At 36.7% G+C, this 144,179-nt stretch overlaps 12 protein-coding genes across 13 annotated transcripts; 4 read left to right on the forward strand and 8 right to left on the reverse strand.

The window, feature by feature from the left end:
- The first annotated feature begins 5,064 nt into the window (after window positions 1-5,064).
- On the forward strand, window positions 5,065-13,996 carry zgc:65851 (uncharacterized protein LOC321113 homolog). Its single transcript, XM_056747177.1, has 4 exons — window positions 5,065-6,149; window positions 7,888-8,205; window positions 9,672-9,796; window positions 9,948-13,996. The coding sequence occupies exons 1-4, from the start codon at window positions 5,403-5,405 to the stop codon at window positions 10,420-10,422; spliced, it is 1,665 nt and encodes a 554-aa protein (XP_056603155.1). The 5' UTR covers window positions 5,065-5,402; the 3' UTR covers window positions 10,423-13,996.
- A 2,936-nt stretch (window positions 13,997-16,932) lies between these two features.
- Window positions 16,933-19,330, reverse strand: LOC130419560 (histone H2A.V). Its single transcript, XM_056746398.1, has 5 exons — window positions 19,191-19,330; window positions 18,084-18,161; window positions 17,677-17,790; window positions 17,434-17,563; window positions 16,933-17,337 (listed from the first exon to the last, which is right to left on the reverse strand). The coding sequence occupies exons 1-5, from the start codon at window positions 19,191-19,193 to the stop codon at window positions 17,276-17,278; spliced, it is 387 nt and encodes a 128-aa protein (XP_056602376.1). The 5' UTR covers window positions 19,194-19,330; the 3' UTR covers window positions 16,933-17,275.
- A 163-nt stretch (window positions 19,331-19,493) lies between these two features.
- On the forward strand, window positions 19,494-22,715 carry purba (purine-rich element binding protein Ba). Its single transcript, XM_056746397.1, has one exon. The coding sequence runs from the start codon at window positions 20,126-20,128 to the stop codon at window positions 21,059-21,061; it is 936 nt and encodes a 311-aa protein (XP_056602375.1). The 5' UTR covers window positions 19,494-20,125; the 3' UTR covers window positions 21,062-22,715.
- An 8,612-nt stretch (window positions 22,716-31,327) lies between these two features.
- Window positions 31,328-35,839, reverse strand: LOC130418793 (uncharacterized). Of its 2 annotated transcripts, none has more exons than XM_056744889.1 (8): window positions 35,682-35,839; window positions 35,266-35,425; window positions 34,628-34,746; window positions 34,163-34,334; window positions 33,823-33,954; window positions 33,411-33,563; window positions 32,884-33,031; window positions 31,328-32,588 (listed from the first exon to the last, which is right to left on the reverse strand). In XM_056744889.1, exons 2-8 carry the CDS (start codon window positions 35,396-35,398, stop codon window positions 32,570-32,572), a joined length of 876 nt encoding a protein of 291 aa, XP_056600867.1. In that variant the 5' UTR covers window positions 35,399-35,425; window positions 35,682-35,839; the 3' UTR covers window positions 31,328-32,569. The 2 variants fall into 2 exon arrangements, with proteins under 2 accessions (XP_056600867.1, XP_056600866.1); XM_056744888.1 differs by having other exon boundaries at window positions 32,884-33,034.
- A 1,141-nt stretch (window positions 35,840-36,980) lies between these two features.
- ckap2l (cytoskeleton associated protein 2-like) lies at window positions 36,981-44,975 on the reverse strand. Its single transcript, XM_056747354.1, has 9 exons — window positions 44,837-44,975; window positions 44,072-44,138; window positions 43,837-43,900; window positions 42,663-43,756; window positions 42,331-42,529; window positions 40,148-40,303; window positions 39,708-39,765; window positions 39,213-39,378; window positions 36,981-38,156 (listed from the first exon to the last, which is right to left on the reverse strand). Exons 1-9 carry the CDS (start codon window positions 44,880-44,882, stop codon window positions 37,865-37,867), a joined length of 2,142 nt encoding a protein of 713 aa, XP_056603332.1. The 5' UTR covers window positions 44,883-44,975; the 3' UTR covers window positions 36,981-37,864.
- A 762-nt stretch (window positions 44,976-45,737) lies between these two features.
- Window positions 45,738-78,773, reverse strand: LOC130419092 (metal transporter CNNM4). The gene is made up of 7 exons (XM_056745522.1): window positions 77,375-78,773; window positions 62,934-63,077; window positions 62,408-62,542; window positions 61,678-61,847; window positions 52,143-52,239; window positions 47,871-48,046; window positions 45,738-47,617 (listed from the first exon to the last, which is right to left on the reverse strand). The coding sequence occupies exons 1-7, from the start codon at window positions 78,744-78,746 to the stop codon at window positions 47,378-47,380; spliced, it is 2,334 nt and encodes a 777-aa protein (XP_056601500.1). The 5' UTR covers window positions 78,747-78,773; the 3' UTR covers window positions 45,738-47,377.
- Window positions 78,774-81,608: 2,835 nt separating this feature from the next.
- Window positions 81,609-96,258, reverse strand: sec14l8 (SEC14-like lipid binding 8). The gene is made up of 12 exons (XM_056746663.1): window positions 94,412-96,258; window positions 93,920-93,995; window positions 90,317-90,360; window positions 88,805-88,867; window positions 88,480-88,668; window positions 88,037-88,132; window positions 87,886-87,946; window positions 87,633-87,716; window positions 86,757-86,863; window positions 82,848-82,987; window positions 82,574-82,743; window positions 81,609-82,491 (listed from the first exon to the last, which is right to left on the reverse strand). The coding sequence occupies exons 1-12, from the start codon at window positions 94,463-94,465 to the stop codon at window positions 82,388-82,390; spliced, it is 1,188 nt and encodes a 395-aa protein (XP_056602641.1). The 5' UTR covers window positions 94,466-96,258; the 3' UTR covers window positions 81,609-82,387.
- A 615-nt stretch (window positions 96,259-96,873) lies between these two features.
- tctn2 (tectonic family member 2) lies at window positions 96,874-107,179 on the reverse strand. Its single transcript, XM_056746316.1, has 18 exons — window positions 107,067-107,179; window positions 106,726-106,839; window positions 106,149-106,222; window positions 103,595-103,793; window positions 103,367-103,467; window positions 103,012-103,211; window positions 102,817-102,937; window positions 101,478-101,616; window positions 100,511-100,591; window positions 99,947-100,081; window positions 99,782-99,856; window positions 99,588-99,677; window positions 99,395-99,512; window positions 99,137-99,240; window positions 98,635-98,782; window positions 98,362-98,505; window positions 97,505-97,593; window positions 96,874-97,297 (listed from the first exon to the last, which is right to left on the reverse strand). Exons 1-18 carry the CDS (start codon window positions 107,152-107,154, stop codon window positions 97,176-97,178), a joined length of 2,142 nt encoding a protein of 713 aa, XP_056602294.1. The 5' UTR covers window positions 107,155-107,179; the 3' UTR covers window positions 96,874-97,175.
- Window positions 107,180-107,544: 365 nt separating this feature from the next.
- ccl19a.1 (chemokine (C-C motif) ligand 19a, tandem duplicate 1) lies at window positions 107,545-109,422 on the reverse strand. The gene is made up of 4 exons (XM_056746454.1): window positions 109,250-109,422; window positions 108,602-108,725; window positions 108,306-108,426; window positions 107,545-107,935 (listed from the first exon to the last, which is right to left on the reverse strand). The coding sequence occupies exons 1-4, from the start codon at window positions 109,323-109,325 to the stop codon at window positions 107,897-107,899; spliced, it is 360 nt and encodes a 119-aa protein (XP_056602432.1). The 5' UTR covers window positions 109,326-109,422; the 3' UTR covers window positions 107,545-107,896.
- Window positions 109,423-118,177: 8,755 nt separating this feature from the next.
- ube2l3b (ubiquitin-conjugating enzyme E2L 3b) lies at window positions 118,178-122,220 on the forward strand. The gene is made up of 4 exons (XM_056746780.1): window positions 118,178-118,236; window positions 119,594-119,689; window positions 119,788-119,974; window positions 121,099-122,220. The coding sequence occupies exons 1-4, from the start codon at window positions 118,210-118,212 to the stop codon at window positions 121,251-121,253; spliced, it is 465 nt and encodes a 154-aa protein (XP_056602758.1). The 5' UTR covers window positions 118,178-118,209; the 3' UTR covers window positions 121,254-122,220.
- Window positions 122,221-122,971: 751 nt separating this feature from the next.
- ydjc (YdjC chitooligosaccharide deacetylase homolog) lies at window positions 122,972-127,153 on the reverse strand. Its single transcript, XM_056746779.1, has 7 exons — window positions 127,086-127,153; window positions 126,869-126,936; window positions 125,593-125,772; window positions 125,320-125,478; window positions 124,863-124,962; window positions 124,253-124,430; window positions 122,972-123,693 (listed from the first exon to the last, which is right to left on the reverse strand). Exons 2-7 carry the CDS (start codon window positions 126,911-126,913, stop codon window positions 123,330-123,332), a joined length of 1,026 nt encoding a protein of 341 aa, XP_056602757.1. The 5' UTR covers window positions 126,914-126,936; window positions 127,086-127,153; the 3' UTR covers window positions 122,972-123,329.
- Window positions 127,154-127,871: 718 nt separating this feature from the next.
- sdf2l1 (stromal cell-derived factor 2-like 1) lies at window positions 127,872-130,555 on the forward strand. Its single transcript, XM_056747418.1, has 3 exons — window positions 127,872-128,143; window positions 128,561-128,757; window positions 130,044-130,555. Exons 1-3 carry the CDS (start codon window positions 127,960-127,962, stop codon window positions 130,320-130,322), a joined length of 660 nt encoding a protein of 219 aa, XP_056603396.1. The 5' UTR covers window positions 127,872-127,959; the 3' UTR covers window positions 130,323-130,555.
- The last annotated feature ends 13,624 nt before the right edge of the window (window positions 130,556-144,179 follow it).

Genomic DNA, 144,179 nt, shown 5'->3' on the forward strand with positions numbered 1-144,179 from the left:
TTGGGGTGGTTAATGACAGAATTGGCAGCAATTTGTGAGTCAATATTTTGCAAAAGAAAATGTAGAATGAGTTCCACTGTCTCTGGGTGAGTTTAAGTGTGTGTTTGTTGGCCTTTGCGAGTGTCCAATGTATGTTTGTGTGTGGAGGTCAGAGACTATTTGACCCCTCGCTCGGCTGTCAGACTAGACAAATCCCACAGCTTATCAAGCAGTCGGCCAACAGCGACCTCCCACATACACCAGTCCTGAAAAATACGAGCACCCGTTAGCGGCCAACAATGTGCCACGTCCTGAAACACTCAAAGTGATTTTCAAGAAGGGAATCCACCCCCTTAATCTCTTCGCAGGCCTCTAAATCAGGGTTGTCCAATCGAGCTCCAGAAGAGCCACTGTTCTGGTGGTGTGTCCTCTATAGTGACCCCCAGGAATAAGAATGGACAACCCTGCTTTAAAAACAATGATCATTACAAAACGAATTAGGAAGTAATTTAGCTCTATAGCAATAAAAACAACAATTCTTTAAGCAATGAGCTATTCATTATAAAAATGTAAAGGTTACAAAAAATAAGAAACTGCAATACACCATAGCACAACAAAGCTAGTATAGAAACTATTTTTTTTAATATTTACAAAAAACCTGCTTAAAGAGAGAAAATAGTCCGTCAATTAAAACATGACTGTGATTGCTGAAAATACGCTTGATTTACAGCTACAACATGATTCGAAAATTGCATAAAAATAAAAAGATACATGGGCCCTTTGTCGTATTTTAATTTAAAATCTCACTTATCCGTGCCCTGCGATGGGTTGGCACTCCATCCAGGGTGTATCCTGCCTTGATGCCCGATGACTCCTGAGATAGGCACAGGCTCCCCGCGACCCGAGGTAGTTCGGATAAGCGGTATAATGGAATGGAATGGAATGGAATCTCACTTATCCAAAAACCTTCCAAAAAGGTTCCGTTCATTAATATTTTTTAAAGAAATAGATCATGCAAATAAAATATATACAAATAAATATATATACAAATTTAAAATTAAGGAGCTTCACCATTTTAAGCATCATATAAACAAAAAATGTTTGAATATAAAATTATCTAAATATAATTTACAGATTATATAGATTATATAGATTATGTAGATTATATAGATTTGCTAAAGTATAATGGCTAGTATATTTCAATATGTAAAATAAATTGAGAGATCTTTTATAATTGGGTGATTTTATTTAATGTACTGTGTACTAAAAGTGACAGATTCTTTTACAGATTTAATATTTCTTAATATTAGTTAATGCTAATACAAATGTTTCTCATGTTAGTTCATTGTGTGTAAACTAAAGTAAACAGGTTTTCATTAAAATGTATTACAGAATATATGAAATTAATGTTTTAAATACTTGTAAATGTTTACTCTCAAAAAGTGTTAATAACATTTTGCCCTGGTTTCACAAACAAGACTGAAGACTAGTCCCACACTAAAATGATTTTTGAGCCGTCTCAACTGAAAATAACTTAAAATATGTCAGTGCCATTGTTTTGTCTCAAGATCCACATCAGTAATGTTTTTTATATGGAATTTTAATAAAAACAACTTAAATAGCCTAAATTAACATAGGCATAGTCCTGGTTTATAGGCTAAACCTTGTCTATGAAACCGGCCATAGTGTTTTACATTTTAACACATTATGTATCATTTTGTTTTGAATGTGTGTTAAATAAATAAAAGGAATAACACAAAGCAGAGTTTTGTCTTGTCCTTAACTAAATGTAACACTAGATATGTGTTTTTTTTCTTAAAGTGAAGTATTGTCATTGTTGGTTCTCTTTAACTAAGGTAGTTAACAAACAAAATCTTATCATATAGCAATGTGAAACCTGAGCACATTCAGGTTTTTCATGGCTATGAGGTGAACGTTTATAAACACAGTCGAGCAGACAGTGACAGCAGATGATGGTCAAGTGTTGTGTGGTCAATATAAGTGGCCAGTAAGCCTCCTTCCTCCAGAGTGGAACAGGAAATAGCGTAGTGAAGCTGCCACAGGGCTGTGAGCTAACAGATGGAGAGCATAGAGGCTGAATGTGGGCTGTGATCTCATGGGAGCAGAACTGAGGGGGAGAGAGGCTATTGGCAACAAACAAGAGATCCACCCTGTGCACATGTGAGCACACAGACCCCGATGAGCTGAGCTAACAGCCATCAAATCACATAGACGTGTCAAGAGGACACATCCGAAACATACATTCCTTTTACGTAAGAGACAGAAACACGCTTGCGTTACGCACTTGGTCACAGATTGCAGTCCAGTAATCTATTTGTAAAGGGTGTTTGTATTTACCTCTATTTTAAACCTTAAGAGGATTTACACAAGGAATTCCCTCCCTGGATGCAATGTCTCTATTTTAGTTCTAACATACTAACAAGAGCTTGAGAATGATGGTCATGTGCACAAGAGCGTGAGGGAGTCTGTGTGTGGAAAGAGGAGACAAATAGCTCAGGCATCTTTTCATAATGTTAACTGCTTACCCAACTGAAAACATTGATGTTGAGAACTGAGACACTGACAACCGAGACATGAGTGTGAGCCCTGTTTGTTTCTGTGTTGAGATCAAATGCTATTTGTCACCTGCGTTCTAGTCCAATGATTATTTCTCATGTTCGACTGATTTTCAATTTTGTGCAAAAAAAGCTTTTTGAACATTTAAATAATTATTAGCCAGGCAGAAACATTAGGTTGTTGACTTTTGTGACATTTTGCCTAAAATTGAACATTAAAATATTGTTTTTTCACCTGCAGTTGTGTATGTGGTTGAGTTACAATAAAAAAAAATCTGATTTTGATTTGATTTAAGCCTGCTAAAGATGACAAATATATATTTGGCCAACATAAATACAAACGAAAATTATAGTTCACTTTCATTTTCTCACTCTTATGTCATGGCAAACCTGCATGACATGCTTCTTCAAAACACAAAAGTTATTTTGAAGAATGCTGGTAAACAGACAACACACTGTCTTCCATTGACTTCAACTGTATGAACACAAAACCTGAGACTTCTCAATATATCTCCTTTCTCCTATGTTCTACTGTAGAAAAGGCCATATACAGGTTTTAAATGACAAGAGGGTAAATAAATGATGGCAAAATATTAATTTATATTATCTTGTTTATCTTATTAATGTCTGATTATGTAAAGCATAGTGACAACTTGATCTGACCACAGAGTCCTCAACGTGTAGATAAAAAAATCTACCATTTAAAGCTGGCTGAATATATTTCGTGTTGTTTTATTTAGAATTTACCCTGCAAATACAAACATTACAGTTTTGAACTACAAATAAAACGACAAAGTATTGTAAAACCATAACGCATACGATCATAAATCAAAAAACATATATATAAATGTAAAACTTTAATTGGACTGAAACTTTATAGTTATCCTGATAAAACCCTTTTGACATCTTTCCCATGTGCCAGTGTATCCTGCAAAAATAGTAATTTTACTATACTTAATTAAAAAGTAAATTGTCTATTTATATAGTTATCTAATTAATAATAAAGTTAAATATCAAAGGCAGTGGCAAAATAAAACGTCTATGATTTTTTAACACAGGTCTAACATTTAACACACTCATTTCAGGAGCTATTGCGCCCTCTATTGGCTGACATTTGAAACTTGACAAAATCCAACATCTGTCCACTGTACTGTTTATAGAGACAAGAATTAAGAAATTATTGGCACGGTTATTTACATTTACTAAATTGTTAGTTACCTGAAGTACAAAAATAGGCCGTTTAGGAAATAAAAGTGAATAAAAGAAAAAGAAATTGAAGATAAAATATCTTTAAAGTTAAGCAATTAAAAATGGAAGATTTGTCTGTCTATATTCATGTCTATCTATATTAAAGGGACAATATACAGTAGACCTCATCCCCTATTTACTCCCATAGTATTTATTTTCCCTACCATGGCAGTAAAGGGCGGATGTAATCTGTTTGGATACTGACATTCTTCCAAATATCTTCCTTTGTGTTCAGCAGGACAAATACTTTTTTACAGGTCTAGAACAACCTGAGGGTTAATAAATGATCTGTCCCTTTAATGCCTGTATCTGACACTCTCTTATTAGCATTTGGAGCTATTTATAATCCGATCCAGAGACATATCCTCTCATCTTGTAATCTGTTTTCATTTCACACTGGGCTAATATCTGCTTCTCCGCAGTGGTGTAGATCCCTGCCTGCCTCAAACAGAGAAAATGCTCAGTCCCACGTCTTTATCCTATATCTCTCCCTCTGTAGAGCGAATCATGTGCCTCAGGTCTCAAAGAATGCTGATTGAAGACACTGGGGCCTGCAGCATCTCTAGGGGTTTGATGGTGCGATCATGCTAAAGCCTGTACTGAGGCGTGGCTCCTGCCCCTGGCCCCCACCCAAGTCTGTGCGAAGGGATGCTGCAACAGTCCTGCGCTCAAAATACAAACCCCAGCACACCACTCCCTGACAACCAATACTGATGACTCATCAGAAAAAAAGCGCGATGGGACACAGCTTTCACAGAGCTTGTATGTATTTTGTCACATGTTCTAATATTTACAACTCTGCAGAAGATTTCTATTTATAGCCCTTGCACTGTTCGTGAATAGGTGATATAATTAATTATTTGTAAGATGTGATTTTGATTTGGAACACACACAGAGCTCTGCATCAAGGAGGGTCATCCAAACAGGACCTCAGTCTGCAGACACTGCAGAGGTACAGAGTGCCACCCGCATTACAACACGCACACCCAGAGGTAGACACTCCCTCTCTCTGCAACATGCTTCAATCCCATGCGGACATGCAACACATGCTGTACCTCTGTTAAAGCAATGGGATTGATCTAGTGTTCAATGCAATACACAGACATATATATCTGTCTATCTAAGGATATAAGCATTTTAATGCAGGTTTGTTGTTTTAGTTGTTTATTCACCAATTCTTTCATAAAAAGAACATCATAAAATGACTAAAATTGTATTTTAACGTACAGGTATTCACATCGAATGACCTTTATGCGTCCTTATTTTTACTGTCTGAATGATCCACATATCATCTTATACGTTACATGATCAGAAATAAGGATGAGTGGCCAAAAATCACAGGACAGAGCATTGAAGGGAATGAATGATTCCTCTCCTGGGACTTTGTCTTTTTGCTCAGGGTTGCAGGTTCCCCCTCTCCACCACCGCCCCTGCGTCAGATGATGCTGACGGTCTCAGCGTATAAAAGATGATCCAGTGACAACCAGACTGGCACTCGCATCTCACCTCTGTCTGTTTCTCTCTCTCTCTCTCTCTCTTTCCCACATCCAGACACCTCACTCACACAGTTCGTGTTCTTGAAGGGAGAAACATTTCAACATGAGTTACTCCGGCGACATGTACACGAGCAGCTCATACAGGAAGATTTTTGGAGATGCGCCGCGACGCGTCACCGTGGCCAGCAGCAGCCCCTCCCGGGTGGCGGTGGGGTACCGCTCCGCACCCCAGCATCACCGCACCTACGCCTCTCCACCCTCCATGATCACATCCTCGAGTTACCGCACGAAACTTTCGTCCGGCCGCGGAGCTTTCCAGTCCATGCCGGACTCGGTTGATCTGGCGCAGACCACGGCCGTCACCAACGAGCTGAAGATCATCCGCACCAACGAAAAGGAGCAGCTGCAGGGCCTCAACGACCGCTTCGTGACGTTCATCGAGAAGGTGCACAACCTCGAGCAGCACAACAAAGTTCTGGAGGCTGAGGTCGCCCTGCTGCGTCAGCGCCACAACGAGCCGTCGCGTCTTCACGACCTCTACGAGCAGGAGGTCCGCGAGCTGCGCGGTCGCGTGGAGGAGTTGACGCACGAGAAGAGCCAAATGCATATCGACTGCGTGCAGATGAACGAGGCGCTCGAGCGCTTCAGGGAGAAGCTGGACGAGGAGGCTCGGCTCCGTGAGGAGGCCGAGAACAACCTGAAGGGGTACCGCAAGGACGTGGATGACGCCACTCTGTCCCGTCTGGAGCTGGAGAAAAAAGTCGAGTCCCTCCTGGATGAGATCGCGTTCATGAGGAAAGTGCACGAAGAGGAACTGCAGGAACTGCAGGCGTCACTTCAAGCCACGCAGGTAAAAAGTTGATCTACGAACTCATAACGACCCATTTGCATCTGTGCTTGAAAATATTTTATCATATTCTTATGAAATAAACTGCAATTAAGCTAAACACTTATCCTTGGGATTGTATACAACTGCTCGATAAAAGTTGAAAAAGCAAGTTTAGTCAGGAAACCGAAAACTTGAGTAAAGATAAGTCTATTTAATTAAGAAGAGTTATTTATTATGACTGTATCAACCTGGAGATATTGGATATAAACGTTATTTCGTAGAACAAGTTTGTTAAAGTAATTGCACAGGTCACTTTTTACAAAACAAATGTTGCTATTATAAAAATAAAAAATGACAAAGCCATAATTAATATGTAGTCATATAAATGCTGTGCATTTCATCAATAATGCACGAGACGAAATTCAGGGTAGCGCGCGTCTAACTGAATTTTATAGCACTGCAGCTCAGACGTTCGGCGCGCAACTCGTGCACCCCCGCACTGCGCCAGGACACCTAAAAAGTACACACGTTTCCTTTCTCTATTTTCGCGTGAGTTTAAACGTAAGTAAGGCATACTGTGTATTTAATAGGGCAAAATTATTAGTTGTTTAATTTATCAGTCAAGTAATGTGAGAGATGTTTTGACTTCTTCACCTTTTGGCTACGTGCAAACGTTGATCCGGTAGCGCAGGATTTTGGGTGTGGCGACGGGACTCCGCAGCGCATCGTCCTTGAGATGGACTGCATCATGTTAGAGTCGTGCAGAGTCATGCAGCTTCTGCTCAGACAAAAAAAAACATTTGAAACGTAGGGACGCTTGATAAAAGTGACACATTATTTCAGCTGCAGTCAGACTTTCAGAATACGGCAGTAAATCATTTTGCAATGCTTACAAGTAATAATAATTTGGGTTGTTTCCTACAATATTTGCAGACATCATCCCACCCACACTCTAATCCAACTCAGAGACCCCCAGTCTTAAAACTCTTGGTAACTCCTTTGTAAAATCTTCAAGTGAAACATGATTACGTTATTATTAGTGAGCTTTCATTCTAGTTAAATTGTACAATGTTTATTATTTGTGTTTACACCAAGACTAAAAATATCACTATAACTAATGTGAGCTGATGCTTATCCCGCATGGTTCACTATTCTCTGGGTGCTGATGTTGCGGGTGATAAACTGCTGCAGCATCTCCATACAAATGATCGGGTCCAGGTGAAATAGCAGCGTCATCTTTCCTCTTGCATAAAACCCCTGAGTCTGCGCTCCATCCCACAGCCTTAAAGGCTCATAGACATTAAACCTGTAATGGCCAACTTCAGTACTGCACATGTAAGGTTTGCCATCAAAGTAGGCTACCTATCTGTATATAATTTATACAGTTATACATAATGCAATGTAAATTACCATTCTGGGTGTTAATTATTTATTAGAAATCATTAATTAACCACTAAATTAAGGTTTACCCACCAGATCAATACCACACCATAACTTACTTACACACAGACTAAAGACTGTTGAGGACTATCACACATTTAGCAACATTCTTAATTATTTAAGACTGTACGCCATATATTTTGGGAGATTTAAGGTCTCCAATGCCTTGTAGTTAATTGTGTATCAACAAATAAGTCTCTATTGTCATAAAAAACTTATTCTGTATAATAATTAAACAAGAATTATAAAAAAGTTTCAATGGCATTTTGCTCTTTCACATAACAATGTATGTTTTCAAACCGTATTTAACCCTGTTCAGGTGTCTGTTGAGATGGACGTCAGTAAACCGGACCTCGCTGTTGCTCTGAAGGACATCCGTGTCCAGTACGAGTCTCTCTCCTCTCGGAACCAGCAGCAGGCGGAGGAGTGGTACCGCTCCAAATTCTCTAGTGTGACGGAGGTGGCGGCACGCAACAACGATGCGCTGAAGCAGACCAAGGATGAGCTGTCCGAGTACCGCCGACAGCTCCAGTCGCGCACCCTGGAAATCGAGTCCTTGAGGGCACACAATGAGGCTTTAGATAGGCAGCTGGCAGAGATGGAGGACCGCCACAGCAACGAGATTGGCGAGCTGCAGGTGTGTGCATTTTATTACATGCCTTTCACCATATAAATTTTGGAAAAATTCCAACAACGTTTGCTCAGAGTCTCATTACAAGGTCCAAAACAACTCTTTAGTCTTAATGATTCAAGAGTTTTTATTTGTCACATACACAGTTATAGAAACATTCAACTTGTTGTGAAATAAAGTTGTCGGGCCAACTCACTATAGACTGTGCAAAAAAGTTCTAATTAAATAGATTAAATTAACTAAAATGCAGTAGAAAAAGCCAAGATCATTTGGGCGGACAGACACATTATCATTGGGGAACGCAATCTATGTGGAAAATCTATATTACCAACATGCCAACCCAGTTTTAAGTTCAAAACAAGCAGCAAAATGTCTCTCTTTCCCATTATAGGCCTAATCATAAAAGTAAGGATGGCATCACAAGTATATCTGCTTTTACTAGTAGGTACTTGCTGGTCTCTTGCTCCATCTTCCATTGGTGGTACATTTTGAACGAAAAGTATGGCATAATAATATGTCATCTATTATCTTTTATACAAATCAAAGAATCAAATTAAAAACAGGCATAGGTCAAGAACCAGAACAACTGGTATGCTCATTTTTATTTTATTTCATATCATTTAGCAAAACAGTTTAACCAAGTATGACATAAATCAATAAACCGTTTGGCACCAATGCTTTGCACAATAACTTTTTGGGGGCGAGGTTGAATATCCCATCAATGGTTCCTTTAAATAAAGTAAAATTTTAAAATATATATCGCTCCACAACCACTTCTGCTATGCTGCTTCTCCTTTAAGCACTTTAACACAGTCAAAACATAAAAATCAGATGATCATGAATTTTGTATTCTAATTTCAAAACTGAAAATATAATTTATATAAACGTACCACAAAATATCCTACCTATGATTACAAATACCAAATATTCCATTTACAATCATAAACAATGATATACACACACTGACATGCATAAAAAATGCTAGATGCCTAAATGTAAAATACAAAAATATGGCCTATAAAAATATACTTTATAAGTAAATAATAAAAACTACTTAAAGTGATAGTTCACCCAAAATTGAAAATTCTGTCATCATTCATTCACCATCTTGTCATTTCAAACCTGTATGACTTTCTTTATTCAATTGAACAAAAAAGAAGATATTTTGAAGAAGTTGATAACTGAACAGCACTGGCCACCCATTAATTATATTGTATGGGCACAAAACCAATGAAAGTGAAATGGTGCCGGTTAACAACATTCTTTAAAATTTCTTCTTTTTTGTTCAATTGAATAAGGAAAGTCATACAGGTTTGAAGGTGAGTAAATGACAGAATTTTCATTTTTTGGTGAACTATCGCTTTAAATAATATAATAAACACTTTTTCTTTAGGTTGTTTATGACAAGATAAAAATTTGCTTTTGGAATTATACTATATTTTCAGTAAATACAAAGTCTTTCTGCCCTACAGGATACTATTCAGCAGCTTGAGTCTGCTCTTCGTAGCACTAAAGGAGAGATGTCCCGCCACCTGCGTGAATACCAGGACCTACTGAATGTGAAGATGGCACTGGATATCGAGATTGCAGCTTACAGGTCTGAATCATTTTCCCTTCACAATCATTTGCGGTAGCTTGAGACAACTCCAATATCATGCTACGTCTGTTAAATGAAAATGAATATTATTAATGTTGAAGAAAACTTTTGTTCTGATGCCCGCAATGTTCTTTTTGTTTTTTCCTAACAGGAAGCTTCTTGAAGGTGAGGAATGCCGCCTAAGCTCTGTTGGTGGAGCCATGCTGCAATCCGCCTACTCTTATCCGTCAAGCCGCACTTACACCCTGAGCGGCTACAGGAAAGGCGGAGCAAAACCTGAGGAGGAAGAGGAGGAGGAGAAAGAGGAAGAGGAAGAAGAGGAGGAAGAGGGTGAGGAAGAAGCAGGAGAGGAAGCAGAGGAGGGAGATGAAGCGGATGAAGAGGAAGGCGGCGAGGAGGAGGAGGAAGAGAAGGAGAAAGAAAAGGAGGAGGAGAAGAAGGAAAAGGATGAGAAGAAGAAAGATCAGAAGGATCAAAAGGAAAACGAGAAGGAGAAAGAAAAAGAGAAAGAGAAGAAGAGCGATAGCAAGAGTGAAGACAAGAGTGACAGCAAAAAGGCAGATAGCAAGAGTGAGAAGGGGGACAGTAACAAAGGCGAGAAACCCGCTGCTGTCAAGAGCAAGTAAAAATGCGTACCGTCACCACTCCGGCCACTTCACGCACTTAATTCACGCATTCGTCTGGACCCTTCTGTTTCATCTCGACCTCTCTGTCCCTTTGCCACATACACACAAATGCACACATATGAACACATCATCACAAAACAAACATTATTCCTTCATCCTCATTTTCATCGTCAGGACAGGACAGTCTACTCAGTAGGAAACAAACGGGCCGGTAATGAAAGTACAAAAAACGATAAAGAAAGTCTGTCTTAGTAGAAAAGTTAACTCAAAATGAAAGAGTGTCATTTATTCAATATTGCAGCGTTCAAACCATTTATATTTTTGGTGAAACACAAACAGAGACACTACTGAATCAATGACTGAGAAAATTCAATTTGGCTGAACTATAACATTTACAAGACAGCAAAAGGCGTAAAGATCAGAAAGACCCCAGTAACACCCACTGATCTATATAAATGAATGGATTACTCATGACGTCAATACACTGAAGCTACCGCGCCACCATGTTGGTATGCCTAAACATTCTATTGAAGTAATTGGGAGTTATCACATATTAATGATCCAACAGTGATTTACCAATCTCTGTTTTTATATCTAAAGTCTCACAGTACATTCTTACAATGCAAATGTCTTAAGCACGTAAATGGTTAATTATTTAAAGTCTTATTAGATATAGAGTGAGTAACGTTCATTTTCATTACAGTAGCGTACATATCAGCAGACTAACGAGACACAAGTGTGCTTATTCTGAAATCTAAGTACAGGATATACATGTTCTTTAAGTCATGAAGCTTTATTTCTAAACATTTACACATGTTCCATTACAACAGTGTGCAATACACACTCAACTTCTATACTTTGACTTATATACGTCGCTATTCTGCCCAAAATAAACATTGGAAAAAACATCAGAAGTAACAATTAATTTAAACACACATGTGAACTAAAAACTTATTTTGCGCCTACTAAGCTGTAAAACAGGTTAACTGTAAGTCAATGGAGCCCTCTGTCAGTTGGGCATGCCAAGATAGTGGCGCGATCGCTTCCTGTGGCTTCACCCCCTGCCATGGGTTTAGCGTTCTAGGCGCAATCCATTCATTTACTGTATATAGATCAGTAGTCACACCTTGTGTTCATGTGCCATAATTACCTTTAGTGCAAGAGAACACAAAGAAGATGATGCCTTGCACTGGCATCCAGTACAAAACGGACCACGTCTGCTGGTTCCAACCTCTTGGTGCTATTTGCTTGAAACAAAAGTGAGTTTGGATGTTGGAAGAGGAAAATGTCACAAAGAAACAGCATTTCTAATTTATACCGCAGAGCTTCACTTAAACCCTGAATGTACGTCACTAGCCAAGCACAGGGACAGCCACGTCTCCTATTTTTCCAGCATGTTAGCACATCCATCCAAATAGACAAAATGATGATAGGCTTGTTGTTCCTGCTCAAAGAGGGTCACGGTTTTGCAGAATTTAGATCCAATCCTAAACAAAATAGACCATAATCAGCTAAATAAGGTCTCAATAAATGACATCAAGGCGTGTTTGATTCAGACTGGAGCTAAATGCAGAGTTTACAGAGGCCCTCCAAAAGCAGAATTAAACACCCGTGATGTTTTCATGTTTAGCATGATGTCATTTTCCATCCATCTATCCTCTATCCATCCAATCATTTTACTGGTCATCTATTGGTTGTTCATGTTTTCCTGAAGTGCACTGATCGCGGCACAGCAAACTTGGCGACACGATGAAGGATAATAAAATGGTGGATTTATGTGGGAGGGTTTTAGAGTTTAGCTTTGGGAGAGAGGAGCGCATTGTGCAACACTTGTGTGGAATAATCTTTTGGCAATTAAAAATTAAGAGAATCTTGACGCTTTAGAGACTTTTGCTGCTAATATTCCCTCTTTCCTTTCCAATGTTAAAAATAATTCCTCCTCTTGATTCATTCATTCAAATCTTTCTCCTTCTTTATTGTTTCCAACTGCTTATCTCTTTGTGTATTGTCTTGTCCTTATTTTCTATAAGTGGCATCGTGTCCTTGGAGAAAGCCATTCTGTACATCATTATCGGAACTTTTTTGTTCGTGCAGATGAATCATGGAAGAAAGCATGTTCATGAATCTGTGTGCATCTGTGTTTTGTATTTGTGTACATGAGTGTGTTTGTCCGCAAACGCTAATTTTGTCTGCAGCAGAGCAGCGGGTAGTGACAGGCTAGGCACTCTTCTTTTCCTGCATGTGACAAGTAGGCCACAGAGAGGACAGGAGGGTCACAGACAGTCACACCTACAGCTATAGCGAAGGGCTATTAAGTAACAAAATTTCCTTCTGGAAAACACAAGAAGCCGCGCAAACAGCTAAACAATGATCCTATACACAATGCTGGCCTGCTCGACTAAATGATTACAGGTGGCAAATAAGTAAAAGCGGCAAGGTTTGAGTTTCATTTGACATATTTATTGAAAGCTGTAAGAACACATCTAGATTTACAGGGAAAGTGCTGCTGAAATGTGATCTGACGTCATAATAAACAATCTTATTAAACAAACAACAATCAGTACTTTTCTAGTTTTTTATTTGACGCATGATTCAAATTTTCAACACAGAGATGAAAAATTAGCGAACAACAAGTCAGAAAGTACTGAGGAACACTCTTATAATTTTTTTGGTTCATATGTTTTGTGATGTCTTGAGTCAGATCATCTGACTTGACCATTCCGAAATTGAACCATTCTTGTTCGATGTCTTTCATGATTCATCAATGTTTTCTTTTTTAAACTCATTGGAAAGTTTTTTATTTGGCCATATTACACAAAAGCATATTGATGCAAAATTCCTGGATGGCAGAGCAAGAAAACAGACTGGAACACCAGTCTCGAAACCGTCTCACTACAATACACTACTTTATTTTAACAGGCTTGCTTGATTTATCAAATCACTTGATCAATAAATTTATGGCAATATATATATCTCACAGGTGTTTTTTGTTAAATAAGATGATAGGTAATCAGATCACAGGAAAATGTCAGCCCAATGATTTATCCATATTATCCATACACAAAAGTACCTTTGTTAGAGCATTTTACATATCAAAAGTGACTGTGATTGTAGCAGGAATCACTTTACCAAATGTAACCATTTAGCAGCTGACTGTTCGCTTCAGTATTTTGCAAACTGTTGGCCTCAGACGTTTTTGAATCTAATCCAAAACAGCTGGATGGGAGTGAGATTTCAAATAAATCTGACAAAATAGCTATAACAATACGGAAAACGTTCCATTCTTTGTTCTGTTTGTTCTGTGATTTCAAAACTCAATGATTGAATCAAGAGGAGTTACAATTTGCATGGCCTTGAAGCTTGACAGTATGAGGGGCGGGATAGATTTGCTTGTTATCTGTGTAAAAATGTACGTATTGCCTTAATCATGACTGCTTAATAGTTCTCACGCTTTCTTCATCTCGACACTGTTTAAGAGATGGTTCAGGAGTGCTAACACTTTATTTGTGTGGCTGCTAACTGATACATGGATCGTCCCCTAATGCCAAATAAAGCCATTTATCAACCAAGCGTATCATACGGAAACCTCTTTGTCTTTTTGCACATACCCATTCACATGCTAAATGCAGAAGCTTATACTTTAAATCAAATAAATCTACAAGTGAATCGCTCCTCTTTATCTCTATCGGCTTTGAAACAATATTTCAAGCCATGGTTGGGGCAGATTTGGAGTAAATTTGACAGGAGATTTAAACCAAGGTTTGTCTGTGTTTGGTTAAACCATGTGTTGAAACAACCCAGAACGTTTTAGAGTTTGCAATATTTAAAAATGCAAAAGGCTCCAAAAATATAATGAATCCTGTAAAAAGGAAAAAATTGAACAAAACCCTTTCTCTGTGCTGTCCAAATGGTCACTTTTAGGATAGAACAATGTTTGTGTGCTCAAAATATGTTTTCTATAAATTAGAAGAAATAAGAGAAATAAGAGAGACATTTCTCAATAGGTCACATTTAATAAATGATAAATGCAAATCTATAACTGACAAATAAACCGTAAATGTGTCCTATGGTGTGACAGCAAAAATTTAAGATAAGATAAATCTCTTATGCTACTTTTTATACAAATAATAATAATATAAAATAATATAGTACTGTTTGTTTGCTACATTTTTGATATGTCACACTACAGGATCACCCAAACGCCAAATGTTTCAAAATACGGGCTGCTATTGCTTTGGACTCACTGAAATTTAGTGTTTTGGTAATGCGTTTTTTGAAGGGTTAAACAAGAAGAGGAGCCTATTATTTATTTATCTCCCAAGCATCAACATCGGTAGCAGGTAATTTTTCTCTTGGCTACAGGACTTCAAAATAAAGCCATCACCACTCTGGAAATCAATCACATTGACTTCCCTAAATCTTTAACAGTGATGTTCATCTCTAACAAAACAGTTTTCAAATATATTAGCTTTTTTTAACTATACTCATTGTAAACCTGCAGATGTGGCTACTGACTTAGTATATCCTTACCTTAGCCTGATGAAAAATATTTTGAAATATTTACCGTAGCAGTGACATGCCTCTGATTTAAGAAACATGAACAGTCAATATTTTTTTATTAAAAAGAAAGATCTTGTGCTAAAGAAACATAACAAGCTCTAAACACAGCTTTGTTGTAGTACATGATTAGAAACTGACTCTCTTCCCAGCTTGAAGACTTGACTATGAGTCTTATTAAACTTTTATATAATGATTTATTCATAATAAGGCACTTTAGGTGCAGCTTGTTTACTTTTTGAAGGCCACTTTGTTCAGGTATTTCTATCCATTTCTATCCATTTCTCTCCATTTCTCTCTCTCCTCTCTCTCTCTCTCTGCTATAAATAGGCTTCTGCATTGCAGATGTCCCATTACCCAAAGCCTGCAGAGATGTAATAATTCACAGCTAGGAGCTCTGTGATCTTGCACACTCTCCTGTACACAGATGCAAACATGCATTGGATGCATAACCACAATGACATAGCAGAACAGCGAACTATAAAACACAAACATGCTGCATGTCAAGAACAAACCGACAAACAACAATGAGAGCCATGTGCACCTAAATGCAGTTCTCTATGGGCTCTTGAGACTAATAAATGTCCAGTGACTATTTACAGATCTAATATATTAAATTATTTTTGGGTTTATGATAGTACAAGAGCATAAATCAGTAAAAAGATTAAAATCGACAAAATCAAATTAGGACTTAATGAGAGCTTGGGTTTCCACTAGGTATATATCACAATAGCTACATCCTGAATAAATGTACAATCGATGTTACGTGTCTAGTTGACAAATAAACCGTAAATGTGTCCCATGCAGGTGTCATAGCAAAGAAATCGAAAAAATAACAGTGAAGATAAATCTCTCTTATGCTATTTTATATTATCAATATTAATATTAATCTTATAAAATTATATAATCAACAGTCAGTCTGTTTTCTCTGTACACACATACTGTGTGTAGTGTAATTAGGTGATTAAACAAATGGGAACAAATAGTGCACTTTAGCATGACAAACTACTAACCAACTTAACTAATGCATGTGCATATTATTTATATTTATTTATAACACAAAAACCTCTAAAATCAGAGGGAAATGAGACCAAGTTGTATTGGTTGATGGACTCATAAGTGTCCTATTTGGTGAAAGGGGGCGCTAGTATTACTCCTCAAAAGTAGCCTATAATGCACTATTGTACATACTTGAACGTCTGTCAAAAAGAAACGATAATTTTATACCGTTAGAATATGTGGCGTTAGGTGGTCTGTTCTGACATCTAGTGTACAATGTTTGAAATCACCTATGCGGTAAAGCCCACTTTTTGTATTCACGGAAAGATGAAGTGCGTTTTGCTACGGTACCTATTTCGCAGTGAATGTCTACTCACATTTTAGCTATCAAATCTTACATTAAACTTGTAAATAGATGTCACCTTTCAAGCTGTTATGGGTGCCATAAAAATACTATGATAAAACTGATCATTAAAGTTTATTGTGACTAGATGAACGCCGTTTGAAGCCGTGCAATGATGTGCACGCACCTGTGACCGCAAATTAATGCGCCAAGCCGCTGCTCGGACTGCCCTTCAGTTGAAGTGGTACTATATTATTCTGCGTAAGAACCGTATATTATTGTATTAAAATGTATTTAGATTTATAAATACATTAAATCCATTTATTAATATTGATGTGTGTGACTACAAGACTAGCTGCTCCCTAACAAGCTTATATATGATGGTAAACACCGTTTTACTTGATATTATCACAACTTAAAAGTTGACTGAAAATATTAAGTGGTGCAAATAACATTTAGCTGCCAAAAATGAGATCCAAATTTACAAAGACCTAAATAAGGAAACACCATATAAAATTTATTTCAGAAGGCAGAAATGTAGCACACCCACGTTTGAACACGCTTTTGTTTTTAGTTGAAGAATGAATACATAAACAGAAAGAAAAAAAAAATTGTTTTGTATAAAATGTTTTATTACCATTTCAGTATAAAACAGAATCCATAACTCTGGCCAATTTAACAAACAATTCCACAGTGACAGCAGGAAATATCAGACACTTCCTGTTTGTCTCTTTCTAAAATACCTGACATTTGGGATGGGGAGGATTTATTTGCCAATTTAGTTTTGGCGATATAACATTAACACAAAACTAACAAATCACTTTTGGTTAGCTAGGATAACATTGATATTAACTTAAAAAAATAATGGATTAATGGATGAACGCAAGCCGATCTGGTCACACATTCCAAATTCAAGTCCTTGAGTCCATGTCACCATAGTAACTCCAATGGGAACTACACAGTCTTCTGCTGGCCCTTTTTACCAATCAGAGACTTGTGGATGTGAGGAATCACACCTGCAAGAAGACAACAAACTTATGCTTAGCACCTTTAACCATACACATATTCAAGTACACAGGCAAAAGCAACAACAACAAAAAACTCCAACATACCACCACCAGCAATGGTTGCCTTGATGAGAGAGTCCAACTCCTCATCTCCACGAATGGCCAGCTGTAAATGGCGCGGAGTGATACGCTTCACCTTCAAATCTTTTGAGGCATTTCCTGCCAACTCCAAAACCTAAAGGAAAACAAATAACTTAGAATAACTTTAAAGATTCTGACCGTTCAACACTAACTTGTTCACATTAAATTCACTTCAATGCCACAGGTGAACAGAATGTAAAAGCATACTTCAGCTGTGAGATATTCAAGGATGGCCGCGCTGTACACAGCTGCCGTCGCACCCACACGACCATGACTTGTAGTGCGTGTCTTCAAGTGCCTATGGATACGCCCCACTGGGAACTAAAAGACAAAGTAGATATTTTTGACATTACGTATTATGTATGCATTACACCGAAGTCAAATTGAGTTAGACAACGTGTTTAGGTTTACTACATATACAATTCAAAAGACGTTCCAGAAGCACATCCAGAAAACCAGATGCAGAAGTCTGATGCCAAAACACAGACTGTAATAAATGTGACCCAACAAACTATTTTCCACCAAGGAAGTAAATGTAACAAACGCGCATTTGAACATGGGTCATTTCAAAACAAACACCTGCAGAAGAATGACATAAAACATAAAAAGCATACCTGAAGTCCAGCCCTTTGGGAGCGAGACACAGCTTTTGCCTTAGCCTTGCCACTGTCCTTACCTGCCTTACCTCCGGCCTGTAAAAGAAACCACACAGATTTAGGATTATACACATGTAACCACCAGACAGCATTTCAGTGTGTTTCTTTAAAGAAAGAGGTAACTATTTAGCACAATCAAAAGCAGAAAAAGTTTACAGTATTAATTCATATTAAACCCACCAGAATAATGTGATACAAATATTAGGCTGAAAAATAAATATTAAAAACTTAAAATTATAATATACATTTCTTGTTAGCAAAAATGTACTTGTCAATTTCAAGCAAAAGCACATCAATGCATTGTTCATATGCAACCTAACTACTACTAGTATAACGTTACCTAAGGTCTATAACAGTAACAAAAAGTAAATGGGGTTAAAACCCCACTTTGTGTGTAACTTACGCCGTTTCCCGCCGAGACGGCATGATGCGAACATTAGAAATTGGGTATAGCCCTGCCTTTTCATGAATTAACTTTTTACTACTAACTTGAAGCAAAGCCACCTGACATAAAATAAAAGCAAATGGTCTGGAAGTAGAGCCCTCCAAAAACCCCGATCACATGACCATTGGCTCAATATTGCGAGTAATATCTCAACATTATAATTTCAATAAATGCAATGGCACATAGTCAACAGTGGATCATAAAAAAAAATCGCAGTTGGAAGCAGAGCGAACAACTAGAAAATGAATGAAGTTTATGTAAACTGGTTAGCGTGGGGTCTTTACTGCCGCTGAAAGGTAACGTTACGGTTTGACTAGCTTAGCTAACCTGCTCACGAATATTTTTCAAACAATGGTAGCGAAAATCAACGAAGGTGTTTGGACACATCGGGTAGTCAGAACCACATCCCATATTATCGATTTAAAGAAAACCTCGAGCACCGCGACCCGTTAAATAGCAACTAAATAAACACGCGCGATTTAGTAGCGCTAAATCCAGCCAACGTTAGCAGCGAGCTACCAATGAAATAAAAGACTGAAAATATGCCACGAACCAAACGGAGCGGTATGTTTAAGATTACAGAATACTTTTAAACATATCGTTTTAAGGAGCTAACTTACCATTTTAGCAACTTGTTGTATTTGATGATCTGGAGAGGTCCGGCTAAAATCTATTTCGCCTCTTGACTCGGAGGAACAATAAACCCCCTTTAGCGGTGAACGATGGAGGCACACAGAGCGACGGCATCAGCCAATCAGAATGGCCGTTATTGGTTCGAAATTTACACTGGCCAATAATATATACGTTTGTAATTTCTTCTACCATCCCCCATCTATGAATGTTTGTACGTATAACACGTAGGCGGGACTTTACATTTTAAGAAATGTAAATAAATTACTTTACATTATAACTGGCAAGATATTACAAAATAATTATATAATAAAAAATTTAAGTTCAAATGGTGAGGTTTGGGTCTGGTTTTTACTAATAAATGAAAGTTAAGCCAAAATAATAATAATTGTGTCACTTAATGCAAAAGCAGGCAGAAATGCATGCAAACAGAACCATAGCCTGGAAAATAAATAAAGATGGTAGAGTTAAAAAGTGCACAATAAGCCTGTTTTAACGTTACCTGTTTAAAAAGAGTTCGTATTTTAATATCGTAAAGAACATAACGTAGTGAAACACCACATAGACTGACGTATGATTCTGTATGTATGTAGTGTCAGTGTCAAGTATCCGCAATAAAGTACACCAATCGCCAGGCCCAATGATTGCACTGTCAAAACAGAAAGGCGGGGCTCATTTATGACAGACAGTACAAGTGAGCCAACGAGAATAGGGATAATGTGTTAACTGGCGCAACAGACAACTGGTGGTCCAATTGGAGAACGCGACAGTGTAACGACTTCGGGCTCGACTAATAAAAAATCGTCGTCAAGGCAATGACGTTAATACAACATTGGCCAATCACAGTGTAAAAAGCCGCTTGCGATTAGGAAGGGGGCGGGACCTGCCGAAATACGGGTGGGAAAAAATAACGCAGCTCTGGGTGATGGTGAAGATGGCGGATGGGGATAGTGGGAGTGAGCGCGGTGGAAGCAGCGGTGGTGGTGGAGGAGGAGGGGTTGGAGGTAGCGGTTTCCAGCCTTTCCAGAGGGATCAAGAAACCCAGGAGCTTGCGTCCAAGCGTCTGGACATCCAAAATAAACGTTTCTACTTGGACGTGAAGCAAAACTCGAAGGGCAGGTTCATCAAGATCGCCGAGGTTGGCGCTGGGGGCTCCAAAAGTCGCTTGACACTTTCCATGTCAGTGGCCGCGGAGTTTCGGGACTACCTGGGGGATTTCATTGAGCATTACGCCCAGCTCGGGCCCAGCACACCGGAGCAGATCGCGCAGTCCTCGAGCGGAGAGGACGGCGGGCCTAGACGGGCCCTGAAGAGCGAGTTCTTAGTGCGCGAAAACCGCAAATACTACCTCGACCTGAAGGAAAACCAGCGGGGGAGGTTCCTTAGAATTCGCCAGACCGTCAATCGCGGGCCCGGTGGGTTTGGCGTCGCGGGAGGCGTGCCCGGGGGGGGCATGCAATCCGGGCAAACCATTGCCCTTCCTGCTCAGGGTCTCATCGAGTTCCGCGACGCCTTGGCCAAGCTGATCGATGACTACGGCGGAGATGACGAGGAGCTGGTCGGGAGCGGCTTCGCCGGGGGTTACAGTGAGCTACCCGAGGGCACGTCGATCACGGTGGACTCCAAGCGGTTCTTCTTCGACGTCGGCTCTAACAAGTACGGGGTGTTTCTGCGGGTGAGCGAGGTGAAGCCCAGTTACAGAAACTCGATCACGATACCCTTCAAAGCGTGGGGCAAGTTCGGGGGAGCTTTCTCCCGCTACGCCGAGGAGATGAAGGAGATCCAGGATCGTCACCTAGATAAAGTGTACGAGAGGAGAGGGGAAGAGGAATCGGAGGCGGATGACATCGACGACGACTGACCCGGGCGACCCCGCAGAACGAGAGAGAGAGAGAGAGAGAGAGGAAAGATTTTACGTGCATGAAACGAAACTTTAATGCTCAAACTAAGGCGAATAAAGATGTTTGACGGAGAAACAATGTCATATATATGTAAGAGAATATCCTTTTAAAGCAGTATAGATGATGTTTGGTTAGATACATGGATATTGGATGCTCTAGATGCTCTTGTCATTTTTAAAGTTCCCCTCTTGCAAAAAAGAAACCCCTTCTCACCCATTTAACTCAGAGGCTGTTCACAAATAAGTCAACATTGAGGACATTTAGTGTTAGTGTATCACAATATGATGATCTAGATGTTTTTGGTGTTTATGATGGAGAGCCTACCAGCATCATCTGAATGATGTAGTGAATCTCATAGTTAGTTCATTCAGGAAGTGTTCTCTGAAAAAAATGTTTGTGTATGTATATAAATATATAACTCGGTTATAAATGCGTAGAAGTTGGAGGTTTTAGTCGTTAAACTTGTGGACACAGAATACAGTTCAAACAACAATGTAAACACAGTCAAAATGGTGCTATAAAATAGCGCTCCACCACCTAAGTATTGAGGTTCATGTGGGGTGTGAATTTAATTTTCCTCCTGTTTTTTGTCAGGATAGAGCAAGTCAAATCTCTGATCGGACATAGGGTTAATGTATGTCATAAATTGCTATGGAATGAGCACATCGAAATTGACAAGTAGATGGGTTGAGCACAAATGAGGCTGAAGCCACTTATACGCTCATATATTGTTAAATTTGTTATTAATACTGGGTTCAATTTAAAGGGAATGATGCGTCCACATTCGACTGGTAGCTTTATATCAGAGCATCTGGTAAATTGAGCATGTGGAGTGCTTTGACACCCTAACTGGAAAGAAACACAAATGTAGAACATCACCCACCTGGGTTTAAATAGATTTATTTTTAAAAACAATGAACAGAAAAAATATATATATACAGAAATATATTTATATAGATATAGAAGCAATTATAAATCCTTCCTGAACAGGCTATTTAAACAAATAAAACTCGGATGCAATTATATAGGGTAATATTTCTTACTGATTTTCCATACATTTCCTATGGTCCTATGGTTAGAAGAGAATAGGAAAAATGACAAAATAACAAAGTATATCAAATGAACTTGACAATGACAACAGTTTTTGTACCTTTTTTCAACAGCCCAAATGACATGATAAGAAGTTTTTATTAACAGTCTATTCCTCCTTATGTTATTAAATTATTTTTTTGGTTTGACATTTCTGACCAACAAGGGTCTTACTACAATCTGCCTATACACTCCTAGATTTTTCAATATGTGTGTTCCTGTTTGCAACTCCCTATGTTTTTTTCTTATTGCTGTGATAGGGTATTATAAATGTTTTGACAAAGATTGATATCAGTTTCCTGATGTTTATTTCGATTAATTCTTTGATCTTAAAGAATTAGCCACACACAACACCTTGGAGCCATAGTGATTTTTACTCATTTTAATATCCATATGAGTTTCGACCTCATTCTTGTCTGTACTGTGTTATGTGAATAAGGCAGCTGTTCAGTCAAGTGTGTTCTGCTGTAATTCGCCACAAACTTCCTTTGAACAATAAAAATAATTTCTTTGCTGAGAAATAAAGCTCTTTGTCCTCCTTCTTTAAGAAATGTGTTTCACAAGCGATGCAAACTATGTCTGCTAAAATAATTATATTTATTCTTTGCCTTTACAAAATGTGAATCTTTCACAACATTTCATGATCCTCAACTTATAGCATCTTGACACTACATTAGATAGGCATCTCCAGTTCTTGTTCTGCCTTACTTTTGCATCACGATTTCCAGTGACGAATTCATTGACGAGAATATGCCCTAGATAGCCAGAATGAGATGATTGATGACTGGGTTTAAAATTGCAGCTACAACACTGAACCTTGCAGCTGTGCACACCAGAACCTTGCAAGTTCGGGTTGTTCCACTTCACATACTCCATGATTTTCGCTGAGGATGGTTCAGATCAAACAAACACTAAAATGGCTTCTTATAAGATATGCTTGCTGTAGGGCAGACACTACTGCTACTATTGCTCCTGGATTTCAACAAAAGTTACCCACACTGCTTGGATGCTACCGACTCAAATTGTATCGATTGTTTAAGAAATTGACTTTTCTAACCAATTTAAGAAAAAAGATAACATAAATTTAAGGATTAGATGTAAAACCTCAGAACACCTTAGCAACCCCATTATGCCTTGGCAATGACCTGCATGAGGCTTTGCATGGGCAACCAGTAAAATACATTTCAACCTCACAATAATAAGGACATACTTGTATCATGCATGCCCTCAAAAGAAGAAAACATGAACAATAGAGATGCCAAGAAGAAAAGAAGAAGGCTGAATAAAGAAACACTGTGTTCACCAAACTGTAGAAAAGTTAATAGTGCAGATGGATTTTGGTGCCTGTGGGACCAAAAAGGTTGTGAAAAAGATCCTTTACTTTGTAAATCACACAGTGTGTTTAATAGTGGTTTGCAGTTTCTTGGATTAAAAAATAATAACCCCTTTGACTTTCCATGACTCAACGGCAAGTGGAGATATTTAACAAATACTGCACATTCGGTCAGTCACCTATAATGATTGATGAATATACAGCATATTGAAAATGTTGCAGCCCTGATCATTGCTCTCTGAAAATGTTTTTGTGTGAATATTGACTATATCGAGAAACGTATATTTTATAGCTTCTCAAAGACATAGCTAAATGAAATATATATATATATATATATATATATATATATATAAATGGTTTCCAGCCACCTGACTTTAAATGAACTGTGTTGCCTCATGAGAATCACTGAATGTTTATATCGATTGTATTATTTCCAGGAGTCTCTTCATCAGGGGCGATTTTAGGGGGGCCAGTGGGGTGGCCAAGTGTGCAAACACGGGGACACTGGACCCCTAAATCTGGAATCGTTTCTGGAATTTTTTACCACAATGTTGGGTGCAATGATGAGTTTGTCCGAGGGGCAGTACAGATGTCTTTGTTTGCCAAAATGAAAATTACGCAAGAGAGACGCAAACAATGTTGAGTCTGTGCGCCTTCAGGAAGATTACGCTGGTAATGGTAATGAAAATATTTTAAAAAATTGACTTCAACTTGTTTTTTGACTTCAACTAGTTTTTGGCCAACAAATGAATAAATCCTTAATCCTATAATACCCTAAATCAGTGGCCAGTCTGACATGATTTCACATTCGTTCCGTGAATGAGTCCACACACACACAACCTCATATGTAGTAAGCCTCACCTATTCACTCACTGTAAGAGAAAAGGCAGTTCAAGGTTATGTTATACTAGACGGCTGCCAAAGCTTCTCTTAGGGATTATTACAAATTCTCTGACATCCTGCTGAGATAAAATACAAGCAGCTGCCAGCTAGATTATCATTCTTTCAAAAATTCAAGTTCACGCTGAACAGTAGCTTAAAACCTCATGCTCTCTTTCTCAAATTGTCTTACAGATCAGATTCTGAAATCTGTATTAACTTTTTAAAACTGTAATCATGGAGTTGGCATAAAATTGGTAAAACAACATTTGTACAAAACTATTCCTTTTTTAAATCATATAAAGCCCTCACACAGCTATTTTATTACGAAGAGCCTATTTGAGAGTGAAAGAGCAGTTTAACAATATACAACAGATACACACGGGTGATGACGATGAGCTGGTGTAACACTGGAGGGCATCAGAGGGCTGTGACTGATAAACAGATTTGTTCTTACTGCAGGGTTTCCAGTGCTATATTTAGATTTTGTGTTGCCATGTACAGTATGTTCTGCTATGTACAGAATGAAGTTAAAAATGCACATCTGAGATGTTGTGCACAGTAACAGCTTATACATTTGCACTAACTTGGATATACAAACAAAATAAATGAAAAATGTAGTCAGCGATAAATGTTTATTTGGACCTTTTTATTAAGGTGCAGTCATTAATAGGAATGTTTATTTTTCAATTTCTGTAAAACAATTTTACTATTACAGCCTGAACAACTAAAAGCTCTTACTACACACTGTCCATCACATTCCGCACTTGCATACCTGGAAACTGTACATTGTAAGAAACAATACCATAAACCTGTAAATAACACATCTACACATTCATTTAAACAATTATATGTCGTTTTTGGTCTATATTTTTCAACTTTTTGTATAAAGTGCATTATTGTTTTTATTGAATATCTCACATGTATATTTCATCTCTTTCATCTATGTTTGCACTATGTTTGCACCATGTGTACACTTTCTTCTGCACTAAGCTCCTGTCACCAAGTCAAATTCCTTCTGCGTAAACATACTTGGTAGGGATGCACCGATACCAGTATCAGTATTGGGCTCGATACTAAGCTCATGTACTTGTACTCGTAAAAATGCAACAATATCAAAGACCGATACCTCATGTGACATAACTGACAGACCTGACAGAATTTTGTTGTAAAAGAAGATTTGAAAGTTTGTGAAAAGCAGAATTGTTTACTTCTCATGATGTGTTTTAGGTGGAGTTGTTTGTAAGAAGTTATTCTATTTTTATTGGTCTCACTGTGTTGTGAAAAGGTACAGGCATCGGTACAGGCATTGGTATCAGCGGGTACCAGAAAGAAACAGCACTCGTAGTCGGTCTTTAAAAAAAAGTATTGGTGCATCCCTAATAGTTGGTAATAAAGCTCGTTCTGATTCTGATTTAACCTGAAAAATGAATTCAACCAAAAACAACTGATCTGATGGTAGTTGTAGAAATGGGCAATTCCAGCATTATGGATGTGTCATAAAAATGCTTAGAGAATCTATTTGTTATATACTTCACCATTTGTTTATATATTTTTAAACCCTATAGCTTCTTGTTTAAAAACGGGGAAAATATCAGTCTTACCACAAGTTATCTATTTTAAAATATGGAAATAAAATGCGTTATGGATACGACAAACTTTGTAGAATTTCTGTGAATTAAAATGCTCAAACCTAACGCAATTATACCTAACAAATGGAGCAGAGGTGCCTCTTCATAGAACATTAAATAGTAAAACCTATCTAAATACTACATGCAAATAAAAAAATACAAACCCTCTCTCTCTTTCTCTCAACAGCTATTGTTCTTGCTTTTTTGGAAACTAGTAACTTTGTAATAGCCGGGATGGATTTTAGGCCTTCTCTATCAATACAGTATGCCCAAAAAAAATTCCTTGTCTTCTTGATACTGAAATAGCAACAAAAAGTCTACCTTCGCCTTGGAAAATTGATCCCTGAGGACCTTTCAGAGGACATTTTGTTGATCGTCCCCATGCATCCGCAAAAATTCAGGCTCTGTCACCTCTCAACGGAATAAGTCTCTGTGACTTTGTACTCAGTACCATGCTAAATGTAGGTTTCTGCAACACCTGGTAAAGTAAAGACACTAATTTGTATTCATGTATGTATATGTTAATGCATGTAGGCACATGTTCAGCATGCAAGAAACTGCTTCATATATGACCACAATAGACTGACTTCACTCCACTTCCGTGTTGAAATCGTAAAGGAAGGCAGAGGTGGGAAGAAAACCGGAAGGATACATATACATTTTATGGCATACTGTATTAATAAACAAGGCCTAAAGGTCATTGCCATTCAAATCAATCAGTAATTTAAGTATATGAATAGAATAGATGAATGAGTGAATATGTGAATAAGGGAGGCAGGGATGGAGGGAGGTAGTGAGTAAATGAATGACTTAAGTAGTGAAGGAGCAAATGTTTAAAATTAATAAATTGAATGAAGTGTGTTTCTTAAATACAGACATTTGTTAAAGTACGCAAAAATATGTACAACATAACTTAAAAATAAAATACACACTTTACTAAATGGTGTCTAACAAATGTAAACTATTAAGTTAGATTTTTTTTATTTCATTATTTTATTATTATTCAATTGTGACATATTTTGCCAAAAAATGGAGAATCACTAATAAAAAGTATTGTATATTCATTTTTCTACATATAATAAAATATTTTTTATAAAAAAAATATTTCTCAATCATGACACATATAATTTTTTATATTGTATTTTCATTGGTATTACAAAAAAAGGAACACAATTAATTTAAAAAATAAAATGTATCGCTCTTAAGAGGGTAGTGTAGCCTATCCCTCTTCAGTACATTTCTCCAAACTATTACAAATTGTAATTTGTTTAATGTCTTTTGATGTTAAGTGCAATTTTAAATAAAGAGTTTATAAAAAAGATATTTCCGGTATGGAACGAGTTGTTTCAAACTACTTTTTTTTAAACTGCCGTAAATTATTTCGGCCAGAGGTAAGAGGCACTTTCGCGCATGCGCGGAACAAGTCGTGTTTCCGGAACGGATCGGGTAGCGACACACCTGAATTGATTTTGTGAGGCGTTGTCTTCTTCGGCAATTTTTGTTTGTTTGTTTGTTTTTAGAACAGTTGTGTGCGAGTTCATCAGTTGTCCTCAATGTGTTTATTTCATTTATTCTTTTTATTTAAGCAGGTAAAAACTCCTTGAGATTAAAATCTCTTTTACAAGAGGGACCTGGCCAAAACAGCAGCTACATTTAACAAAAATACAGCAAAGCACTTTACAACAATCATAATTCACCTCAAATGTTATTGGAACATTTAAGACCATTTAAGATACAGATCATGATAGAATGCTTGTTCAACAAAATTTCACAATGTGCGTTGTTCCAAAGCAGCTTTACAGGGGCAAACAGGAAAAACAAAAAGGTAAAACACCGCACAGTACATGGTGTTTATAGAACAAGCAAGATCATTCTAATAAACAATATCTAATTAATAAATAAATGAATGCTGTCTCCCGGTGAGCAAGCCAACACTGCCCTGCTGTGGCAAGGAACCCAAACTCCAATGATTGATTAATGGAGAAAAAGTTTCTGATGTTACTTTAGCATTAAATACCAAGTGTAACTTCAGCATTAATGTGACAAGTAGTCCTTCTTCGCTCTTGGTTGGGGATGTAGTGGACTGAGCTGGGATGGTCCGATTGTCGTTTTTCTCTTGGATGGAGGTTGAATTGCCTTAGATGGAGCTGGAATGTCAGTCAGTCTGCAGTTGTTGCTGGCGTAATCTCTAGGTGGGGATGGGCATATGTCGATCATCTGGAACTGGTGGAATTTCTTCCTACCTCGTGATGGGCATCCCGAGGCGAAGGCAGAAGGAGAATAATTAGCGTAGCTGCTGTTCATTAACTATGCATTAAGTGAAAGCTTGGCTGAAAAGATATGTCTTTAATCTAGATATAAATTGGGAGAGCGTGTCTGACCCGCGAATAGTATTAGGAAGGCTATTCCAGAGTTTAGGTGCTACGTATGAGAAAGCTCGACCCCCTTTAGTGGATTTAGTTATCCTAGGTGTCATCAAAATGTGCGTGAGGGGTTGTAATGGGTTGTTGTCTGGACTAACTCTGTAGTTTGTTTATTGATGATAAAGGACAACCACTAAGTAGAGCATTACAATAGTCGAGTCTTGAGGCCACAAATGCATGAATAAGCTTTTCTGCATCAGCAACACATAAAATATTTTGTAATTTGGCAACATTTCTAAGGTGGAAGAAGGCTGTTTTTGTGATATTTGAGATGTGATTTTTAAGTGACAGGTTGCCGTCTAATATAACGCCTAGGTTTTTAACTGTATTTGTTGGAGTAACAGTGCAGCCTTCAATTTGCAGGCTGTAATCGGAGATATTCTGTTTCATGTATTTGGTGATATAAGAAATATTTCCGTTTTGCTAGAGTTTAAAAGAAATTACTAGTCTTCCAAAGGAAGCTAATTCCATGTTTTCTAATAATGTTGCCAAAGGACAGCATGTATATGGAGAAAGCAAAGGTCCTAAAACCGATCCCTGAGGTAATCCATAATTTACTTGCGTGAGATTTGACTATTTCCCATTTAAATGGACATATTGATATCTGTCTGTTAAGTAAGATCTGAACCATTGTAGTGCCTGTCCCTGAATACCGGTATAATTGTGTAAACGATCTAATAGTATTTTATGGTCTACAGTATCGAAAGCAGCACTAAGGTCAAGCAGGACCAAGACTGAGATGTTACCTTTATCTGATGCAATAATAATTTGTAATTCTAACAGGCGCAGTTTCAGTCCTTTTCGTGCATGTCATTATTTTGTAGGAAAGTACACAACTGAGTAGACACTACTTTTTCTAGTATTTTAGACAAGTAGGGGAGATTTGAAATCGGTCTATAGCTTCTAAATTTGTTTTTTTATAAGAGGCTTAATTACAGCCAGCTTAAAGGGTCCTGGGACATGGCCTAGATTAATTGACAAGTTAATAATGTTCTTCATAGGTGCGACCGCTTCTAATGTATTAGAGAAAATAGTGCCCATGTTGCTGGTCATATCGTTGAGCGATTCTATATCTGTTGGGAAGGTTATTAAAGGAGTCAGATCTGGCATGTTCTTTATGAAACTATCTTTAGTAGTTGATGTGATTGTTCTACCCTGTCGATAACAAAATATACAACTGATTTCTGCAGTGCGCAGTGTACATGTTATAAGATGGTGATCTGAAACATCGTCGCTTTGAGGTATAATATCGATATTGGTTAGATCGGCTCCGTGAGATATAATCAAATCTAGTGTATGATTAAGTCGATGAGTAGGTCTATTGATGTATTGCGTAACACCAAAAGAGTGTAGTAGCTCTTTTTTTCTCTTTCTTTTAAGAAGTACTTGAGGTCTGACTTTTTGGAATTTTGGTATTCAGGTGCTATAACACAGTGATCACTAACATGGTTCACAAACATGCATTTATCTGTATATTAACAAGGTGTATTAGTCATTATAAGATCTAATAAGCTCGAGTTTTAAGAATTGGGTCCCATAGGACTATCAATCAATTGTGTTAAATGAAAAGTGTTTCAGAGAGAGATAAGATCACTTGAAGCTGAAGATAACCAGTCCCTATCAAAATCACTAAGTTATAAGATTTCATCATATTTAAGAGTGGACAGTTGCTGTTCCAATAGAAAAAGGGAATCTGAATTTGCTGAGGGGGGTCTATAACAGCCAACCAAGTTCAAAGAAGCATCCTTGGAAAAATCTATCTTTAAGGCTAAAAATTCAAAACATTTAATAAACTATAGTGGAACTATCACTCTAGTGGGGAATTTATTCCTTACTTAAATTGCGATTCCACCTCCCTTTTTCACTTGTTGACATCTTAACAAAGAAAACCCACTTATATTTATTTCATTATCAGAGACAGATTAAGTTAACCACGTCTCAGAAAGTATAATAAAATCAGCATCAGGGCCTAAATTGTAACGGAATACATTTTTGGATACAAGCTACGAATATTTAGATGTATAAAACCAATACCTGACCTAGATTTAAAATTGTCCAGCGTACTCAAATAGCCAGGGACAGGATTGGAATGGACATTACCAGATAACAGTAAAAGTAAATAAACAAAAACATGACACTTTGTTGCGTCTATATGGGAGTGCAGCTAAAAAATATTTTTTGCTCTGTCTCAACGAACTCAGTCTCCCTTGCCACGACCAGGAACTCCCGGATGAAGACCCCTGGTGCAGGCTAAACAGCATATGGGCCTGGGGAGATTGAAGCAAGATCTTGCACTGTCCAAGCTGCCTGCTGGGTTTATAAATGGCTGATTCGTTCTGTCAGGAAACGGAGAAGCCAGCACACAAACACAGGCAGAGGTGCAAAAACACAACTTAAAAACTTTATTGGCCCCAACCATACCTGAGGACCATATCTGGACATGTTCCACCCTGTTACTATTACTAGAATGTACGAAGAGGTTATGATAACCCTGTGTTGAGCGATGTGCTGTGTGAGGATTTAAATAAAAATTCACAAACATTTCTTAATATTCATACCTAAAAAGTATTCAGAAATATTCATAGGAACAGAATGTTAGTTGACATATGTGTATCAGTGGAAACATCTTAGAACACATTTAACTGACAATGATTGCATACAAATTATTTTGTGATGATGATTTGATGTTATAATCGGTACATCTGTTCAATCTATTCTATTCACATAAATGCACTTTATTTCATTTTAAGCATGTTTAGAGCACATTTGAGCACTTGTAACAATGTAAAATACAGTAATTACGAGGCATAAAAGCCTGAGATCTGAAAGATCTAGAGTCCATGACATGTTGTGCTCTCTCGGAAGCTTAGGTACTTTTCCACTGTTTATTGGACATGATCCAACAGTTCTGAAAGACTTCATCTCACTTTGTTTGACTTGAACAAATAAAGTTAACTCTTTGACACCTGGACCTTCTGTGTTTGAAAGATTTGCGGAACTGCAAAATCAACTTTTGCCAGATTAGGGTCTACCCTTATATGTTTTTATAATTAAATATTTTACTGCACCTGGAGCCTCTCCTTGTTTTCCTTGCTGAACCGTGACAGAAAGCTAGGTGTAAAAAAATATTTGTATATTGTAGCGTGACATTTTCACAGAATTGCCCATGTGGTGAAAGTCTATAAGACTAAAGATGGTACAGTTATGTATTTACTATAAAGCCGTTTTGTAGTGAGACAAATTTATGTAAAATGCTAAAAAATCAATTAAATATATGCAATACACAAGGTTGTAGGTTTTTTTTCTATTTTTAAGCAGCCTATTTTAAAATACATGTATATGCACCATTTTGTTCTAAAAGAACGATCAGATATGCTATATACATTATATATTTGCAAAACATTATTGACAATAGTCTACAGACTATTCCTACAACTAAAACATTTCCAAACCAAGAAAAATTGGTAAAAGCATCATGCAAAATAAATTCTCAGCCCACCATGCCTCCCTCTCCTTAGCAACAGAGATGACATCCAAGTTCAGAAATGCTCCTCATATAAATACATTCATTGACACAAATGCAAAAAGACTTTCTCAGCCAACAAGAGAGAAACATTCACATTACCGTACCTACATATAATGTTATATTGTAGTTTGATAAAGTGTATTGTTTACAAATCATGGTTTGTTTTATGTAGTTATTCAAGCAACTCCCTTATCAAACAATCTGTGGGCAGCTACATAAAAAGTGAATCAGAAGCACAGCAGCAAACTCATACGGTTTTATGTCCCGTGAATTCCTGTCGTGAGTCAACAGGATGGTTCAATAACACAATGATAATTTAAATACTTTGATGATAATGACAATAAATATTAAACTCTCAAAACTTTAAAGTTAATCTTTTGTTAATATACTGACATCTGTTCAGGGCATGAACACTTTTTTTGAGGGCGGTTAAATAGTTACTTTTATTGCTTACAATAGGTAGATGGTTAATGTATCTTGTAATTCACTTGAATAAGATAACCTCAAACGTGGAAAAATGATGGCCTTTTGTTGAACCATTCAAACTGTGAATGTCATTCTGTTGTCTCCTTACTGCAATGTACTCGTCAAATCCTCTTGTTCCCCCTGAAATACAGATAGAATGCTATTAATTCAGTCTTTGCATTTGTTAATTGTAATTTCTGCACGATTTTTAGCAGAGCAGAGGACAAATAAATTAAATTATTTATATTATAAAATTATTATGAGATCATCGTATTTTAATTAGATTATCATTATGAAATTGAAATGTCATTATTAAATAATATTTTAAAATGATATAGTTAGATTATATATATATATATATATATATATATATATATATATATATATAATCATTTACATTTTAGGTAGATTTTACATAAACAGCACAGATTTCTACCTTCTGGGGTTTCTGTCGTCGCTGATCTTAATCTTCTCCACAACCATCTGACTAGTTGACCCGTCTTTGCTTCTGTCCCACATGTACTGTCTGAGTCTGGTTTCTAGATACATTGGTCTGCTGTCCTGTATCATTTCTGGGCGACTTTCTTCTAGATAGAATGTCCGAAAAGGTAAACATTCAGATTCATAGAAATCAGTCCAAAAAGACGGATTCATCAAACTTAATTAATTGCTAAAACAGACTTGTTTTATTTGTTTTTAAGTGTTCATTGTAGATTGCATCAATCAAATTCTATTAAATCCTCAAATGATGTGAACAGTAATGGCAACTTTTTGTTGTTAGCCATGTGACAAATTTAAAGAACTGATACAAAAGTGTTTCAATGTTGCACTTGAACAATTACCATGAATTATTAGATTATACTATATTTATAGTATCTATTGAATATCAGCATCTATAAAATGAGTATAATCATCTGAGTGGGGTATCAAATGAAACATTTTGCAAACAGCACAGAATTATACCTTCCCTGGGGTTTCCATTGTGGCTGATCTTCAAATTTTGCACAACCATCTGGCAAGTTGATTGGTCATTGCTTTGAATGGACATGTCATTTCTGTATCTGGTATGCGGATACACTGGTCTCTCGTCCTGTATCATTTTTATTTCATTTCTCTCTACACAAAATACACATACAGTGCTGAAACAGACTGTATTTTTTTCGTTCGTTTGTTTTCACATGTTCATTGTATATGAGGTGTTTATTTATTACATTTATCAAATCAATGAGTACATTGCAGTGCCAACTTCTGTATGTTGTTAGACATACAAAACGATTATCTATATTTACAGTGAATATTTGTATCTATAATGATTATGATAATCTGGAGAGAATAGAATCATATGAAGCGTTTGAAAAGCAGTACAGATTTATACCTTCACTGCGGTGTCCATAGTGGGTGATGTTAAAATTCTCCACAACCATCCGTTGAGTTGAGTCGTCATTGTACCTGCGACTTATAGACATTGATATGCTTTTCGGTGTCGTTACTGGACTTCTAGGCTCGACTTTTAGATACAAAATCCAAAAAGATAGATTTAAACAGATCAGTTTTAAAACCAAGTGAACTGCTAACAGACTGTTTTATATTTACGTGTTCATCTATACTTTTGGTTGTTAAACATATCCAATAATGTGACTTAAATACATCTCATTTATTTATTGTATATGTTTATTGGTTTAATATTCTATTTGCAAAACACACTGTAAAATTACCTTCGAAGAAAATTCTAAAATGTTGCAGCGGCTGTGAACAGATGATTACATTGCTTTGTTTGGATTCAAAATTGAGGTACATGTCGGGTTTAGCTACTGATTGCACAGTCCTCCATTTTCCTGTTTTCTCACCATATTGAAACCAGAACTTCTTGTCAGATGTTAACGTTTCCTTAAAAACATGTTATCATGACAGATCAAATTGATTGCACACAGTAAAAAAGCTGTTGAATTAACGCAGACCATAAAATGATTTTTTTGGACCAACTACATCAGATTGGCCAGCCAACCTAACACATTAGGACTGTGTGCTTAGTTTGAGCAAGATTAACAGATATTAAAAAGCATACAGAACTTCAAAAATCAATATTTATACAGTCCATTCAGATATTATTGTTGCATAATTTGAATGGAATGACATGATTTGCCTTAATCACACATTTTAATGATACATGAACAAATTACCTCAAATCCCAATTTATCGCCATTAACAACAGGGAAATATTTCTTCTTGTTCAGCTCAAAGCAGAAAGCCATCCATTTGACATTATCGACCCCCGTACGCTCATTCACAGTTACAGTGACTAAAAGAAAAATAATTGGTGTTATTGTTGATATTAAGCATTTCATTGGGGAAAACTAATAACATTCAATAATAAAATTACACACTCAAAAAAGTGAATTACTTCTATATTTTCTCAGAAGAATGTGTTCTCAAAGAGCCCCTTTTTGCAGAAATTGTTTAGTTTTTATTATAGTAAAATGTAGAACTCTATTGTTTATCATAGTAATTACTACAAATTGTTAACATATAATTTTACTGTTAATAGTATTCTGCAGTAAAAACTATAGCAATTTGATCAATGCTGCAGTACATTTACTATGTTAACGTTTAAGACAATATAGCATCTAGGATTTAACCTACATTGTACTATAGTAAATAAGTTCACTTGGCTACAGTAATTTTTATCATGTGGGTGGAAAATGAAACAATTTAAACAGCAAAAATGTATTTAAATTCTATAAAAGTATATAGGCATAGACGTTCATGTTATCTACAAATCTGGATGAACATATAAAGCTTGAAAAGTATTGCTTTATACCTTTACGGGAGTTTGTACTGTTGAGCTGAAAACTCTTCGCGACAATCTGAGGAGTCGACCGTGACCCCCTGCTCTCAACGCACACGTACTTTTGACACTTGGTCCTCAAATATGCGGGTCTGCACGCATTCATTTCTAGAGTTCTTCCTACTAGATACTCCTAGATAACAGACAAGATAGAGTCAGAGATGTCGGTCCTTGAACTCCGTGAAAGTAAAGTTCAGGCACAGTACTCTTGACGAGTCAGGTCAGCAGAACCAAGTAGCGCAAGGCAACATTGCATGCACCGAACAAGAACTTTTGAGTTCTTTTAACAAAAACGTTTTAACATGGCCTCAGTTCCGCAATGCACTGTACGAGAGAAATCGAATTGTTATTGCAAAGAGTCATTAAGCAGAGTGTAAGCATGCACGTACCTCAGCTGGGGTTCAGTTCGTCTTCAGCACGCTGATTGAAGGTCCAGTGCTGCAGCGCTGCTTTTAAAACCCAGCACAAGACATGCTGACGCTCGTTGTGGAATCATAGCCCACCTCTTCTGAAAAACTCAACTGGAGTGATTGTCTACAGGAATCCATCACATTCCGTCAGGTTGAGCAATAAGCTTCTCAGTGCAACACATCAAATACAGTGTTTGATCTTTAACATCGGGTTCATTTAACAAATATGTGTTTTTCATCCTGTGTGATTTTCTTCTACTTGTGAAAGATGTCAGGGGTGTCTGCTACACACATGTTTAGGGGCAAAGATGATCTGTAACGGCATCCTTGACAGGAGAATGCGAGTGTAGCTCTGATTTAATATAAACAAGAATAATATAGGAAGAGTTTGTTTTCTAAATCTGTAATGTCGCACCGTAGGACCACCATGCATAGGGCAGATATTTGTCAATTAATCTTATTATTTTAATTGTAAAGACATGCGACGGACCTGCGATGTATGAAGATAGACATAGCTCACTCTAAGGTAAGAAAATCATAACGCTTCATTATGCAAGGTTTTATAAACCTCTGAACACAAGCCGCTGAATTACTTCTGTCAATAGAGCCTCCATAAAAATGACACACTGGCCCTTTAAATGACTGAAATGTGCATATTTCATACATGTTCTGAGGTGGTGAAATCGAATATCTTTCAACAAGCTCTGACATCCCGCCACAATAAATGTGCTGTCAAGATATGTGACACCTGAGAACCGGAATGCTGTAAGTAGGGAAGTATGTGTGAGTTTGTTCAGACAAGGTTTGTCAGCTTGGTTCATGAATCAATTTACCCAGTTAACATTGCTCCTAAACAAAAAGCTCATTTACCCAATGAACTATAACATCCAGTAATATAACCTCTGAAAGTGACATTCTGCTGACAAATGGACTTTCTGTGCAACATGGATATCTATGTTGTTCTCCTCCTAAATTTTTTTATCAAACTTGACATCCCTGCTGATTGCTTTCGCAAATTTTGTAGGAAGGTGTCAGATTCCTTAAGGCTTGAGCAAACGCTCTGCTCTATCTGATAAATTGTTTGGTTTGGTTTTGCTTGTGTTTTGTTAAATAAATAACTACCTTGATTATATGAGCAATAGTGATTTAACTTTCTTTTTGGTGCTTAAATTAAAACTTTGGCAGTATGATACCTTAATAAGTGATTTTTATATATATATATATATAGCAAGATAAAATCAACACATAAAATACAGGATTTAAATCATTTCTGTTTTATCCATATCAATGAAGATGAGCCAGATAAAAAGCATGTTCTAAATAGTAAACAGAGAAACATGAACAGCCACAGATAAAGCTCTGGGTAAATTTACCAAAAGATACTTAGAGAGTTCACCCAAAACTGAAAATTCTGTCATCATTTACTCATCCCTAGGTTGTTCTGTAGAAGGTATTTTTGGCTAAAATATAGAACAATAATGCATACAATTGTTTACTATTATAAAATCATTTTAAGAGTTTCTTATCTGGGGGCCGAATGATAGTTTACACAAAGGACCCTAGGTAAGCTGGCGGAGGAGAATACATCTGTCATTATATTGGGGGGCTCAGAGGACGTGCGTGTATGTGTGTGTGTTGTCAAGCACACAATATAAAGGTTTCTCCAAAAACGGAGAAGAGGGTGACATTGCAATCCTACTCCATTAAGAAAGTGTTTTTTGTATCAAAACTCAAGAATAATTCTTCATAACACAATTCACAACATTCCAAACCTGTATAAATGTCTTTGTTCTGCTAAACACGAAAGTAAATATTTGGAAATTTGTCAGTAACCAAACACATCTCATCCATATTGACTCCTATGGTATTTTTCCCCTACTATGGCAGCCAATGGGGGTGAGATCTGTTTGGCTACCGACATTCTTCCCAATATCTTTCTCTGCATTCATCAGAGCAAAGACATTTATACAGGTTTGTAATAATCTGATGTTGAGCTAAGTATGACAGAATTTTCATTTTTTGGAATAACTGTCCCTTTAAATATAGCTAGAAACTTAGCTAAAAGGCATGAAATATTTTACACAAGAAATACTTTTTACAACAAACAGTAAAAGCTCATTTGGAGTTTATACAATTTATTGACTCCAATAAAATAAACATAATTATGTTTCAATCTCCTCTGGATAAATGAGTTGAACTTCCACATGGTTTCTCAATGCCTCATTCTCTCTGTACACATACACGGGGGAGTACTGAGGTTGTGAGTCAGCTATGAACACTCCCTTACTCTCAAGGTCAGAGAGAAAGGTCACACAAGGGTCATGTTCCAGCAGGGCTGTGGGGTAGCGCGGAGCGGACTTCTCAATTCGCACGGAACGACGCACGGGGGTAAAGAAACGAATTTCGTGACCGTCTACTTGTCCCGGTTCAGCCACTTGTCCACTCCTCTTGCCCCTTAACAAATGTGAATAAAAAAATATGATTATATCTGAGCTGACCACACACAAAGCATTCTTAAAGGAACTCCGATAGAATGTTTTTTTTGAAATCCTTTTTTCTGGTGCCAATGCGTTAATGTCCTTCCAAGTCTCTCTAAAAACGTTATCAGACCTGGAAACGATTCAAAAGCAAATTCCTTCATATCATTTTTCTTATCACTTTTGACTGCATCAACCTGTTGGTTCTCGCTCTGCCGTATGAATGCAGGTGATTTTCTAGAAAACTAATTGAAACTGAATTGAAACTGAAAATTTCATCGATATTTCAAAGATTTTTTCTCTGGGCCAGCATTTTACTGGCCTTTCCAAAAATGTCACATGTTTGTTTTTTTACGTGTAACAAATGACTATGATACAAACAACTATTAGCAGTACTCAAATTTCAAATATTGTCAAAGACAACTAATCGCTAAGTAACAAAATACAATAAAATACATCATAATATAACAATAATACAATTGGGCTCAAAATCATTTAACCCCTAGGTAAATATGATCAAGGAAGGCTGTAAAAATTAAACTGCATCGCTAATTCTTTGGGCCTTATATTAAAAATTTGAGTATAAGAATTTTAAATGGGGGGGATGTCATAATGTTTTTTTTTTTCCTTCTCCAACACATTGCTCATAGTGAGTGATTTAATTTCACAGCCTTCCCAGATCATACAATGATTGTATGTTATATATATCAATATTTGAAAGTGATGTGTGGAATTTGTGCTCTGTTCACCTCACCCCCCACAGCCGTGGTTTTGAAGGTGGAGGAGAGTGCTGATTATTCACTCCCCCCACCTACAATCCCTGCTGGTACTGAGGCTGGAACCGGCAACATTTGGGTTACAAGTCTGAGTCTCTAACCTTTAGGCCACGACTGTCCATGTTAAAAGGGGCAGTTATATACCATTATGAATCATGGAAAGTGTCAATACCCCCAATCAATTCAAAAGAGCAACAAGGTACATGCGATCGAGATCACAAAAGTCTAGTTTTTGTATGTGTTGTGTTGTGCTGTACCCTGGGGTGGCAGTAATTTTATATTTGACGACAGACGAGTCTCCCCTCATTCCGCATATAAGGGCACCAACAGGTTTTGGGGTGCACAAGACGTCATCGGGGACTTCATGTCCATCATCCGTTTCGGCCTCTACTGCTTCAGACTGTTTTGAAATAGGAGACGAACCTAAATAAACAAAATGTAAAAAATATATGATTATAATTTCTTGCTTTGGTCCCCATAAATCCAGAATTAACCTAAGATCTATTGTAAAAAGGCTTTTTAGATCTTTTAATTATAGCAACAAAAATACTGTTTACTCTATAACAGTATAAAAAGCAATAGAAATACACAGCATCCACTTACTAAAACTAAAACTGAGCCTTGAGTTTATTTAGAAAATAGTAACATAAATGCTTGTATAGAACAGCAATTTTAACCTTGTTAACCTTGTGACACTGTTATGATGCTTTAACCACAAACGTATATGTTTATAACAGAAATTAATACTTTACCTTGAGCTTGGTTCCTTTTAAGGATCTCAAAGACCACAGACCGCAGCTCATCCACTGGCTGTTGAGAGAAACTATACATTCAAACATCTGTTTTGACTGTTTTTACGTATGCATCAGCCTGTGCAATATGCGGTTACAGTAAATGTTTGCTTTGAAGGTACCTGGACTAAATATTAGATAATGCCTTATTACCGTTTGAATGATCTCTAAAAAAAAAATGAAATATCAAAAATGCTTTGCGAAAGCGATGAAGGCTCGGTCAATTAACTCCTTAATTGTCCGTGTTAGTGTTCTTAAACCAAAAATCACCTTTCGAATTGGTAACCTTTGGCAAAATGTAAATATATATATATATATATATATATAAATAAAGATTGATGTTTTGTGATTTTGTTAATAAAACAAATCACATAAGTCAAAAATGCATGTTAGAGACTGACCTCTCTCACTTCACGAACAGCCTCCTGAAACATGGGCAGGACCTCCAGGTTTCCTTCTCTTTCCATGAGTCTGGCTTGGCAGATCCAGAATTTAGCAAACTTATGGGCCATCGGCACCCGTGACAGCACATCTCTGATCTGCTCCGCTGGGAAACCCTGTGCCCCACACAAACGGCATATCTGTAATTCCAAAATTGCTTCTGAAGACCCAAAATTTCGTTATTAAAAATGTTTTGAATTACCATCTTGCATTCAGGGTTTGAAATTAACACCAACCAGAGGCAGACTCAAAGTACCCATCATGCAGCGTCATTAGACATCATAGGCACCACGGGAGAGTCAACTGCTCTGTTTGCTTTGCATTGCTCTTGTAGCACTTTATGTCATATGCCAGGTGGTTCTGCACACTGCCGCATTAAGTCAAACAAGCCTATTTTCATTGAAGCATCACGCATTACCATCTTCATGAGCTTAAACTATAAGCAATTCATCAGGCCTGTATTTATCAAGTTTCTGAGAATTACTCACAAGAACACTAGTAAGAATTGACTTAAGAGAAAAAAAAAAATGGCGGAATGCTGCGCTTAAAAGTTAGCTATGATGCAGCTTAGTCGTAATTTAAGTGAAGTGTTGGACTAAATCTTAAGTGTCAGGTTAAGAGATGATTTAGGATACTATGCTGTGCCGCAAACAGGATCTGGATGACGACATTGGCTTGGACCAATCACTGAATAGATTTTCTTTTATAAAATATTCTCTGATACACTCACGTAGAAAGGTGAAAATCCTAAAAGGAGTTTATAATCAACACACATATGACAATTAAGACTTTTCTAGAGAATACATTATAATATAGACATTGGAAATGAAAGATAACACTATTCCACCATTTCTTAATTACACATTTTAAACCGGTACTGAACTTTGCATTGGTCGAGTAAATATGTTTAAATACAATGTTATTTACAGTATAAATGTTTCTTGCTTGTGAAATCACACAAACATACTGAGAACAGAATACAATATAACAAGAACGCGCAAATTCATTGCAATAGAGCATAACAAGATGATTCATAACTAGTGAATCTTTGTTAGACTACACCATTTCTGAAACCTGACACGTGGTCTCTTTTTAGGAGCGGTTTCATGTCAGAAAGATTGTAAGGAATGCATCAGGTCAGGTGCAAGTTGGGGAAAGTTGGGCAACTCACAGGTATGGCACACCAGAGTTCAAAGTCCACTCATGATTGAAGTTTAACTTATTTTTATAATGTCTTAATATTGTTGTGGCTGGCCAGGAAAGCATTTCTGCAATCATGTGGTGTAAATTGTTTGCAACTTGTTCATTGTTTTATACCGTTATATGAGGTCTACTTATGATGTTATTACATTCAAAAACATCAAAATCAATAAGTAATAGGCCATTTTCTAGACCGGTTTCGACGCCAGCTCTGCAAATGCTCGGTTTTAATGGGCATGATGCATTAAATACACTTATAAGTGAACACCCACTGCTTTGATTGGATAGCAGTTTGCGTAGTTGGAGCCTTATGTGAATTTGGTTTGAGACGTAACGTTAGGTAACACATTAGCACCATTGACAGTTTTGCACTGCATTAGTATTATCTGGAGACCTGCTGTGATATATAAATTACATCAGTTTTCATGTGACGCATTCGCATGGGATGATTTTATTCCCGGATGTGATGGCAAGGCTTTGCATATAGCTGTATAGCCTATACTTGTATTGCGTTTAATGATATATGACCGTATCTGTCAGCATTTGAGACCAGACAAAGATCACCGCGATCGCGGGTCTCAAATTTTACGAGAGTCTCGATGATAAATAAACAAAATTGAGACTCCCGGTAACTTATGAATATCACCCACCACCCGAAATAAAACCATACATCTTAAAAAATAAACTTTAACCCAGCATTCCTAATATCGGAATCCGAGGCAAGGTAATGCCGAGACTGTATTCTTCAACAACCAGGGATGACACAATATTTAGCTATCTTTAAATGGCATGTTTGTTTATTGCTTGCTTGCTCGCTCTGTCTGGTTCTGCATCACTTGTGGCTCTTCAGTTCTGTCATGCGTGAACCAGTGGGCAGTCTAACCCAGTCTGAAACCACGATTTTATTTCCTGGTGTGCTTCAACAAAGAAATTGAAATATTACCTGCTGTAATAATTTAATACAGTCATCCAGCGAACGGTCCACAGCAAAGACAATATCATGGGCCTCGTCTTCCTGCTCTATAGCAGTCCAGTAGGGCTGAGGCAGAGCAGAGATGGTCTTCCTCCTAACCAGACGGACAGGCATCGGGGGGCGTTTGTACGTAACGCCTCTCGACTCCCGCCAGTCCTGCAGTTTACGCCTGTAACAAACATCAATGTCAGTTTGTGGCAAAAATGATGTAATTTGTTAATTGCATTTCACGATTAGTAAAGAAAAGGACATGTTAGGTCTGGAAACAGACCAAATTTGTTCGATTCACAATCTCAACTCACAGTCTCTCCTCCTGAGCAGTGGTCATCATCTTCCTTCCTTCTACTGGGGCGGTTCGAACACCTTGAGTACTTGGACAAAAACTGACTTTGGGAGTCTGCAACTGCACTGCAGGCTTCGTCTGGCTTGATTTTTTGATGGACAGCTGAGACTCTTGTGAGGACATGGTTGTTCGGGGCAGAACTGAACTCTTGGTGTTTCGTCCAGACGGTTGTTTAGACTCAGTGACGGTACCCAGTTTAACAGCACGATGCAGTTTATTTTGAATGAGAGTATTAGCATCCGTATTTGAAGGCTTAGATACAGTTGAAGAAACTCTTGTTGTTTTATTAACAAAAGCGTTCTGTGATTTCCTTGTTGTGGGATCTACTTTCGTGGTAACAGATGAAAGATCCTTTTTTAGATTTTTGTGCGGATTTGACTGTGATATCCTGCTTATCACATTGCTGTTGTGGGTCCCAAGCTTTGGTCCAACACTCTGAGCTCTGGATTGTTGCGTTGAGTTTGTAAGTCCTGTCTGAGCTTTGTAAACATTGATGTTTTGAACTTTTGTCCTGTCTGAAGTGTTGTTGGTTGGTCTTCGACTCTTCAGCTGTTTATCGGTAGCTGAGGTTGTTTTGCAGAGAACAGAAACTGTGTTGACTGAAGGTATTATTTTATCCAAAGGTCTCTTTGAAATAAGCTCTTTCTTGGGCTGTGATGGGCCAAGAATTGATTTCGTAGAGTTTTGGGTGTTGTTTGCAGCATGGGGAAATGGTTGCCGTACTTTGCTTTGAACATTTCGAAGGTTTTGTTGAGGCTGTGACAATGCAGTTTTCTCAGTCTTGTATGCTCCCCTTAGATTTTGAGTAGAATCCGGTCTATTGCTGTGTCCCTTCACAACCTGAAGACTTGCCTGGTAAACTTTGGTTTTAAGTGAAATATTACGGGAAATAGTGGAACAATTTTGTCTTTCTCTGGCTAGTGAATCAGTGGCAGGTTTTATTTTTGAGGACGAATTGGCAGCCTTGTTGCGTATTTCTGCCAAAGATTTAACTCTGTTAACTTCTTTTACAATTGTCCCATTAATTTCACAATTCTCTTTATCATCACCTGCCTGAAAAACAAACAGACATTAATACAAAAGTTGGCCTCCTTCTCAACAAAAAGGTTCCAAACCTTGCAAATCAAACTTACAGTTTTAGCTTTTGGATAAGTCTCTGTATATTTCGTAGCCAGAAGTTTGTCCTTGAGATAAGGTCTGTTTGGTAAAGTTTGAAACAAACACAAAATAATGAGAGACTTGACGCAATACAGAGGTTACAAATGCTGAAGAGGCATTACTTCTTTTTAAATAGCAAAATATTTGATATACAAACATATCAAAGCATTTCAAGAGTTACGAACACAATTAATGTTTAAGGACACAAACTTTGGATTAGGAGCTTTCAGTCGGCCTTTGGCTGCTAGGTATTCTGCCAATTTGTGTTTACGTTGCTCTGTAAGTAGAAGAGAAAATTAATCCAATACAATGGCATTCGGTGTGCAATTATTTATCATATCTACTGCAAAACAGACATTTGACCATTTTTTCAGGGTTCTATTTCACATTTTGGTTCATCTCATAATAAAATCATGTAAACATCATTGTTCATGTTCAGTTTATTTATATATTAGTCATAATGACCCACTGTCTGTGTATTAGGGACAATAAACTGTATAACTTATAATAAATAAAATATGACACCTCCCATTTTAGACAGTTATGCTTTTTCAGGTTCATGAAATAATTGAGAATACAATGGTAGCATTTCTGGACGTTTGGGGACATCCCGCCTAGTTATTTTAATCAAGCTAACTATGCAAGTAAAAAAAAAAACTTTTAGCTTCTCAGTATATAGGCATTTATATTTCTCTTTATGAAGGTGGCGCACGCGCACCTAACTTGTATACAATGCAGTAGTCGCATCTACAGTTCGTTGGCGTCCAAATATTTAACGTTGAATTATTTCCTGATGAAATGTAATAAAAAGCACTTTATTTGCCTCCCGCATGTATTATCAGCAATGCTATGAAATAAATACCCTATAAAGAGTAAATATTTCTCAGTGTATAATATATACCATAGATATGCAACTTATCAGTAGTCCACAACATGACATGACTAGCTTGCTGTATAATAATAAAAGTGTTTTACCTGTTTTGGATAGTTTCAATAAGCGTTCATCCGTCACGGTTTCCATCGCGTAACATTGATTAACAAAGTTTATTTTTATATCCGAACAAATAAAATATATATCTTATAACAACCGCTTGCTATCGCGTCTCTCAACTGCCGCTTGAATTTAGTGGGGATACGCCCTTGTGGGTGCTCATTGGTTCATGTTCAAAATTTAGGCAGCACCGATTGGCTCGTGAGGTCATGCTGCCCCGCGCACACAGCTCGGGGAATGCCATCAAACTACCGCGAGAACGTCCCCGAAGCCGTGCTCTCGCGATACCAACCGGTTTCATACCGACTTCCGGTTTGAGTTTTGTTTTGGTAATAACAGAAGAATAAATTAGTGTTTTTGCCAAACGTTTTGTCAGTATCTGCTAGTGTGAGCTGATGTATCAACACTTTGCTTCCATTGCTTATGTAAGTCGCTTTGGATAAAAGCGTCTGCCACATGACTAAATGTAAATGTAACAAACCTTTCAAAGTTATACTAAAAATAAAGCAAAAAGGGTCAACAAAATCATAACGTGAGATTTACACCATACAAAGCTGTAACATGATTTAAAATGGAAACATATGCCTTTAATGGCACTTATAATTACAGAACAAAACAATTTCCTTTTTTACTGAATAAACTGAGTATGTGTTCATGTTTACACCCCTTCAGCATTTTTACCTTATTAATAAAACTTGTTTAGACTTATCTAAGGTTAACCTTATACTAATCAAATACTCAGGCGTGGCAGTGTCATGTTTTACGGTCAGTTAAAATTATTCTTCAATCTGATTATTCATTCCCTTCAGTTCTTTTGTACACCCACATGATTTAAGCGGTATTGTAATACACCACCAGGGCATTGATGATAAACACAAGAATCTATACATTTTACACTGATTTAATAAATAATTTAATAGCCAAACTCGGATAATCTAAAAGAAGACCTCTTCCAAACCACAAAATAACTTGGAAAAATACAGTAGATAAAAAGAATCAAGAGGTTGTCACACATACAAATTGCTTCAGTTTTCAAAAAGAAAAGTAAATCACAATGTTATGACTGATTAAATAACAGGAACCGATTAAAGCTTGACAGAACAGGGAGTGTCTTCATAAATACCTCACACAGTGCAGTTCTTCTGCCTCTCTATATCAAATTCAAGCGATGCTACAGATTAAAAGAGGCTTTTTAGGTATTCATTTGGCTACTCATGTGTCGTCTCCTCAGACACTTTACACTTTGATTGTTCTTTTAAAAAATATTTGGTTTTAAAGCAAATGACCAACAGTGTATTATAAGGCAAAGCAACCAAACAATAACGATGTCATGTCCTGAAATCGCCACTCCACTCTCAGTTGGGTCTAAATGAGTCCATGCCCCAACAAAAATAACCACCCAACTAGCCTGCTTACAAAACACAGACATTTTAACAATTCCCAAAACAAAGAAAAAACCATTTAAAAAATAAAAGAGTGAAATTTGATGCTAAATAAATACAGCAAAAGATATATTCTTTTGGTTGGTTCACCTCTGGTCCATTGGGAGAAACAGTTTACGAGCTCTATCAAACAAACATTTTGCGCAATTTTTTTACAAAGAAACATTTGCACTACAACAACTAATGCTTGTTTTCTTTGGAGTTAAAAATGCATTCATTTAAAAAGGACTTGACGAAATTCTACGCATACACTGACACCAAATCACATGACCTGTCCCCTCAGACAACCACAAGTTTCAAACAATAAAAGTACATGTGGATATCATTTGTTCCAGTATGCTTAGTATGTATATTTTACCACTTAAACAACAGCATGCTTCACTTTTTGATCACTTGAACATGAAATCATATCATATAACGAACAGGAAATCATCGCACATGCAGTTTGTATGTGAAGTTCAGTGTCACTATATCCCTGAGTTAATGCTTGCTTGAGCGCCGACAGCCTAAATCTTATATAGGCTACAAACACACATTCGCTCACTAAATCTCATTGTCATCCTCTCTTTCACTCAAACACACATACACTCGTGCACAAATGACAGAAATATAATTTGGTACAAAGATGAGTGACTATGAACAAACACGAAATAAAAAAGGCATCTGCAGTTTCCCTCTTTTACGATGACTTTCTGCAAATCTCTTTGAGCAATCTAGATAGAAAAATGACAAAATAAACATTTCTGTATTTATATAAATGTCTCTATTTGAACAGTCTATAAAATGCCAGAGTCAGTCTGTTGAAAACACGTCTCTTTCTCTCTCGCTGACCAGATACACTTTGGCTTCCTTCCAGCAAAGTTTTATAACGTTACGCCTTCCTGGTTCGAATGCTTTTCATAGACATATTGCATCGTCAAGTTACTGGCATCTGCTATTGCTAACGCTAAAACAGTTATGATAATCTAAACATACTTGAATCACTGTCCAGGAAAAAGTGCGTAATGTCCTGTTGTTGGTAATATCCATATGTCCAAAGTTCAAGATGGTGCATGCCAGTGAGAAGCGATGATCATGTGTGTGTCAGACGGTGCTGTCATTAAGCGTGTTGTGGTTAGGCTGACGGGTTGGCAGACTGTTCTGCTCGTTGAGGAGCGATGTCGTCTCATCGGGGGTGTCTGTGAGCGTGACCATGTTTTCAAAAGAGGGATTGGGGACGGAAAACGTGCTGTTATTTGCACGCGTGTGTCCACTGTCCGGAGATTGCTGTGAGCTTTCCAGTCGCGACGCTACCAGGCCGTTCTGATACTGAGAACGTGTGATCTGAGAAAACAGACCAGAGAGATATTTTGGACAATTATTCAAAGGACAAAATTCAAGAAGCTTAAATATCAAAAATAATGTTATGGTAACAGGCATTTGAGAAGCTGAAAGTAACGCTAAGCACCATAAAAGTGTTCTACTTTTCACTGTGTTTTTACTTTTGTGTGCGAATATTCCTGACACAGTTTGCATCCAATAAATGATGAACGATTTGTGTTTTAAGAAAAAAGCCTGAAGCTCATTCATGCCATACCTTTACAACTTGTAGGTCTGTGAGAGCTCGAACATGGAAGTCTGGTGTGTAATGCGTCAGGGTGGCGCTGCTGAGCTGCGTGTTGCTGCCGCTTACGGACTGAGTTTCAGGGCGGTCCGTGTAGCTCAGTGACGCAGAGCGATTCAGACCGCTGATATGAGAGGGCGATCGAAACTCTGAAATACAAACACACAGAGTGTTGAAAAGTACATCACATGAACATAAATTAAGTTTTAGAGGGAATATATAGGACACAGTATATGACTGTATCCAGTATGTAAATGGTGGCATTTAATGGGATTAAAAATTGAGCAAGGACATAAAGTTAATACACAGTGCATAAAACTGGCAATAGCACAATCATTCCTTCCAAATCAGCCAGGAACCCTGAGTCATATTTGATGACCAGCTATCCTTCAATGATCACAATGCAAAGACAACATGGTCATGACGATTTGCCTGATTCAACATTAGAAAGGTTAGACCCTATCTCACTGAGCATGCGGCACAACTCCTTGTCCAGGCCCTGGTTATATTAAGGCTGGACTACTGCAATGGTCTCCTTGCTGACCCTTTTTAATCTCTCTACACTGGCTACCAGTTGAAGCCCAAGTCAGATTCCGATTCAAGTCACTAATGCTTGGCTACAGGACTATCACTGGATCTGCACCGGAATACTTTCACACCCTCCTACACTTCTACGACCCATCAAGAGCCCTGCATTCGGCAATTGAGCGGCTTCTTGTATTGCCTTCTCAGAAGGGCAGTAAAAATCGCCTTCCCGCTCATTCTCCTTCACAACTCCTTCCTTGTGGAACATTCTTCCTCACTCAATTGGGTCAACCAAGTCTCTCACAACATTCAAAAAACTACTTAAAACCATCTCTTCTGTGTATACTTGACAGGCAAAAAAACCCTTCTCTCTTTCTCTCAACAGATATTGTTATGGCTTTTGGGGAAACTTGTAACTTGGTATTAGCACCTTTTGTATTATTGCTCCTGTAAGACATATCGCTGTATTGCTCCCTGAACCCTCTGTACGTCGCTTTGGATTAAAGCTTCTGCCAAATTACTAAATGTAAACGTTAAAGTTCTAGAATGCAGTTTTGTATAGGGCCAGAAAAAAACGTAACACATATGATTCCTCCCACATTCTTGTAAATGGAAATCTGTTGAAAGTCTATATGGATGCAGTTCTGTTTTAAAAATAAGAATCATAGACTTTTGACCATGTTTGTGCCAATATTCATCCTGGCAAGAAAAGGTCATCAGTTTGGGGTTTCACAAAAGGCATTCAAAGGAATCAAGGACTACGCTTCCATTCCGACACGCCAACACAAATTCTAAATCATTACTTTACGTTGTGAATTGGGGTCTGGAAACAGTTATGATTGTTTAATAACTTATTCCCTGATGTTTTTTTGTTTTATTTCTCACCAAACAAAATATAGCTCTAAACAATGCAAATGCATCATGCAGGTCCCTGATTGGTTTGTGATATCTCAAGTTCTTATACGTTAAAAGTTATGCCTATTCACACGACACAGATGTGAAAGTGCTTCCTTTATTAATTATTCACATTCCAAACTTATTTTCTGTCTACATACACCATTGTGTTCTTTAACAAACCTAAACAAGCTGATATCATCTGTCATTGAATCTTATGCACATACACACATCATCACACGTCGCTAAATTCATATGCGAGTTCAACAATTCAAAGAGAAATATTGAAGGTATAGTTCACCCAAAATAAAAATTCTGTAATAATTTACTCTTATCATTTATATGTATGAGTTTTTTCTGCAAAACACAAAAGAAGATGTTTTGATGAATGTGGTTACCCAAAAACTGTTGGTCCCCATTGACTTCTATTGTATAGACACAAAACCAATGCAAGTCGATGGGGACCAATGGTTTTCAAACATCGTTCATAATACCTTCTTTTGTGTACCTTCAGAAGAAAGAAACCCATACATGTTTGATGACATGAGGGTGAGTAAATGTTGACAGAATTATCATTTTGTGGTGAACTATCCCTTTAAAGTTATTCAAAAAGCAATCTTGACATATAATAAATTATGTGATTTGTTTTTTTATATTTGCTATGTCAACAACACAGGGACCGAAAGCAATTTGGTTCCCATCAGATCACTGTCATGACTATAATGTTGTCTGCAACAGCACTTAAAACTTTCCAGAGACTTTCTCTCCCTGTTGCACTTGTGTATCTTGTGGAAGGACGATAAAGTTGATTTAACATTTAAGAACTACGTGGAAGTTAGTAGTGAAGGTGTATTGCAATGTCTTACTGGTAAGGGGTGTATATACCAGTAAGCATGGTACATTTCAGAAGGTTTATTTCTAAAATGGTGATAGTAAAAATAAGATGTAGGCAGAACACTCATGTAAACACTTATATCGCCCCCTACTGGTACAACCGCCTATCCTGTAGCTCAGTGGTAAGAGCATTTCGTTAACAATGCAAGGTTATGGGTTCGATCCCAGGGGATTGCACATAACTTAGTATAAATGTATAGGTTAATGCAATGTAAGTCGCTGAGGATAAAAGCGTCTGTCAAATGCGTAAATGTACTTGTACAATCTCTGTACAGCGACCTAAAATGGCTTACAAAGGAATATCTAAACTACACAAAGCTATGTTTACCAGGAATAGTTTTGAGGCAAGTTCTCAACTTTTTCTTTTTGGAACTGACCCAAAAGTTTGGCCAACATAATTAGAAAAAATCTTCTGCGTTACCAGTTCCTTCAAAATGCACAGGTATGAAGTGTTTAGAGAAATATCCCATTTGTTAGAAATGCCCAACCTCTGAGTTTGATATCATGTTAGAAAAGGGTTGCTTCACCACAAAACTCAATAAGTCATAATATACTCAATCTCAGGTTGTTCAAACCTGTTTAATTTATTTGTTTGGCTAAACAAAAAGGAAGATATTTGGAAGAGTAAGTAGTAACCAAACAGATCTAATCTCCCATTAACTCCCATAGCATTTGTTTTCCCTACTATGGCGGTAAATTGGGGAGGAGATCTGTTACTGACATTCTTCTACATATCTTCTATGTGTTTAGTAGAGCAGAGCGATTTCTACAGGTTTGGAACAACCTGAGGCGGAGAAAAAATATAATAATTTTTGGGTGAACTATCTCTTTAATAAGGTGAAGATTCCCTTTAAATATCACTTCAGGGTTATGTCTTTAAAGACTACTTCTGTTAATCAGACCAACCCCCGGGTCAGTGGTTAAAGACCCCCGACATGCCGGTGGTTACCTGGGAAACGGGAGAAGAAAGAACATCTCTTACGAGACGATGATGAGGATGAGACACACTGACTGAGAGTGAGAGAGAGAGAAGCATGGAGAGATGGAAAGTGTGAGGATTGAGGTTTGGATGAGATTGGAGGGGGGACACAGAGGTCAAAGACACACGTTGGGCATTTATGAGATTCACAGAAAGACAAACACAATGCCAACATGAAGCTGCTTAATGCAAAAAATTAACTTCTGTCATTAAATAGCTCATGTTAAATAGCCTCATGTCAATGCAAGCCTGATTGACTTTCTTCTGCAGGACATTATATTTTTAAGAACACTGGAAACCAGACACTATTGGCCCAACTGCCTTCCAATGTATTCAAAACATTTCTCAAAATATATGAATTTTTATTCCATAGAAGAAAGAGTCATATGCAGGTTTAAATGACATGAGAAGTCTTATTTTTGGGTGAACTATCCCTTTAAATACTGAAAGGAAGAATTAGCCTCTAAAACACAGCCACTAGATGGCGATAATTCACAGCTTTATAATTTATTACACAGCTCATCAAGAAAAGATGGGTGGCCTTTGAAAGTCCCAGGATCCCACATGAGATCATTTATAATTATAAGTGATTAGTGGCAAAGCCGACAATTGCTTTATTGTCACACATTCCCATCTTTTTCTTAATCCTCTTCATAAAGTTGTGTATACAATAATTAAAAGAGTTACAAACAGGACCACCTACTGCTTTCCCACACACAAATCCTAAATGTAGGAGATTATGTTTAAATAGATATCAAAGTGGCCAGCATTTTTAAGCAGAATTGAAATGTATGTATCTCGGCTTCCTTTTACGCATGCTGGTAGTGAAATATATTGAGTATGCACTTGTCTATAAATTCCCATTTTAAAGCAACTCTTAGAAGCAGTCGGGAGTTTAGTGCTGAAACCTGTCTTTGCGTGTGCTATATGTTGAAGTTTTTCGCTTGCCTCACCTAGAGTTGGAGCGATCAGAGCCATGACACCATAGTTAGAGAACGGTCCAGTTTCAAACTTCATATTTTCATTTCCGGCCTCCACTTCCACACGGCCCTATGGACGACAAAAACAATGATAATTGGGTGAACAAACCAGTTCAACTGGTTGCCCTAGCTAGCATGTTGATCAGATATGGAACTGAACTGTAAGCATACACTGAATTAGTTTTAAAGGGGTCAAACAGCAAAAATGATAACCATGTTATCACACACCTTCATGTTCTTCCAAAATTATACTTTGACTTTTCTTCTGTGGTACAGCAAATATTTTTTTAAGGTTAAACAAAGAATTACCGGTAACACATTATTATAGGAAGCAGTTTGCACTATTAACATATTATTAGCATGTTGGCTGATTATTAGTACTTATAAAGCACATATTCTGCATGACCATATTCTACTTCCCTAATCCTACCCAATACCTAAACCCGACTAATATCTTACAAACTATTAATAAGCACCAAATTAGGAGTATATTGAGGCAAAAGTCGTAGTTAATGGTTTGTTAATAGCGAGAATTGGACCTTAAAATAAAGTGTGACCGAATTACCATCAATACTATGTTGATTAAGGTGTTATGCAATTAACTATGTATTTTCATTTCATTTCAATTTTATCTATTTTATCTAAAAGCTTTTTACTTTTAAACATGTTGTGATCAACAATAAAACACACAAGGTGCCGCTTTGGCATCATCGAGATCAAAGACAAACACAAAATATATATTTTTATGTCTATAGACAATATACATACATATATATATATATATATATATATATATATATATACTGTCCTTTTATTGTTTGCGGAAAAAGACCTCATTCTGTGTTCCTCAGGAAAAAAGAAACTTACAAAAATGTCATTTCACCCATCTATTTAAGCTATAAAGCAAAGACATACTCAAAAACATTTAGACTGTTTCACCGGAAACAACAAGTTATGCGGCCCAAACATAAAGGTAAACTCCGCCCAAAAATGGAAATTCTATCATTAATTACTCACCGTCAAGAAGTTTAACATCTTTAGGACATCTGTTTTTCCCCAGAAAGCAAATTAAGGTAGATTTGGAAGGTTTTGGAAGCTTTCTTACTCCTCTACACAAATGAGCCATATGACATTGCATCTGGTGTCAGCATCACTCCACTCACGCCCGTTCTGACCACACAGGCTTTATGTCAGACACGCATGCATTGGGCGATGCTGACAGTGGATGCACTGTCGTTTGGCTCAAGGGAACGCGCGCTGGAAACGTTGGTTTTGTTTGTTTGTCAGAAAGCTTCCAAAACTACCTTTATTTGTGTTTTTAGGGAAAATAGAGTGAGTATATAATGGCAGAATGTTCATTTTGGGCCGGAGTTCCCCTTTAACTTCTGGTAGACCTCTACAAGGAATCAATAAGTGTTCAGTAGTATTAATTTAATTTATTACAATTAATATACAATAAAATAATATTAATTCATATAAAACATTAATCAAATATACAATAAATTGTTGTTATAACCAAACACACACCAGAAGTTACTTCAGACCAGTCGCGTGCGTCTGATAAACCAGTCTATAGTATAGTTTTCGTCCTCCTTTACACAGAAAATGTAAAAAACAGACACCAAACAAGTCTTCGATAAAAATGTTTTGGAAAGAATAACATCGCCTGAAAGCGTCCCCACCTCTAAGCCAGTTCCGAAACACAAAAGGTGGCCAGACGGAAATTTGACCACAGTCGGCAAAACAACTACATGTTAAATAGACTGAGAAGGCCACGGGTGAATTAAAGCGATAAGACTGTGTGAGGGCCGGCCGAGAGGAATGTGAGAAACAGAGAACAGTAAATCCTCTCTTGGACAACAATAACGCTCCCACACACGGGGTCTAACACCACAATGTGACTGAGGTAACATAATGAAGGACACAAAACATGGTAATCTCAGTGTTTCTACACACGCACACACGGTTCTTCTCGTCTGACTGTTTGCAACGAGGATATTGAAGCGGCCGTTGCGATTCTTGTTTTTCTTGAAAGAGAAGATCGATTACTTTTCGCACATATACAAACAGACCTCCAGGAGTCCTCCAGTACATTCAATACTAGAAACGTAAAATGTCACCGACTATTCAACAATTATTTTTCAATTTACAAGTTTAAAGCGTCTCCCTCTCACCTGCAATGGCAAACTTACCCGCTATGTAAATAATGGAGGTGTTCAAATAAGATAATGTTTATTTGTGTGTGTGTGCCTACACATCTCTGGTTAGGTTACATCACTTAATAACCCCTTTCTTAGCATCAGTACTGTCAATCATTCGCTAGAGTTACGTGGGAGGCCGAACGCGCACTTTAAAATGACTACGTGTGTGATTAAAAGTCTTTGTTTGAGTAACTAACAACAGTACTTATACTGCAATAAGGACAAATAATCATCTTTTAAGCGTTTGTGTGCAGATAATGCGACTGCAGCCTCCCTCTTTCTGAATCGCTCCAATTTTATCCCACATACAGTTGAGTTGAATGTAAGGATGAGCGCCTATAATTTCTATTGTATCTTCTAAAGAAAAACATAAATGCCTCAATTTGTGTCTTGAGGTTTGTCGCATCATAAATGGTGTTTTCTTTTTCTGATTCAACTTTTTCTTACTAATCTTAAAAATATAAGATAAGATAACCCCACTGTCTTTTCATTTCAGTCTGTCGTACATTAACATTTTTGCGTTACTAAATTGTGTTTGTCCTAGGTTATTTCTGGTCCTGAATTTCACTTAAAAGCTGCAATCTGTAACTTTTCTTTGTTAAAAATAAACACAAATCAATTATTGTGCAATAACATAACAAATCTGTGTTCTCCTTACTATAATGATTTATATGTATAGCTGTCAGGAATTATTTCATGAGTAATGTCAGTTAGGTGTCTTTTGACTTCAAACCACGTGAAGAGAATAACGACACTTTCAAGCAATATTTTGTTTCAAACAGATTGTGGCTGAGATGCACAAGTTACGAATCGCAGCATCAATGGGATATTTCACCCAAAAATGAAATTATGTCATGAATTACTCACTTGTTGTTCCAAACCTGAATCAATTTTGTTTGGTCGAACATAAATATTTGGATATTTGGAAGAAAACAAACCTTAAACCTTGACAACCATTTCAATTAATTTCTACAATGGAAGTAAATGATGTCCCAGAAATCTCAATTCCTAACATTTTTCTAAATATCTTTCTTTGTGTTCAATAGAACAAAGAAGGTATTGAACAACTTGGGGTTGAGTTACTCATTACAGAATTGTACTTTTGGAGTAAACTATCTCTAATGTAAAATGAATCATAACATGATTTCAAAATAGAGATGGATCTATACATTTTCACTACCAATACCGATAATTCTGATAATGTCCGATTTCAATATCGATAGCTCCGGTTCTGAAGATTAAATTGATATTTCTGAACTTTAAGAATATTAATAATTAATTTAATGACTTAATATTTAACATCAAACTGGTGATTGACAGAATATATCAGCTGTGATCATCAGCTGTTTTTAAACTATCGTCCAATATGGATTATTGGCTGATAGGAATGTAACAAAATTATCAATTTCATTGTCTGCAATAGCAAACTTGTCTCAATATCATCGTGGTAACATAACTGTATGAAATGATAGGTCTTCTGGGCCTTTAACAGTTTTAAGTCTTTTGACCTATCTCATACTATACCTCATACCTCAAAGGAACAGTTATGATTAGAGGATAAAGAAAAGAGAACAGGATATGACATAGTTAATTTCTACATCATTGCAATGATCAATAGTTGTTTATTAAACACTTATGGCACTTTAAGTATTAATTTGTCTTTTTAAATAGCGCAATAAATATTGTACTCCATGCATTACACAGAGGTATTATTGAACAGTGAGATTTTGATATTGTTACATCCCTATAGGCTGATAAATCAGTGCAGAACTCGTTAAAATTATATCTGTAGTCACATGGAGTACAGTAGTAGTGTTGTGGATCTTTAACAGAGAGCCTGACACCTCTTAGAAACAGCATTAATCTTTAAAGAAGGTCACTCGGCCTGCGCACAGCTTGACGCCCGGCTGAAGGTCGTCTTCAGCTGATGCCGGTAAGGAAAGGTCTCCACGCCGGGAAGTCTACTGGCAGCCACACTAAATGTATTAAATAATAATTATAATAATAAAGAGAACCCGCTTTCACACATATCAACAAAGCTGCTTTAAATAATAAATAACGATAAACAGATGCCAAACATATTTAATAGCATCAAACGGCTGCACCTTATAAGCTATTTATGAATTTCCTTCCAACAGTGAATAATCTACCTATCTAGATTTGAGTTGAACAGCAGCAGTTGTTGAATCTCTTTTGACAATCCATAACAGTTCAGAGAATCATTACATTTTCAGTAAGAGAAATAGAAGGTGAGCATTGTGTTAGCAGTGCAAAGGTTAGGAATTTGATTCCCAGAAAAAATAAGAATGAATTTTTAATTTACTGATTATTTGCTTTGGATAAAAGCATCTCCCAAATGTATAAATGTTAATGTCTTTATGAGGATTACTGGTGTCGTGTGTGACGATTCACTTGAACGGCCATGTGATGTTTAACCAGTATGAGCTGAATTGAATAATAACATTAACAACATTATACAAAATAAAGAATGAGACAATGAATAAGGGACTATGTGATCGAGGATGCTTGCGATTTGCCACACACTGTGTGGAAATTACGAACTAAAACTACTTATCAGGCTTTTACCCTATAAAAAAGCATGGCTTTACAAAAAAAAATAAAAAAATAACATCACTATAGTTAAACAATGGTAACCACAAATTAACCAAGAAATTACTACAGTAACTGTTTCACCGTATGATATTTGTTGTAAAACCATGGTTGCCCAAAACACTCATTTACTCAATGGTGACATCATATGAAAACCCCACTTTTTCTGTGTTTAAGTGCTATAATTGAGTCCCCGGTGCATCTAGCAACCCAGAAAACGAGAAAAATAAGAACCCAGTAAGTTTTTTTTGGTCTGCCTTTCCCTATAAGCATGTGAGAAATCAAGCCGTTCAGATGTAGCTCCAGTTGTGATGTTCAAAGTGGATTTCCTTATAATGTTACCGCCGCTTAACACAGTTCCACCCACAACGTTCGGCCATTGTTGTTTTCACAAGCGACAGCGGTGTATATTACGCCATTGCTAAAGTTCGTGGACAACATGCAATGTAGTCGCTGCATAGTAAGTCCTAACATAGTAAGAGACAGGGGTGTATTTTTTTTATTTAAGTGGTAATCCATCAGAAACCATAAGTAAAAACTTGTTTGTTTGCACAAATCACTTCAAGCAGGACTGCTTTTTCAACCTTGGACAGAACAAGCAGGATTGGCTTCAAAGTTGTTCCTTAAAAGTGATCGAGACCGACTGAACGAGACAAAACTGCCGATGTAAGTAATATTTATAAACAGTCTAAATTGACGTAAATGTACCGTATATATAGGAGGATAACGTTAGCATATGATAGAGAGTCAGTCACAGGTACAAGTAGAACATCCAAAGCCAGTGTTAAACTTGCTGTATATAAGTGCAGATGGACACTTGGAGTTTAGCTGTATGAATGTTAATACATTATGTGCGTACTTGTTATGCTTTCACGTTGTGTGTGTAACGTTATAACTTGTCAACCACAAGCGCATAAATCCACGTTATTCCGCCAAGATCTGCAGGTGCGCAATCCGTGGATTTTAGGCAAACATTCACGCACAACGCGAGCACTGTTTGCTGGGACGGAACTTTTAGTGTTAAGCGACGTTTAAGACAAAACTTACCGCAGAGGAATTCAGGAAATATAATTTAGCTAAACCATTGCCACGGCAGTACTACGTGTGTGTTCACAAGCCGGATGGAATGGGGGTGGGGTTCGCTGTAACTCTTGCTGTGAGTAGAGCTGTTTTTGACGAGGCAAGTTGGGTTTTGTTTACACAGCCATTGAGTGTTTTTAAGCAAAATATAAGAAATCATACCAACTTGTTGAAAATGCTCATCTGAGGAAACCTTTAAATAAAACCATAGTTCATTTTCATAAGGGTTTGCATGAATCACTCCTAAAATACAACATGAGCATCGTTTATATTATTATTTAACAAACCGTACAATACAGTAACGTTTCTCCATGTAATTGTTCAAATAAAAAGCTCACTGATGTGAAAAGTACATGCACTTCTATTTGCAATAATTTGAATCTCTTCCAAATATTTTAAAGAGTACCTAGCATATGGTTATTTTTAGGTCCTACTTTGGTTCATGGAGTGTCCGACAACAAGTTTATGTACATACAATGTGTAAAAACACTATAATGTCGTAATTATATGCAGTTATTTGTACCTTACTTCTTGACTGACTCTCAAATGATTCGTTCCGCGATTCATCCGTCTAGGCTCCGCCTACCCGCTAACCTTGTGTCATGTGATTGGTCAAGCGCGTTCATCATTTGTCGCAAATGGAACCCCCCCACCATCATTACGGTTTAAATGTGGTTGGATGTCATGTATATTATATGTGTAGCTAGAGATGGCGGCGATTTTACTGTACCAATTTGAGCAGAGTCTGACGAGGAAGAAGACGCTAATCCACAACAAACTCCACCACGACCTGAGCAGGATGTTTGTCAGTGGCAAGTGACAACTCTTGTCATAAAAACTCCCAGTTTGACAACATGCATGTTGTGCTTTTGCTCATCAATGAAATATAACATATTTTTTTCTTAAAATACTGTTAATACGTTAGAAATACTATTATTTCGTCTTAACTGTGCGTTGTCATGGTACATGGAGCATTTCAGAAAGTCGACGTTATGAAAAATGATATATATGAAACCCAAATATATCTATATAGGTGCATGTGCGGCAAATGTGTGAAACTGCAAAGTTAATAGCAAGATAAACAAACTGTAACACCCCAGAAATAACGGTACATGCTAATGTTAGCATTATATGCATTAGCTAAACACAGACATAAGGTACGAAAAAAATTTCTGAAGTTAAGACAAAACTCAAAAGTCACAGTTACAGGTTGGGATTCGGTGGAGCTAACAGGTCCAAATAGAGTTTGTATTCCCCCTCTTTCAAGGATCGTCATTTCACATACCCTGCAGTGAACGCGCCAAGATTATTCAACCAATGTTCGGTGAAATGACGCGCGCACAGTACAACCATGGGGTATTCTCCTTTGGTATCGTTGGAAAAATGAATTGTAACCATTTTTCCCTCAGACGTTCTTCCTTTGGTAGTTGAAATATGAACGAATTAGTTTCACACCGTAGAACACAGACTCTATACATGATAAACACGCATCATGAACGAGCGACAGTGTTTGGGGGAGAAGAGATACGTTTTCGCAGCAGCCTCAGCAAAACGTAGGCGGGGACTATGTGTAGTGACGTGGATACGCAGGTGAACTATTCCACGTCTCGTTTGTGTGATTCAGAGTCGACTCCCATTTTTACAAGCAAATAACTTTGTTATTTATTCACCATCGGACTTACAACTTGGCAGCCTGCTTACTTTCTAACACAGCAACATAACGGACAGCATGAAATGTCATTTTCATGATCTCATGCTACGTACTCTTTAACTTTATTCCGGTTGTGCCAGAGTTATGAGTGTCTTGATGGTCTATTTCTTAAAATATAGACACTTTTAAGGCAACAAGATAAACAGAGGTTACTGCGCATGCATGCGTTCGTGGACTGCCTTAAACTTCCGGTAAGAAACCAAGAAGAACCGTTACTTGGCTAAACTTGCCTCTCCAATATTTAGAGTGTGGATACCAAGCTCAACCGCTAGATGTCAATGTCCCATACGGTTTCTTTAAATGCGACCTAACTACAGGAGCCATTCAACAAATAGTTTATTAAATACAATTATTCTAAAATACGACAGTAATATAAATTAATATTAACATAAATTAAGTAAAATATAAACAGTTGTTTCATTAGACACTAGCATGACCCATAAACAAACACAGACCGGAAGTTAACTCCAGTTCAGGGGGGTATTCCAGATAGCAGGGTTAACTTACTGTCAGCTAAACCCTGAACTGTGGGTTAAATTAACCCAAACCTTGCTTATATGTCGATTCCAGAACACATTTTAAGAGTAAATTTAATCAACCTCACAAAAGATATGCAGAGTTTACGTGCGCTCAAAAAAAACAACAAAGACATTGCCAAAACAATCACCGATTTTACGAGTAACCATGGAAATGACACGGAAGCATAAAGTTTTTGACTGTAGAACAACATTATAAATCAGAGAGTTTTTTCTTTTTAAATCTGCATCAGTTTATAAAGTGCGGGATTAAAAAACACAAACTTATATAATTAAATGTTTATGTGTATAAAACTATAAAAGCTATAAAACAGTGTAAAGATATGTACCAATTTTATACCGAAATATTTAAAATATATACTCATCATGGCTATCTTAGTTACATATGGTGTAGATTTGTTGATAGGTTTGTAACTGTTATCTTAACGTGTCTACCATGGCATTTTATCAAAAGTGTGTTGTGTAATTTGATCACATTGCTAATTTTGTAGGCAGTATTAAACCTCTTTTTTGTTCCGTCTCTGTATGTTCCTTAGAAAATCTACCTTTATTTGGTTTTCTGAAAACTGACTTTGTATTATATCAGCTTTATTTTCAACAGTTGCTGATGTAGTCATATTATTGGAGGCTCTTTTAATTTTAGAAACTGCAACAGTTGTCATTATTTTGGAAAAACTTGTGTAACGCTTTTCAGTTCAATTTGCAGTAGAAGATGAACGTCTGCTGTTACAGATATAGATGTTTAAAATGTTTACAATCTTCCGGAGCAGGTTATCTTCAGAGAGTGAGTTCCTATGGTTACTTAACCAGAAAGTTACCTCTGTTTTTGGAACTGAAAGTTGAGGTTATCAGCTAACCTACCCTTAAACTCACCCGGGTATGTCACATAACCGGCTTGTCCGACAATATAAACGGTATATACAACAAACTGCAATCTTTTCTACAGTTGATCTGCTGTTCTCTTTTGAATCCCTTTCTCGCTAAACATGCAAGTCACAACATGTCAGCTGAAATGACGTCAGGAAAAAGTCCCATTCTTGAGACTTTTGTCCTGTTGCATGATTCAGTTTGTTTAGCTTCAAACTGTGCAACTTCCTGTCGAACGTGCAACCTTAACTGGTTCCTCATTGGTTCATTTATCCAAAAGTTTCATTTTTGTCTAATTTGTTTATAAAACATTGCTTTGAATAAATCAAGATGATACTAAAAAAAAAATCTCTTTTGCAGAAACAACAATAAAGTAATGCTGTAAGGCAAAGCCTGTGGTAGTCTTTAATCAGCTTGTTTGTCAAATTGGCTTTTTGGAGCCTTTCAGTTCCTGACCCGAGAGAAAACAGGAGGGTTTGAAGAGCATCAGATGATGGTGTTACCTGCAGTATGAGAATGAAGTAGTCTATTGGTTTGCCTCGCTGGTAAAGGTAGTGGTGTGCCGATCTCTTATCGTTCTCGTTGAATTTGATATCCTGGATCACATCGGGGTGCTTAAGAATTCGCAAAAGAACTTTTTCGGAGATCTGAGACGGACTGAACAAATTTACCTCTGAAGAGACACAGAAAGGCAAAAAAGACATGATGAAATTTTATTAGGGATGCACCGATACCATTTTAAAAGACAGAGTACGAGTATCAATATTATTTTCTGGTTATCATCAATACCGAAGCCTGTACCTGTGTTTTTTGTGAGGTGGCAATTTTGCAAACACAGTGAGACTTATAAAAATATAATAGCTTTGTAACCAAAAACAACTCCACCTCAAACACATTACGTTTCAAAAGTGAATAATTGATATGCTTGTCTCAGAATTTAATGCACAAATTTCAGTCAGTTATGTCACATGAGATTTTGGTCTTTGGTTTGTTTTTTTAACTTATAGGTGCAGTATTTGGGAATAACACGCACTCTATGCCAAAAAAATATTTTATTTTTTTATAAAAATATTTATTCACAGAATAAAAGTGTCAAAATATTTAAGTGTGTCTCTGTAACAAATAAAACAAATTGTTTATTTTTTTACTAATTAATGATGCATTGAATATAAAAAATTGATATAAACAATTGATATAAACCAAATTAAGGTGTACCGACAGCGAGTTATTTACCTGTTGCGAGGAAACGATGAGCAGCCAATAGCAGCTGAGGGGAGATCTTGACTTTAGATTCGCTCTCTTGTTTGAAAGCAGAAAAATCACGTTTGTTCTTATTGTGCGCCACTTTCTTTTTGTGGCGGTTATCAGCTGCAAAGAAACAAAACATTCATGTAAAATAAAAATATTATGCTTTTACTGCTGTATTTACTATATTTTCTCTGACACATATTGAATACTGCATAAACTAGTAGTCAAAACATGTAATTAAAAGGTCAACAAAATCTGCCCCCACCAAGAACTGCACTGGTAGCATTTTAAATGCTGAGAGGATGTCTTTTTAATTTCGTAAGAAGAGTGAAACCATAATGCACGTAAAAATGGTTTCAGACGAGGCACAGCAAGAGGAAGCGTGTCAGTAAAAAGCATCTCATTGAAGTTTTCATTGAAGTTTCAACAGTTGTGATGTGTTCTCTATAGCAGCACACATATGCACAAGTACAACACTAAAAAAACTGTTTTCTAAACACTGTCCACTTACTATAAAGGTCAGACTCATCCAAGATTTCGGATTTTATGATTTCTTCAATGACATCTTCCAGGGTGACCAATCCGACCACCTCATAGAACGGATCTCCCTCTCCTTCATTATTCACTTTCTGAACGATTGCCAAGTGTGATTTACCTGAAAAAGGAGACAATGAATAATACCATCGTATCATATCCACATAAAAATAGTAATACTAAAACACCATATCCCCCCAAAAAAGGACTGAGGTGCCCGGCTGCCCGCTATAGCCTTGAGGTTAACACCGTTTACATATAGAAATAAAAAAAAAAAAATCATACAATAATTCAAGCTTTAAAATATAAAACCCATTCAATCCAGAAGTGAAGCGTAGACATGACATAATAAATATTGATAAGAAGCCAAAGTCGTGAAGGGCAAATCAAAGTCTGCTATGCAAAATTTCAACATGATTGTATTGTCCAAACCTAATATTTATTATGAAATAAAAATAGCTTTATAAATTTCTTTGTTCTACATAAGAAGATATTTTGAAGAGAAAAGCACCGTAAGAAAAAATGGTACAGTGATGATACCAGAACCTGTCATTCACATTCTGCGGTATTTGCATGTACCATAATGTATACAAAAGATGCATTTACAAATAGCACAGAATTAGGATGGTGCTGCATGTACAAGAAACTTTCTTATTATTGTACCATGATGTCCAAAACAAGGTAACACCATGGTACTTTATATCTACTTTGGTATTATATCTACTTTGGTAATACACCAAATAATGTATTATGATAGTTTTGTTAATGGACAGGAAGTGAAGAGTTAAACTTCTCTGGTTATCTGCCATCTCACTGTTTGTAATGTGAAAGAAATTTGCCCGTGACAGGATGTAGCTAATAAAGACTGTACTTAGCAAAGCAGAACATTCCAGAATCTCCCAGAGTGTCTTTGGCTGAGAGACATGTAAATAAGAGAGTGTGTTTACATGCCCAAAATCAAAAAAATATTTTTCTTATAGCTTATTTTTATATACAAGCAAAGAAAAATCTTCCCCTAAAGCATAATCAGAGTAAGACTGTGCATGTCTCTAAAACACAGAAGAGACAGCAGATGTCCCAGCGGGCCGGCGTTATGCTGCAGGAGGATGAAATGAGCCAAAATCACAGTGAGAATAAGAGAAACAATTCATACACATCTAATTCTGCTTCTCGAAGAAATCACTTTATATATCACACATGCACACACACACACACACACACTAAAGCATGCAGACAAGTACTTTAATTTAGCCTCATCATAAATTACTAAATCAAAACAAAAACATTTTACTTGTAATTGTTAACTCCGTTTTGTAAATCATTTTTCATGCAGAGTCATCAACCCCTGCGGTTAAAACAATGTCAGTCTCTATTTCTCTCTCTCTCTCTCTGCATCAGTGCTCACACTCACCCACAGAGACACTGTACCCTGCAATGCACCCTGATTCCTTAAAGGGATAGTTCAGCCAAAAACTCCAATTTGCCGTTTATTTACTCACCCTCGGGCTATCCGAGATGTAGGTGACCTTGTTTGGTAAATCCGCAGCCCTCTCTGCTTCATATAATGGTAGTCTATGGGGTCCACCTGTCTAAGAGTTCTGAAAGCACATAATTCCAAAAAGCAGCTCCATACTGTACAGACTCAACACTCCCTTTCTGCAGGTGTTGCTAAACGTACCAGACGCTGGTATGGCATCCGCCACCAAATACTACAAGAAGAAGATTGCGTTTGAGGCTGCACATAATGGCTAATATTATTAAAAATGACGTTCAGTTTTATGAAAATATCAACGAGTCACTTCACGAAACGTCAACATGTAGCCAGGAGCCGCCTTTTGGAATTATGTGCTTTAGGAACTCTTATACTCCCATTATATGAAGCAGAGAGGGCTGCGCATTTACCAAACAATCTTCTTTATGGTTCTACTCAAGATAAAATGTCACCTATATCTCGGATGGTAAATAAACGGCAAATTTGAGTTTTTGGCTGAACTATATCCTTTTAACAGCTACTTCAACACTACTATTTTAAAATAAAATTAAATAAAATAAATAACTCTTATGATATGCGTTTCTGTGAACTAGTGAAAATCCCAAATTCAGAATAAAAATATTGTTTTGTTTTTATTGCATTTATTTGCAGTTAACTGAAACAGATAAAGCAGGTACTGGAGCAGGTTACAAGGAAGATGCAATGTTCGCCGATCTAGAATACAGTAAAAAAAGTTTATGCTCATGTTTTAACGACACAATACTAATGTTTTCACATGTATTTTAGGATCATTTCAAAAATGAATTTATGATGGAATAAGCCTGATTATTTTCAATCTTTTTGCATATTTAGTCTTTAACATTGTTGTTGGGTGATTTCATGTCATTCCTGAGATTTGTTTCTGTTGAGATTCAACACACACTGGACCGAAATTGACACAATACATCCAGAAATGCTGATCTGGCGTGATCTCTTCACTTTGTCCCTAGGCTTTATATCATCAAAATTTTGCTTACGGCTAATAAGCATTCAAATCGTAGACTTGGATCTAAAACAATATAGTTCAAGTTGGGCAAGTTATCTTAAACAAAGATTCAGTTCAAAAATTCCTTTTAAAAAGGAAAGCAGTACGCAATCTCTAATGTTTGACAACAAAGTTTGAAGTTTAATTTCCCTTAAAATGCCGTTAAATTGTAACTTAATGTTCCAGCGAAGAGTTAATCAACTCATGGCCATATGGAATGAATACAAAATCAGATTCACATAACAGTCACAACAAAATCATGTTATGTGGGCACGCAGATGTCTGCCCAAACACAGGGTGGAAACGTGCTGATGTAAACCTGCCGGGTCACTTTTTCATTTCGTCTGTCACGCCTCAAATAATTGATGCATTACAGGTGTGTCCAGGCGTGACTGATCAAGTCACAATATAGGATGTGTTCAAAACCAAAGGATTTCTGTCTCAAATGATCATTCATCTTTGATGAACAGATTAAATATCCTGCCATGTCATCAGAGCGGTACTGGCAAAATCTCGAATCTTTAGCTCGAAGAAGTCAACTACTGCTTGCAACACAAGACTTGAAAAAAAAAACATTTCAAGCCTTACAGAAATGTCTAATTAAGGAAATAGTTTGAGGAGGAAAAATGACATAGTTCATTTCACATTAAGGCGTTACATCACCATGAGTCACTGTGCTAAACTGAGCCGTGGTCCCTTGAGTAACAAGAAACAACTCCAGATATTCATCACAGTTGCATCAGTACTGTGCGGCGTATACCAATGGTCTGTCTGTAGGCGGCAGAAAAATACACTGCAGATGTTTAAAGGGGTCATATGGCGCGAACACATGTTTTTCTGTGTCTTTGGTGTGTTATAAGTGGCCCTTGGTTGTATTAGAAACGTAAAATTGCTCAAATTTATGTGTCTGAACAAAAGATGCATTCTATCTAAAAGCGAATGCTCACCCAGACCTGCCTGACATGCCTTGTGTAACCACACCCCTTCAAATTCCAAGTCAGTTTGTGGTATGATTTGACTAAGACTGCCCAAATGTATACGCAAGTAAGGTGGGCGTACCTGTCAGCACAATTGCTTTGGAACCTGATGTTCCAAATATGGTGAAAGGCGTTACATTTCCCAGAGCCATTGAAAGAGAGAGTTGCGTCAACTTTGTTGGCTCAATGGAATGCTTCATGGAGGCTCTCAATAGTTCACAGAAGATACTAGGCTGCATGGAGCTGCGACTAAACAGACCAACTGAGGTAAACGTTTAACCCATTTCAAGACGAAAGCCATTTAATGAATAAAAAAATGAAAGAACTAATGACGCTCAAGCGTTTTGGACTTCCGTTGGCAGAACTCTCTCTCTCAATGGCTCTGACATTTCCGTCACACTCTTGCAGTATTCGACCTATCACTACGCACTGCTTAACTGGCCAATCATAGCACACATCACTTTTCAGAGCGATGAGCTTTGTAAAAAATCTGTACGTAACAGAGAGGCGTGGCAAAGAGGAGATACAAACATCCAGGGTATGTGGAAAACACCACGTTTTTAACCTTAAATCGTGTACAAACATTGCATCATATCTAAAACAGACTATAATAATTGTTTTAGTCGTGTCATATGACCCCTTTAAAATAAAGTGTTATAGAAGGTTTCATGGGAAGCACGTGCCTGGCCCAAAGTAAACTTCTGGTCAGTGTTTGGTTTTAATATAACAATTTATTTTATATTTAATTAACATTCATATAAATTTATATGAATATTTGATTGTATATTCATTGTATTAAATTACAATTAAACTACTCGATAGTAATTGATTCTTAACAGAGGTCTACCGGAAGTTAAGTTTGGCCAAGGTAAAGTCTTTTTTTTGGGAATCTTTTTATTCTATTCTACAAAAGAATAAGTTAAAATCAGGTGTTAAATTGGTTGCCATGTTTTCGTCAGAGATTAAGCGTTAATAGATCCGTACCAATAGTACGGATCTATTGGTTAACGTCGATAAAGTACTGATTGTTGGAGATTTTAATATCCACGTAGATATTGCTAACGATCCATTAGCTGTGGCGTTTAAAGAACTACTAGACTCTTGTGGTGTAACACAATACATCAATAGACCTACTCATCGCCTTAATCATACCCTAGACTTGATTATATCTCACGGAGCCGATCTAACCAATATCGATATTATACCTCAAAGCGACGATGTTTCCGATCACCATCTTATAATATGTACACTGCGCACTGCAGAAATCAGTTGTATATCTCGTTATCGACAAGGTAGAACAATCACCTCAACTACTAAAGATAGTTTCGTAAAGAACTTGCCAGATCTGACTTCTCTAATAACCTTTCCAACGAATATAAAATTGCTCGATGACATGACCAGCAACATGGGCACTATTTTCTCTAATACATTAGAAGCGGTCGCACCTATGAAGTCAAAAAGGATAAATGAAAAGAACATAGCACCATGGTATGATAACACCACTCGCGCCCTAAAAAGAGAAACGCGTAAACTGGAGCGAAAATGGAAACAAACCCAATTAGAGGTCTTTAAAATTGCATGGAAAGAGAGTGCAAGCTGTTACAAAAAGGCACTAAAAGCAGCAAAAGCCGAGCACTTCCGTAACCTCATAGAAAATAACAAAAACAATCCAAGGTTTTTATTTAGTACAATTGCTAAATTAACAAACAAACAGACTCCACCTGACCTGGGTATTCCACCGCACCTTGGTAGCAATGAATTCATGAAATTTTTTACCGAGAAAATCGAAATAATACGAGACAACATAGCTAAAACCAAACCTCCATGTTTGTCGGAAGAATTAGTTTCAACCGTCACCCAAAAAGAAAAGCTAGAGTGTTTTTCTCCTATAAATCAGGAAGATTTAATTAAAATTATTGCAACATCCAAACCGACGACATGCTTATTAGACCCCATTCCGACTACTTTATTAAAAGAGTTACTACCTGCTGTAATTGAGCCCATTTGTAACATAATCAACTCATCTATTAATCTAGGACATGTCCCAGGACCCTTTAAACTGGCTGTAATTAAGCCTCTTATCAAAAAACCAAATTTAGACCCAAATGAACTTGGAAGCTATAGACCGATTTCAAATCTCCCGTACTTGTCTAAAATACTAGAAAAGTAGTGTCAACTCAACTGTGTACCTTCCTACAAAATAATGACATGCACGAAAAGTTTCAGTCTGGCTTTAGACCGCATCACAGCACTGAAACTGCGCTCGTTAGAATTACAAATGACCTTCTTATTGCTTCAGATAAAGGAAACATCTCACTCTTAGTCCTGCTTGACCTTAGTGCTGCTTTCGATACTGTAGACCATAAAATACTACTAGATCGTTTACACAATTATATCGGTATTCAGGGACAGGCACTGCAATGGTTCAGATCTTACTTAACAGACCGATATCAATACGTCCATTTAAATGGGAAATCGTCAAATCTTACGCAAGTAAATTATGGATTACCTCAGGGATCGGTTTTAGGACCCTTGCTTTTCTCCATATACATGCTGCCCCTCGGCAACATTATTAGAAAACATGGAATTAGCTTCCACTGTTATGCAGATGATACTCAGCTATATATCTCATCAAGACCAGATGATTCCTTTAAGCTATCCAAACTGGCAGAGTGCATCGAGGACATAAAACATTGGATGACTAGTAATTTCCTCCTTTTAAACTCTAGCAAAACAGAAATATTACTTATAGCACCAAAATTAAGTAAACCGAATATCTCCGATTACAGCCTGCAAATTGAAAGCTGCACTGTTACTCCAACAAATACAGTTAAAGACCTAGGCGTTATATTAGACGGCAACCTGTCATTTAAAAATCACATTTCAAATATAAAAAAAAACAGCCTTCTTCCACCTTAGAAATGTTGCCAAATTACGAAATAGTTTATGTGTTGCAGACGCAGAAAAGCTTATTCATGCATTTGTGACCTCACGGCTTGACTATTGTAATGCTCTACTTAGTGGTTGTCCTGTATCATCGATAAACAAACTACAGTTAGTTCAGAATGCAGCTGCCAGAGTTCTTACTAGGTCAAGAAAATATGATCACATAACCCCAGTTTTATCATCGCTTCACTGGCTACCCATTAAGTATCGCATTGATTTTAAAATTATTTTAATTACTTACAAAGCCCTGAACGGTTTAGCACCTACTTACTTAACCGAGCTTTTATCACGTTACAACCCATCACGCTCGCTGAGATCTCAAAACTTAGGACTTTTGACAATACCTAGAATAACAAAATCCACCAAAGGTGGACGAGCTTTCTCATACGTAGCACCTAAACTCTGGAATAGCCTTGCTGATACTATTCGAGGGTCAGACACACTCTCCCAATTTAAATCTAGATTAAAGACACATCTTTTCAGCCAAGCTTTCACTTAATGCATAGTTAATGAACAGCAGCTACGCTAATTATTCTCTTTATTCTCTTTCCGCCTCTGCCTCGGGATGCCCATCCCGAGGTAGGAAGAAGTTCCACCATGTCCAGACGACCGACAGATGCCCATCCCCAATTTGAGATTACACCAGATACAGCTGCAGACTGACTGACCATCCCAGCTCCATCTAAGGCAATTCCACCAGCTGCCAAGAGAAATATGACCATCGGACCATCCCAGCTCAGACCACTACATCCCCAACCAAGAGCAAAGACGGACTATTTGTCTTATTAATGCTGTAGTTACAATATTTGGTATTAAATGCTAAACTAAAATCACATGTCACCAGTATGAGTGCAGCTATGACACTTCAGAGGGGATCTGGCCCTCCCGGTTGAGCCTGGTTTCTCCCGAGGTTTTTCTCCATTAATCAATCATTGGAGTTTGGGTTCCTCGCCACAGCAGGGCAGTGTTGGCCTGCTCACCGGGAGACTGCATTCATTCATTTATTTATTTAGAAATTAGATGTTATTTATTAGAATGAACTTACTCGTTGTATAAATACCATGCACTGTGCTGTGTTTTAACTTTTCTGTTTTTCCTGTTTGCCCCTGTAAAGCTGCTTTGAAACAATACACATTGTGAAAAGCGCTATATAAATAAACTTGAATTGAATTGAATTAATTTTTCACAAAATCACAAAATTGTATAACTTAAAACTAAATGTAAATGTTGTGTTATCTTCGACGACATGAAAATGACATGGTGGCCCAGGCTTCATTGAATTGAGATTCAGACATAATCCCCAAAATGCCTTTAATTTCATAAACATGCTAAGAAATAAAAAAATATCTTGATCCCTTTAGTTTCCTTAAATATTTTGGGTGCAACCTGAATAAAGTTTTTTTTTTGGAAGAATAATACAAATTAGTGGTGGGTATAGATTTTTTTTTAATCTAGATTAATCTAGATTAATCTTGGAATTAATCTAGATTAATCTTGGAATTAATCTAGATTAATCTAGATTAAAATGGCTCATTTGAATTCTGCCGAAGGCATTCAGAATATGTGTGCTACCCAAATAATGACTAAAAGTAAGTCTTTGAGAACGGGATTCTCAAGCCAGGTGGCGCATTCAGGGGCGTAGAAAGCTTTTCAAAATTGCGGGGGATGGATGTGTTTTGTTTGTTAACAATGAAATGTTGAATGTAATGACAGAACGGTACAAAAGGTATAACATACCTTTTAACATAAAAACACATTCGAAACAGACAGAAAATAAGTCAAAACTCTGTTGTGAAAATACACAACAGTAGACTTGATAATGAATCAGAAATACTTTAATAATCCCAGGGGAGAAAGACAGTGGAAAGCTTGATAGTGACATGTGACTGTGGCCGCTAAAGTTTGCTTACTTGCACCTTGAAAAAGGGAGATATAAAAAAACACCGACACAAAGCTTTTTCTCTGGTGGTATAAATAATGTAACAATTTTCTGTTTTTAAACATTAAAATAATATACACTTTTCGTTCATAGTTCTTCAACAGGTATAATCAAACATAATAGGTAAATATCCACAAAAGTATTCAGCTAAACAAAAAAAGCAATGTTCAAAATATCAAAATCAATAAACCCATAAATACACTGCTTAACAAGGACAATTTGTCCCGCCTCCTCGTCAATTCCCTGCCTTCTTCATCACAGTTACCTTATACATTGCATTCCACATAAATAACCAAATTTAGCTATTTCTGAACAATATCCCAATTTGCAATTAGCATTAGTCTAAAAACAAAATATAATTCAGAAAATACTCGACATATCAACAAAACATAAACAGAACATCTCCCCAAACACCTATCAAGGTTATTTAAAAACCTCGAAAGCATAAACACTCATTCAAAGTCACTGGAAAAGGAAGACGTAAATAACCATAAATTCCAGCCTCCTCAACATGAGCTAACAGATATATCTAACACACCAAGAGAGGCAGGACTTAAGGCAGAACAGCCAATGACCATCCGGTCACACTCAAAGCCGGTGTTCTGTTTGAGTGGGAGGGGAGAGGAGAGGAAGCAGCCTCATCGAGCGCTGATACAGAGCGGCAAGAGACACGGTGGAGCGACTGCTGTAAGGCGTGTGTACAAAACTGCGGAAAAACTGCAAAAAAGTGCGGGTGTTTAACCCTCTCACTGGGAAAAGTATCCCCCACGGTTGCGACGCCCCTGGGCGCATTAGACCAGGAGCTCATCTCCTGTTTCCAAAATGCATCACAAACTGCTTGAGAAAGCTGTTCTACTATGATAATTGATGATGAAAATTAAATTATGTTCAATAAGATGTACTTGTGTTTACCTTCGCATTAGCTAAGGGATGATTTGCGTTTAGGTGGTACTTGAGACTGGAAGAGCTCCTACAGGACATTTACATTTAGTCATTTAGCAGACGCTTTTATCCAAAGCGATTTACAAAGAGTTAGGGAGCAACAAGCGTTATGTCATACAGGAGCCATAATACATTAGATCTCAATACAAATTTACTGGTTTCAACTAAAGCTAGACCACTACCTGTTGAGAGAAAGTGTTTTTTTAAACCAATTCCGCATTGCGCAAGGTGCAAACAACCTTAGTCTTGTCGATGTTTCTATTGGGAAGCTTCTTAAAAATTAATATTCCCTGAAGCAAACCCGGCGTCTTCATAGCTGCATTCATGTTAGCACGTCACGTTTGATGCGGTAATTTCACAGTAACGTTATGTTGTGTTCAGACCAAACGCGAATGGCGTGTCAAGCGCGAGTGATTTATGTGTTAATGCAAAGAGCCAATAGACCGACTTGCTGCGCGAATCGCGCGAATGAAGCCCTGGTTATGAGATGATGAGGCGGCTTCCGCGAATGACGCGAATCACGCGAGTTGAAAAATCTCGTTCTCGCCCCGTACAGTGCAGTTAAGCTGGTATACATCCGCGCTAAAATATCAAGGTGAAAGTCATCATAGCTTGCGTAGTATAGACCCAGCTCCCAACCCAACTTTGAGAATAGATTAACGGCGACATTTTTTTTATCGCGCGATAAGAGTCTCACTGCGTTAACGGCGTTACCACTAATACAAATACACTTCTAGTCAGCTGATCTTAAATCTTACTTATTATAGTTTTTGTATTTCACAATAAAGAAAATCTACAAAACACAAATATGTGAGATATGTAGGGCTGCAACAACGAATCGATAAAATCGATAAAAATCGATTAGTAAAAAAGTTGTCAACGAATTTCATTATCGATTCGTTGTGTCGCGCGACGCGGAGACGTTTGGTTATTAAAAAAAAAACTTTATTTGAGCGCGGAGCGAAGTAAACACACTCGGTCTCTCTCGCGCACTGATGCTAGCAGAGTTCGGCGCCTCATATACAGGGCGGAGCAAAAATAAAAAAACGAGCGGAGGAAAGATACATGACGGAGGCAGAGAAATCAGCGCGACCCAAGTCATCATAGGTGCGGGAGCATTTCACACTAAATAAACAGAAAAACTGTGTTTACTACAAAACATGCAAACGCGACATGGCGGGAGCAACGCGGCAATGATTCAGCACCTGAAACTCAAACATGTTGGAGTCTGTGATGAGGAGGAAGGGAGTTCAACAGCAGATTAAGTCATTACAGAATCCTACTTTTGTTCCGTTTCGAAGTGAAGAACGTAATGTCCCTGGTGCGGATGTTTACTCGTTATCCAGATTGACAAGCATCACAAGTTAGCATTAGCTCGTTAATAACAGTATAATCAGGGGTGGTGTAGTTACTTTGCGCTTTGCATTGTAAGACTAAAGACACGTTTTTATTCACTCGCCTTTTTTGGACCATTCATTTATCAATCTGTTGTCATGTATAGCTACACTGCAAAACTTCCTTAGTAATTTTGTCTAATTTCCAGTCCAAATATGTAAAAAATCTTAAATCAAGATTACTAGACAAGAAAATTGATTGATGCTTAAAACTTCTGTTTGAAATTATATCTCATTAAGATTATTTTTGTACCCCATTGGCAGATAATTTTTCTTGCTTTAAGCAAACAATCACTTAATTTGAGGTGTTTTTTCAGAAAACAAGACATAATTTCTTATGCTTTTTCATGTGTCTAGTACATGTTTCTTGATATAAGATTTTTTTTTTAATTTGGACTGACAACAGGACAAAACTACTAAGTTAGAAAAGCAATTTTTGCAGTGTATATTCTGTGCTTTCTCCCATATAGGTTATTATTGACAAATATATTTGTGTGTGTTGTACTTTTTAATTTAATTTTAAAGTTCTTTTATAGCTCTTGGTCATCTTAAGCTTTGTTAAAATGTGGTGTATAAATGAAGCTTGCACTTACTACAATGATGGTAGTAATTGAATGAATAAGCTTCAAGTGAATTTGAGATAGAGAGTGTGTGTGTGTGTCAGTGTTTGTCAGTGTGTGCGTCTGCAAAAGTGTGTGCGTCTGCGAGTGTGTGCATCTGCGAGTGTCTGTCTGCAGTGTAGTGTAGAGAACAAGTTCTTACATTCAAACCTAATCCTGTTAAGTTTTCTGATTTGTATTGTTCTTTAGTTTTTATAAATTATTTATTGTTCTGGCAGCTCAGGTGGCACTTTTATTTAAAAAAAGTCTATATATTTTGCAGATGTAAAGCATACATGTGTATGTTTTTTGTGTTAGTCCATTTTTATTTGATTTTATTATTTTTATAACAGCTCAGGGATGTTCAAGGAGCAACATGCTTGTGCACTTTCTAAAGATTTTAGTTCTGTTTTTGAATAAAGGGTTGGAAATGAATGCTTTTCTTGGTTTTTGTTTTTATCCGATTCATCGATTAATCGAAAAAATTACTTACAGATTAATCGATTATTAAAATAATCGTTAGTTGCAGCCCTAGAGATATGTGAATGAAGTTATAAACAAAACTCATTGGTTCTGGAATCGTCCTGCCCACGTTTCACAATGTAAATAAATTACACAACCTCTCTCTCCAAAACCCGTCCAGGAAATATATTCCAGCAAACCCAAACAAACAGGCACAATAGCATATTTGATTATCTTACAATATTGAAATGCAGTTCATTCCCTGATTAACAAACATGGACAACAGAGAAGCCAGCCCGATCCACTCTGCACAACACCATCAAAATTAAGCAAATGTCTCTTTCGCTTTGTATGATTGTGCTTTTAATGGTGGGATCAGAGATTCTCAGGGGCTGACTAGGAGGAAAGGCTTGAGTATATGTGCAATAAAGATAAATGCAATCCATTCAGTACACACATTGAAACAGTGACTCAGCCTGTGTTGCGTTGCAACAGGAGTCACGTGCATTTGCTAAATTTACCTAAAGAAACTAATCTGAATATTTCTCACCCTATTGTCTGGTGTGGTTACGGACTTTCTTTACACCCTCACTCCTCGCACACCATACAACACACACTCAACCGGTTTTGTAACCAAAGCGCCATGTGATAGATCCACACCTTAAAACTGGAGAGCAATGGTGACCAATGAACAGCCTACAGTGTAAATGTGCTTTAAATATTGGGAATTAGTTTGCATATAAAGATCTAAAATTACAAATGGTAAATTGTTTCTATTACAAAGTGTCAGAATAACAGCAACATCGGATTAAAATCCATACGGATCCATATGAGCAGTTATCATCTTAATAATAAATATTGAAATATATCCATGTTCTATTTGCATATTTCTTATTACATGCGTGTATTTTTATGTTTTATAATACATCATTTTAATTTACATCTTTTTAATATACATCTGTTTGTTTGTTCTGTTAAATACCATAAATTTAAATTCATCAGCGGTCAAAAATAAAACATAAATCAGTGCTTCATTTAACTTAGGTTGTTCAAAACATGTATATGATTCTTTCTTCTGTGGAACACAAATTATGTTTTGGTTGTTTTGTATCCCTACATGGAAGTAAACTGCGGTCAATGGTGTTTGGTTACCAAAGTTTTTCAAAATATCTTCTTTTGTGTACTGCAGAGGAAAGAAATTCATACAGGTTGGGCATGACATGAGGGCGAATAAATGATGAACGATTTGTCATTTTTTGGGCGGACTATCCCTTTAAACTCAATGAACTCGTGTAGAGTTCAAAAACAATCTGGTTGTACCTGTGCAATGACAATAAAGTACTTTAACTGAGTCATAAGATAAATATGTGTTGAAGATCTGATCATTTCTATCGCAGAGCACTGTTCAACAAAGGGCAATAGTACGTGAACTATGTTTGTATAAAAAGTAGAAAACTGAATCCCATAATGCAATGCTCATGAGTCAAGACTTGACTTTTCATTCCCAGAGGATCAGATATGACATCAGCTGTGATTTATTTTTACAATTCTTCCTTTACTAATCTGACCAGACTGCCAATTATTAAAATGACTGTGGTTTTAACATAAAAAAATAACTTGCATATTCATTCATGTGCTTACCTACAAACTTATTTCTAAAAAGATACCTTGGCACGTTATGTGTCGTTTTGTCAAGAGAACATTTTCAAAAAATGTCTGCACGCTCTCTACATACCGATTGTCATATTTTCATAGTACATGCCCATCGTAAATTATTTTCCTAATATTGTATTCTGTATTTATTCACACTGTATATCTGCACTTGCTAATTGCACTTCTGGTTAGACCTAAACTACATTTCGTTACACTGTACCTGTATATGTGTAATGACAATAAAGTTGAATCTAATCTAAAATCTAAAAATTATTTCTCACTGATGTCTAGTAGAAATGACTTAGATGTTACAGGAGTCTCATCTGTGATTGTTCTTTCTGGTCTGTATTATATTAAAATGCAAACCTGCTGTAATGTATTGTTTGTTCCACAGTGTGAACTACAATTCATCCCGAGTGAAAATCTGTTGACAGTAAACAATCCATGATGGTTTAGGTTTACGCTATTATGAATTATATAATGAAAACAAACAGACAATTAGTCAAACACAAATGTCATCTCAGTATTTGACAGCCTCAATTTCTATTAAAACATTTGTATATTTATACTCGCATCTACTTTTTAGCGGGACCTTTGGTAAAACTATGAAACAATAACCAACCAAGTCCTCAATGACAACAACCAAATTGAAGGCAGGCATCACTGTTATGGATAACAGCACAGGGATTAAGGCATTACTGGAAAAATATTCCATTAACCTTCTGCCTACCAACATTTAACAATCTCAACGGGAACCAAACCTCCCCAAACTGTGTGGGAGAAGGCGATAGAAAGGAGACTGCCAATACCTGACCTTGAAAGTCTGTGGAGGAGAGAAAGGCCCTGGGGGAGAGGGGGTGTGTGTGAAATGTTCACAGTTTTCCTTCACGTTATAAAAAAATGTATGACGGTTGGAAGACCACCAGAGGTATTTGAGTTTACTGTAATATTTGAGTCCGTGTGAGTTAGTGCCAAGTAAAAGCCACATACCTTTCTTAAACTCCTCCAACATGGAATCCAACTTAGTGTCGTGAAAAACGAAGTGCACTGGATGGTTGTAGAACTTAGTGATGGTTTTCAAGGTGGTGCAGTCATCCGGGTCAACGAACGCCAGATCCTTCACAAAAAGGATGTCCACTATATTGGTGCGTTCGCCTTCATACACAGGGATGCGCGTGTACCCGCTCTCCATGATTTCCGACATGGTGTTGAAGTCCAGGACTGTGTCGCTGTTGATCATAAAGCAGTTTAAGAGCGGTGTCATGATGCCCTGCACCGTTTTAGTCCTCAACTCCAGAGCTCCCTGGATCATGTTGAGCTCCTCTTTCACGATGTCGTTGTATGGCTCTGTCACCTTTAGCATCCCCACCAACTTCTCCCGATTGTACACGGTGCCTATCTCCTGCCCCAGCACGCAATCTAGAAGCTTACTGATGGGATAGGACAACGGAAAAGTCAACAACATGAACAACTTGGTGACCATGATGGTGTTGGCACCCACCGCCAAGCCATGGCGGGAACAGAGAGCCTGAGGAACGATCTCACCGAATACGACGATGCCGCTGGTCGACGCCACCACGGCACCCAAACCGGAGCCGATGAGGTCATCGAGCAGGATGGTCAGCGTGGTGTTGACCAAGACGTTGCCGAGGAGAAGCGAACACAACAGGTAGTTGCCTTTCCTCCGAATGGGCTCGATCTTACGTGCGTACTTCTTTTCTTTATCCGTGCCACAGCTCTGCACGATTCGCAGCTCCATGGGGTCCAAAGCCATGAGACCCAGGTTGAGACCACTGAACATACCTGACAACACCAATAGGCAGCATATCAAGATCACCTGGAACCAAATGGGAAGCAGATACTTCTTTTCCTCAACCACACGTAACTTCCCATCATGATCCCCAAACAGGTACCACTTTCCATCTTGGTGGCGTCTGATGCACAAGCCATAAACCCTGTGGGACTCACTTTTCCGAAGTGGTTTGATTGTGACATTCACCACTCCAGATGTGCCCTGGCTGCTGACATTCATAAAGGTACCGATGATCATGTCTTTAGTAAAATCAGCACAAGTCCTGTTCGAATCAGAGCTGATTTCTTCCTCCTGATCAATGAACTTAATCTGCGTCCAGGTGTCATTGCTGATGTTCAGTCCGTAGAACCTGAGCGCGATCGTGTTCTCCTCGGTTACCTGTATGATCCCGTCATCGGCGATCTCGGCCGATTTACTGCTATTCTCCAGCCGCATGCCAAGGATCCGGCTGTCGCTCCCCAAGGACTCCGCTCCGTTTGTACAAACTTTACACCAAAATAACAATATTAACGTCAACGTGGACCCCTTCACGCTCCATTCCACCGCCATGTTTGTTTCGCTCTATGCGGAATTAGAGTTGACGTCACCTAGTCATTTCAGACGAGGCCACCTCCTCATTAACATAACACAGTGGAGCTCCAATCAGCTCGTGGAACGTCACCTAATGAGGAGCCCTCTTGTTGGTTAAGGAAGAAGTGTGTTTTTGTACTGTTATTGAGTAAGTGTGAGTTTTATTTTTTATTCATGACACAAATATTTAACAATATAGCAACATAGTAACAAATATTCATATGGAAGGGGTAGCTTGATACAAGTCTTTATCAAAATGCGACAGAAATGCACAAGGGTCTCATCTAAACGGAGGATCCCCACCTACAATCAATGCTGGTTCCGAGTCTCTAGCCACGCCCAAATAAATCTTATTTTTTATCTTATTTAATATAATCCTCCATTTATTTTTTGAAAGAAAAGTTTTGGTTTACAGAAAAATTAAGAAATAAAAAAGTTCGTCGCATGTGCTCGTTACGTTCAGAATGTTAGGAAATAACTTTTATACGTGTAATATCTTTGTCTTTGGTCATAACAAAAACATTTTCGAGATAAAATATACTTTTTAATGTGTTAAAAATTTGCCATTTCTTGCGTGAATGAATACATTGCCGGGTTATTTTTTATCCCAACATAAAATAATAAAGGAATTTTTTATTTAATTTATAAACACGCATTATTTAAACAAAGAAAACAAATACTAATACAATGTATTTTTACATTGTATTAAAAAAATCAAAAAAAAAAAAATTCTTAATATGCAAAATAAAATTTATATTTTTGTCTAAATTGGTGTAATGTGTCATATTTCTTGACAGGTTTGGAGACATTCGTTTTTCTAGGTGTGATGTCAGTGTTACAGTTAATGTGGTCATTTAAAAAAGAAATATCTACGAATTTGTGAGTTTCATGTAGTACGTTAAGTTTTACAACATGAATTCTCTCTTTACAATGGCGCCCTCTAAAGGATAGACGTCCAACTACTGACAGTTCATTGTAGATGCTGTATGATATAATAGATGTACAGTCAGGCCCATAAATATTGGGACATCGACACACTTCTAACATTTTTGTCTCTATACACCACCACAATGGATTTCAAATGAAACGAACAAGATGTGCTTTAACTGCAGACTGTCAGCTTTAATTTGAGGGTATTTACATCCATTTAGGTGAAGAGTGTAGGAATTACAACAGTTTGCATATGTGCCTCCCACTTTTTAAGGGACCAAAAGTAATGGGACAATTGGCTTCTCAGCTGCTCCATGGCCAGGTGTGTGTTATTCCCTCACTATCCCAATTACAATGAGCAGATATAAAGGTCCAGAGTTCATTTCAAGTGTGCTATTTGCATTTGGAATCTGTTGCTGTCAACTGTCAAGATGAGATCCAAAGAGCTGTCACTGTCAGTGAAGCAAGCCATCATAAGGCTGAAAAAACAAAACAAACCCATCAGAGAGATAGCAAAAACATGAGGCGTGGCCAAAACAACTGTTTGGAACATTCTTAAAAAGAAGGAACGCACCGGTGAGCTCTGCAACAACAAAAGACCCGGAAGAACACAGAAAATAACTGTGGTGGATGACCGAAGAATTCTTTCCCTGGTGAAGAAAACACCCTTCACAACAGTTGGCCAGATCAAGAACACTCTCCAGGAGGAAGGTGTATGTGTGTCAAAGTCAACAATCAAGAGAAGACTTCACCAGAGTGAATACAGAGGGTTCACCACAACACCTCAAAAACAGGAAGGCCAGATTAGAGTTTGCCAAACGACATCTAAAAAAGCCTTCACAGTTCTGGAACAACATCCTATGGACAGATGAGACCAAGATGAGAAGAGAAGAAGAAGAGTATGGAGAAGGAAAGGAACTGCTAATGATCCTAAGCATACCACCTCATCAGTGAAGCATGGTGGTGGTAGTGTCATGGCATGGGCATGTATGGCTGCCAATGGAACTGGTTCTCTTGTATTTATTGATGATGTGACTGCTGACAAAAGCAGCAGGATGAATTCTGAAGTGTTTCGGGCAATATTGGCTGCTCATATTCAACCAAATGCTTCAGAACTCATTGGACGGCGCTTTACAGTGCAGATGGACAATGACCCAAAGCATAAGGCAAAAGCAACCAAAGAGTTTTTGAAGGGAAAGAAGTGGACTGTTATGCAATGGCCAAGTCAATTACCTGACCTGAATCCTATTAAGCATGCATTTCACTTGCTGAAGACAAAACTGAAGGGAAAATACCCCAAGAACAAGCAGGAACTGAAGACGGATGCAGTAGAGGCCTGGCAGAGCATCACCAGGGATGAAACCCAGCGTCTGGTGATGTCTATGCATTCCAGACTTCAGACTGTAATTGACTGCAAAGGATTTGCAACCAAGTATTAAAAAGTGAAAGTTTGATTTATGATTATTATTCTGTCGCATTACTTTTGGTCCCTTAACAAGTGGGAGGCACATATGCAAACTGTTGTAGTTCCTACACCGTTCACCTGATTTGGATGTAAATACCCTCAAATTAAAGCTGACAGTCTTCAGTTAAATCACATCTTGATCGTTTCATTTGAAATCCATTGTGGTGGTGTACAGAGACAAAAATGTTGGAATTGTGTCGATGTCCCAATATTTATGGACCTGACTGTATGTTATTGTAATATCTGACCAAAGGGTGTCGCTATCATACAGGCAGAAAAAAATATATAATAATATACTTATTAAGATTGAACACGCATTTAAAACATTCCTCCCTTTAGGTAAACTTTGAGACCCAAAATGACCAAACCTTAATCTTTGCACTTTTCTAAAAGCATAAACATACACCAGAAGGTATAAGAAAAGAAAACGGCAGAGAAAAGCAATATCTGATCATGCTTCAGCCACTTTAATACATATTCTAATAGTAAATTAATAAAAACTAATACAATATTACTCATAAATTACATTAATGTTACAAAATCAAAGATAGAAAAACACACATTCACGCTGACAAAACAGATCGCATTGGTGAAATCAAAATCGGGCCACATAGACATAGTACCTGAGGTAAAAGACTTGAATACACAACATATTACAAAATTATTTACAATTGTGGAAAGCAATACTGAGCTTTCAAAAACATAGAGATTAAAAAAATCATCCAAGTATTCTTTTGTAAAGTATTTTGTCAACATAACAAACTAAAGTTAATAAAAATGTAATCTCAGACCAAGGTTTGAGAGGGGTGTAGGCTTATTGGAGTGTCTCATTTAAGGAATTAGTTTTTGAAATGAAACTAAAACTTTAGTTTAAGCAATCAAAAAGTATTTGTGACAAGCAAGCTTGAATAATACTGTATACACTAAAATATTTGATTGTAATGATAGAGTCTTAATACAGTCGCTCCAGTTAGCGGAGTTAAACAATAAACACTTCATTAATGTAAGAGGGGAAGTAGAAATTAAAATGTAAGGTATAAAAATCACACAGGTATTTAGTTGGAAAATACAGCCTATCATTACACGATAATCAGTGAAGTATATGGTGGAGTATGCAGTATATACTGTAAAAGCGTTTAATAGCTTGTTACTCAACAGAGTAACAATCATGTAGTTTGACAATCTCAGTTATCTACTGCTGCTTGTTGATGTTTTCATTGCATTTCTAAGACTCTGGTTGGTTGACATTAGTAGGTAAGAGGACCTCCACTGAGAAGCTGACCGTTTTGGACTGGAAAATACTGTAAGTGTTGTCAAACCGCAGAACATCTGAGAAAAGAGATGGATATTGGTAAATTCATTTTCATACATATGAGAAAGTTTGTCTTCATGAAACAGTTCCTGCACTTACACACTCCTGGTTCTGGACAGGTGAGTGATCCATCCTCGGGTACCAGATGTGCATTGTAGCGCTGACTTGGCACAATCTCCTTCATCTGTCCAGCCTTCACCCACTCTCCTATTTTCTTCTTCAAATAGACACCAAAACCTATATCAGCACCATCACAGGCAAACTGCCACCTGAAGACCATAAAACAAAAACAGTTAAAATAAATAATATTATGGACTATAGAAATCAAGTAACACTGGGTTATGCTCTTTCTTTTCTAATGCGATCTGCTCACCTCAGCGCACAGTTTGGCGCAAGTATCTCATATTCCGTTTGGTGAGACGAGCCACGGCCGATCGTCACACTGTGATCGTAGTCTGTTTTAATGGCATCTCGAACATAGTAAGACCTCGGTATTTCAGCGGCAAATGTAATCTTAAAAAAAGAAGGCACAAAGAAGTAAACTTTACTTTGCTTGAATTAGGTGAATTGGTATTAGTTTGATAATGAAAAGCACAAAGGTGAATGAAACTTACAGAAAGATGATGCGTGCAAAAAGAAAATAGCCTGACATGTGATTAGTACAGTATTTATTGGGATTAAAGACATGCAAACATAAAGAAAGTGAAGATGAACAGGATGAAAAAACAGACGGTAAAGTAGTCAGATCTAAGGAGCATTTAATTAGGAAGAAACTGCTTTTCAGATGCTACATTAGTTACCAGGCCTCTTATTTCACGAGCCAGATGATCACAGAATACAATACAACACTTAACATAAACATCCGACACTTAAAAACAAGTTAAGGTCACAATTGTCTGGAGTCATAACGAGAAAATATTACTTAGTAACTTATAACTGTCTAAACAAAACAACTCATAAAACCCCAAACACCATGCACGATTTGTTTGACAAACTTTTTCCCAAAATTAAACTGTGGTGTGACAGAAAAAATGTAGAAAAAAACTTTGAAAGACCGAAGATCACTCTCTCTTAAAATATAAATATAAATATTCATAACATAAAACATTATTAACAGTTTGTTTTCAAAACGTTTGCTTTGTTACACCATATGATACATGGTACGGTATATTTGTCAACTTCCCACATACAGTCCAGTTGGTACATTATTATGTATCTGTGCATGTTATTTTATTACCCACAATCCCATGCACAGAAAAAGATTTGAGACAACTTCTTTTTACCTTCTTTAACAACTTCAGAAACAGGTTTTTGTGATCAGAGCAAGATGCCACTACCCCAGATTATTACTTAAAACAATAAAACAAAATAGAGTGACAGTTCACTCAAAAACTAAACTTCTGTCATCATTTACTCTTGTCATTTCAAACCTTTATGACATACTTTCTTCCGCTAAACAAAAAAGAAGATATTTTGAAGAAAGTAACCAAATAACACTGAACCCTCTTCACTTCTTTAGTATGTATACAAAACCAATGCAAGTGAATGGGCTCCAGTTAGCAACATTTGCCAAATAATATCTTCTTATGTGTTCTTGCGAAAGAAAGAAAGTCATACAGGTATGAAATGACCAAAGGGTGAGTACATGTTGACATTATTTTTATTTTTGGGTGAACTATCACTTTAGCCAAAATTGTACGACTTCATACAGTGTCCCCTTGCAGGTGTTCAGTCTATTAACACACTTTGGAGTATGTACTTGTGGTGTGTAGATGAGGATTTCAGGGTTACCCACTCAATAAGAAATCATTTTGTTTCTATCTGTTTAATAATTTATGAATTTCGTGCATTGTTGTCATTACCTTATCTGTTGTTATCTATCTTATCTAGCTGTATTTTAACCTTTAGTAAGTTCTTGTACGAAAGAAGTGCTCTGGTTTTCATTAAGGTAGATTACTGGTTTCATAGGCAAGAAAACTCCTGTCCATGTCACACCAGAAAGAGAACGAACGCGGTTAACACACGTTTCCACGCTACAATGTGGAAGATACGTTACAACAGCCAAAAGAATCCCACCTTTTTCAAACCATTAATAACTAAATCAAAATAAACAATTTACACAAAATGCATTAATCTGACAGAAACACTTGTGCAACAAGTAAAACATTCTAACAACACAACTAAATATTAATCCACTTCAGTATTCAGAACGCGGCGTCGTCTGCAGTGTTTTAAAGACATCCAGTCCTGAAGGGGGCAGCGTTACCTGTGTATCTACACACAGAGACAACATGTCTCAGTTCAGAACCCTCCATTTAGTTATGATTCTGCATGTTATAAATCTAGAATATAACGTGACATGATATACCACAATACTTAAAATGTATGATCCCTGTTGTAGAGCTGATATATAATGTCTTGTGTGATCCTACATGTTGTGCATCAACTTGCGTCAACATGCTTCAAATTGTATGTTATATTAATTGTATTATTCTGTTCTTTCAGTTCAATTAAACCTTTCATTTAGTCAATTCTAAAACTGTATTTAAAGTTATATAAAAGTTGTATGTTATTGCAAAAGGTTAATGTTTAAAAAATCAGTTTCAGTTTAAATTTTGTGAATCACTACACCCCTGCTGTTTATACAGTCGGTAAATCCTATGTATCCATGCCCCAGCACATACGCACAGGAGTGTTTTTAAAAACCTAAAAATGTATTTAGGCTGTTTCACACAATGCTTATAAACTGCTCCTTCCCCCTTTGCTCTTCACACTCAGGATTTACTACAGACAGAATCATAACCACAGTGCTAAAACAGATTAGTCATGTCAGGAATCCAAAGCTCCGACCTTGCCAACTTATCAGTCTATAACTAATGAAGCAATGCAATGGGCTCTGGTCCAGCATCAAGTGCATCATAATCACGTTTATGATGCTGTTCAAGACAATTCAATGATTAAGATATACATAACCTCATTATATAGATTAACAAAACCGTTTCACAGGTTCACCATGTTTATTTGTTTCTTCATGTCGTCATGGCAAGCTGAAGTTTTGCTTTTGGACATGAACGCCATTAAACTACATACTTGTGATTCTACTTAGCGGCACATTTCCAGGAATGTATCTACAGTATTGAGTTCTTAGGGTCAACCGAGTGACTATGTAATGCAGGGGCTGGTTTTACCACCCTATTTAAATAAGCAGGGGAAAAAACAATACGTTGAACTATGCAAATACAATACAAAACGAATGCTAGAGACAGAAAGACTGACACTAGCAAATAACACATTTAAATTCATATCAGTAATATACCTTGAACCAAGGTTATTATCATGAGGTATTAAAACATTTCTGTTTAGTTGAATTCAAATAAAAAGCAGAACTAAATATTATATGCAAAATTAAACTACGAAAAAATGAAGACTCATTTACTGACCCTGATCTGACAAGGGCCCACATGTTCATTCAAAAGTAGAACAATGTAAATTAGCCTTTACAAATGTTGGTTTATCAAAAAACTTACATTTAAGCAGATCCACTATAAATATTAACTATATAAAACTAAAAATGAAAAATTAATCAACTAAACATAAAAATAGCAATGTTGAAATGTCCAAAGCATGTAAAAAAACTGGAATATAAACTAAAATTAACATGAAACATATTTTTTAAATAAACTAGAAAGAGTTTGTTTCCAAAATGAGATCACTTTTTAACATTTTTTTAAACCATGTTTTTATTATGTTTTCATGCTTTTATAATGTTTTATTGTGTTAGTTAGCTATTTTTTGTTATGATGGCTTAAATCAAAACAAACCAACTGCAGTTTGATGGACATTAACTAGAATGCACAATAAAAAACATGATTTTTGAACAATTAAAGTTATCTCGTTTTGGGAATATTGTATGAAGCCTCTTTCTACTGTATACTATTACTGAGTGAGCAGGATGCAAAGTATGCAAAGTATTGACTCCTGCCAAAGTGAACTCTACCAGTCATAAACATTTTAACCGGCAATAAAAGTGTACTTTGCATATTTTTTTACGATTATTAATGAGATGTCCAACAGTTGCGCACATGAGTCACACTACCAGTGTCACGAAATGGAAACTGTCTTTTGACACTTGTGACTCGCAACTTCCTGATGGTGACATTCCATTAAAAAGAGAACTGAAAATGATCAAAACTAAGAAAAGCAGGACAATGTCACTACTACACATTAACTCATCAACAAGCTAATGTCACTAAGCCATGTGTGACCTCTGACTCCCACTTACCATGGTTTGACATCTGGGGTCACCATCAGGGTCGGTCAGTTTGCCTCCATAGTATGCTGGAAGCTCCTCAGGGGCGATGTACTTCTGCAGCACCTCCTGCCAGTTTGCTGAGAAGTCAAAAATAAATAGAATTGTCGTCAACATTCAGATGACAGAGGTGATTACCACATCTGTGACAATGTAAAGGAATTTCAACACTAAAATAAAAAATACCCAAACGCTACTAGATACCAACAAGTTTAGAAGGCAAGGGCTGTAGAGTTTAAACTAGTGATAAATAGTTTAAAAAAGGCCTAAAAATTATTGGAAAAACTTAAACTAAATGAACATTTTAAACGATGCCTGAGATATAAACTAAAATGTCTCTTTTATTAGTTAAATATACTAAATATTTTAATAGAATAAAAAATAAAACTATAGGTACCTTATATAGGCATCCTATATAGCACCATAAAAAAAGACAATAGCATAACAAAAATGCTAAAATTACAATTATTGCTACTATGATTACTACAATTACAAAACTCAGAAATCTAAAAATAATAACCTAAAATATTTTTTTTTTACTAAAAACAGAATCATAATAACTCTGCCATTTGAAAAGTACGAAAACAAATGAAACCACCAAAACGATTCTGTTTGTATTTTTGTTCAAAAGCTATGCAAAATAGGTTCTTTTTTGGTTATTTTTGGTTTGTGGTTATATATTGTTATTGTAACATTTAAAAAAATATTTTTGTTCATGCTTTAAAGCATACTAACTTTAATCATGTAAAAATTTCATGAATTCCAAAAAAAAAAGAAAATGATTAAAAAACAAACGCAAATGAAGTACAATGTTATGATGTTAAAAGTAAAACACTTATGTCAGCTTACATCCCAGGACGATGACTTTACGACGAGTGTCCTCACTCAAAAAATGCTTCACCAGATTATAAGCCACAGGAAACAGCTTGGGTGCTGCAAAGAATATAGCTGTGATATAGATATCCAACACGATAAACCACAGTATCATGCACGACATAAAGTGCTTGCAAAATAACTTTAACTGTGCACTTTGTGCAATCATTCTGTCAGTTTGATGTGACATGCTGTATATGCCATACTGATAACATCTGTAAATGCTGACCTTTAATAACAAATAACCTCTTGAGTCCCTCTGGATAGTTATCCTCAAACATAGTGAGAATCTATGGAAAAAAGTGCTTATACATTAAAACGGGGTTTTAAACAGTCTTCATTTTAATAAAGGAATTATATAATATATAAATGTGACACACCTCTCCATAAGTCTCTATAGCAGGTTTATATAAGTGCCTCATTCCCAAACCTTCAAGGTCATAGACCATAGTTATAGACTCAACATGCCTGCCCAACTACAGGGAAAGAAAGAAAAAACAAAATATAAAACACAGTCGTGATAAAATTAAAGGAAATTTAAAGGAACAGTTTACTGTAAAATGATAATTTTGCCATTCGTAACTCAAACTCATTTCAGTCCAAACCTGTTTGCTGTTATTTTTTGTTTAAGAAAATCTCTGAATTTTTTTTCAGGAAGTACTCATAACTTTTAGTGTCCATAGCTACAAAATGGAAGTAATTCTTCATGTCTTCTTTGTATTTCATGGAAGAAATGAACACATAACAGCATGAGGAAGAGTATACATTGACAAAATTGAGATTTTTGGAACTGTTCCACTTTTGTCCTATTCCAAACACACACCCGCTCGCTCTGTAAGTCGCACTCCTTCTGCAGCATCTCGCAGTCTCTGATTTTAGACTTGATGAAGTCCTGTTTGGTTGCCGAATGCATCAGACCTTTAGGGTCCATAGGGCCGATGATATCATACCATACCGGGTTCCCATCACGATCGTGGCCGCACATGCCCCCTGAGAGATACTTCTCTATTACCTGAGCAAGACAAAAACAAAAGGTGAGAAAATTACTCAAATCAGAGTAAACAGTATGAATAAACTATTAAATGGGCCAGGTTGTGAAAAAGAGTGCATGTAAAACTAAAGCTTTTATACAATTATGCATGTCATACCTCTGGCACTTGCCACTCTGTAGTGATGGTGTCGACCTTCGTATGTTTCCGAAACTCCAAATGCTGCACATTACAAACAACACATGGTCAAAACGGATGCATAAAAACTATTTGTGTGATTCAGACATCAGCGTAGCAAAGCATGAGCGTACGCAGACGCTCATTAGTTTTGTTATCAGTTCTGCATAAAATATAATTACCCACCATTCGTCTGCATTAGATACTGTTGTATGTGCTTTGACCTGAAGTTCAAGGAACACTAGTGACAGGGTTCAGAGATACTACTTGACAAAAGAGCTACACAACAGTAACAGAAATTCAATGGCATTCGATCCCACATCCAACAGCATTGCTGGAGAAATCTCATGCAGTCTGGTATTTACATCTGATATTAAACGCATCAGTTCAACCAAAAAGATAAAATTCTGTTGACAATCAAATGTCGTGTAAAACCTATATATGACTCTTTCTTCTGTGGAACACAAAAAGAAGATATTTTGAGAAATGTCTCGGTGGTTTTGTGTTCATACAATGGAAGTCAATGGGGGTCAATGTTGTTTGGTTAGCAACATTCATCAAAATATCTTCTTACATGTTCTGCGTAATAAAGAAAGTCATACAGGTTTGTATTGACATGAGGGTAAGTAAATGATGAAAGAATTTTCATTGTTAGAACTGTCCCTATAATACTTGTACTTCACTTTAAAAATAAAAATATAAGAAGCCTGTGCTTATCTGACACTTAACACCTGATGTGAACTGGGTCTTATATTAGTCAGATGACATCATTTAACATCTTATGTGACCCTGGACAACAAAAGCAGTTTTACGGGTCGATTCTTCGAAATTGAGATATTGATATAATCTGAAAAAATAAGATTTCCACTGATGTATGGTTCGTTAGGATAGGATTATATTTGGCCCGAGATACAACTAGGCCTATTTGTAAACCTAGAATCTGAGGGTGCAAGACAATAAAAAATTGAGAAAATCGCTGTTTAAATTGTCCAAATGAAGTCCTTAACATAGCATTTACATAGCATTTACTCAAAAAAAATGTTTTGAGATATTAACGAAAGGTAATTTACAAAAATCTTCATGGAACATGGTCTTTACTTAATATCCTAATGATTTTTGCCATAAAAGAAAAATCTATAATTTTGACCCATACAATGTATTTTTGGCTATTACAAAAAATGTTCCCGTTTTTGTTTGCCCCTCCAGAGTCACATACTTTGTAATGTAATCAAACATTTTTTAAAGCTATTTGACACCAACAATGCCACCTTGTGATATCCGCATCATACTCAATTTAATACATGACAAACAATCTGAGGGAGAAAGGTAATGAATTTTACACAGGGTTACTAGCGATCGTGTGACTGTTTAGCTTATGAAACTGCCAAAAACAAGTGCTTGTTTATGTGTCCATTTCCTTCTTCATTCCATTCTATTAACACACATGTACATATGTTAGAATGTAAAACATGAAAGAAAGATTAAATGTGATACCTTGCGCAGCATAGCCTCGGCTTTCTGTAGATGAAAATTCCTGGCTGGAAATAACAAATTAAAGAGACGAATTACAAAGAAGCGGAAGTGGTGCAAAACCGAGACATCAAACGTAAAAATGTTGCAGAATTTGCCATTTAACTGGTCTATTTCAGAAAAAGATGCTTTGAATGTTACCACCACAGATCTTTAACCACCACATAGATGCTTTGGATTAACAGCCAAAATCTGCTAATAAACTTGCACATTGACAGTAATGAACTATCGTGCACATGACATTCAGAACGCTGCAGACAAAGTGTTTTATAGGATTTACCTTGAAAACGGACTTGCAAATAATAGGAAACCAGTGGACAAACATTTGTCCTTGTGGTAACATCTCAAAGAAGGAATGTTTGCTGAAGCTAAACGCCTCAGGAACATGCTAGTTAAGCCAGAGATGATTTTTTTACCGTTTTTATGGCAAAGGGATACAGTCAGCCACATCCATTTATAACAATATCCCTTTTCCAGTTAATGTCAGCTTTACACAATTTAACGACGAGAATAATTCACCAATGGCACAGTCAAAGTTATGACAATAATATCTTTGCACCCCTTTGAGTTCTTTACTTTTCAACACTGAAACTACTTACAAAAGAATGGGTGACCTTTAAGAAATCTATGACCTTCAATATTTTGTACAGACCATATAGCAACCTAAAAAACTGAATTACACTTTAAACCGTTTCATTAAACCCTGTCATTCAGGTTCTCAGCCCAGAGACAGTCAGATATAGTGGATTACTCCAGTTGTCATATAAATCACGCTTGTCTGTACCTGACTGGCCTAGAAACACGACTAACCCAGAATTAGACTTGAGGTTGAGTCATAAGTATTTAATACTCAGAAAGAAGATTATATGACACACCTGACACAAGCTGTCGGTGTTCTGTTGAACGGATATGTCAATCATTATCATCGAACAAAGAATGTAGGTCTTTGGAACACAACACACTGTTGTGTGTTAGGTGATGCTTGTGCCATGACTCTAGGGTGCGGTTGGTGGTTGCCAGGGTGTTGTTATGTGATGCGATCGTGTTTTGGGTGGTTGCTCAGGCTTTGCTGAGTAGTTGGAGGGTGGTTGGTCAAAACAGTCCGCTCCAGGTCTGATATTCAGCTCCTTAAATAGGGCTCGAGTGCTTTAATACTTTTGTTGAAGGTCGGACAAAAGAAATGAACTCAAGTAGCATCACTATTATAGCAAATTTATTGCACAATTAAAGTTGTCATAATACGTCATATAATGATAGGGTTTGTTCAAATATTAAGTATAGTAATGTTTCAGAACTAAATGAAACCCCACAGCATACTCACACTAAAGCAGCACACTGCACTTTAACTCCAACACAGCTCAGACCTGGACTTCACGTACACACTCCACTAATACAACAATCTATATAATACAACAGAATACCATCCATTGCACATCCATGACATTTGCGTATCAAGTTAAGTATTATCTGCTTCACCTTTGTTTATCAGTGTGTGTACAAATGGTGTATAATGTGTATTGATAACTGTTAGTATGTCTAATAGTACACTGTGTTTGTATATGTACATTGCACACAGTGATCTGCATAAGTCTGTATGATTGTGCTGTGGTGATGTGACAATTAGGCCTGTAGCGACGCTTCGATGACGTCGACCTCAAAATTTCGTCGACGTGATATTTTTGTGTCGCAGCTCGCCACACACAAGTGGGAGACCAAAACATGGGTATGGGAATACTTCAAATTTAGTCCCAAACGTAAAGGTGCCGTTATTTGCGCTCATTGCCAAAGGAGTTGGCATACCATGCAAGCACAACAGCAATGTTGGAGCATCTGAAACGGAGGCTAACGTGAACCTTAGCTACTACCTAGCACGAACCAACTGCACAGAGAGCAAAGATACGTTGGTTAATTGACTAGCCTAGCACCACCAAAGTGCACAGCTGCAAGATAGCCATGTTAGCATTCAAATAAACTAATCATAGCATAGCCCTACAATGAGGTTAAGAGTAGATTTAAAATACCCCACAGTCATAGCTGTTGTTCTAATATGCATTGCTTTCATGTTTTCTAGGACAAAGCGAAGAACCTTGGCATCCTATCTTGGGAAAGAGATGCAATGCACGCAAAATATAAGCAAAAACAGGAATTTTATATTGTGTTAAACAATATAAGAGAGTTATGTTGGCACTGATAAGAGTAAACGGGCTGGTCTTTCATTTTGTATAACAGTAAAATAATTGTATTTATTTCATTTTGTGTAAAGCGGAATATTTTTTGCTGTGCAAAACTGTTGTTTAACAAAGTATATTATTACGATTTTTTTGGTATTTATTTGAGATACATAATGTTTTTTATTAATCGAGCAACAGAAAAATAATCGTTAGATTAATTGCCAAATTAGTCGTTAGATTAGTCGACTAATCAATAAAATAATCATTAGATTAATCGTTTAATAAATAATCGTTTAGCCCCAGCCCTAGTGACAATAAACGTGATTTGAAACGTTGAGGAAGTGAAGTGTTAAGAATCATTGTCCTGAGATTAAGTCAAACACACAGGCTTTCAGTCACTCGTGTTCTCACATAATATCTTCGAGGACCCCAACGCATGTTTCATAAGCAAGTGTTTAATCTTATCAACCTCTTGTAAGACACCCTGCCCTCTTTTAACAGCATTTATGAGTGTCGCCACTCTCCAGCCCTACGCAAGAAGATAACACGGCTCTACAGAAAAATGTATAAACCATCCTAATGTTCAACATTTACACACGTCCATCATGCATTGGTGAGATTGTGTCACTGTTTATATGTATATGCTCAGGAAATACATTAGTGAGCTCACATAAAATAAGCTTCCCCTTCTCAAGACCGACTGTTCTCAGCAACACAAAACCAATGCCAAAGTACATTCTCAAAGGTTCCAGTGTGTTCAAATCTGATTCTAGAGGATTAACTTTAAATTTGCAGACACAGCAGTTAGTTGCAGCCTTTTTCCATGCGTGTTACTGAAATTATGCATAATATAAAATATTGCATAAACAAGCCAACCGGGATCTAAACAAACACTACATCACAGGTAAATTCTGCATTTATTTTGTGTTGCAGCACTACACACAGCGTTGTGACTATATATCATTCTTCATTCTGTCTGCACATGGATTACTGTGAGATCATCTCTTTCTAAATACTCATTAGAGGTGCATGTTTGTACATCTACACATGTATACACTTAGCAGACACTTTCATCCAAAACAAACAAAGAAGAATTGAATATTTTGCTTTTATGTCTATACAATCTTACGTTTTTCTATAAGAATGTAATTTATACATCGTATGGTTTTATAAGTCTAATCATTGCATGAGGTTCTATTCAAACAGACATTACCTCTGCATGAGATTTATATGTATTATTATTCATAATGATTCATAAATCTTCCCCTTACGACTATTAAGCATAGTTTTACTAAATAATCATAGTTTAACCATGATATTTGAAGTAAAACGATGGTAATAGACTGTGCACTTTTACTATAACCGTGGTTAACTTTTGCTGAGGAAAACCTCTCACCTCGGAGCCATCGGAGCAGAAAGTGGTCAGTCTGAGACGGGCACTTAGGCAGAATGTCCTGAACCTTCTCCCGAAACTGACAAAAGTTTGAGAAAAAAAGTGCTGAATCATTATGATACGCATTGATTCATAAACATGCATTAATTCATCTGTCATAAACTCAACAGCAAGAAACTGCTTAAAAATGAAATTATATAAATTACAAGGATGTACTATGAGTAACTTTGTAACGCTCGTTACACTTTCGTCTGATTTGTCTTCGTTCAAACATTTTACGAATGACAAACGTATAGACCATACACACACGTTGTGCTTTATCTGGCTTGAAATAGCGTTTTCTTTTATTTTAAGCAAACCCTGTTTTTCATGTCCGGCATGTGGCCTCTGATGAGGCAACATGTTTCATCCACGTCATTAAAGTACCACGTTACAAAACCTGCGTCATTTAATCCATAATCTGTTGTTACCTGAAATAAACTCTATATAACTCACCTGTGCCAAAATATCTGCCTGCTTCACACTCAAATCTCCGACTCTTCCGCTCATGTTGCTCGAGTACAGTAGAAACAACAGTCTAATATTCAGACGGAGACTGTGTAAATGATGTGACGTAGCTCCTCCCACCTGTAGCGCCGCTGTTTTGTCGCTGTGGCGCTGCTGGACCAGTTTTTTATAGAATGCACTTGAAGACTTAGTTTCATATATGATTGCTCGATACGGGCTTCACGTGTTAACTTCGCAACATCCAGTGGCGGTTCTACATTGAATCACTCCCCGGGCGAGATCCGCTCTGGGTGCCCCCCCATCTACTCCCACCCATCCGAGAGAAAAAAAGCCATGTTTTACCATAACTATATAAGTGTAAGACGAACCTTATATTTCTCAATTGCACAAATCCTTCAACAGAACATTTTAAAAACACAATTCTGCACAAATCAGTATAAGTTATCAGAACTTAAATATACTCTATGTACATAAATGTTGCAACATATGTACATGATGTACATATGTATCATGATGTAACACGACCAGAGAACAACAACATTAAAATATTAAGAATAATATACAAATAAAATATAGAAAAAATATTCTAAATAGCACAAATCCTTCATCACACAAAAGCAAATCTAATTATTACACTATTGCACTAAGAACAGAAAACACAAACTAAAACCTGACCTTTCTGGCCTTCCTTAATGCAAAATCATCAATAATGTCATCATACGAAATCTGCCCCCTATTGAGTTATTGATACTGATGATAGGAAGGCCAGTGAGCTGTTCTTGAGACATGGTTGACCTCAGGTATGACTTGATCAACTTTTGAAAAGCTCCTCTCTGCTTGAGCCACAGTGACTGGCAGAGTAATTGTAATCCTGAGAGCAGTCCAAAAGTTGGGGTAGATCTCTGATAGATCCTTATCATGCATAAAAGTGATAAAATTCAAGGAGGCTGATGGTTTTTGATGGCTGACCAGTGACAGAGGATTCTCCAAAATACTTTAGAAGTGCCCATGAATTTGCAATTGAAATTGACATCAAAAGACAGTAGGCTACAGTATAACTCTTATGAATTGCAAATTTAAATAAACATGCCCTTACATGCCAAATGTCTGTCATGACTCATTAGACGCTTTATTAATCTAATCTAAGGGAGGAACAATTAGCTCCTTGGTTACTGCCTCGAATTATATTCTTTGTCACGCAACAGAGTTATAGCAAATGTTTGCCTTTGAACACATCCAGACATATGTTAATTTCGTTGGCTAATTACAGGGCCCAACATTAACCCCAATGATGGAAATAAATAATAACTTTACTTGTAACAGTTTTGTTGCAAAGCACAATCTTATGGTGAAATTAGATCTCGTGTTTGTTGAGTTAAAACCGAATTATTGTTGTATAAGCATCATAGCAAGAAGGCTAACAAACATAAGAGTTAACGTTACCACCCATTAACATTAGCCCTTCATTGATGATGGATAACGTCACCGTAATCATACAGAGAGAACGTAGTTACATACCTTTATCTTTTGCTCCTTTCTCCGCTTCTACTTTGATTTTTTTCTTATATTGGGCACCTGACGGCTTAAACCTTTTTCTCTCCATCGCTTTCATGTTTATCTGGCACTCGACAATCAAGACTAAACCACTTCACCTCCACATAATCGTTTTGGATTAACTTTTTTTATTAGCCATTTCACACACAATGCAGAAAAAAACGTGGAAAAATAGGCCTGTGCTTTAAAATTATGAATGAAATGTGCGTTATTTAGAAGAAAGTCAAGGTGTGACTGATTTTAGCCCACTAAATGGGCCCCCCTCCTTGTCCGCTCCATTTGGGAGAGGTGAACTGTACATCAGGGGATCAGCCCCTCCCCTTTACAGTTTTCACACAGCTTCTGCGCTTCTCAGCAAGCAGGGGCGGCGATTTACCAATTCCCCACACAGACAGTTATATTATACATAATAGAAACCTGCTTTGCGGCGCGGATTATTTTTCTTTTTCAAGTGCTTGTGCCGCCCCCCACGTGTCGTGAAAATTTGGCGCCCCGGGCGGCTGCCCGGTTCGCCCGTGCCTAAAACCGCCACTGGCAACATCTATTGGTTTGTTATAAACGACGTTATCAATAGTTAAGTTTTGTTTGCGTTTTATTTTTTGCCAATAAATCAAATGAGTGTATGGCTGCGAGTTTGTAACCATTGCTGCTCTTAAGGCAAAACATTTGAAAATTATTATTTACGGTATTATGGATATATGTAGAATTAACACAATGGCAATAATCGTGATTATTGGTTATTGACAAAATGGGTATATTGTGACAACCCTATGGTTCCTTAATTATTTTTTTATACTTTTAATAATAATAATAATGTTATTTGTAAGTGTAGCAGTAGTGTGTACATGTCATATAGCATATGCATTAACCTATTATGTTTTGAAAACAATTATTGATTGCGTATAAAAATATGTTTTATTATTTACAATCCAATAAAAAAGTACAAAAAATGTTCCCAAAACACAATAAATATTTAATCACATTAACTATTCCAACGTGAAGTTAAAATCTTTTATTTACAGCTATTTACAATACAAGAACAAAGCCCTGCTGATTGACAAAACATTCATACGTATTGTGATAAACTCCACTAGCTGACCAATTCTTCTCATCTCTCCCAATGAGTCTTGGGTTGAACAGACCCGACAGACATTTCTCACACACACATTGTGCATCAGTCGTGTTGCTTGTATGTCTCTCAGAGTGAGGCATTTCTCCATGCCTGTCTAATTTGACTCCATGGCGTTCCTAAAACAGATGCAACTATGAAGAAGAAGACTAGAATGAGTCCTTTAGCCAAAGCCTGGGAATATGGCTCACCTGTGAAGAGGGCAAGAGGTCAAATTCAGATCTCATTTTAATATACCAGATATGATCTTGTTTAACGCCGATTCCAACACTTTTCTTACATGGAAACGGTACACAAAAGTGATACAAGCATCTTAAACTTTTGTAAGATGTGGTCTGAAGTATACACTGATTTCTCTCTCTCACTTTTTAGGAATGAAAAGCAATTCAAGTCCTCACCAGTGTAGTATCTGGTAAGAGGAAACGCCAACTCATTCCAGCACACATCATTCCTGTCACAATCGAACTCTGTGAAGTTAATACTGAACCTGCAGCAGAATTTTTTTTTAAGTTAAACTTCACACATGGCAAAACAGACTATACAACTCACTTAATATAATAAAATACAACTATTAATACAGTCATTTGGAAAACAATTACAAGAATCATTTTTAAACTTTATAGATCAAGTACTACCTTTGATAAAATTATGTAAATTTGTTGCATATACAGCCGCAAATATCAGTTACAAATTCAAAAAAAATCTGAATTTTAATTTTAAGGTATGTGTTTAGGTAAAATGATCATATTTGTTTGATTCTGTGAACAACGGGCAATATTTCTTCCAAATTTCCAATATAAATATTGTTTCTTATTGTTCTTATTTGCAAAAAATGAAAACTTGAAAACAGGTGAAAATAACAGAAAAGATGCACTGTATTTTTCCAGACCTCAAAAATGTCTTGCTTCACATGTCTTGTCATGATGTCAGCCTTTTACATTGCTGTTGGATGACTTTTTGTCACTCTAGATGTTTGATTTTGTTGAAATTCAACAGACACGATACTTTACTACAATTTGGAATGGTCTCTTATTTTCTTCAGTGGCTGTTTATTAACATTTTCAGTTTCTAATGTGTCACACACCACCAGGGAGCACTGTGGTATCACATTTTGAGAACCACTTATTTATGAGATTTTTACATAATGGAAAATTTTGATCACATAACAACGGTCACAGCTGGCATGGAATGATTACAGCAAAGTATATAATTGCAAACAAGGTTAGTCTGTGTGTGGTGCATGTTTAGTACCTACCTGGATCTAGGGGGCTGGGAACTAAGAGAATATTCGGTAAAAGTCACAGACGAGGTGACGGCAAAATTCTGCATCACCTCTGCGTCCAAACAGGGGTTTGGACCGCCCACGTCACACTCAATCCTCCATGTAGTTTCTCTAAAACTGTAGAACAGTTAACATCACATACCTGAATCTCAGAGAAGGATCTTCTATACTCACCACAAATGAATTCAGATACATCACAACTAATGATAAAAAGACAAACTTGAGTGCTGGGAGAAGGCCCCCTACCTGATCTCTACTGCCTGAATGATTTTTTGAGGGACACCCTGCATGCTGCCCCTGATGACGGTCCTGATGTTGACATGAAGGTGAGTTGGAACACCGGCGCACACACCCCTGCTGCTCTCTGCTGGCTGACTGGAGTTCTTCTGGAAAACTGAGGGTGTATGTTATATGTCAGGTGTCATTCGGTAAATGTTGGCAATAACATTTGTATGCAGGTAGTTGACATGTATAACTTGTTTAATACGACATAATATAATATATAATTTGTAATAATTTGTAACCTAATAACTGTCATTTGTAATGTTTTGTGCTGTACTTTAAGGGTAATAGCTTATTTACACACAATAAAACAAGCTGATCATAACTGAAATCTGATATTTTGAGAACCGTTCCAAATCAGTTTACAATCTTATAGATATTACAGATAATGGTATAACACTATGACTATGAACAATTCATAATTTATGTAATGAAATTTCAATGTGATTCACTTCATTCTACTTACAAGTAATGTTTACCCAGTCTGTTATGTTTTTAAAGTCTGGCTTTCCCGTTCTGGAGACCAGAGTAGAAGTCACTAATCCACCCAACGCAGTACGAACTGTTTCTCTATGACATGACATTACATCACATGAAACTGTATTGTAACATCATGAGCAGTTCACATTAGGACATTTAGATTATAAATTTAAAACACTGTGGCGCTATGTAAACATCCACAGCATGAGCTAGAGCTGGTCAGGCGTTTAGGAGCGTCTCTCACCTGAGCTGACTGCACTGCGTGAAGTTCAGCAAACTCGCAGAAATCAGACAGCCTGATGTGGAGTTGATTCCAAACAAAACTGGTCGCAGGTTAGCAGAAGAGCACAGGCCTTCTCCACCTTATCAGCACAAGATTAATTCAGCAAAAATGTTTTAAAGTAATGATTTTCATAATCCAGAGATGTGCTGAATACCTGGCTGCCAGAGATTGATCTGAGCTCTCTGTATAAAACCTGTTTCAGAGTCCAGAATGCCACCGATCACAGATCTCTTAACCTGATAACCTGCTCGAAACAGAAGCAGAACATTTACACAAAGCGCAGTCTGATTACGTTAACGTCAAATATGATGTTGCTCTGAATCAGAAAGAAGCATCAAACATTCCTACCTGGATTGCCAGAGTATGGCTGAGATGTTTCATTTCCATTCACGAACACAGCCGAGTGTCTGCTAGTGAAAGATACTTAATAATGGTAGAAAGAAAATAAGTTTTGCAGTTGTGTTGGGCAGTGAAGAAGTGGTCGTCAACAGAAAGAAAACAGCTGTGATTTACCAGCGGGACCAGTAGAGATGTTTGCGGTGGTCCGTAACACAGTGATCCCAGTAAGGCCATTCTCTCTCCAGTAAAAAGTGTAACGCAAGGAAAGAACAAGAAAACACGACTGCTGCTCATCCGTCTGCTGTGAGCCTACATATCATTAAGTTCAATAAGAAGACTGTTAAAACATGCAACATTGTCCAATACATTTTTTTTTAATTAAAATTAATATTTAACATAATACTACATAATATTAGTGCTGCTATAGTATTTTGTTATTATGCAGGTCCATGCTCTTCTGATCTATTATTATGTTATAGGACATTTTGAACGACATTAACAACACTGGTCTAAAGGTGCTTCCTGTTTACTTGTTAATTTATTTATTTACTTAACTCTACATCTATACTTAGGTGTAAAGATGTTCATTTAAAATTTTATTTAATTATAAATCTTTTCCTCACGTTGTATTTTTTGTTACGTTTACGCAAAGTTAAAAACTGAAACAGGAAGTGCTTCAATAAAGGGAATACAAATAATATAATTTTTAATAATTAATGAATTGTTCATGCAACTGACCAGGTAGTGTCTCAGAAGAATCAGACAGAAATAAGCTAAGGTCACTGGCCACCTCATCCACAACGTTTACTGTTAAGACACCTGATGAAACAAATATAAGGTCACAAACATGCATATCTGCATGGCCCCATCCCCAAAAAACATAGTAAAAATACACATAACATGCCACAAAAGACAGTTAAAGACAGTTATTTAAATATTTTAAATTCTTCCATCATTTCTCACTCTCATGTGATTCCAAACCTGTATGACTCTTAGGTTTTGACTGACATGAGGGTTAATAAATGATAACATGACAGCCTATTTATTATTGGGAGAACTATCCTTTTAACGTGTTTGACTACTCTTACAATGCTTTGAAAAATATAAATATAAAAAATGTAATATATAACTGATGTGTATGAGATAATGTAGATATATTATACCTATATATAGCCACAGAAAGAAGATGGTGTTCCAGAAAAAATAAGAGACCATTTTAATAACAGCTTTTCTGACAATTTTCATTCTGTGAACTACTAACAATATTTCTCCCAAATTTAAAATAAAAATATTGTTTCTCTTTGCATTTATTTGCAGAAAATGAGTTCAAAATAACAGAAAAGATGCCCTGCATTTTTTTCAGACCTCAAATACTCCAAAAAAACAAGTTCGTATTCACTTTCAAGCAATACAACAGTTATATTTGTGCATGAATAAAGGAAAAGTTTATTATTTTGTATGTGATAACCTAGATTTCTATCTCCTTGTCATGCTGTTAGTCTTTCACATTGCTGTTGAATGACTTTATGTCACTCCTGAGGTTTGCTTTTGTTGAAATTCAACAGACACTGGACTGGAATGGCCACAATGCATCTAGGGAAATGTTTATTTGAAATGAAAATTTGTAATGGTCTCTTAATATTTTGCTTGGCTGTATATCTATTATATCATGTATACATATATATATATATATAAATATATATACCTCCACGTCCATCTTTAACCTTGACCCTCAGGTTGTCTGACTGTGATGGACAGAATTGCAGCCTTGTCACACATCGAGACTCAAAGTTGTCTAAAAATGCCACCGGAGCATTTTCCACACACTGACCCAATCCCGAGTTCTGCATCAGGATTAATAAAAGAAATGTCTGTGATCAATATTTGCACCTTGTGTTACAAGGTTAAAGGATAAGTTCACTTTAGAATTCAAATTTTATGATTATTCACTCACCCTCATGTCCTCCGTGACATACATGTCTTTATTTCTTCTGTAATGTAGAAACTAATCAATAATTATACCTAATATTTCCAATAAATGCTAAAAATCATTCAACTTTAATAAATATAATGAAAACTTATACCTATAAACAGGGCTTGATACTATGACTAGTGGTTTTCCAAAATGACTAACTGCTCTACCAGATTCGAGCGGGTCTTGATCAAGTGTCTGTCCGGAATGGTTGACGATCGCTCTAACGAGGAGGCCAAGGGTCTGTCGCTAGAACATCACTTGAAATCTGGGAGTCTGGTTTACTTGGACAGCCCTCTCCACTTGTCTCTGTTACACTAGCCACCCAGCATTTTCACTGTCAACAATTTTTTTTTGGAAATTATTTTATATGACTAAAGTTGACAATGGCATGGTGTGATGCAAGATCATGCGATGAAAAACATGTCACAATAAAAACGGGAATGTTCCCGTACGTTGTTGAAAAATAAATGTCTGTACGAGATGATGTGATGTGAAAATGTAGAAGATTCAGTTTTGCGAAAGGTGGATTCGATCTTGGTTGATAGCGTCAAAAGTAATATAACTTGTCATACGTCTTACGTATAAGCTACTGATAAATTAGTGTTGTTTTTGCAGACACATTTTTTGGGGTTCCGACGCCCATGGTCCTAATTATTGCCAGTTGTTATTTAAAAAAGGCAGGGTATCCGATTTCTCATAGCTGTTGAAATGTCTCATGTTGAAATCACCCCTATCCCCATCTTTCGCTTTCCTCAGCCCTCGGCTCGGCTAATGTCCGTCCTGTGCACTGGGCACCTTACTGCTGATTGGATAAATGGTTGTTTTGGTACTCGGCCCAACTCAGTTGTCTAAAACGTAATTCGGAAACCGGTTACCCTGCCTTTAAAAGGCAAAAATACAGATTTAAATTCTGGACCTTTCACAGTGAGAGGTGTATCGTTCAAACCAGTGATTCAATAATCATAAAATTTGAATTCTAAAGTGAAATTCTTCTTTAATTTCACACAACAATCCACATAAACATAAAAATCTGAAGCATACAGTACATCAGATCTGCTTCTTCACTAACCTGTGGGATAGTTAAGTACCCATCAGCTTCGGTGAAGATTGGATCCCCCTGGCGGTAGTTAATAGGAGGTACAGGTGCTGTCACCTGCTGAATTTGGAAGGATGGGCGAGGCTTTGGAGAGCTGCAAAGACCAATTTTGACAATCATAATCGTACAAGGGAACCAAGACCTGTCAAAAGTCCCTTGTGTACTTACACTGTTCCTCCATTGTAAAAAAGTCCCAGAAAAGGGTTGTTGTCAGAGGGCGAGACGACACAGAGGAAGGGGAACCAGTCGGGGTCATTTTCAGAGGACTGAGCTAAGCACTGATAGTCGGGAACAGGACTGTTACTTCCTCCAAAGGGTCCAGGAAGACACTGATTAGAAAACAGTCCCAGCATCTCTTGGGTGCAGCTCTAAGAAGAGGAATTTCAGAAATAAACATTTTCTTGAGGTCATCGTATTTTTACATGGTAAACAACTGCAAAACCAATGTCATTAATCTATCAGATCTTCTATCTATGATCTTGTATATTATCGGTCTAAATGTTCCATCGCCTTTTAATATTACCGGGTCACAGCAACAGCGTATATCACACGTGTCGGGAGAAACATCACATGGGCACCGACCAAGAGGCTGGAACACTTGGTTAGGAATGACCGTCAGGTTTTCTGTTTTATAAACAGGCAAAATATACATACTGATATATTACAGGTTGAAACATTAAAGTATTTCAATCATCAAAAACCACCAGGTGTTCATATGCCAACCAGTGTTATAACAAAGAAAGACACGGACCGGACAGGGGTTTGCTGGGGACGATCTGGGCATAAATCTGTGTCTGTACGATGAGTGATGTTTCGAGGGAGTCATCTGCACATGCAGACACAAAGAGCGTCTCCTGCACACACAGAGACTCCGGGCAGCAGTCTTGAGATGTTTCGTTACCACACAGCTCCAAACTGCGGTTCAGATTCACTCGCACCAGAAGAGCACTCTACAAGAGACGATATATTACAGGTAATTTTTAACAATGTAAGTGTCTTATTATTATGTTGGTGAGCTGTTAGATGTGTGGGATGCAAGGTTTGGAAAAAGGTGAGGTTAAATCAAAGCAACACTGTTTGTAGCATTCAGTATGAGAAAGAAAACCTCAAGAATTATACGTTGGAGAAACTAAGCAACGATATTCAAAGGCACGGCATTGGAAATGAGAGCTGCCCTTTCTGGGCATAACTGTGCTTAAGGCGTTATTTGTTAATGATAATAATTAACGCGATTATTAAAGCAACTCTTTCTGCAGTTGAGTGGTGCGTCAAACTTGAATAGCAGGGATATTCCCTTCATTTCAACTGAAGAACCTATTACGAGGACCTTCATCCCATTTACTGTAATATTGCTGTTTTTCACATCAATAATGGTGACAGTAATGTACATTATTACTCACGTTTCCAGAAAAGACGAACCATTTTATACTTAAGTAATACTACAGCAAGTTTTTTTAATAATGGAATAGTGTTACCGTCAAACAAATGCAATGTCATTTGCCCTTTAGGCAACATAGTTCACCTGAGGCACATTTCTCATATATTTCTTCACTATTGAATCACATGACTTCAAAATTATTTTACACAATATAGACCAGTGGTTCTCAAACATTTTTGTCGTAAGGCCCCATTTGTGTAGAGTGCATCGCTTTGCGTCCCCCAAATAAAGACATATAATCTTAAACTTATAATTTTATTTATACCATAAACATATTCAGTTATACATTGCTAGAACATCAATTATTTTGGTCTGTGGTCTTATTTCCGCTGATGTTTGGTGGCCTTAAATTTATGATAAATTTCTAAAGTTCATAGAATGCCACAAAGTCTGTAGTCCTGGATCCATCTTGGGGCCCCCAGTTTGAGAGCAACTGATCTATTCTAGACAATGATTTACCAGTTATTAAAGGGCTACTTTAGACCCAAAAAATTTAAATTCTGTCATCATTTACTCACCTTGGAATTGTTCCAAATGTGTATACATTTCTTTGTTCTGATGAACACAGAGAAAGATATTTGGAAGAATGCTTATGACCAAACAGATCTCAACACCCATTGACTACCATAGTAGAAAAATAACGATGGCAGTCACAAGTGGCGCAGAACTGTATACTGTCCTATATTCTTCAAAATGTCTTCTTTTGTGTTCAATAGAAAATAAAATCCTACAGTGGTCTTTCTCTCTGTTCATCAGAACAAAGAAATTTATACACATTTGGAACAACTGGAAGGTGAGTAAATGATGACGGTTTTTTGGATGAAGTAACACTTTAAGTAATATATTCATATCATATCACCTGCATTGATAACATTTGAACTATTTTTCGGAAGATCCTGAACCACAATAATTTGAAAGTGGCTGGAAAATTTGAACCTTTCCTGAATATTTTCCTGAATCAATATTAGGTAAGGGTTAACCGTAACCTATTGATTCTACATTTATTTCTAATGCAATTGCTACACATATGTAAATAATAAAGAAAAGAAGAAAGTATTCTAGTTTACTTTTCTAATTTATCCTGTTAAAATGGTCTGTTGGCTCAGTCTGAACATGTTAAACAATGATAGTTAAATGAAAGAACAATATTGTCTATTATAAATTCACATTTTTATTTTTTTCAAAACGCTACAAATCTATCCTTTTTTTCAAAAATGTTTTGGTCAATTTCTTTTTAAAAACAAACAAACAAGAGAACATGAAACATATGAAATCAGGGACTCATACTATAAATTAATATAAATCAAATAAATGCAAATGCATGAAATAAATAACAGGAAAATAAACTAAATAGTACACACTAAATAGTCAAATAAAATAAATATTTTCAATTTCATGTTTCAATATTTTCCACCACATACAACAAATAATTTAAAAACAACACATACAAATACCACTAACGAGCAAATTCTGATTGGTCGAGAGGACATTTAGGCTAAAAACAGGTTCGGGATTTATAGCATTTTGGAAAGAAAATTGAGAAAATTGAAGAAACTGCATCTTGCAGTACATTTTAAACAAGGAAATATAGCGACTTGGCATGAAACATTGATGGAGCAGTGAATAGGTTTAGTACACAGCAAAATGGCATTACAGACTCTTTTTTTTAAATTTGGCACTTAATGCGTTTTGGAAAAGAGCTCTTCATATATTCTGTAACTACAACTAAACGTTGATCTAAAGTATTTGCATGCTGCATTAATAAATGACTTTGATAACTTATAAACAAAGACTGAGAATTATTAAATATTTTAAACAGTCCTATACAAGCTAGTTAGCCTCCTGTAAATTTAGAGAAGCTACTCACCTTCCCAATTAACTCAGTTGAGAGATTCCAATGTGTTTGAGAAACTGGAATACAGGATGGTGGTGGAAGGCTACCTGAAACATTTTATATTTACACAGGAATGTAATATGTGACTTATAGTATGTGACCACAAAAACATTCTGTAAGACCATAACTGTTACATTTCATACATGTTTGCAATATAGCTTGATGTACTTTGTACATGTGTATTTATTTAGTGTCCTTCTTTTATTGTTGACTGTGTTGTAAATGTTGTGTTTCAGATTTTTTTCATATATATATATATATATATATATATATATATATATATATATATATATATATAACTTCAAGTTTTTTATTTTAACTTCTTATCTATATTTTTATAAACTTTGGGGTGAGAGTCATATTTCACATGTTGCACTGATATGGTTGTGTATGTGATTAAAAAACTTGACACTGAAACGTGGCAAAATCATTCATTTTCAGAATATCAACTATCATTAGCATTCCATCATACAGTAAACAGTAACAAGCATGCATATATATTTTTATAAGATATTATATACAAGGTTTGAATGTGTTGTGTTTTGGTCACCTGTTGCAATTAAGGGTGAAACGGAACTGAGAGTTAAAGAAACACCAGAGATGTTTCCAACCAGAAACGCTGATATTTTCGGACCAGCTGCCAGAATAAATTTAGGCTGAAATACTGAAACAATTATTCATTAATATCTTCCATATCGGTTTCAGACAAACTTGATTGATAGGTTACATCAAAATGTTAGATTAATTATCAAAAAATAAACTGAAATGTGCAGTGAAGCTAGCGCTTGGTTGTTTTCTCCATGGCAACAAGATGTTTGCTAGCGGTCTGTAGCTGCTAACGGTGCATTCTGGGGCACACAGACAGTATTCATGTATTTATTTTTCACTTACCGACAGTACAGACAGTTCCTTCTTCTAGAAGTACAATAATTATAAATATGAAATAAAATGCAATGCATGAGAATGATAATCTTGCCATGTCGGTTTAGTAATATGGATACTTCTTCTTCTGCTAACGCCACAGTAAAGATGAGCTCAATAGCGCCTCTTACAGGTGTGGAGGATGAACCTCTGCTTATGACTTGTACAGTTTACACATTATAAAAGTTCACATTAAACATTGACACACAACCAAGTTTAGTATGAAGTAATTGTTATATTACTAAAACCATTATGTAAAAGACTAAGCAATATAGTTTCTAACTATCTATTTGTGTGTGAGATTATATGGCTTGGGAACATTTCATCTGAGGTGTTCTTTTATTGGAGTTTTGTTTTATACTTTGTATACTTGATACTATGTACAGAGACCTACTGAAATACTATAATATACTTTAATACTGATTAACAATAAAGAAAAGTGACACAATTGTCTTTGAATAAAACCTTTTTATTGAAAAAAATTTAACAACATGATCTGAATAAAAGTAAACATAAGTAAATATCACACAGCTGAAAATACAGTGTATTTTTTTTGTTTTATTTACATTCAGACATTTAGAACACCCATTTTACCAAAATGTGTACAGATGATTTTAAGTAATTTGCCAAACAATTGTCATGCCAAGCTCCAAAAGCAAGTCAGTTAGTACAGAAGTTACATAAACTTTGAAAATGGTTAACAATAAAGATACAAAAAATTAAGTTTAGATACAGAACTATGATAAAAAGGCCATTGCCAGCTGCCACATTTTTAAGCGTGTGTGCAAATATGTTTTTCCTCAAGCTGTTTTAGTCTTCAGGCCTTCACAGCGTTTCCCCTATAACAAAAAACACACCATTAGTATAGTAGGAGCATCTGTTTCACTCCGTCACATTCATCATGCTTCTTTCAAAACAGAACAACGAGTTCTCATTGTTGGTGGTCGGTTTATAAGTCTCAGTGAGTTTGCTGTAGGAGGATGTTTTGGCTTGTGGTTTCACAGCTGAAGAGTTTGTGGTTTTGACTAAAGTATGTCCAAATACCGTGATCTACTAAATATAAGCATGAGTCAGTGAAAGTGAACAGCTATACGGGTGACATAATGTCTATATTATATAAAAATTGTATAATATTATGTAAGATAGTTGGATTTATCGAAAATCCTTGAATTTATAGAGGAAAATAAAATGTCAGAGGTAAAAACCTACCTGAATTTTGAACGCTTTGCACTTCTTTAGTCTGTTGTCAATGAATCTTGTGAGCTCTTCAACCCATTGAGCTTCATTGCCAGAAGGGGCACAAAGCTTCCTCCCTTTCCTGGTTGTAAAACTGTAAAACCAACGACTTTATATTATTTCACTAGAAAAGATATAGCTCTTTACGTTTACTTTCTATTTAAGAAATACTTCAGCACCGTTTGGAAAGAGATCCATTCAGAGGAGAGATGAAAGGGCTTTATTGACAAATAAAAATGCAGCATTTTCCTTTGAAGCATTGTACTTACACAACAGCATCAATGGTGCAGCCGATACCCCTGATCTGATTCCTGTAACTGAGGACAACATGTTTCGGGATGACTTGAGAGCTAACCTTCAGGCAACAGTCCAAAGCTGAATCTGCTTGAGCATCTATGAGGAAAAATAATTGAAATGTGAATTCTCTCTCGTCCCTCAAGAGACTATTTATTGTCCAAAAATGTATTTGGAAGCCAAGCGTTACAAATATGCAATGCACTGCTGGGATCAAGTTAGTGATATCAACATATAGGAATGATAACACGCATAAAAAAACACCAAGTGGCATGTTTATTCGGAAATCAAATCTAGTGTTTATGAACATTATTTGCATCCGTGGGTGTAGTGGGTGTTAAATATTGTATAATCTTGAGAAAATAAGAGCATCATGTTTATTATTTATAATGATATACGACAAATGAAAACATAGATCCTTAGAATATAATATTTTTGAAAATTGAATTAAGCATAAAAGCTCATCCTCTTACATCCCCATCCTCGTTTATTCAACTTATTTAAGTATCAAATTAACTTCTGAAGTTAAATTTGACCTAGTTATTTGAGTTGTGCAACATATCTATTCCCATTTATGAAATGTAATTATATTTAAATAAAGTGAATGAAGGAGACAGGCTTACCTGCCGGAGTGTTGTAGATTATAAGAGCCAGCGCACAGAGTATCACACTCAGTGCAGGTAGATGTGCTGAAATCATGGCAACAGGTGCAGGAGATGTTGAAACTCGACTTGGGTCTGTACTGTTGGAAGCTTTGCTGGTACTCTCCTCTCAGCCTTTCCATCACTGCCCTGCTTTATAGGACATGATGGTTTCACTTTTACTGTTCTGACGAAGTCCCTCCCTTGAGCTGTGAAATGTCAAAGTAACAAATGTTTAAACCAGAGGTTGTGAACTGGATCTCGTATGAATGAATGGGCCAAATTTACGGTACAATGCAAAACATTCTCTTTCACTATTCACTCCACCCCCTCCACTCCCTCCCGTTTGTCTTAATAGCTCACAAAGAAACTCTGGTATGCATTCTCGCATAAGGGTCAGACTGGCAAAGGTGGATGTTTCGATTTTACTGAAGGAGACCATTGAGGCATTTCAGATAAACTGTTTACTTCATTTACCGATATGCAGCGCTGGGGATTTTTAATTGTTACTAAATACGGAAGCGTTACTGTCAGTCTTTTCCCAGAATTAATGGTTTGTGCTGGTCCCTGTAGACCCCCATCAAAACCACCCAGCAGATTGTGCAGACCAAGCAGGGAGAACTGATTTTGTTCATGATTTTTTTTATTGTTTTTTTACTATTATTATTATTGCATAGCCCCTTGCATGGAATTCGCAATGTTGTTTCTACAGTAGCCCTTAATTGACAAACTGCTCTACAAAGCGCATATGGTAAATACTTTATGTCCTTCGGCAAAGAAAGACAAAATGTGACGATATTTTAGTTCTGTGTCAGCCATCGTAGTGCTTTGTAACGGAGAGGTGGAATGAGCCGTTGGTTGCAATTCACAACCTCACCACTAGATGCCACTAAATTGTACTGACTGATTCTTTAACATCCAAAGAACCTTTCCTTTTCACAAAAAGTTATTTGACTGTGGAAAAGTGTTCTTTACGTTATAAAAAATGAATGCTTTTTATAAAAATGTTTGTGTAAATGGTTCTTTTTAGCACCTTTTTCAAAAATTAGTTTTAAAAGAACTGCATTTATTCTGCATTCTGAGTGTCTGTTGTGTTTTATCAGATAAAAGTTTGTACCAAAAGAAAACACGTAAAATAGAGATTTGTTCAAATGGTTTTATGTAAAAAAATTAATCAACAATGTTTAAAACAAACCATTTGACTAACATTCCCAAAAGCTTAAATTCCTGAACAAAGCTTACAATTTAGGCTCAAAATCGCTAAAGTAAGACAGTACAGTAAAAAATACATACATTTTCAGTAAATGACATAAAGTCAACATATAACATATCATGTTTGAAATGACAGTCTTTAATTCATTTCTTGTACAATGTTTCAATGCCATGAGCTTGATGAATTTATAAGTATGCATGTTCAGGATCACATATGAATGATTAAGTCATCATTGCAGATACAGGAGCATCAGTGTCACTGCCTGTTTGTTCCTCAGTTTTTCAAGTGGGTCAACGTGGTCACTTCCAGTCTGTAAAGCAGGAAAAAGAAACCGGATTTATTTTGGTTTACAGGGGTCAGAAAATGTTTCAGGGAAGAAAAACTACACACATCTTCTTCAAAATTTCTATTTAGCTTTTCTAGTGAAGTCTGTGAAAGAGCAGAACTAAGAAAGTGAGTTAACATGAAAAGGAACATGCATCGAAGGGGATTTTTGTGGTTGTTTTGTTTTTACCTAGTCCTACTGATGTAATTTTCTCTTTTTGTCCAGATGTGAGATAATCTTGCTAATCCAGCTTTGTTTCCCCTCTGGAGGTGTACAGAGTTTCTTGTGCTTCTTTGTGATGAATCTGTGGGAAACATGGAAACATTAGATCTATGAAACATGCATTGCCAGTAATGCAACAAATGCTGTCTGGTCATCTTAAACCGAAAACATACACGGTCGCTGGGATTGGACAACCGCTGTCTGTGGTCTGATGAAAATATGATGCAACGATTTGCACGGGGATGCGTGTGTCCTTGGTGGTCAGACAGCAATCCACAGCTGTATCTGAAAATGCTGAGAATTGAAGGTTGGCATTAGCAAAGCATGGCACTGGAAATCCCCCCTCTATATTTTATGAGACCTTGCAAGAACAAAACTTGGCCCGAGTGTCACTTTTTTTAAACTTACTGGAACTGCAATAGCTATCTTCCAGGGTTATTACAGCTAAATGTCTGAGAATGGATGCCAAGTAGAGATATGTCAATGAACTCACAGCCAAAATACTAAATTCCTTAGCAAGCTATCCATTCAAAAATAAAGTTTCGGTTTTAAACGAATGCATGTGCCAATGCACATTAAAGTTACATGTAAAACAATCCAGGTGTTTAAATGATTGTCTTACCATCTGTGTTGCCCCAGAGGACTGCGGTGAGGACCATGAGAGTAAATGCTGGAGTATGCATTCTGGTCTTTGAGTTTGGCGGCAGTATGAGCATCAGAGGTGAACAGGTGTGTTTAAGCAGGTGTCACTGTGCAGGTATTTATACACAAAATATTAAGTTTCACTTTCACATGACCACCTTTTAGCTCCACCTCATCCTGTAAATGCATAAGTTTCATTTCAGTTTACCGTACCCACATTCCTTTTCCCATAGTTTTTTATTCCCTATTCTCATTCTCTGCCAAAAGGCATCGTCTGACCATAAATAAAGCAGCTTGTAAAAACGTATCCTAGATTACTTTAATATCATTGCTGTTTTTGCTAATACAAGTGTCCTACATTTCTCTACTTCATTGTACTGCACCCATAGCGATTTCTTTCATGTTTGTCAAATAGTTGAGTATAATAAATGTTTTCCCTATTTAATCTAAACAATCTTCCACAGCTTCATGGATCAATGTGCAATCATTGCTTTTTACACTACTGTACAGGGAGAACCAAATGAGAGACACAGAGGATAAGGCTTTAAAGTTGATTCTCATATTTTGAACTTCATCAGGCAACTGCATAACCTTGAAAAGCGTGAAAACAAATAGTTTTTTGTTTGGAAAAAAGGTAGAGTGTTGGACAAATCAGCCTCCTTGCCATCATGTATCCATCTTTTCTCAAACATGGTTCCATTCTTAACCTTTAAAGGACCAGTGTGTAAAGTTTATGAGGATCTATTGACAGAAATGCATTATAATATGCATAAAAAATTCTTGAGGGGTAAATGAAGATTATTGAAGTTATCTTTTTATTACCTTACACTGAGCTATTTCAATCTACATACATCGCGGGTCCCCTTGCATTGAATTCGCCATGTTGTTTCTACAGTAGCCCTTAACGGACAAACTGCTCTGCAAAGCGCATAGTAAATACTTTATGTCCTTCGGCAAAGAAAGGAAAATGTGACGATATTTTAGTTCTGTGTCAGCCACCGTAGTGCTTCTTACCGGAGGGGTGGAATGAGCCGTTGGTTGCAATTCACAACCTCACCAATAGATGCTGCTTAATTGTACTGACTGATGCTTTAACATCCAAAGAACCTTTCCTTGTCACAAAAAGTTATTTGATTGTGGAAACGGGTTCTTTACGTTATAAAAAATGAATGCTTTTTATAAAAAAGTTTGTGTAAATGGTTTTGGTAACCAAAAATGGTTCTTTTTAACACCTTTTTTAAAAGTGAGTTTTAAAAGAACTGAAATTAGTGTGATGATAATTTTTTTTATTCTTCTTTATTCATGAAACAAATGAAGAGTTACCTACGATCACTAAACTAGACCCCAACCATAAAATCACTTCCTATTTAATAAAGAGACTTTATGTTTTTTTTTTTTATAGAAATATGAACAGATTACAGGAAATCATGTGGAGTGAGAAAGAAAAGAACAGGAGCCGGAACTCGGGTCGTCCAAAAGGGCCATTGTGCAACATGAGGATGTGCAGCCCACTTGGCTAACACCACCGACTGTCTACGTTCACACATTTTTCAGACCCTTGTATTTAACTTACTGCCCATTCAAGATATACTTGTATGCATTACAAGTATGTGCATTACCTGTTAACACATGACCTGGTTCTCATTCGTGACTTACTTTGGATAAAGATGTTTGCTGAGTAAATATAAAGACACAAAAAATTGCATAAGTTGACAGTCTGAAACCGCTGGAGAAAACGCTCCTCTGTTGCGTTATTCCAAAATGGTTTTCATCACAAACCTATTATCTGCCAATCAATTTGAGTGAAACATGAACATGGATTGCATAACTTCTTAGCATTTGTTTTGTCCGCCTGTTGCTTTATTGACAGCTTGTATTAAAGCTTTCATGAGCTCCACATGTTTGTTCACAACCTGATCATTTGAGAATATTCCAAAAGCATCTGTGCTTCAATGAGAAAATAACCGCCACAAAGGAGTCCATATATGTTCAACCATGGTAACATTTGGCTCATGTGTCTTTACTGGAGACAGAAATATAATACACATAATTCAGGTCTTCCAAAATTTTCCCTCTTAAAAAGAATGGGTCCTTTAAAGTGATCATAACATGCCATTATCTCAATAATGATTTGTTTAATACCTGTTGATAAATGGCTTTGGCACAGGTCCAAGGGTGTGTTTTCCGTGAAGCACTTCTAACAGAATTTAACATTCGAGCATCACCATTGTTAAGTGGATGTGGGGAAATTTCCCCTATACAATTTAAAACCAACCTGAACTGAACTTTCAAAGGCGTTTTTATTTGTGAATGCAGCATGTAAGTCTTTATTAAAACACATCCCTCCTCCCATGAAGTCATTAATAGTTTCATTTTCAAATGTACGGTTTAAAATAGGGCTTTCCAAACCTGGTTAAGTCTTTGTGTGCACGTAATTTATAAATAACTGAATTTGTTTGACGTTCTTGGCTACACCTGCACTGCATTTGTGATTTCCAGAGCAAGACATTTCCATTGCAATCTGTCGAGAGTGTGCACTGGTGGAAATGCATTTCTACAGTATACGCATGGACATTTCATACATGCAGAATATTTTAACCTGCTGTACACTTTCTGGCTTTTTGACTTTATTTAGGCCTTTTCTCTTTCTGCTTTCTTAAATGCTTTCTTAGATAATTCATCCAAAAATGAAAATTCATTCATAGTTTGCTCACACTTGAGCAAAGGTCATTTCAAACCTTTATGACTTTCATTCCGCAGAAGAAAAAAAGAATATGTTTTTTGAAGAGAGTTGCCTAAAAACCCGTAGACTTTGGAGCGATTGAACCGGAGGTCCTAAAATTGTAACTCGCTGGCTGTGTCTCATTTCATAAGGCTGTGTTCTCCAGAGGTCTCATTCGAAGGCTGCTACGTCATCAAGCTGTCTCGTTTCATAAAATCAAGTAGGACACTCCAGAGGCACTCTTCAAATGCGACCTTCTTTGACAGGAATTCGGAGGATACATGAGCTGTATCCTTCTTTGCTATAGATAACCCACAATTCTTTGCATCGGCAAACGTCTGTTATTTGAATAAATGGCAGAAGCTGCACTTTCAATCAATTATGTGGTGTTTAATGTAATGTAGTAAATAGGTTTACAAATGTTTAGTGATTTTAAAACGTTTTGAAACAGTAAGGCATAAATTGGATATTTATTTAAGTCTTTTGACATTTCTTAGGGTAGAAAGTAACCAACTTTTTACCTCCTAAATCATGTAGAAATCATTTTAATTCATTTGGCAGGTGTGCAGAGAATCCTCCGTATACCACATCCTTTTGTTGGTTGGAATTTGCAACCTCACCTCTAGATTCACATTGCTATTTAAAATGCTTCAAGAAATAAACTAACCAAATGTTTGTATGCATCATAAGACTGTACTGTGTAATGAATGCTGCATTGCATATAAATTCTTCCATTCTACGACAAAACTCAATTAAATTCTAAACTCTTGTTCCTGTGGTTCAGCGGTTAGATCATTGCATTAGCAGCACAAAAGATGGTGGGTTCAATTCCCAGGGATCCAATGACACATGTCTGTTGTAATGAAACATGAGCGATACAAATTTGTAACAAAAAATCCCATAAGTATGTTCTTACATAAATGCATAACACTGCAGTCCTTTATTTCTGTTATTCTAGAAGACACGTTGAACCATTTCCAAATATTCAAAAGTGAAATGTTTTGATTGCTTATCAGCGATCATGTAATCATATAAACAAAACCTCAGTAAACCGATTACTATCTTAGAATAGGTAAAAAGTGTGTGAGCTATCTGACAGCATTTAAGATCACCAACCTATGCCACACTACACCTAAATACATACATACATCTGTGCATTCATGTTCTAATGCAGAGAACATTTTATGTAGTTTTTTTAAGATCTCATAAAAATCCAAGAATGCAAACTATCCCATAGTGCAATTTTGTTATTTATATGTCATGTTTGGAGCCTCATCCCACGACTGATTAAACTGATAACTGTTAAATATGAAGGCACTCCATCACCAGCAGGAAAGTCCCTGTATGTTTTCTCAGTAGAGAACACAACAGGAAGTTTAGTTTGGATGCTGTTCTGTGTTAGAGTCGGAGCAAACCTTTCTCGTAACTGACATGCAAAAAAATTTAGCTGACCACCCACAAACCACTGAGGTACACAAGTCCTTTCCTATAATCATTTTGCTGTAAACGTTTGGTAAGAGATTCTGTCAGAAAGTGCTTTTGAACAGAGAAAGTACTGGGCTATTTAAAGACATTTTCTCTTCAAGAAAAAAAATCAGCAAGGAGTCAATGCAACATGAAAAAGGGTGATTCTTAGAATTTATATTGAAGAATATATATCTGCATGTGCAGAAGATCATTATGCAAAATATGAGTTTTTCTATCTACATACAGTACATACACCCCGGGTTCCCTTGCAGGGAATTCAGTAGCCCTAAATGGACAAAGAGTGCATTTCTTAAATACGTTATCTCCTTCGGCAAAGATGTAAAAATGTGACGACATCTTTGTCCTGTGTCAGCTAGCGTAGTGTTTCGAAAGGGAGGGGTCAGCGGTGCACTGAGCCACTGGTTGCAATTTGCAAACTTACCACTAGATGCTGCTATATTTTACTAACTGGTTATTTAATGTTAAGTATGGAATAGAAAAAAATATTATAAGCTATATAATGTTTTTTCTGCCTCTTTTTTTGTATACACTATGTGTTTGCTGGGTGTGTCACATCCCGATCAATACTGTTGTGTTAATACTACTAATATGATGTTACAAACTCACTCCACCTGGTCATCTGAAAATCTGACATCGAGACAACCCTAATGCCAGTACAAAATAATTAAATATGTACCAGTAAAGTCCAATTAATCCATGTGCTGAAACTAGAGCTACATTCTTGCACAATCCAAAAAAATTGTGGAGATATTCAAAAACACATAAATGGTCTTTGACCTACTTTGCTTTACTGATGCTCCAAAGCCCATCTTTAGGATTTAAAACTGTACAACCTATAATTAACAAGTTGTATTAACAAGATACAAGTTGAGCACTACATTAAGCGTGTCATGAAGGCACATGAGTGGACGCGAAATCAGTGTTTACACGTTGCATCAAATTTCATCAGTTTTACCTAATTATGAAATTAACTTTGATCATAAACATATATTTTAAAAAAATATGACTAACCTAATCTTAAACTTAACAAAAGCAGGAACAAGAAAGTTAGCAGTTCCTATCCTAACCAACGGCCCAGCTTTACCTGAAAATGCCACAGGGGGAAGCAAGTCTGTTCATGTCGTTTCTGTCATGAGGCTTACAGGAACCATGAAAGTGTGCGCCAGACCCTTTATCAGTCTTTGACTGGCAATGTAGAATGGGCTTCTGGGACACAAAAAATACATTTTCAAGCAGTCGGGCAAAGCCACATAACCACAAATGCATAAACAAAAATACAAATACAAAAGGGCTGCTAGACATGAATAATAACAGTTTTAGTCGTTTTAACAAATTATGAAAATGATAAAGGAAGGCAGGTTTGTAAAGAAAGCATGTTTAATAAACAATCTATATAAATGACAAAAAAATGAAGGTTTGGACTCTCTCTTGAACATCTGTGCCCTGTAATAACTTTACATTTATGCAAATCATGAACATTGTTTAAAATAATTTGATAAAGGGAATCGATACACTATCTAAATTCAATGCGCAGAATGCATACAGAAGAAAGGTTTAGTTTTGCTAAAGATTTTTGAGCAAGGGGACAGCAAAATATAAAATAAAAGCGCACCAACACTGTAAATAAATGCATTATTTGTTTATTTCTTGCTTCATCATTATAATGTAAAGTGTATGCAACAATAAACTTGTTAATTTAAAATATATATTACATTTAGATTTTTTCTTTTTTCATCTCATGACTAATAAAACATACTTATCAATTCCATTATAAAGCTAGGCTATATTTCTTCGTTTACTTATTTTGACATTTGACATATCAAAAAATATTTATAATTTATTTTCATTATTACACTGTAATCAAGCGCATTCCAATTTTTATAATAACTCGACAGTGACATCTTATGGCCATTCACTAGAAACTCTTTTTAACTATAAATTTTCACTTCCTAGTCAAGAATGTTTATTAAATTATTGACATTCCTAAATCCTGAACTTTACTATAACAACGGGAATAATAATGTGTTAGCTTTTATACATTTTGGCGGTTATCAAAAAATAAATGCTAAATAATTTGTTTACTTGATGGCTAAATTCCAAAATCAGAGTAAGCTAATGAATGCCATTTTTGTTTCATTTAGTAATGGAAAGTACCCACGCTTGCTGATCTGGGATCATTTCGTGTAGTCCCCGTTTCACCTGTAACGCGCTTCAAATGGATCCACACAAACTGATCCCGGATCATCCGACCCACAAAACCAGCCCACGGGCTCGTGATTCCATCGCTGGAGCTGCCGCAGTGCATTCTGGGATTAGTTGAAAGATTCAAGATGGCGGCGAGCAGGAGACTACACAAGGTAGACGTTCAAAACTTGTACTTTTTACACCTCCGATATACACCCATCACACGCGACGACGGGACAGTGGGTTAATCGCGAGTTTAACTAGCCAAAAACGCGTTTCGATCGTTCGTCAGGTCTTGATCGGCGTGGAAATGAGCGCTTCTCGCGCCCGATGACTCGGCTCGCTTTGCGTTTCCAAACATGAAGGAGGAAAAGCAGCGGCGGAGGCCCCGAGACGGTATAAATAGGTTTGGGTCGAGATCGGCGAGACAACGTGCTGATAGACTAGACTTTGGTGCCTTATGATTCAGTTTAAGTTCTTGACAGTGCGTAATTGAGAGAAATTCAGCATATGGTAATGAATTACGACAAAACAGAAGTGTTTGCTGCGATGGTTTTCTCCAGACCGGGCTCAGTTGTGTCCAAACCGAACAGTCTTTGTTTAAATAAAAATTATTTGAATTAAATGAGGTGAAATGGGGACCTTATGGGTCTCTCATAGAGATCGATGTAGTTTTGAAGTCAATACAATTGCCCCAGAGAGGACACGGATAGGTCAAACTATATCTGACTAACGTTAATATAATAAACTCAGAAATTCACCCCCTCGGGCTTTAAAAGCTTAAAGTGTTTAACTGTCAACTAATATCAATTGTTTAATGAGTTTCAGGTGACTAGCTGAATTTACGCCCTAAATGGAAAACGAAACTGACTTTCTCTTCATAAACTTCCGTCTTGTATATAAATGACTCGCTACATGTATGTGAATTACCGACATCGAGCAACATATATGTGTGTAACCCTCATTTTTACTCAAAATAGTCGTGTATTCGAAGTGTTAGGGTGTTAGAACACAGGTTAGATTTGGTGGGGTATGGCAGTGTCACACAATGATGTTGAATTCACTTCCTTATTAGATAACAGTGGCTGTAAATGTCAGGCAGCTAACAGTGGTGTTTCATGTGATTATTTATATATATTTATATATATATATATATATATATATATATAAAGCTTAATACAAAGACATTTTTTGCTAGACAACAAAAGTGCTAGCTTAGATATGGTGCTCGAATATTAAAGAAGAATTGGCTTAGTATGTTTGCATAATGCAGAAATTTGACGGACACATTTTAAGCAACTTCCATACATTCAAGTCATACATTTTATCTGTTTATATTCCTTGGAATTGAACCCATGATGTTTGTGGTGCTGAAGCATATTGCAGACTAACTCCTAAATCACACTGATCTAGAAATGTTATTTTGATTTGCATTTATAAATACAGCTTTGCAGATCATTATACATTAAAGAGAATATTTCCATATAAGCAGTCGTAACACTGTGTTTCTGATTTTCTCATTATTTTCAGGAGCTTGAAGAAATCCGCAAATCTGGGATGAAAAACTTCCGTAACATCCAAGTTGACGAATCAAACATATTGACATGGCAGGGCCTCATTGTTCCAGTAAGTGTTTGCTAATAACATCGGTTTATTGTTGTATACCATACAGACAACAGACTGACCTGTGCGCACAATACCATGTGATGTTTGCCTTTTCACAGGACAACCCTCCATACGACAAAGGGGCGTTCCGGATTGAGATCATCTTCCCTGCAGAATACCCTTTCAAACCTCCCAAGATCACGTTTAAAACAAAGATCTATCACCCCAACATTGACGAGAAGGGACAGGTCTGTCTGCCTGTCATTAGCGCAGAGAACTGGAAGCCAGCCACCAAAACTGACCAAGGTGAGTTTCACTGCATTTGTTTCAGTGTTAAACTGTTATAGTTTTTATTTATCCCTCTAGTTTTTATTTGCTTTGTATCTGTAAATCCGACTGCTGTATAGAGCTACCTAGATCATAGGGATGATATAAAGCAAGATTCTTAGGTAAGTGAGATCTGGGTCCCAGCGATTACTCAGTTTTAATGAAGTGGGGCAATGATTTAAATATAAAAAAACAGGTTGGTATAAAAGCCACAACAGTGGTCCAGTGTTTGGATCACAATTTAGTAATTAGTAAAAATCTATTCTCTGCTGTATCTGTCAAATATTTTGATGGCTTGGTAACACTGACTGACAAAAGTCATGTTCTGTTAATAACGTCTAGCCTTGTGATATTTTAAAATTGTTTTAGGATTGTATCTTAACCGTATTATATAGTTTACTGAAATAAAAGAAATTGGGTCTTTTTTTCCTCGGATATTGAACTGCTGAATCTACTCGATTCGTTTTAGAAAAAATAGATTTTCATCCATATTATACTAGTAAAGTTGTGTACATACCGTAGGGCTGTGCAATTAATAGAATATTAATATAATCGACAATTTTGGCCTTCAAAAATTACATAAACAAAATAATCGAGGTAAAAGGATTATTTAACGTCATTCCATTTTGCAAGGTTCCTCTCTTTTCTTGTGGTATAAATCCACAGCACATCCTTTCCTTAACAGCAGTTCAGCTGTGCTTTTTCTTAACATATATTTTGTTTAGTTTTATTCAATTAAAAAAAAAATTCAAAGTCTTGAGTAATCTTGTTAAATGATTGTGATTATGATTTTTGTCCATAATCAAGCACTCCTAACATACTGGGCTGCAAGAATTATCTTAAACCCTATGGTAGTCTTTTCATTAAATGGCAAAATCAAGTGGCCAATATATTGAAAAACAAAGTAAGGAATTTCAAACCAAAATTTTTTTTTAAACATAATTTTTTGTATACCTGTAGTTACTACACCAGGAGACCTGTGTGCACCAGAGAACAACCGACTTCATACATCCACTCATAATCACCTTCATTTGTGTTTAGCTTATGGGGGTTAATTTTAAATGGTAACATACATTAACATTGTTTTTCATCCTTCTTTACAGTAATTCAATCGCTCATTGCCTTGGTGAACGATCCACAGCCAGAACACCCTCTGAGGGCCGACCTAGCAGAAGAATACTCAAAAGACCGTAAAAAATTCTTTAAGAACGCAGAAGAGTTTACAAAGAAACACGGCGAAAAGCGGCCAGTGGACTAACAATACCTGACAAGTGTGTAGCCCCAACTCCAAAACCCAAACCCCGCCTCCTCTGCCCCTTCCTTCGCTCTACTACCTTCTACTCAACCACCCAACCTCTACTCCCTCTTCTTCCTCTCCTCTTTCTTTCCTTCTCCTCCTCTCCTTTACACGTGTCACTCTAGTTGAGCTGGAGAAGTACAGCACAGCTGCGGCCTCCGTCTTTGAGCGGGACATCGTGAGGACACCCGACCTGGCATCCCGGTTTCTGGTGTTAGCTTGAGGCCCTTACTAACTTTCTACTATGTTTTTGTTTTTCTTTCCAAAGTTTAAAAACATGTAAATTGGTTGGAGGATAACTTAAGACAAAGAAGTTGAAATTGTATTCGGTAACGAATGCTGTTTGACCCTTTTTGTAAAAAGCAAATGAATCATTGCATTATTACACAAAACTTTCGATTACTTTTGGATGTGACCATTCATTCAAGAAGCTGAATTGTAATTTATAATGTATATTAGTATTTTGTTCCCTCTCTCACACTCTTAAATTTCCAAACATGGAGAAGGAATGAAGGATTACAGCAACAGCAGCAAATATTTCACGTAACCTTTTTATTTTCACTGCACTTGATGGGTTACATAGCTTGTCTGAGAAACAGGCTGCGTTCAGCCCTTTACCAAACCTAGAATCGGCGAAACCACTGTAAAGTCAACAACAACAACGGAGGCTTATAGGCCAATACTGCTTTGAAATACTTTTTCACAAATGAAAAAAGGAAAAATGCTATTTGTGTGATTGAGCGTAGTTTTCCATTATGATCACTAATTTTAAACATCTCTCTTTTAACATGTTTCATAGGAAAATCTTGTATATTGTGGATTATTTTGGTTTAAACGTGGAAATGGCCCCTAGATTTACAGAAATGTACGCTACTGAGAAATATTATTCCACCTTTCCTCCCGAAACAGAATAAACACAGTAGTTGACCGTGGGTTTTCAAGAATATTCTCTACGCTTTGCTTTAACTGTGTCAAATTCATACTACCATTTTGGGGAACTAGACAAAACTAAATTAAATGTTGTGTTGGCGTCCTCATGGTCAAGATATTTAATTTTGGGTAGAGTCTTTTTGAATACGATAATCTTTAGTCTTCACAGTGACTATTCCTTTATTTTTGCAGTTATAGAAATTATGACTTTACAAATGCTCTACATGTTATGCATCAAAATAAATAAGACGACAAAATCCAGGAAATACTGTTATATTCTATATAGTTTATAAATGCTGATCCGTTTTGATTGAGATTTGCTAATAAAACCAAACTAACCAATCATAATATTCCATTCCAAATCCCACTTAAAAAAGTGAGATGTTTTTGTAAATGTCTAGTTTCTTATATTAAACAAAGACTACTATAAAACCAAAATGTTTCTAAAACTTAGTTATTAGTAGGCTAGAATTCAAAGGGATAGTTCACCCAAATCGAAAATGATTTTTTCACCCTTGTGTCATTCCAAACCTGTATGACTTTCTTCTGCAGAAGACAAAAAATATTTGCAACAACATTGGCACCTATTGTACAGACATGAAACCACGGAGACATTTGTCAGAATGTCTTGTGTGTTTGTGTTCTACACAAGAACGAGTCCTACAGGTTTTGAAAGACATTCCGCTTTGATGTAGTTTTTTGTAAAGTTTAGGATGGAAAAGAAATACTTAAATATATAAACTGTGCACTGGTTTTCTACATGTTTTTATTTTACTAATGACTGCGTAAATCTACACACAAAAAGAAACACACCGAATAAAAGAGACTATGCTTTTAATTCAATTTCAAAATTAAATATCATAAATACATTTGTTTCAAACGTTGTACTTAAAAGAAAATAAATTGCAATTTTAAATATATAAAGTAAGCGCTACATGTTCAGTTAAAATCTTCATATAGTACATTTATTACAGTCATAAATATGAGGCTTTTTTCGCTCATCAAATCTAATTAAAAATGCACCTTTGAATTACAACTGCAAGTCCACAGATGGTAGCCACAATTAAAATTGATCCTAGAGCAGCTTCTGGATAACCTGGAGTGTTGTTAAAGGTCTTTAAAGGCACAGAGGTGGATCCCCTGTTGCCTATAATAACTGAGTACCTGAGGGTCCTGTAAAGTATTAAGCTCATGTACTCGGTCTGAGGACTGTGAGAAATCATCCGGTCCTTCTCCGCATCCGCCCTGCTGCGGATGACTCTGATATCCAGGATGAACCATGAGTTCAGCGGTAACTGGCTGATGGGAGTTAACCGCTGTTTCACTGGTCTGTGTCAGTATTAATGGAGAAATTACACCATCATCCAGTGATGATGCATGTGCCTCTAGCGTGAAGCCTAAAGCTCGTTTGAGGTTAGACGTGGTCATATTTTTACCCATGGTGCTTAGACCCAGATATATGTCAGGCCACCTGAGGAGAGACATAAGATCATATGAATAATTTTTTAAGGTAAGTATGACTTGTGTAAACACCAGGACGGATTATATCAAAAATACCCAATATTTGACAATTGAAAATTGATGCCAAATTTGTTTTACATCAATTATTTAAAAAAAGTGGCGCACTGTCACTACATGTGTTTTATAAAATCAAATAAGATCTCCGAATAACACCAACTATATTTTCATGGGAATGTGACTACAATACAATATCTAAAACCTTTAATCTAAACTAAATGAAAACTGTGTTTTATTTTATCATCATCGGTGTAGTTACCCTTTGACTAGAATTCGATTAAATGTTATTTTGGCATTTTATCAGCCAGCATCTCGAGGTCTCACCCTGAGATGCTTTTTAAACCGTATTGAAGGAGTTTCCATCTCGTCTGGGTTTGATCTTTATCATTTAGTCCAAGTCATGCCATTTCAAAAATATTTGAAAAAATAATAAAAGGTTAAAAAGAATTTTGTAATAAAAGGAATTCACATGTTGGCAATTACTTCCTTACATTTCAAATGGCCTTACATACCTAATTCCATGCCGATGAAAGACTTCGACAGACTCAAGAGCTTCTTTTTCAACCTGTGTGTAGAAGCATCGGAGATGGTAGGGGAGGAACGTACAGAATTTTAGACCTGGCTCCACTGGGACCCGTGTGTAGGTGATCCCAAAATCAGAGAGAACACGGGCAAACACTTCTCGTACCTCTGAAAACATTTATACAAGAAACATGACAATATAAATTATCTTTCTACAATTTGTAGTTTTGGTATTAGGAAAACCCATACAACATTTACTTTGTATATCATATTACGTACAGAAAAGCAGCTAAAATGCTTGGTTGTTTATATGAAGTCTAATACATATGAAATAAACAAATCTTCCTAGTTCTAGTGTTGAATCATTGCTTTAATATTTTGACCAATGCCATGAATGATAAAGGTATGTCTATTACCAATTGCAAGTATGCTGTTTTAATGATGTATACTTAGTTTTATTTATGCTCAGGTTCTGCAACACTTTCTGCCTGGGTTGTAAAGCATAAACAATACAGCACCGACATGAAACTCTGACAACTTTAAAGCAATGACACTTTCAGGATTTGGTGACAAGACAGTTAAGATGAACTTTGTCCTCGCCTGGCAGTATGTGAACATGCTGGTGGCCATCCATATGTTCGGGCATGTGTCCAATCAGTTCACAGAACCGATTTACCTGGGCACTGAGCTCCGCCTCCACCTTTAACAGACACATATTATTTTTTTAGAATCTTTGTAATGTTTTTATATTTGGCTCAGTAGTAACATAATGCAGACAGTATGCTGAATGTTTATTTCGTAAATATATCACATGTTGTTTTCTCTCTAACCCACACCTTTGGCTTTACAACAAACCCGTGCATTTAAAAAAACCTCACTGTGTTATCAGAAACAAACAAACTAAAATAGATTTGCTTATTAGTGTCTGTCATAATGACACTGGATGTTAACTACGATTTTGCTTCTATAACAAGCACTGCCATATGGATGCCAACCTTAATAGACTTTCATTAGACTTCAAGTTTGGCATATACGAGTGTGTTGTGTCCCGATTTACCTCCGACATCTTGAGGTGACCACTCTGCAGAACTTCCCGGAAGCCCATCTTTCCATGAAAGAACCCATCTTTGTTGAGGAGTGTTGAGCCTGTCAGTTTCTGAGAAACAGGAAGACCTTCCGAGAGATTTGCATGGAGTCCAATAGGAATATCATATCTGTTCACATAAAAATATAAGCAGATCTGAAGCCATCAATCTAATTCATTTTTTATCAGATTTATCATCGATCAGATTATATAACTGCCATAATGTAGGCCTACTTCAGTAGCCTCTTTGGCCAGATCTGCTGCATGCTTCGCCGAGAATGCATTGACCAACAGAGAGACATTGGAGATCCCACCAGCTTTAAAACAATCCACAATCCCCTGATTCCTCCTCTCACAATAGCCAAAATCATCTCCTGTCACCACCAGCTTCACTTTGGGTTGAGGCATCTTCTCCTCTCCTTGACGCTGATGAACACACCAACAACAGTTGAAAGAATAAAAGTCTCGCCTGGAGAAGTCATATGATGAATGAAGAAACTATTCAGACAGGAAACCGTGTTTCCTTCAATCAACACGTCACAATGAATGTGTCATATTCATAACCAATGTCAGGCCGTCTACCATCTGTGTTCGCCGACCTATAGTAATCTCACATACTTTGACATCAGCCCATTATATCACGTTGGTTATGATGTAAGTTATCTCTGTTAACCCTTGATCCATTGTTAATAACACGTAATTTTAAGAAACTAATCAATGTCAGTATCAACAGGACTACATCATCTATTTTGAAATGTAGAAATACTTGAAAAGAACGATAGGGCCGTTCGCTTACCCATTTTAATAAGGTTTGTTTGCCATTTTCGCGTTTCGCAATGTATCGTGAACGGATCAGACCCGACCGAATGAATAAAATGCAATTTCCTTTTCCGGGGTTGTAGCGCCATCTATAGGGTAACATTCAAATTACGCCAACATGTGATGCATGTTGAATCAGGACAAAATAAAACGCTTTTATAAAGCAGGAATAATACATTTAATAAAATACTATTATAATACCATAAGGTAAGTACAGAAAAGTAAAATATGAGGTCTAGTATATTTGTTGTCAGCAGCGAAGAATAGAGAGTGTATGAAACAAGAGGTTCAAATTTACATTTATGCATTTGGATGACCTTCTTATCCAAACCGAGTTTCAATTCAAGCATTGTTTTATATTTGATTTACTATTTACTATTTAGAGAATTTTAGTATGCCAGCATCGTATGCATGAAAGTTTTGCAATTAATGTGAAGTATTTAAATGTTATTTGAACATTTAAACAATAAATGTATTTCTTCTTGCAAGATTATTTCTTCTTTTATTATCTGCTAAATCTACAAGCATCAGTAAGCCATTAAAGACAGGAATGAAAAATCTATTATCTATAATATATATTATAGAAATTATAATGATGTGTGGTGATAAAGTGATAAAGAGACGATGGTCTTCTGTAGACATTTATAAGCCTTTGTTTACTTTAGTTTAAAGGACGAAAACAAGTTATCTGTGTTACACTTACCAGAACTCGCTGTTCTTGTGAACGTTCAACACAGATCCTAGGCATCAGGTGTGAAGGTGCTTACGTGTCTGTTGTGAAAAATTCCCAAGACACGTAGCCGAGGGTTTATGGTTTTCATGACATAACACAACACATAGAATTGAACTTGCTTTATGGATACACATGTTTAAAAACGAATGATATTTTTTCTCTCAAACCTCAAGTGGGGTATACATACATGACACGTTGCATGTTGTCATTACAGCGTTGCGTTTCTTTTTGCGCTCGGACTAGTTGTTTTACGCGAAACTTGATTCTGTGTAAACGCCCTCAGGGAGGACACGCCCGTAAAGTTTTACTACATAACTGTCTCAATCTCTCGGCTGTAGCCTACTGTATGAAACGCAACTGAATGACTTAGAGTAGCTTTAAAGATGCAAGTAGCCCGAGTAGGCTCTCAGAATGTAAGTTTAATAATAATAATTACATTATTCCAATACCTCAGATTCGGGTTAGACTCCTTTATTTGTTTGTGGACTGGTTCATACGTTTTGACACACTTTTACCAAACAACAACCACTTCATTTCAAATTATTATAATCACTAAAACGACTGAACTAAATATAAATGGAATAAATAGTATAAAATATTTGGTATTATGTCAGTGCATACTTTACTTAAAGATCAGGTTAGTAAGCCACATAAGACTTAGGCTACTCTAGGCATATTTAAATGTGACGCTTTAGCATAAAAATAACACTACAGAGTTTTTCTATTGGTTGTACCAGCAGGCTGGCATAAACATTTGTAAAATGTACTCAACGTAGTTTTTGGTTTAAACACATTTCTATACAGAAACTGGAACAACTCCTGAGTGACAACTATCCCCGATCTATTAATCCATGTGTAACTTTAGACAGTCGTCTTTTTTTTATTTCAATCATCTATTCAATTCTCGACGTGACATCACCACGCTCTCGACCAATCACCGTGTTCCGTGTATGCGCCCCGATCGCTTCCTTGTTTTCGGACTTGTCATGTCGCGATTGGCTAGAAAGCGTGTCAGCTTTTGAATGAGACTCTCTGTATCGCTCTTTCTGTTATGTAGATAGATGCAAGCCGTGATAATGGGACAATTAAGGGTTATTTCTGTCCTATTGGATTTTATTTTGTTATCTGCGATGTGCGCTGGTCGTGATGTGGACTCGAGCTATGTCACGTGTGGGTCTCTTGTTAAACTGATGAACACCCGGCACAGCGTCAGACTTCATTCGCATGATGTCAAATATGGCTCAGGTATTAAATATAATCTAGTTTTCTAAATTACTATTTCGTGTATTTAGTCATCTTGTTTAATTTCATTTTTGTATTTGGCTCCTCTTATTGGGATCATTGTAATAGCAGCTGGGGCATGCATTAGCCAGAATGCTAATAACTAACGTTACCAATATTGCCAATCACCAGTTATTAGTAAATTACATCTTTCTGTTTCCGTTTAATGTTTGTTGGTAAATTAGATATTAGGGTTAAGAATTGGTTACTTTTTGAGAGGTAAATGTAACTATGACGACAGGTGCACCTGCAATTGACATCACGTTAGATATACCATGCCTTTTTGATGTACCATGGTAACTTTAGGTTCAGTCCTTAGGTTAGTGTATTTGTGTGTTAAGTTTATGGTAACAAATATAAATGTTTCATCCAACTCTATAGGTAGTGGCCAGCAGTCGGTAACTGGTGTAGATTCAGCTGACGATGCCAACAGCTACTGGCGTATCCGAGAAAACCCCAATGGCATTTGCCAGCGTGGAGAGCCAATTCGATGTAATCAGGCAATACGAATCACACATTTGAAGACTGGCCGCAATTTACACTCGCATCACTTCAGCTCTCCACTGTCTAACAACCAGGTATTTTTTTACATAAACATTTTCGTACTAAGCATGGAAATAGATTTCCAATGGCCCCAGATTTGATTGCTAAAATCACTCTTTATTGTTATTGCATAGTGTTCACTGTAAAAAAAAGCCCATACAACAAAAAAATCTCAAAAAAACTTTTTTGTTTACTCAACTTTTGATCAAGTAGTTTATCTCAACTGAAGTTTCTAAGTAATTACAACAAAGTAAAATCAGTTGAACCAACTTGAAATAACAGGACAAAAATTAAATTTGTTGGTCCCCTCAACAGTGGGTTGAAGTCCACCCAGCCCAAATTTTTTTTTTTTTATATTATTTTTTATTATGAACATGCTCTAACATAAGTCTAAGACAGAGCACAACATTGGTTCAGTAACTGCTCAAGCAGTTTGTGTTGAATCCTTTTTCAAAGACAGGAGTATGGGATCATGCACTTACACCTCAACACCAGAAACTCAAACATGGTGACAATCATGAAACATCATTCTTAAAAACAACTCTAAATACAACAGGCAACTAAGTATTTTCAATGATAACAACGCCTGAATAAAGTTAGCAAAGAATAAAAAGTTCAAAACTGAAGTAAATAGTCAACAATACATGCTGGGAACATTTCTGTTTGCTGAGCTTACAAAATTTTGCAATTTTTGGACGAAAACTTTGGTATCTGAGTCCAGTCAACAAAATAATGTTTGTTAGCAACACGCTGTGGATTCATTTTGTTCAGCACACACACAAAAGATCCTTCTACAAAAAAATATGGTAACACTTTCCTTAAAGCATGCATGTATAAAAGTAGTTTTTAAGCATTGTAATGCACCTTTTAATGCATTGTAATGTCTTATAAATAATTGTTATTTCAGTTAATACATTATAACACTTAGCAATTGATTGTTACACCACACATTTTATACTGGTTATACTTCAATACAACTACATATAATGCATTAGAACTCACATTATGAAGAATTATAATGCATTTTACCCTTTAATAACTCTTTATAATGCATTATACATTCATGGTTCGTGGAAAGTGTTATACAAATTATTTGTTAAGTAACGTAAATACCTTTACCCATGGAAAAGTGCTATATAGCCTGCATATTTCCATATTCATTCTTCTAATTGTGCTTATTTCCTTTTGGTTCTGTCATCTATGCTTCACATGTTGATTCTTTCTTAACCTACCAATCCAGTCTGATGAATCAATACAATTGAATTAACAGTGAAACTTGTAGCAACAAAACATAAAAAATAGATCTGTTTCATGTCTGCAGGAGGTCAGTGCGTTCGGGGAAAATGGACAAGGTGATGATTTAGATGTATGGGCAGTACAGTGCAGCGGAATATTCTGGGAGCGAGACGATGCTGTGCGATTTAAACACGTCGGCACAGAGGTTTTCCTCAGCATTACCGGAGAACAGTACGGTCATCCAATCAGAGGCCAGCGTGAGGTCCATGGAATGTCATTGCCCAATCACCATAACTACTGGAAGGTAATGGAGGGTGTTTTTATTCAGCCCAGCAATGATCCAGTGCAGCATGATGAGCTCTGATGAAGTCTCTACATCATCGTAGTCAGAGCTGATGGAGACAGACGGCACTCTGCTCTGAACAACTGAGAACTTGACTCACACGCTGTGTAATCTCCACTATTATTAAATCCCTGGGTTTCTTCAAAAATGTGCATTTGCCGGTCAGACCGCTCTTATATTTGTTACTTTAACATCTGTTTTTCAGTCAGTTGTCAACTATAAAACTATAAAAGCACATTAAAGATGTTGTTTTATTTGTTGGTCGCTTTCTTTTGATTGGAATGTTTTGCTCTGTATATTTCATAAATTGAAAATTTAAATTCCATTACAAACTTATATAAAATACAAAACGGTTTATTTACATTAAGGTCTGCTGAAGCATTCTAAACAAGTTAAAACCTTTTTAAGGTTAAAACCTTAAAAATACTTCTGCACATATCAAATTCTAACAATTTTCTGAATTTAATATGGGGAATTTTGTTCTTTTTAGTGAGGTTTGTTTGTATTTTTTCCATATGACAATGTATTTTCCACTCATGTTGTCTAAATTAACTAATATGGACATTATTTGATGAAAGTTTAAATAAATGTTTTTGAAAACATAAATAATTGTATTTTAATAGAACTCACTTGTTTTAAAATTTAAAACACCAGACAATTTTACGAATATAAATGAGGAGATTAGATGCCAGTCTGGAAAAAGCAATCAGTGAAAAATATTTCTGAATCCTGTCCCTCTGTTGTATATTCAACTCTTATATATCAAATACAGTAAACTAGCTGAACTGTACTAAAGATTGCTTAAAAAAATACGGGCTTTATGATATTTCTGTATAACACTTTATTTCGTTTCGAAATGAAAGATTCACAATATCCAAATGGGGGCAGCATTTAGCTAAGAACAACACATATATCAGAGACATAAATTGTATATCACCATGATAATCTTTCAGATAATTAAGAACCTGTAAAAATGCACTGGCAGATGATTTAGACTATTATTTATTTCCTACAAAACAATTTTCACATCTCGATCGTCACCATGGTAACCATAATTAAGCTCAAAATCCATCGTTGTGAACTTTTTATTGTAATAGAACTGTTAACTTGTTGGTTTTTACAGTTATAAAACAAATGATATAATAACATTAGAACTAACTAATAATTCCAGAAATTACAGTTTAAATAAGATACGGTATTTTGTCGTCAATGTGCTTACCACGGAAAATATGGACAACAAATACGAAAATGGTAACAAATAAATTAATTTCATAGGCTTTATATTTTCATCAGAAACAACGACATAGTCTGCTTATTAAATATGGTATTTTTTAATCATTAGCCTGACAAAAAGCCACATTACAATATAGCTAAAATGCTTAGAAGACTCAATCGTTTTTTCAATCAGGCTGAATATTAATTCATGTGGGCTCTCAATAGACTCATACTGGAAAGGAATCTACATGAAATATCATCTTGTATTATAGTTTGTAACGTTTGTAAGTGGTAATGTTTTAAAATCTTATGCAATTTTCAAACATTTTAACTTCAACATTTATGACTTTAATCATGACGGACAGCAAACATTTGTTTTATTCTTTATTTATAGTAGGCCTAACGTTTACAAAATATAGATAAACTAAAACTTTTCCAAATTAACTTCATATGGCAAATTGCATGTTGAAGTGTACTGTGCGTGACATGTCCTCATGTGTATTTTGTCTTGCCAAAAGATGGCGACATAACACAGGGTTTGGGCAGATCATCTACTCAATCCATCTGCAACCAATATAAAATCTGAAAAAATTATTTAATATGGTCCATTAAAAATTGACCACATTGCAAATGTGTTGTATTTTATTGGCTCAACTAATTATCATGTGTAACATATTTGTATTAGTTACATAAGGTATGAGTATGAACCTGCAAAGATTAATCCGATTTCATATTTCATTCCACCTTTTTTCCAGCTGTTTGTTGATTAACAGTGCATTAAATGAAAACTTTAATTCGGTTGAAAATACTATCGATGCTCCCATCACATATGTAACACAATTGACTGGTTCGACTTGACGCAGTGCCATAATGCACCATACAAACCACTCAAGGGAACCCACAGTCACATGATTTAAATAGCTCAATAGTATCATTTCATTTCTATTGCCTTGACTATTCATAATAACTTGAATAGCTGGATTGAATATCCACATATATAAGGTAGCTGTGAAAACCTGAGCTTTTCACAGCATCCAGTGACGATTCAAGAATAAAACCAAAAGACCATTTCAATTATAACATACAGGTGAACCATTTCCAAGGTTGTGACGGAGCAGGAAATCCAGGCATCTGAGGCTGCATTATTGAGCTTACCACAACTGTGGCCTGGACATGCAATTTACCATTTGAAAGTCACCTTGACTATATCAAAAACAAAACAAAAATCCTTTTAAGAACAGAGAGAAAAACAATGATATCATGGTATGTTAATACATTTTAGTAATGATTGTTTCCTTCATTTATACTAAAAAATGTATAATGGGACAAGCAGAATAAACATGTTAATAATGGATAAATGAAACAATACATGTCAAAATAAACACAACCGTGGATTTTATGCAAAAATAAGTTAATCTTACATAAAAACATTGCTAAAATGGTATTATAATTATAGCGCAACTAGATGTCATTGATAATATAGGTCTTTGGGACTACAGTAATGCAAATAACTTGAATGAAGACAAAAGCAATAAAAGATTGATTTGTTTGGTTGAGCAGACAAAGACAAAGATTTAATAGAAAAACATTTATTTCTGATAAACGTGAAGCACATATCCTGTAAACAACCAACAAATCAATAAACACTCAGTGACGTACAATTTGCTCCCATTGAATGCATTATGTGGTTTTATTCTTGACTGAATACGTGCAATTCAAATAATACAAGAAACAGCAGCCATCAAAGGTACGGACAGAAAATATTGCTTTGTGGCTCGGCTTGGATTTACATGCAGGCGTAGTGCATCATCTGTGGCAAATAAAGAATAGGTGTGTGTTTGGTGGTCTGGTCCGGTGGACTGATGCCCTTTCATTATTGCACTGCTTGCTGCAGCTCCCACAGTAGTGCAACAGGGAAAGAGTATCAGGCAACAGACAGAACACACAGACAGAGTGTCTTGTCAAGAGACAAGAGGCTGGTGAGAAATACGGTGGCTCTCCATCAGTTTTTTCCAATTGGTTTCAATGGCTAAATAAACAAATACTCAATCTTCCAAATGATTAAATGTTGTGCATTCTGTTTGAATCTCTCAGACAACTGCCTTTGTCATTAAGTGGCCAACAAAATAACATTATGGTTTACCATCCATTTTAATTTTGACATTTTTCAGGTCCTCTCCACAGCTTCTGTGTGCCTCTGCACAGAGAGACCTGTTCGAGGTTAACCTATAGATCATGAGATGATGATGCTGCAAGGATTACAGAATACGCTAAAATATATTGCTTTTATCTATACAATATGTTAATTTTGTGGTAATGTATATTTTAGGTAGAAAATATGACAAACAACACATTGTGTATATTAGACTGTGCATTTCAGCAATAAAAGAATACACAAATATCAATTCTGAATTTATATGAAGCTTGAAAATGGTTTAGCTAATTGAGATTTATTTACGGACTGATATAGCCAATTGATAAGCAAATAAAAAATTTGTTGGATGTTATAAGGGACCCCTTTTGAAGTCTACTGGAATATGACTATTGGGCTATGACTAAGTCTATTGGAATACATCTATTGTAATTTATTTACGCAGTGAATTGTGATGTTTTGGGGACAGCAGGATCTCCCTAATAAAAGATAATAGAAGACCCACTTATTCAAATCATATAAAAATAGCTTTTTGTCACATTATATAAAAATTGCTTTTTGTCACATCAATAGACAGCTAGCACCAGTCCAATTATTTATTTTGACTATTAAACAGGTTTTAATAATACTTTCAGTGTCATTTACGTTATCTCAATTCTACAGCCAAAAGGTTCATTAAACACTTAAGAGCTTTAAGCCTTATAAAAAAATTTTTTTTATAAAAACAACATAGCACAGTGAAATCCATGAATTCTTGAAATTGCAGAATACCCTTAAAGTCAAGACCCTATAAGCAATATTGCACTACTCCATGAACAGTGAGAAAAGCAGAGGCAATATTGATAGGGTCTCGCCTGCAAGATGCATTTAACATAATAATTACACAGCACAACAGGCAAAAGATTTGAGCAAAACACAACATCTATTCCTTTAAAACATTTCTCAGGATAACAAATGTGAGTGGAAATGGTGGCTGAACCGTTTTATGACATCTGACCTTTCACAGAGTATGCAAACAAACAGGGCTTTAACTAAATAGATGCATCAACGTTTCTGCTTTTCTCAGGGTTTGTTTCATTCAAATTTATTATCGCACCTTAAAATGTATAAAGTTTTTAGTAGAGGAACTGGTATGAGCTTTTTATTTAGTTAAATGTTAAAATATGCACTGTAATCTTAATGTGCATAAAGATCTACTTGTAAGATTTATAAGAATTATAAATCACAAATACCATATTTGATTTGTTAAAATACACATTTTCAGAACATAAATACACTGTTTAAAAACCATCAATCATCCACAAACCAATTCTAATAATAATAATAATAATAATAATAATAATAATAACAATAATAATATGCAAATCTAGTGTTATCAATAAACACAAATCCTTTCAATGCTCTCTGTTGACCCTTAAGCTTTCAAATATCAGCAACACTATAATTGTACTCTCTTTGATTATCTGCTTCCAAAAGCAGTCTTGGTGCATTGCAATTCCAAGCATACCAACTTCTGCCCTAGAGTTAACGACATGCTCCAACAGGATGTTTTTTTTTGTCCTTTGGGAATTTCGCATTGAACTCACATGCATGATCTTACTTGCCCCCTGAAATGTTGCAGCACGACAACATGGCGAGAAACAACGCCCTTTTGGAGTTACTTAATTAATATGCATCCAACGAACATATCCGCAACGACGCATTTGATATCGAGTATCTACCTGTAGTGGTTTTGTAGCGAACATTGCGTTGGCTACTTTGTAACTCAAATGGCGCAAACACACACGCATACCATCTCGTAACCAACAAAGTACTTTGTATTGCATTATCTACTGGCTCTCTAAAATGTTACGATACTAAATCTGTTAAACACTTACCACCAGACGGTACCATTATACGACGCTTCAAAGCCCATAGTTCAGGACTGGAGAAGGATACTGAGAACACATGAGCTTTAGGCCTAGTTTACTATGTCGTGCCCAATGAATGCGATGCGCATGCGCGCTGCGGTATATAGCGCAACATTCCTCTTACACCCAATTCAGATTGGTGAGTTTGAAGCATACGTGCACCTGGGGGCACATTTATTTACACATATGTTGCCTATGTACGTACATAGTCTATGTGGCGATATGAGATTTGTGTGTATTCGTGCGTATTTACGCACGCGTACAGGGAACAGCTCACTAACCATTGGGGTTGGAGATTTCCATTCATTTGGCCAGACGTCTATGCCTTTGATGGGGTAACCTGAAAAGCTTAACTTGCATAACCTTGTAGATACTGACCAACAGTAAAATATCACTATGGTCGACCTCCCCTCCTCACATTCCCTCCTTTTCCTCCCCTCTTGGAAAGGGACCTGCCCCCTACATTCCTTACAAATAGTCCCATCCCCCACCGATCTGGCTTAAACAAGAGAACCATCCCTTCCTACAGCCATCTGGAACGTTTTCATTATTATAAATAAATTATTTTTAAAAAACTATTTGTATATCTGTAAATGTATGTTTACACACCTACTAGTACTGTTGTAAGCACATTATGAGAAGAAAAGCAATGACGGTCACAAATATAGTGCATTGGACACTTTAATTCACACAGCATAGATCAACGTAAATAAGTCGTAAGACATATATAAAATAAGCCACTTTATGCACTGGTATACCTCATTTCAACACATACATCTTTAATTTAGCAACCTGTATTAAAATTCGTTCTAACACGTGGATCGAAAATGTAAAGTTACGGAAAAAGCAAAATTAACAAACTATAGAGCTATTAAATAGGCCAAATTAAATAAGTTAATAACTTAACCCGAAGTAATTGTAGAAAGAATGAGCGATGCATTTATTTACTATTTGTGATTTTCCTTACGTGAATACAATTTAAATCGATTTCAGCTTTTAGCAACAAAAAAATATATTTTTTAGCACGTTGCCTTATGGGTGCTATTAAAATATATAAAAAGTATGCAAGTTCTTGTAGGCCTATTCAACACTGTTTGACAACACATAGAATGACATTATTATGGCGGTGTTTGTTACTTTTACATTTACGAACTGACAAAATGTAAAGGGCGTTTAGGTTATTCATTAAGCTTTAAATATATAACAGTTACGCAGATTCCTGCTTATGTGCTTGACTCAAACCATGTAATAGTCCACTGCTCCTACAGCCTGTGGGCCTCAAACAGAAGTTAGCGAAATATGCAAAAGGTTGAGACACTCACTTCAAAGCATTGTTTGAGAGTTACTTAATCTAACACGTGGTTTTCAATGCAAACGAAGACGAGCTCAGTCGTACAAAATGTTCTTAAAAGGAGGCGTGGCCTGGGGCCATTTTCAGAGAAGTGAAAAACGAAGTAGTCATACATACCATAGGTCAAATACTAAAGGCTAGTTCACACGCCTGCTGCATGCGTTTTAACAATTTTCTCGGACTATAATGAATCGGCAACAGTGCGGTCATTTGGGTTATTTAGATTGTAGGGTCAGTGTATAGTGCTGCCAGACTATAGTCTACCGCAGTTGCAATAGCTGCAAGGGCGAAATAGGCCTAACGCTATACCGAATCCTAGTGATGTCCTGGTCGCCCAGTTCTGTTTTAAAGGTCCAGTGGGCGAGAATGCGAAAGCCAAATGCAATGACAATACTATTGCACTGCTTGAGTAGATGGTTCAGTAGTGCAACATCGTCAAAGCAACAGACCTTAGCTCGTTTTAAGGGGCAGCCGAAACGCATGGACCACCTTTGAAAAGGCCTTGAATCAGACAGGCCTAAATCATTTGTCAGTGTTTCAGCACATTTATTAAGCCATTGTCTATACAGTGATATTTTACAAATGAAGATATTAAATAAATATTTGCAGATAAGCCAAATTTTGATTTAATGACCGACACGTACACATGCTTTAAGATACTCGTGAACCTCTGTCGGTTTTATTTTTGATATAGCCTACCAAAGCATAACTGCTACGTTGAATCGTGATTGAGCAACAAAGCCATTTCGCCCTAAAAATAAGAGAAATATTGTGGAAAAAAAATCCGCCTTGATCCAGAAATAACACCGCGTAATCAAACGAAATAACTTAACAAAATCATTAAAATCAACTCATTACACCTGCTAAATCAATTATAATATTAGCTACATTCACATAGGCTATTAGTGAGTCAATAAGCTGAGGGTGGGAGAACTTGAAAGTTTAGGGGAGGGGTGGAGGTTACTTTTTCTTTCCTCTTTTTTTTTTGTTGTCAGCCAATGCCCTTTTAATATTGCACTGCTCATCTGACTGTACAGTAGTACAACAGAAAAAGGGCCCTGGTCAACAACAGCAAAGAAACAGAAAACGAGACACGTTATTGCTCTGATGCTAGTAATTTAGTCTTATTTTAGACTATCAAATCGCCATGTGCCTCGTGCCACACAGGGCGAATTCACGAAATGAATAGTTACGTAAATGCATGTCTTCCGTTTAAAAACACATTTCTAAAGTAAATAGACTAGAGCTTAAAAGAAAAACAAAAGAGCCTAAAAGATTAACAAAGAATTGAAACGGACGTGTATGGTAGCAGTTGTCACATCTTTGAAAAAACAACAAATATTCTATTAAATACAAATAAACAATATAAAACAAAACGTGCCACTCTATAAATAAGCATTTGCATGAGACAGCTAAACAAATGGTTTTATATATGCTGGAACGATAATTTCAACTCTGATGTCAAGCACTCTGTTGTACGAAACGAAGGAAGAGGAAAAAATAGGGCAAAGAGCAAATTCCGCGATACAGTGCGAGAAACCTTCGGTTAATACGTATTATTCTCGTCCGCTTTGCCAAAGTGGCATTTGAAACCCCCCCTTCTTTTGGGGTTTCAAATGTAAGGGGCGGGGGCTTTATAAGGTTATTTTTTATATATAGATTAACAGCAGTTTGCATTTTTTTGGGCGTAAATTAAACCCATACAATCAAATTACACTTCAATGGCGAGCTAAACACACACAGGCACAACCTCGAGCAAACCTCTGTTAATACAATTCTATACGATTAAATACAACCCAGTAAATTATTTATTAAAATGAAATCATTTCAAGAATAGAATTTCGTTGAAATGTTTTTTTTTCTTGTAATGTCAGTGCCTGTAAAACGCACGTGAAGCATCGAACATCCAGCAAACCCCTCTTATCATTTTGACCATAAACAGCATTTGTGGAAAATAACAGCGTTGCAATAAAATAAACGACAATTTCTTTTCCATCGTGTTTACGCAGAGTTACAAGTTGAGTCCACTGTGTTTTTAAAACCCGACCCACTGGCACCTCGTGTTTAACTCAAAAGCGAGGACATTCTCAAAATCTCTTATATCAGCCATGTATTTTTACATTTGTCGATACCGTTTAACTGTGTACGAATTAAAGCACGTGGAAATTACACACCGTATCCTTCGAGAGCCCTTTGCAAGTTAAACACTGGCTTCGGTGCGAATACGAAGTTGGATGCTCTGCATGCTTTACAGTATATCAAAATCAGGAGCTTTGAACAGATAATCCCCATTGACAAACGATAAAAGAATAAAAAAGGAATTGTTCCCTTTGACTGACACGACTTCTCCTGAACAGAGGCAGCCATGCTCACACAGCAAATGCAATACCCTCTTGATATCCTCACCAGTGCGCTCTTTACATTTCCATCTACAGCCATGTTTGGGGGCTTCTATGGAACCCCATTCGTCGTTCTCCCCACCCAAGACGACTCAACGTTGTCGTTTTTGCCCCTGAGCTCCCGCCATTTCCATCAAATCACCCGGATGCTACTCACGAACAGTAAGAGGACCCCCTAAATTTCATGAATGGTACCTGGCCAAGGGAGGGACAATCCATTAAAACCAGAAGAGACCGACAAAAAGAGAAAAAGTTGGACCCAACGGTTGCACGGCAAGAGTCGCGGATTTCTTCCCATATCTTCGTCTTTATCTCGCTTAACATTGTGCCATCTTGTCACGTGCGCACATTCTTCCTTCTCGTGGTGTGGGAAAATAAAATTGTAATTTATCCATGACAAGCCTTATGGCCCTCTCTGCTCAAGACTCCATCTTTGACTAGTTGACATTCAGCTCTTGCTGAAGCAAATTCCTCATTTGCATGCTTCATTGCTATTGGTCCGTTTCTGCGCTAGTCTTTGCCGCTTGGTGCCTCATTGGCTGAAGTCGGAGGTATTTAACTGTCTTAATAGACGTGTGATTGGCTGTTTGGACTGAAACGTCACCGTATAGTTTTAGTTTAACAATGAACGCTGAAATTCTGCTCTCCATTCACAAATTTTTTCTTGTGTCGGGTAGGAAGAAATACAGTTTTTAAGCAACCAACAGGTCCTATTTCGGCAAACAATTACATAAAATGTTTATTTAAACCCACTGTACGTAAGTTACGCATCGAAATGTTGATTGTGTAGCTACTGTGTCTTATTTTTATATTACACGCCAATTCAAATTCACATTATGGTTAGACTACATTTTGTTGACTGAAATATGATATAAACACGTAGCAATTATGTCACTTAAGTAATTTCAATTGGGAAAAAAATGTGATAAACGCATTAGGCTTTGGAAAACTGCAAAACCACCCCTATACGTTTCCCAGGCAGTTTATCCCTGCTTCTCTGTCAGATAAAATGTCTCAAAGTGTATCAAATATCCTAAATAAATGTTATTAAAATGCATGCCCTTGTCGTCCGTTTAAATAAAAATAGTCTGGCAAATATATTGATTTGATGAATTAAAGGATCAAGATAGTTTCTGAAAATGAGCACCGGCCTGCTGATTTTAATAGACGACAGCAACTGTGGAATGCACCCAGAAAGCTATAGGTATCCGGGATAGATATGGTAGCCCGAGGAAAGAGAGGGGATCTCTCAGTGGAGGCCCTTTGGTTGACGCTTAGAGGATGGCAGCAGCCTGTAAAATCCCACATTCCTGACCAATGGAGCTTAAATAATGGCATTGTCCGGCGGAAAAGAACCGCCTCTCTCTGTCTTACTCTCCCCGTTTACTACGGAGCCGGATTGTGTAGCTAATCGGCAGAGAGCGTTTGATCCAAAGCAAAGCGTAAATTCAGTATGCAGTTGACGTATCTAAAGGACACCCTCCTCTTTCTCTTTCTCTCTCCCTTTCTAAAAAACACTCAAATGTATGCCCACACGCAAACACAACGAAAGGGCCTATATCGCAGCCACTCATATCCTGTTAGTGCACTGTGTGCGCGCGCATGTCTCGGGCGGAAGTTGGTATGCCTTGAGAAGGTTGATGAAAAACAGCTTTATGCATACACCTTTAGAGCTACATAAATGATTTGCTGTCCCACAAACATCACCCGACGTATATTCATTAGCGAAACGCACAAATATACCTGCACTTCCCAATTGTCAATGAGCCATCTTCTTCGCGCTCTCATGCAATTGTTAATATATAGCTCGTGCTCTTGTTTTCGATTCAGATGCACGTGCTGTCTTTTCAGTCGATGGACCTTTGTGCCCATCTCAGAACTTTAAAAACACACACGTACACAATAACTATAACAATGAGCACAGGCGTTTACGAGATTAACTTTTATATTTGTATTAGTTCATCATTTTTAAACGCATGAATTAAGGCCTGTAGGCTACAATTAAAGGAACGATGAGGAAAATCTAAAGATAAACGAATTCACTAATATGTCAAATTAATTACGACCAGCAATTGTAATTGGTTCCACAGTAAAGTTAATTAAAACAAAACGCTTTGCAAGATTTGAGATTTTTTAATGACATGCATTACAACAATTTGTTGTACTTGATCAAATTAATGTATACTAAATAAAAAAATATGTATAAGGGGATATTAAACTAAAAGAAGTAATATTTAAACAATAAACCAAACTTTTCTCGTTACACCTTTTCAACAAGTGTTGAATGTCTTCTGTAGTGACCATGTGACGCTCCCCGAATCCCCGTCCTGCGTTGTTAAAAGTTTTGAATAAAAAGTTTGAATTGGGTAATTTATTTGCACATATGCTCTTGTTCATTCAAACGGGTTTAAGTCTAATTGTCTGTGCATCCCAAAATTCTCTCTGAGAACTTAATATCAAATAGAGAGTCTAAGAAAATGTATTTTAAATATGCACATAATTACAGCACATAGCTCAAGTAAACCCCAAACCCAAAACATTCTTTTCTTTTCACAATTTGTGGAATTTTAGAGGAAAATTGCACAGCAATTTTTTTCTGACATGACACTGCTTTACACAATCAAAAACAATTGAATCCTGTTAAACTCTATCTTGAATAAATAAATTATCTTCTGATAAAAAGAAACAAACAGGTTACAAATAATGAAAAACATATTTATGATTTGTCATATTCATTACTATTATGGTGAACAACAGTTTATCTGTTTCTCCACAAGAGAAACTCTTTATTACTGCACACAGTTTAGGATAAATCATAAACTGATCACCAAAAATACATTAAAGAGATGTGAAGTGTCTTATATTGATTACTTGGCCATCTGTTTTTAGTATAAATATTAAAAATAAACTACCATTAAATCTAAATAAATTAAGATCAATTAATTCTTTCAAAATTAAATGGTTTATTAATAATTATATTCTATTATAAAAAAGCATTAATGTGCTTTATGTGTAACATGTTCTCAGACTATTAAGTTCATTAATATCTTTTAAATGCCAAATCACTAAACTATGTAACATTAGAACATTTGATTTAAATACATTTTGTTTTTCATCCTGTTGAATGCAATGTCACTGGGATATTTACTTGACATGTTTATATGCAAAAAAAAACAAATCTAAATCAGTGGTTCTCAATTAAAATCCAATGTGGAACATGCAGCAGTACATTCATTTAAGTTTACTCAAAACCAAATTTTGTTAGTGAGCTGCATTTGCTTTAGTTGTTTTCTCTTCAAGAATCTGATTGGTGAAACATTTTTGTGTGCATGTTTTGTTGGTAACGACAATTATACATTCATACATTCATTTCTTTCTTGAGGTTCATGTTCTGAGGTCTTAAACACGTTTCCCTTCCTCTTTGATTCATTCATTTCCTCCTGTTTGGTAATGTAGCATGTGACTCCCCCCAGTCTTCCGTCCGCTCTCTCTCCCCCTCTGCTGTCTTTCCTGGAAGAGGGCTATTGACTGGGGACCAATTCCTACTGATGGGTATTGATGACTGTGAGGTGAAAGTAACTGTGGTTTAGCGGCGTGAGGTTGTGAGAAGCCTGCCTGTTCGTCTCCTCACCTCGTTTGTTTTTCTGAAGGCCCCCTCCACCTCTTCCTTTATTTTCAGCTTCTCTCACTGACTCTTCAGGCCCTCCACGGCTCCTTGCCATACCCCAACCCCCAGTTCCAGCCCCCTACCCAGCCCCCCAGCTCCTGCAATCTCTCCTAATTGCATGCATGACATTCCAGCTGGGTGGGTGGCATGGAGCCTTCTGCGCACTTTAATGTGTTATAGCAGGAAATAGAGAGCCTTTTAGAGATGATTGACATGCAAACACGGATACATCAATGCAAAAGAGTGTCATACACTTTCACCATATCTTAAACCTTTTCTATGTAAACATTGCATGCGCGATGTGCATCCACACCTTTCTTTAAATATTCCTGAATTGTTCCGGTCAGAGTATTTATGGCGTTACAAAGATAGACGGGCATAAACGGTTCTTAGGGAATACCGTGTCACAATTCCTGTTTATCATCACAAAAGCTTTTTGTTCGACTAAAGTATGTTTTGTGGCTACGTGAGAAGAAAACAAGTATAGGTTGTTATTCATTGCCTATCAAAAATCAGGGATGAGTTTGCTTCTAAGGACTCCCAGAAACATGGTGAAATTTTACACATTTTATATGTTTTCTAGTTGTGACAGACTAAAAATAAACTAAAAATTTCTCAAAAATATTTTTAATATTGTTTTCTTGGAGGATAGTCTTTGTAAAACAGTGTTAACTATGCTGCACTTTTTAAAATGAAAAATCATGATTGTTATACCTGGTAACACTGCTGGGTAGGTGTTGAAACATGTTAGTGATATCATTTGCTATTCAACTAATCACATTTCTTAATCATTCTACCCCAAACAAGTCTGAGATTTAAGGCACATTTTATTAGATGCATATTTGTTGATTGATTATGACAACCTTTCCCATCTGCCTTGGGTTTTGTGCTGTCAAAAACTGAACAAACACCCGGAATCAAAACGTTATGGCCGTTCAATCACGTCCCCTCTCCACAACCTCTCAGGAACACATACACTTAACACATGGACACACACACACAGATGTGAGCTCTCACAGGACGCTCAATCTCTCCTTTCAGCAAGGTGCAGGAAATGCTTCCTTGAATGGAAATGTAAATAATAAGAAATTCACCATTATTGCCAGATGTGGACTGGGACATCATCAACATTTCTCCCTTCAAATGCGTCAATAACCCTCTTATGGTGGTGTTCTCTCTCTTTC

This window comes from Triplophysa dalaica, chromosome 4 (assembly GCF_015846415.1).
Source record: "Triplophysa dalaica isolate WHDGS20190420 chromosome 4, ASM1584641v1, whole genome shotgun sequence".
Taxonomy (NCBI): Eukaryota; Metazoa; Chordata; class Actinopteri; order Cypriniformes; family Nemacheilidae; genus Triplophysa; species Triplophysa dalaica.

Excerpts from the sequence above, each read along its gene's own strand:
- ydjc (XM_056746779.1), bottom strand. The coding sequence starts at position 126,913 with ATGCCTAGGATCTGTGTTGAACGTTCACAAGAACAGCGAGTTCTG. Across the intron at positions 124,963-125,319 it reads GTCACCTCAAGATGTCGGAG|GTGGAGGCGGAGCTCAGTGC; the intron begins GTAAATCGGGAC and ends TGTCTGTTAAAG. Across the intron at positions 124,431-124,862 it reads GCATGTTCACATACTGCCAG|AGGTACGAGAAGTGTTTGCC; the intron begins GCGAGGACAAAG and ends AAATGTTTTCAG.
- ckap2l (XM_056747354.1), bottom strand. The coding sequence starts at position 44,882 with ATGGAAACCGTGACGGATGAACGCTTATTGAAACTATCCAAAACAG. Across the intron at positions 43,901-44,071 it reads CTGAAAGCTCCTAATCCAAA|ACCTTATCTCAAGGACAAAC; the intron begins GTTTGTGTCCTT and ends TTTACCAAACAG. Across the intron at positions 39,379-39,707 it reads TAAAAGGAACCAAGCTCAAG|GTTCGTCTCCTATTTCAAAA; the intron begins GTAAAGTATTAA and ends TTGTTTATTTAG.
- sdf2l1 (XM_056747418.1), top strand. The coding sequence starts at position 127,960 with ATGCAAGCCGTGATAATGGGACAATTAAGGGTTATTTCTGTCCTATTG. Across the intron at positions 128,144-128,560 it reads TGATGTCAAATATGGCTCAG|GTAGTGGCCAGCAGTCGGTA; the intron begins GTATTAAATATA and ends CCAACTCTATAG. Across the intron at positions 128,758-130,043 it reads CTCCACTGTCTAACAACCAG|GAGGTCAGTGCGTTCGGGGA; the intron begins GTATTTTTTTAC and ends TCATGTCTGCAG.
- LOC130419560 (XM_056746398.1), bottom strand. Across the intron at positions 17,564-17,676 it reads TTGAATATCTCACAGCTGAA|GTTTTGGAGTTGGCAGGAAA; the intron begins GTATGCTTTTAC and ends GTTTTCCTTTAG. Across the intron at positions 17,338-17,433 it reads GGCAACCATTGCTGGTGGTG|GTGTGATTCCTCACATCCAC; the intron begins GTATGTTGGAGT and ends GTCTTCTTGCAG.
- purba (XM_056746397.1), top strand. The coding sequence starts at position 20,126 with ATGGTGAAGATGGCGGATGGGGATAGTGGGAGTGAGCGCGGTGGAAGC.
- zgc:65851 (XM_056747177.1), top strand. The coding sequence starts at position 5,403 with ATGAGTTACTCCGGCGACATGTACACGAGCAGCTCATACAGGAAGATT. Across the intron at positions 6,150-7,887 it reads CGTCACTTCAAGCCACGCAG|GTGTCTGTTGAGATGGACGT; the intron begins GTAAAAAGTTGA and ends AACCCTGTTCAG. Across the intron at positions 8,206-9,671 it reads ACGAGATTGGCGAGCTGCAG|GATACTATTCAGCAGCTTGA; the intron begins GTGTGTGCATTT and ends TCTGCCCTACAG.
- LOC130418793 (XM_056744888.1), bottom strand. The coding sequence starts at position 35,398 with ATGAATGCGTGCAGACCCGCATATTTGAGGACCAAGTGTCAAAAGTAC. Across the intron at positions 33,955-34,162 it reads TTTTAGAATTTTCTTCGAAG|TCGAGCCTAGAAGTCCAGTA; the intron begins GTAATTTTACAG and ends TGTATCTAAAAG. Across the intron at positions 33,035-33,410 it reads CAATGGAAACCCCAGGGAAG|AAGAAAGTCGCCCAGAAATG; the intron begins GTATAATTCTGT and ends CATTCTATCTAG.
- LOC130419092 (XM_056745522.1), bottom strand. The coding sequence starts at position 78,746 with ATGGCGGTGGAATGGAGCGTGAAGGGGTCCACGTTGACGTTAATATTG. Across the intron at positions 61,848-62,407 it reads TCATCGTTTCCTCGCAACAG|AGGTAAATTTGTTCAGTCCG; the intron begins GTAAATAACTCG and ends GTGTCTCTTCAG. Across the intron at positions 47,618-47,870 it reads CAGACCTACAAGTTGTAAAG|ATCACACGTTCTCAGTATCA; the intron begins GTATGGCATGAA and ends CTGTTTTCTCAG.
- sec14l8 (XM_056746663.1), bottom strand. The coding sequence starts at position 94,465 with ATGAGCGGAAGAGTCGGAGATTTGAGTGTGAAGCAGGCAGATATTTTG. Across the intron at positions 88,669-88,804 it reads CAGAGTGGCAAGTGCCAGAG|GTAATAGAGAAGTATCTCTC; the intron begins GTATGACATGCA and ends TGTCTTGCTCAG. Across the intron at positions 88,133-88,479 it reads GCGACTTACAGAGCGAGCGG|TTGGGCAGGCATGTTGAGTC; the intron begins GTGTGTGTTTGG and ends CTTTCCCTGTAG.
- tctn2 (XM_056746316.1), bottom strand. The coding sequence starts at position 107,154 with ATGGCAAGATTATCATTCTCATGCATTGCATTTTATTTCATATTTATA. Across the intron at positions 101,617-102,816 it reads GGTACTTAACTATCCCACAG|AACTCGGGATTGGGTCAGTG; the intron begins GTTAGTGAAGAA and ends ATCCTGATGCAG. Across the intron at positions 98,783-99,136 it reads AGACTGGGTAAACATTACTT|TTTTCCAGAAGAACTCCAGT; the intron begins GTAAGTAGAATG and ends ATACACCCTCAG.
- ccl19a.1 (XM_056746454.1), bottom strand. The coding sequence starts at position 109,325 with ATGATTTCAGCACATCTACCTGCACTGAGTGTGATACTCTGTGCGCTG. Across the intron at positions 108,726-109,249 it reads AATCTACAACACTCCGGCAG|ATGCTCAAGCAGATTCAGCT; the intron begins GTAAGCCTGTCT and ends TTTTCCTCATAG. Across the intron at positions 107,936-108,305 it reads GCAAAGCGTTCAAAATTCAG|GGGAAACGCTGTGAAGGCCT; the intron begins GTAGGTTTTTAC and ends TTTTTGTTATAG.
- ube2l3b (XM_056746780.1), top strand. The coding sequence starts at position 118,210 with ATGGCGGCGAGCAGGAGACTACACAAG. Across the intron at positions 118,237-119,593 it reads CGAGCAGGAGACTACACAAG|GAGCTTGAAGAAATCCGCAA; the intron begins GTAGACGTTCAA and ends CATTATTTTCAG. Across the intron at positions 119,690-119,787 it reads GGCAGGGCCTCATTGTTCCA|GACAACCCTCCATACGACAA; the intron begins GTAAGTGTTTGC and ends GCCTTTTCACAG.